At 38.9% G+C, this 109,408-nt stretch overlaps 7 protein-coding genes, 1 long non-coding RNA gene and 1 pseudogene across 9 annotated transcripts; 5 read left to right on the forward strand and 4 right to left on the reverse strand.

The window, feature by feature from the left end:
• Positions 1 to 11,728: 11,728 nt before the first annotated feature.
• LOC146471022 (uncharacterized) lies at positions 11,729 to 14,008 on the reverse strand. The gene is made up of 2 exons (XM_085121351.1): positions 13,222 to 14,008; positions 11,729 to 12,156 (listed from the first exon to the last, which is right to left on the reverse strand). The coding sequence occupies exons 1-2, from the start codon at positions 14,006 to 14,008 to the stop codon at positions 11,729 to 11,731; spliced, it is 1,215 nt and encodes a 404-aa protein (XP_084977477.1).
• A 2,347-nt stretch (positions 14,009 to 16,355) lies between these two features.
• Positions 16,356 to 21,223, forward strand: LOC146471023 (uncharacterized). The gene is made up of 2 exons (XM_085121293.1): positions 16,356 to 17,289; positions 18,550 to 21,223. Exons 1-2 carry the CDS (start codon positions 16,503 to 16,505, stop codon positions 18,570 to 18,572), a joined length of 810 nt encoding a protein of 269 aa, XP_084977419.1. The 5' UTR covers positions 16,356 to 16,502; the 3' UTR covers positions 18,573 to 21,223.
• LOC146471024 (uncharacterized) lies at positions 17,202 to 18,538 on the forward strand (the record flags this gene model as incomplete). The annotated part of the gene is made up of 1 exon (XM_085121344.1): positions 17,202 to 18,538. A coding segment is annotated over exon 1 (1,188 nt), but the record flags the coding sequence as incomplete, so codon positions are not given.
• A 574-nt stretch (positions 21,224 to 21,797) lies between the features above and the next one.
• Positions 21,798 to 24,765, reverse strand: LOC146471025 (uncharacterized). Its single transcript, XR_014866901.1, has 4 exons — positions 24,655 to 24,765; positions 23,450 to 23,511; positions 23,285 to 23,326; positions 21,798 to 22,179 (listed from the first exon to the last, which is right to left on the reverse strand). It is a non-coding gene; the product is annotated as an uncharacterized LOC146471025 (long non-coding RNA).
• A 15,833-nt stretch (positions 24,766 to 40,598) lies between these two features.
• Positions 40,599 to 42,879, forward strand: LOC146471026 (uncharacterized). Its single transcript, XM_085121341.1, has one exon. It carries the CDS (start codon positions 40,601 to 40,603, stop codon positions 41,735 to 41,737), a length of 1,137 nt encoding a protein of 378 aa, XP_084977467.1. The 5' UTR covers positions 40,599 to 40,600; the 3' UTR covers positions 41,738 to 42,879.
• Positions 42,880 to 58,503: 15,624 nt separating this feature from the next.
• LOC146471027 (galactosylceramide sulfotransferase-like) lies at positions 58,504 to 60,120 on the forward strand. Its single transcript, XM_085121352.1, has 2 exons — positions 58,504 to 58,508; positions 59,019 to 60,120. The coding sequence occupies exons 1-2, from the start codon at positions 58,504 to 58,506 to the stop codon at positions 60,118 to 60,120; spliced, it is 1,107 nt and encodes a 368-aa protein (XP_084977478.1).
• Positions 60,121 to 68,160: 8,040 nt separating this feature from the next.
• Positions 68,161 to 70,716, reverse strand: LOC146471028 (pyroglutamylated RF-amide peptide receptor-like). The gene has a single exon (XM_085121343.1). The coding sequence runs from the start codon at positions 70,220 to 70,222 to the stop codon at positions 69,191 to 69,193; it is 1,032 nt and encodes a 343-aa protein (XP_084977469.1). The 5' UTR covers positions 70,223 to 70,716; the 3' UTR covers positions 68,161 to 69,190.
• An 8,032-nt stretch (positions 70,717 to 78,748) lies between these two features.
• LOC146471029 (uncharacterized) lies at positions 78,749 to 103,342 on the forward strand. 2 transcript variants are annotated; one of them, XM_085121315.1, is made up of 3 exons: positions 78,749 to 78,943; positions 91,105 to 91,626; positions 102,682 to 103,342. In XM_085121315.1, the coding sequence occupies exons 1-3, from the start codon at positions 78,830 to 78,832 to the stop codon at positions 103,045 to 103,047; spliced, it is 1,002 nt and encodes a 333-aa protein (XP_084977441.1). In that variant the 5' UTR covers positions 78,749 to 78,829; the 3' UTR covers positions 103,048 to 103,342. The 2 variants fall into 2 exon arrangements, with proteins under 2 accessions (XP_084977441.1, XP_084977442.1); XM_085121316.1 differs by having other exon boundaries at positions 78,749 to 78,931; positions 102,682 to 103,336.
• On the reverse strand, positions 83,285 to 84,909 carry LOC146471030 (uncharacterized; annotated as a pseudogene).
• Positions 103,343 to 109,408: the final 6,066 nt, after the last annotated feature.

Genomic DNA, 109,408 nt, shown 5'->3' on the forward strand with positions numbered 1-109,408 from the left:
CGGTCAATCAGCCTACGAAACATGTGCAACAAATTCGATGTCGCAGGAAAAAGTAGTGCAAATCAAACTTTACAGCTCCTTTATCTTCTAAAATCAAGTAGTCGATCAGTAAAATGGAGAAAAACGCGTGACTTTGTTCCTGCCGTGTTGTTTTGAGTGTTCGGTTTTAGCAGCGACGGCCCAATTCAATAAGCCAGTGTGACAAAACAACTGTAACTCGATATTCACTTTGCTGATCTCGGTAACGCCCACGTGACCCTGGCCAGGCACTTAATACGCGTTCAGGGTGCTTTAAAAAAGTACTGCTTGTGGGCCAAGCTACGACGACCTTGGTGATGGTGACCTTGTCAAGCTTAAGGACTGTACAAGGGATATGAGAACCCACCTTTCCAGCTTTGGTTTTTTCCGCAAAAAAAAAGAAAGTAAATATAAAATCGACGTTCAAGTATTACATTGACTTACATTAATGAAGATCCTGGAACGTCGATTTTTTGCGAAACAAAATTTTTCCATAACCACCATCCCTACTATTAAACATATAAAATTTGTAACTTTGCAGGTATCAGAGTAGTGAATTCCCCACCGTCCAACCCGACCTCCCCTACCCCCATATCCCCTTTCGATAAGCATCAATCGTGGTTTTTGTTTACTTTCCTAAACCGGTTTTCTCGTTGTTCCTGCCAGTTACTTTCAATTTCCGAGAAGATAGGAACGTTACCAGCTTTGGTCTGTCTGGTGAAGGCCACGAAAAGTAAATTAATACTAGCGCAAGCGAGTGAGGGCCGACAACTACCTTATTACTAGCGCAAGCGGGTGAGGGCCGTAATTACCTATTACTAGCACGAGCGGGGGCAGGGTGAGGGCTGTAAATTCCTCTGATTACTAGCACGAGCGGGTGAGGGCCGTATTTCGCCTATTAATTTTCCAATTTCAGATATCACGTTATTAGTTTTTTTCGCGGAGCTGAAAGAAACTGGCAGGAGCAGTGAGAAAATGGTTTAGGAAAGTAAACAATAACCACAGTATTATTGACGCTTATAGGTTGGGGGGGAGGTCAGGTTGGTGGGGAATTCACTACTATGCTTTCAGATATACAGATTTCATATTTTCAATTGTGAGCATGGTGGTTATAGATATTGGTTTTTTTTTTGTTTGTTTGTTTGTTTTTGGTGAAAAAATTGACGTTCCAGGGTCTGTATAACTGCAAATTAAAAAACGAAATGACACTTATACTCGATCTTTTTATCGCGAAAAAACAACAACAACAACAACAACAACAACAACAACAACAACAGCCAAGCTGGCAAGACGGGCTCTCGCATCTCTTGTACAGTCTTTTAGCTTGTTTTCATTACCGGAGTAGTCGTAGCTTGGCCCACAAGCAGTACTTTTCACTGTTTACAGTTTCTAAAAGCGCCCCGACGCGCAGGATGCCATACCGAAATGCCTGGCCAGGATCACGTGCGCGTTACCCACATCAGCAAAGTGAATATCGAGTTACAGTTGTTCAGTGTCACATTGGCTCATTGATTTGATCCGTCGCTGCTAAAATCGAACACTCAAAACAACACGGCAGGAACAAAGTCACACGTTTTTCTCCATTTTACTGATCGACTGCTTGATTTTAGAAGATAAAGGAGCTGTAAAGTTTGATTTGCACTACTTTTTCCTGCGACATCGAAATGGTATGCAAATTTGTTGCACATGTTCCGTAGGCTAATTGACCGCAATAACTATATTATTTTAGAGCAGAAAAGGAAAGACATATGGAATCGGAAAACATTGAATGGCTGTTTTCAGTCAGTCTGATTAGTTTTAGGGAGCAATATGTGATGTTTGGAAACGTTCTCGGGCTCCAGATGTCAAGTGTTTGTGAATCGGTTCTGATCTCATAATTCGTGACGTGAATTGTGAGCGCAAGTATCGCACGCGTATTCGATCTTCGTTGAGTGGGAAAGAGTTTGAATCAGAGCTTGAAACTTTGAACAAATAAAGTTCTTTTCTTCTTCTTTTAAGGTATGAGATTTAATTTAGGGAAAATGACATACCAGAAACACTTTTATTTCAAGGAAAATAGACATTAGTTTCATGGCCATTTTGAGTAGCGTACCCAAATCTGCATGCTTTAGAAAGAAGCCAGCGAGTTTAGAATATTTATTGTATTAATTTTCTTGTGAGATGGTTGGTCTAGGTTTGTGTAAAGTTTCAAGTTCATCGGGTTATTTTACACCGTGAACGGGGCTTCGTCCTTTGACCTAAATTTTCGCGGTTTTCATCGGCCCGTGACCGCACCTAGGCCGTATTTCAAACTCTTGCAATTTTCTCAAAAAATAAAATACCTTGGAACTTTAAAATATGATTTTCGAAAATAGTTAATCCAAGGGTATCTTCAAGCGAAATATCAGAGATTCGACCAAGTGGTCGCTGAAATGCAGTTCTCGATTCTTACAGGCAGCCGCTCTTAAATATTTGTAAGTAAAAAAGAGCAAAATTTCAAGAACTTCACCAGCTTCCAACAACACCTAAAATAATCAGTGTTTCAACGTAATTGTTTCAATTGATTACAACAGTAACCTGCATCAACCCACCCATGTCATAGTTTGTAAAAAATAAAATAAATACAGGAATATTGGGTGAACAAAAAATGGGGCATCTAAACTTAAAATGAAACTTCTTCGCAATAACGTCCTTGTAGTCATGAAGAGACAAAGACGTGGTCTTAATTATCATAAAAAATAATCGTGTCGCCAGATGTCGCCCGTTTCATGGTCATTAAGGCTGGTTTCCATATGATCGCAGACGATCGTAAATCGCAAACAATCGCAGACGATCGCAAAAAAGGCTGTTTCCATATAATCGCAGACGATCGTAGATCGCAGATCGCAGTTCGCAAACAATCGCAGACGATCGCAAAAAAAAAGGCTGTTTCCATATAATCGCAACGATCGCAGAGCCGACCGTAGCCATACGTTTTGGTCAGTAGAAATGACAAATATACACGCTCGTGTAGCAAACAACATCGCGAACGCGGAAGAGCAGAGATTTTGCTGCAAGCAAATTTACTTTTTCTGTTTGTCATGAAGCGGCGTCGTCGTCAGCTCCAAAACCGTCGAAAACATCGGTTTTGGATTCGATAACGACCGTGCGCGGTTATTATGTTGCGAAATTTGGCCCCCGCTTCCCCGGTCGATAAATTAAACTTCTGCTGGCTTTTGTCCCAAAAAATGTTTTTTTGTGTTCTTGTCTTTAAAATCTTTGCCGTTGCGATGGTAAACACATTCATAACGTGCAACTTCTTCCATATAAATTCCTCGTTACCGAACATGTTCAATCTCAGCCATGATGACAACGAAGTGAGTGTTGCTACGTAGACCATTCCTACAATCGAACACACGAGCGTTGAATCGTGGGAGAGAACTCGAAATATTATGAGATGCGTTTCGATCGCGGATCGCAAACCTTTGGTTTCCATATGATCGCACAATCGCAATTGATCGCAGATGATCGTAGACGATCACAGGAGATAGAACCGACATGGTTATATCTTCTGCGATCGATGATCGCAGACGATCGCAGACCTTATTGCGATCTGCGATCTGCGATCCGCGATCATATGGAAACCAGCCTTTAGGGAACTTTAAACTAGTAATACCTGCCGGTAGAGTGCCAACGAGTAAAAACTGTCACAGTGGCGTGCCGAATGAAAATTAAGAAGTAACCAGACTACAAAACAGTTTCCAAACTGAATCATTGTTTAATAAAGCATTGCAAAACTCTCATGCTATTCTTTGTTGTTTAGAATGTCTATAAGAACTAAACTTATGAGGTAGATTAGAGGTGAAACATCTGCGGCCCTTGCATTACCTGTTTGAGTTTATGCAGAAACCAAAATAAACAACTTTAATGTGTACAAGAATGGCTATCAACCTAGGAATAACAGAATTTTACAATAAAAATGAGCTTTTCAATCCAATTTATTGAATTAATGAGCCACAAGTACGGTATTTAAAAGAAAATAGAAGAATGGCACAAAGCTAAGTTGCAATTGACTTGAAATAATTCTCCTGTATTCAAACATCTCCAATGTGCATCGCCCTCAAACAGAACCTAAGCATCAACAAAAAAAAAAAAAAAACCACTCAATTTGACTAGAAGACGATGAAATCTAAAATATTTTGTAAATACCTATAATTAACGATTCGTTTTGGTCCGCAGTGTATCAGTTTGGAATGATATCTTTATTGTGCATATTAAGGAATTACCGACCACATGAATTCACATAACGACACTGGCCTACTATTGTCCGTATTAGCTTGCAATTTGAATATTATCATGATTAAAGATTAAAGGTTAAATACTTTAAGAAAATTGCTCCCTCCTCAGAAAACAAAACACACTACAAACAGTTAAGATTTGAATTCTGTTACCTCCTCGATTTACAGAGCCGTCGGAGCTTTCGCCGTCCACCAACGGAGCAACAAATCTGCCATTAGAGCGGAACATTTCCACACAGTCGCGCAGGATCGAAAAATAAGATAGCGCGTAGGAAAAATGCGATTGCTCCTAACCGTGAAAACGTCTGCAAAGTTTCCTAGCGCTTAAAAAGATCTTTGCTATTTTTATACACCATCCTGATACAGTAAGACGTATAAACACTGCAATTAGTATCTAAATCTCTCGAACAGAGCGAAGACAACTAAATTCGCCACTTAGGCCGCCATATTGTTTATAAAATTTAAGTTCGCGCGCGTGTAAGAAGAATCAGGGTACTTCCGTGATGCCATTGGCTAGCTCGGAAACAATCACCGATGATGTCACTCTTACATTACCTTATGCTTACATCTTCATTCGAGATTTTTTCTGCCTGTAACAAAACTGACTCGCGCGTTGGCTTGATAATGCTGCCGCCTCGTCACCCTCGCGTCCTCACGAGGGTGAGGCAATAAGCAACGATGACAGCAACGGCAAAGAAAACGTCACTTTAAAATATAACTTCGCGTTACTTCTACTACTTCGCGATTGTTAAAATTCGTTCAACTTGTACAATATGGGCGAAGTACTCTGGAACTAAATTGATAGAAACGGCGTTCGAATAAGGAAGAAGAATGAAAAATTCACCGTCGTGTGCTCACGTTCTCCACAAAACCGAAAATTTGGTCCTTTTACGTTGTTGTTTTGCTAATGACGGCAAAGAAATGTTCCAAAACATATAACGACCGTGCAGGGCAATTGTTTTTGCTCATTTAAGCTATTGTTTTGTGGGGTTCTCGTTGCCGTCGCCGTCAGTCCTTGCTTAAGTTCCCTATTTTCGTTTTCTTTCGGAGGTAAGGGGGGGGGGGGGGGTAGGGGGAGGACTGGGGAATCTTTCAAAACAAACGATTGTTAAATGTTTCAACCAAGAAAAAGCCTGATTCAAGTATCTCAGCCCAAACAATAAGAGCTTGTTACTCAAACTTATTTCTATGCAGTAAACAGACAAAAATGTGTGCAAAGCATTGCCTCCATTATGCTCGAGGAGGCTTATAAATTTTAGGTCTTACGAAAGGAGAACAAGGTAAGGAAGAAATATTGTTGCAGAAAAAAAATGTTTTCTCAGGGTAAAAATCCAGCGAGAAGCAAACAACTATTTTGCTGCTTAGGTGGCTAAACTAGTAAACATGTGTCGCAAACACTGAAACTGCGAAGAGATCTGGGACTGACATAGGTTGCAAAATGGCGACGCCGTCACGGAAGAAATGTTTCCTAGCGAGCTAACATGCAAAACATATGTTTAAGACGCAAAATTTGCGTCGTTGAAGCAAGAATGCTTTTGACCTGATTCAAAGAGCATTTTTTTGCGTCAGGATATACGTCCGTAGCATATGTTTCTCAGTGTTTAAATTTATTGCGATGTTCATCACAAAGGCCATTAATTGTCAACTTCTAATTTCCCTTAAAACATTCCGTAACACCTCACCAGGATAAAAGGTGGCTGTGTCTTTGCATAATGGAAATGATTTGTTAAAATGTTACTAAGTGTCTAAAGAAAACTGGTATGACCTGTTCCTAAGGCTTACATATCTCAAACTGACCTTTGTTCTCAGTTCTAAATTTCCATACATGAACAAGTACTTAATGACACTTAACTACAGTTTTAAGTTAGAAAAAGATGACCTCAAGAAGAGTCGAACCCAGGTCTTTGATGGATTAACAAGCAGGAACCCTACCACCAAACTACCAACAACTGGCTACCAGGATTTGCAATGTTTTGGCTTGATACCCTACCCAAAATATACAGGCTAACCACAAGCTTTTTAAGCTAAATTAGGCTAACCGGAGGGCTATTTAGGCTTACCGCAGTACTATGTTGGCTAACCGGAGTGCTATTTGGGCTCCGGAAGCTTAGTTTAGGTTAACCTAAGCTTTTTAATACTTTTAGAAACCAGTGTTAACCAGAATTTACTTGAACCATTAGCAGGAGGAAATATGGAGGTGGGACTCTCAAGCAGAGTTCTCTTTAGCAAAAAGCTGAATTTTATCGAAACTGCCATCTTACCGTCAGTTCCGCTGTCCTGTATTTGATTCTCATTTCTTCTTCTGTTTATATACGTTTTCTCCCAATTATTGACTGTTTGAAACTTCGGCTGTCACCGCCGCCATTTTTGTTTTGTCCCAATTTTTCTCAGTCCCAGGTCTACGCTAGTTTTGAAACTAGTAGGAGTTGAACTGGGACGGAGTAGATTTTCAAAATGGCAGCACGGTGGTTAAACAGCTGTTGAATAGCCCTTATCACGGTTTCCGACGCCATTTTGACGAGTAGGCAAACACGTCTGAAATAACAGTGTTTGTATGGAAATCCGATGTCAAATAATTTTCATAAAACATCGCTTCTGAAAAACCCATGATTTGGAAGCTGTTAGCACTAGTAAAAGGATTTTAAGAAAAAAATTTGGAGGGATGTAGCTGTGCCTGAAAGCGTCCAGTCGTGTTTTGAACTTTCCATACATTTGTCTGTATTTTTTTCCCCGCGAACTATTTTTAGTAGCAGTTCACGACTGGTTCTCTATACACACAAATGTATGGAAAATTCAAAACACGACTGGACGCTTTCTAGCACAGCTACATCCCTCCAATTTTTTCTTCAAATTCTTTTACTAGTGCTAAAAGTTTCCAATTCATGAATTTTTCAGAAGTGATGTTTTATGAAAGTTATTTGACATCGGATTCCCATACAAACACTGTTATGTCAGACGTATTTACCTACTCGTCAAAATGGCGTCGAAAACCGCGATAAAGCCTATCGGAGAGAAACAGTGGTTACACGCAGAAAAGAGGTGCAAATCAAAAACAAAGGTTAATAAATTAGACGGTAAACTGATAATTTCATTCAAGTCTAGATGAAACTGAGCTTGGGGCTCGAGACAACCAAATAACTCAATTTTTGCTACACTTCCCAAGCGTAAGCTTCGCCCCGGCTAGATGCACAACAAATAGCATTTTGTATCTTTAAACTCGTCAACTGTTCGAATGCAGACACAATACCAAAAGAGGAAGCGAAAGTCAAGTAAAGTCCTGGAAAGGGTCGTTAAGCAAATGCACCTATCAATGTTTAGCCTTAGGGGGTGGGGGAGAGGAAAAAACCCTTGACAAAGAGGGATTTCACTTGGGTAAGGATTTTATGACATTAACTCTATGTCCCCTGGATGGGAAATGTAACATGATTAGGAGAGAAATAGTTTAACTAAGGAGAAATTGAACATTTATTGGTTGCCTAGCGTTTGATTTTGGCTGCAAAGGAAGTGTCAAATGATAAAAAATCGCTTTATTTAAGTTTCAATGTATTTAGCGCAGTGCACTAATTTGGGACACTTTCTAGATGGAATTGGAATTTAGAAATGTTGGTTTTTGGGGAGAGGGAAAACTGGAGTACCCTCTCGGAACAAGGGCGGGAACCAAAAATAAACTCAACCCACATATGATGCGCAGTTCGGGTATCGAACCCAGGCCACACTGACGGGAGGCAAGTGCTCTCACCACTGTGCCATCCCTGCTCCCTAATCCTGGATCTGTCAGTTTTTCCCGAGGTAACAACCACCGTCTAACCCTTTCATCGAATTCCACCTCAAATTTTTTCAGCCATGTGGGGAAAAATTTATAAGACTGCGTTGCACAGAGGGGAGGCTGAAATGTAGAAGGACAGTCTTTGTCGAGTTCAAAGTTTAACAGCTGCAATCCTCGTTGGCCGGAAATTCGATATTTGCAGAACATGCACTTGTAGGTAATGGACCCCGTTTTTTGAAGTTTTTCTATGCACAAACCTTGATATCTTGTTATAGGAGACACTTTGTAAGAAACTAAAAGAGAAAAAAATCATAGCCAACATCGCATGTGGCCAGGTTATTTTACAACGTGTTTCAAACGGCTATTACTGAAATAAAACATTTTATCGCTGTAAGAAGTATTTTCTGAAAATTGGGTTTAGTCGGCGATTTGTAAACCAGTCTTTGAGTCGTAAAGGCGAATTCACACGGAAAATTGGCTTACTGACAGGAAATTTTATAGGCCGAGTCTCTTGGATAGCCAAAGGGGGATCTTATTTTTTTGTGAGCACAATAACTTGCTTTGTTCAACTGCCTTCAAAAGTCTCCTGACTAAAGCTTTCGGAATATTTTATCAAACTATTTAGCAACTGATTTAGGTACATGTATCTCAGTAAGCACAGCCACTAGTAACTTTTTGAGGTTAATAACTTTGTATTTCACGTTTAATGTTTGTTATACACACCCTGCCTACCACCAGAACCAGAGAGAAGAATCAAGAGAAATTCACAGCATTAACTGCAAGGTTTTGGACTGTTGTAAAACACACTTAAGGACGGTGCCTACTAATACAGAGGTGTTTTTGCACAGTTTGTGACTATGCGGGAGAAGCAGATCTTAGCAAGGCTATCTGAATCCAAAAAGAAAATTGGGGGTAACCACTCATTTTTTAGAGATAATTAAAGAACAATAGTTAAAGTGCAAAAATATATTAATACAAAGCAATGTATGGAATTTTTTCCCCAAATTGAAGATTAATTATCTCTGAAAAATACATGGTTACCCCCAATTTTCTTTATGGATACCAGAAGCACTTCCTAAGTTTTGCTTTCTCCGCATACTTTTAAACCGCGCAAAAATATCCCTGTATTAGTAGGCACCACCCATAGGAAACCCGAGTATCTCGAGACGCGCAGAATGTATGCACAGTAACAAAAGTAGGCACCGTCCTTAACGTCTTAAGTAATAAGACAAAAGGTTTGAATAAACCCAGAAGTCTCACTAACTCTCTATAGTTTGTTTATGGACTACGGTTAACCTGACGATCACACTAGACATGCTGTGTGAAGTGTTTGCTGAAGATCCCGAATGATTTTATCAAAAAGGAGACTATTCCGTGTGATATTAGCCTTTATGAAAAACTGGATCAATGTATAATGCAATTCCGGGGATTTGAGCCATTATACCATGCCCGAGAAATAGTGAGCATTAAATTGCCCTCTGGTTGTTCTTGCAATGCGAAATCAGCAAGATCTAGGAACAGTTCTAATAAAACAATTATTCCACTCACGCTTCTTGGAGATGAGTTGTTTATAGCCAAGTCAGCGCTACGCGCCTCATTGGCTACCCATCCTCTCATATCCAACGCGCGCTCGTAAAATCATTTTTAATCATAACACGCCCGATATAGAACAGAAAGCTACCTTCTGGGGTGCTTTTCATTTAGCCCAAATTTTGGTTCATCGCGGTTTAAATGCAAATGGAAACCCGAGAATAAGGGCCTCTTCATATGAGCCCCGGTAACCGGGCTGGCCAGGTAGGCGGGACGAATTTTGTCTTGTGTTCAGATATGGGAAATTTAATCCCGGTTACCGAGATGAAAAATGCCCAACAGGCACGCAAAATACCCGTGGAACCGCGTTCCGACTTGTCAGCGACCATTCAAGCCATGCGCGGTTTGAAATGTTTCGTCACGGGCAGTCCCGGTATCCGGGCTAAAGTGATCATATAGGAAAAATTTCCAGCTCGGTTACCGACGTCTCGGTCACAAAAACCGAGATCTCGGTAACCCGGCCAGCCCGCCTTCTCATATGAACACATCGAAATTTTTGTAAAGAAAAGAATGGCGAGGTAAGATCTCGGAAACCGAGCCAGCCCGGTCGACCGGGTTCAAATGAAGAGACCTTAAAACGGCGGAAATTCCCGCTGAACAAACGGAAGCTTTTCAGAGGAAGAGTTGTCAATTGTAGGTGCGGGCAAATTATTCCAACATTCCTGCAAAGTAATTGAAATGTTACCAGTTCTATTTCCGAGACTGAAAAGACTTGAAGGAGTTACCAGCTTCGTTTATTTATTATCGACTTCCTTATTTTTTTAGTGGGCACAACTCAATACTAGGTAACAAAAAATATTCACAACTTAATATACATACGTTGTCACTACGAGAAGGCGTAAAGAAACCTTAAGGCTCCTCGATCAAGAGTGTGGTTATACAAAGAGTTCCTGTAATTTGTGTTCAAAACACCGCAGCCGAGAAAGCTGCTTTTTATACATACACGCACTATACTGTCAATAACTAAAATATGCTCAATTAAGATAATGATATGCGATTAATATTGTTTCTTTATCTGAAAACTATACAAACAGTATATCAGTTGTAACTGTTAAAGTTTATATACGTGTATACGCGTACGCATTTACAGTTACGCCATAAAGAAAGCTAAGCTTAAAATTATAAGAAAAGCACCCCTGGACTTTCACTGATCATCTTAGAGGGAATGAAGTAGCCTTTTCAGAAATTTCGTCGCAGAAGATAAGAAAAATCACTGGCAAGGGAGCGATCCACAGAAGAGTCTTTTATCCCTCTTTATCTCCTCCTTTTTTCACCAGAGGTTCGTTACTGCCCTCCCCCCCCCCCCCTCCCCCCTTCGGAATATATGGAATAAGAATCATCTATAGTACGCCTAAGATTGCTTCCTTTAGCGCCCGCAAATGAAAACATGACGTCATATGTCCTGAAAATTACGTCATGATTGCTTTCTTTACAACCACCAAATTAAAACAAATAAAGAAATGTAAAAATTAACGACGGTAAACAACTTTTCACAAAAAAAGTTTAAAAAAAACTCAAGACTCGGAAAAACATGTCGTTAAAGCAATGTTCCCAGGGAGACTCCCTGTTACGTGAACTAGTAGATGTCATACCGAATATATGTAGTTTTCAGATAAATTTTAGGAGAATGTTTGGAGGTGTTTGCTGCTCAAAATCAGCGTGGGCACCTTGTGCCTCCCATTGCAAGCCGAATAGGGTACGATAAAACGTAGTTATAAGAATTACCCATTTTTATCGTTTATCCTGGGGCAAACCAGTCAAATAAGACAAATTTACAACAAGCTAAAAGAAAACGATTCATAACCCACAAAAGATGGAAATTGGTTTTCCAGTTCCCACCGTAAAATTTAGGTGTTAGTCGAGTCACGTTGGCTGAAAATCGCTTTCTTCTCAAAGTTCGATTACAAAAATGATTCTCGTTGCAAACTAAAAGGCAAGATATTTACTCTGCATTTTTGAATTTTAGGCACATTTAATGCGGTGCTCACTCCTGATGACCCAACCAAGCTCAAGGAATTCTAACATGAGGGGAAAATCTAAATTGTATTTAGAGGCGATTTAACAGGAGGGACAGCAGGATAAACAGCTCGATGCGTCACTACAAAAATAACTGTGTGGCTGAGGTTTTATTATAGGTGATACTTGTAATGTCTTGCCTTGAAAAAAATGAACATTCATAGTTATTGCTAAAGTTAACAGCATCACAAAAGGGATTTTCTGAACACCACGAAATGCAAGAAAATGATTTTGATGAGAAAAAAAAATTTCCTGTGAGAGAAGCATTAATGTATGTGGTTAAGAAGGGGTTTTTTCCCCCGCTCTCGAGTATAATTAAATATGATTGTCCAGTAAAACTGTTCTTCTCGGGTACTTCGAGCGTCAGAGAGTCGGTGTTGCTGTAAAAGCTGCAAGATGATCCCTTGAATGGTGGCGCTAATTCACTGTATACAAAGGAGGTGCACTTCTCATCTTGGCGACAAAACACCAGACACGCGGAGATGTCTGCGTTTTGAATATAAATGTAACCTGCCAAAAGAGAATTCAGGTTTTAGTAAATTGAAGTGTGTAACTCATTTTTGTAAAACGGGAAAAGTAATATATAAAACACAAGAAGGTGTGTTTCCTTAGATATCCAAACACTGAGAAGTAGGTTGAAAAAATGAGGGGCAGCCAAGGTTTTTTTAAACGACTTCGAGGTGTTTGGATATCTCATGATTCACTATTTCGAGTGTTTGATATGGCCTCTCAAGTGATCAACAGTTCTTGGAGAAATTCAACTTTAAGAAATTCGAGTTTAAGAAAGTAAAAGTAAAGGTCGTGGTCTGAGAACAGTAACTGCAACCCGCTATATGATAAATAATTTTTGTACATTTTCAAATCACTCGAGAAGGAAGACAGGTTTCATTCTAAGTAAACGACCTTATGAAAATTCTTCTTCAAGACTTATGAAGTAGAAAACCAAGAACAAATGAAACTTCAACTCTTGATCATGAGTAAGCGGGGTTTAACAGGCGGGTTATCATCATCACCCAATCGCAATGAAGAAGTTCGCGGGTCTTACAGCATCAGATTTACCAACACTAGCTGTGCATGCATACATGACTCCTCTCGATAGCGAATTGTGGGCATTTAACACGAATCACAATTCCATCTTGCGCGCTTATTTTGGCAAATGGAGAGTTTGTTTGTTCACCAGATACTAAGATACTATACGCGAAGGGAATCCGATGATGTCTCATCTAAGCCAGATTCCCTACGGCAAGTCTTTTTTTTTTTTCTTTTTTTTTTTAAAGAGAAGATGAACACTTCATCGGGTAAATCACAAACGACATAGAAGTCTCTTACCAAATTTCACAAAAAAAATGTAATATCAATGTTACCGAATCTGTCAATTTATAGCTAAAAAGAGGATTATAGAAACTCAATTTTTGAGCTTTTCGAGCACCAAATAGTCCCTTTTAGCTAAGAACGGTTGTAAACTAAGCATTATGTAGAGAAATAACTCAGAGCCGTTCGAGTACCACGTCTTCGTGTGCTGACTGAGAGTTATTTTTTTTAATTAAACACTACTTTATACCAAAGCAGAAATACCTTCTTCTGCGAATTCCACACCTTTAGCCTGGATTTGAAAGTGAGGCTCACAAGAATGGACCCTTCCTTTGTTTCGCAGAGCTTGACAGTAGATTTGTGAAACATTGCTTAATTTTTCTCTTATTGCATTGTAGTTGCCAGGGGGTAATTCCTGAATAAACGGATCCGTAAACAAAAGGTCGATTGGAGAAAGAGAATACAACATAGGCACTGGGTTCTGCTTAGAAGATGCGGCCCAGGTCATGGCGTCTCCGTTGCTAGGTGGAGTTGATCCCATTGTGTATGTGATGGTCTCAACAGATTTTGCAAAATTTGATGCGGCCTCGCTTTGTTCTTTATCCAAAGAAAATCCTCCTCCAATACTGAATAGCCCCGAGTAGCTTGCCTGGGCCTCAACGCTAATTTTGCTTTTCTTTAAGGATTCATATGTCTTCTGGCTCATTTTGTGGTGTTGGATAAACTTTGCTCCGAAGGTCACCCCAGTGAAAAAATGAGTGCCGTAATAGTCAATAAATTTCATGACAGTTTCATTACTGACGCTTGGCTCAGCGAGTGTTTTTGCCCAGAAAACAAAACCAGGATCAAATGGTGGCGGATTCGTAAAATCAACCATGCTGTAATAATTTTGACACTCTGCACTTGACAAAACGAACAAGGATTCGCCAGATGACATGGCAGCCTGATCTTTTTGATAGCGAGCACTGGCAGAAAACTCAAATCCCCAACCACCGCCTGCAGGAAGAGAGTGCACGGCATTAGTGGCGGGGTGATGTAGAATTTGTGCCATTGGGTTGACACTTATAGTTGTGCAGAAGTTTGTGTTGTTAGGTTGACTTTTATTTCAGTTTGATATGTTTTTGCAGACCCGTCTTTTAGTTAATAAGTTGAGATTGTACACTTTTGGCCCGCTCGAATGACCACCATCTTTTTATCTTGGTGTCCGATGGCGAGCTTAACTTGCCAAAAGTAGAAAACTATCGGATAATTAATCTGAACTGAGGAAGTCATATTATTTTGTAGTGAGGCTCACTGATAAATTTGCAGTGAACTAATTCTTGTCCCAACAAGCGATGGAAAAATCAAGTTGAAACAAACGAGATATCCTAGTAGTATCAATTCAGCTATATGTTGTGCACCCTTTTGTGTTTGTTTTAATTTGCCTGCTTGTTTTATGCTACCTTTCTTTGATGCCAAAATTAACATCATATCCGGGGGGGGGGGGGGGTACTTGGGTTCAGTTTTGCTGGGTATGTGCCGCTGGCCTCTCTTTTTTTGTGGCCAGCTATAGACCCCATCTTAGTCAATTTTTGGGAAAATGTAATTTTCGCGATCCCAACTAAGTCACTTTCTATTTATTTATTTTTTTCTTACCCCAAAAATCCGAAAATGTGCCACCCCATTCTAGTAACTCTACGGAAAATGCAACCCCATTCTAGTCAATCCAGTCGTGAAAAAAGGGACCCCATCCAGCGGCTCATCCCCATTAACCTCTTATGAGGGAGTACCCCCCCCCCCCCCCCCCGGGATCATATCATTACATAATATTTTAGATTTCTTCCCCGAAGTAATAGCGAGTTTACGCAACAGGACGGCTGATGTGGTGGGATGGCAAATTGTCCTTGTGTGACCAACGTGACGGCCAAGTATTCATGACGGCTAGATTGTAACATTCCTACCGCTCGTGGTTTTCAGGTTGTCACAGATGAGAGAACACCAGTTTCAGTCGCAAATCGCCCAAAATGTGAAGGTACTAAAATGTCATGTTGGTCACACAACGATACTTCCCTCAGCCGTCCTGTTGCGTAAGCTCACTAATACCAGCATTTCTACTGCAGTGAAGAATATCATGACGCAATTTCTCAAGAGTTTCCTTGGAACTGTACGCCAAAACGAGGAGAGAACTGAACTTTAATTTCAAGCATTACGTGACTAGCGTCAACCAGGAGCCCATGAGCTCCTCTGTCAACAAGATAGCAAGGATTATATTTGTTCCGTCGCGAAGTACAGCGTGTTGCGTGACACTGGGATTGATAATAACGCAACCAATTTTCGGTCTCCTGTTAGGTGACATTGCTGAACTTCAAAATAGTCTAACATATTTTCGGGAGCCGCAAAACTTTAGGTAAGACAATTGTAATTGTTAAGGAAAACGGAACTTAGGAGCCAGAATACCATTTTTGATTTCTACCCAAAAAGTATTTTTCCGAACTGTTGTGAAACTTTCGCAAATATGAAGCAGTAAATATTTCGAATGAAGCGACCTAATTTGCCCTCTGCTTCATCGAACGCAAATCCCCGACGAACTAAAGAATTTAGCCGCTAGTTTAACAATATGTTAGGGTGTAGAGGGGGAAGGGAAGGGATTAGAGGCGGGGACCAAAGGTCATATGATTTTTCGTCCAATTTTTTCATATAAGATATTGGCAATGTATTTTTAAGTATACCATTAAAAGCGAGGTCTTGTAATAATTAGGCGTTGTTGTGGGCCTGCAACCGTAACTGTGACTTTATTCCTCGCGAAGCGAGGGCCGAAGGCCCGAGCGTAGCGAGGTTAATAAATTTGTCGGGCCGAGCCGGCCCGAGTGGAGCTAAGCCGCGCGAATTCGAGCGAAAAATATATTTATATATATGTATGTTTGTATATTTAGTTGAAGGTGTCCGCAATGACGTCAGACTGTCTGGCGTCGTCTGAAAAAAATTTGCATACATCGGAAAAAATATGCGTGCATGATCAAATTTCAACTGCAATGTTCATCAATATTCACTGATGCAGAACTATCTCTCCAGAATCTTTTCCCTTTCTTCCAGAAATCTTTTTTTGTGAAAGATTGCATTGAAGAAATTACACGTTTTGTGGCCGCGGTAAAATAATTTTCCGTGGGAAATAAATTCATCGAACACGACAGCGCTTCACGCCCGTTGTGCATTTCATCGCGTCAGAAATAGATTTTTAACCGCAAACTAGCCCGTGGAACTACGAAAAGACCATGCTCATCAAAATAGTTGCTATGTTCAGAAACCTTTTAATCTCCTCATTTGATGCTACAATACGAAAGAGGGCTTTCCACCCAGCCCCAGCTTCGCGAGGTTTTGCGAGTCACGTATTTCTAGTATATATGTATGTAGGTATGTATTTATCATGGGTTACGTAACCTCATTTTTGGGTGTTTGTGACACTTTGTCACAATGCTTCATTAGCGGGGCGTCGGGTATATATATGCTGAGGCCTCGATTTGTATTCATTCGAGTCATACGACCGCACTCAGTTCGCCCTCTAAATTATGTCTGACACCGAAAACGTCGATGAACCAAATGTCGAGGTTCCTCGTGGCGACGCTTCGCAGCAGATTTCTACTCCGCCTTCTACGTCTGAGCAGTCTACTGATTTAGCCTCGACGTTCGCTCTCTTTAAAGATTATTTTGACAAGAAGTTGACCGCGTTAAAGAGAGACATCCAGGAAGATTCCTTAAGCAACAGCGACTCTATTGCTAAGAAGCTGAAAGAAGAGTCCAAAATTTCCTTCAAGTTTGAAGGGAACAAAAAGCAGTTCTACTTCAATTCTGGCCTTGCGGAGAAGGTTCAATCGGCTTCCACCGCTCTAGGTAAAAGGAAACTTGAAGTCGTTCGCAGTTGCCTAGAAGAATTGGATTCTGACATCAAGAAACGCAACAAGCTTATCAGATTGGCAGATAAATCCGCCGCTGGTTGGGATTTGGTTAACGAGTATCTATCTGACGAATTGGCTAGTGGATCGGAGGACGAGAAGCGTATTCGGCGTGCAGAGCAGAGAGCCCTTCGCAAACGTAAAGATCGTCAACAGCAGAAAGGGAAGTCCGCAGTCAAGCAAAGCCAACCTTCTGCCACCACCACTTCATTTGCTGGCCAGCGTCTTTTCAACTTTGCTTCCACTTCTCGTGCCTATACGTCTGTTAGCAAAGCAAAGCCTGGTGATATTTGTTTCGCCTGCGGTCAGCAAGGTCATTGGAGGTCCGAGTGCCGTGGTAACTCTCAACCAAGATCTTCAAGTTCCAGCCAGACGAATTCTGGTTTCTCCTCAAACGCTGGAGGTAAATGAAAGTTTTCCCAAGAACTTGGCGTTTAAGTTAAGTATTCATATATCTTGTTATAATGGATCTTTCCAATTTAGAATTTTTAAGAGAGATTGATTCTAGTTCATTAGTCGATTTCGATTACGATCGCAATCTATTTGAATACGAACAGAATTCTGTATTGCCTGTACTCAAGGGCAGACTTAAGGCTAAGCTTGATTATTGGTATACCATTGGCGCTAATAACTTTGTTACTGATACTATTAAGTTCGGATATCGCATCCCTTTTATTAGTACCCCTTGCAGGGCGTTTTTGAATAACAATAAGTCAGCTTCGGATAATGCGTCTTTTGTCGAGTCGGCTATATCTGAATTAGTTGGTAATCACTCGGTTGTTGAGGTACCTTTTGTCCCACATGTTGTTAACCCGCTCTCTGTGTCAATCCAATCGTCAGGCAAGAAAAGGCTTATTCTTGATTTGAGACATGTCAACCAGTCTATTTGGAAGCAAAAGTTCAAGTGCGAAGATTGGAGGGTCTTGTTATCATATGTCAACAAGGGTGATTTCCTTTTCAGTTTTGATCTTAAGTCTGGCTATCACCATTTTGATATTTTCCCAGATCATCAGACATTTTTAGGATTTTCCTGGGTTTTTTCTGGTACTGTCAAATATTTTTGTTTTACAGTTCTACCTTTTGGGCTTAGTTCGGCCCCGTACATTTTTACCAAATGCCTCAGGCCGCTTGTTAAGTTTTGGAGGCTTAGTGGCATTAAGATAGTTGTGTTTCTCGATGACGGGTGTGGTAAGGGTGAATCTATGCAAATTACTAAAGAGCACTCGTTTTTTGTTCAGACATCGTTGAGTAATGCAGGGTTTGTTGCGAATTCCAGTAAATCACTTTGGGAGCCTACGCAGTCGCTTGTCTGGTTGGGTCTGAACTGGAATCTTTTTTCTGGTTCGTTTTCTATTATCGACAGGCGTATTTCCAATTTCATTGCCCTTATAGAGAAATTCCTTCTATCTGCCCCGTATGTTACTGCTCGGGATTGTGCCTCGATCGCAGGCCACGTTATGTCAATGTCACCGGTATTGGGTAATTTGACTCGTCTTAAGACCCGGTTTTTGTACAAGGTTATAGAATCCAGATCTTCATGGGATTCCCGGTTCAATGACGGGCATCATAACGATTGTCTTTCAGAAATATTTTTCTGGAAAAACAATATTGTTAGTCTTAATCCTAGAGCTATAGTGCCTTACCAGGCGCCTTTTTTGCTTAGTTTTTCAGACGCTAGTAACGTAGCCTGTGGCGCGTTCCTTGTTGGTACTGAGGAAGTATGTCATCGTATGTGGAGTCCATGTGAGGCTAAAAAGAGCTCTACATGGAGAGAGCTTAAAGCTGTACATTTTGCTTTAACGTCGTTCAAGGATTCGGTTCAGGGCAAGTCAGTTAAATGGCACTCTGACAATCAAGGGGCTGTTCGTATAGTTGAGATAGGGAGTCCTTACGCAGAATTGCATTCTATCGCGCTTGAGATTTTTGATTTCTGTCGGATTTTTCATGTTCAGTTTGTCCCTCAATGGGTTCCCAGAGAGCTTAATGTTTGTGCTGATGAGATTAGCAACATTATCGATTTCGACGATTGGTATACTACCCAGTGGTTTTTTGCCCATTTAGATCTAGTATGGGGCCCCCATACTGTTGATAGATTTGCTAATGCATCCAATGCCCATCTCCCTAGATTTAATTCTAGGTTTCGTGTACCGGGCACAGAGGCTGTTGATGCTTTTTCAGTTTCGTGGACAGCAGAGAATAATTGGCTCGTTCCGCCGGTTCATTGTATCACAAGGGTTATCCAACATCTCCTTGCATGCCGCGCCTATGGGACTTTAGTGGTCCCTTACTGGCCGTCTAATGCTTTTTGGCCATTTCTTTTTGCAAGCCCACTCCAGCATCAACCATACGTTGTTGAGTCCATTTACTTTCCAGATCCCTCGGGGATATTTGCCCTTGGCTGTTATAAGGATTCGCTTATTGGCTCTCATAAGTTTAACAGTGCAGTTCTAGCTGTCAGATTTGACGCTAGCTGTTACGTTTCTTATTCTTAGGCATGGTGCCTTTATGCCGAGTGGCTTCTGATTGCAGTGATTTTGTTCTCACTGGTCAACGACTATCCTTAGGAGCTCAGAGAGTTTTTGTTAGCTTGTTTCATGACTGTGTTTCGAATGAAACTAGTTTGCCGAGTGGCTTGTTTTCTACTTCATTGATTCAATTGTCGCCGAGTGGCGTTTGTGCAGAGTTGTACAGAACTTTTATATTGCAAGTTATATTTATTTATTTTTGCAATGTTATCGTTGTTCTCACAGATTTTGTCAGAGGGGCTTTGCAGCCTAGTTTTCAACATGTGGAAGACAGTCGCCTTAAGACATTAAGTCAGGATCTCCCTGAAGTGCTGCTAAAGAGCAAAAGTGCTAACACCGCCAAGAAATATGAAAGAGGTTTCAATTCATGGAGGAAGTGGGCTTCTCAGTTCAAAGAGATTAAAATTTTTCCCGCTTCTAGTATTTATGTTTCTTTGTTTTTTCTTAGTCTGATTTATGAATCGGTTTCTTGTAGTATTATTGATGAAGTTCACTACGGGCTTAAGTGGTTTCATGATTTAGCGGGCCAACCCGACCCATGTAATTCACCTTTTGTTTCTCAATTAATAGAATCTGCCAAAAGGCTTCTCAGTGTTCCAGTCAAAAAGAAAGAACCAGTAACGCCTGAGGTTATTCAGCGCTTGGTTGCACATTATGGCTCTGCTTCCGCTAGTTTGTCTGATTTACGTTTGCTCATTTTGTGTGTTTTGGGTTACGCGGGGTTTTTCCGCTTTAACGAGTTAGTTCAATTGCGCAGGTGTGATTTTCTATTTGAAGATTCCTTCATGAGAATTTTTGTTCAACGTAGCAAGACGGACATTTATAGAGATGGGGCTTGGGTGGTCATTGCTAAAACTCTTAAGCCTACTTGTCCTGTAACGTTAACTCTTCGTTATTTTGCAGTAGCTGCATTTTTGGAAGACAGTGAAGATTATATTTTCCGTCCTCTTACTTTTCGCAGCAGTTATGGATCTTACAGTTTTCGCGGCTCTGCTCCATTGTCGTATTCCAGGGCGCGCGAGATAGTGCTTTCTGCTTTTGAGGCCGTTGGCCTTTCCAAACTAGATTATGGTCTTCATAGCCTTAGAGCGGGAGGCGCCTCTGCTGCAGCAAATGCCCAGATTTCTGATCGTTTGTTTAAGAGACACGGTCGTTGGAAGTCAGATAAAGCTAAGGATGGCTACATAAAGGATAATATTCTTGCTTTATTGTCAGTTTCTTTGTCATTGGGTATTTAATTTATTTCCCGTTCTTTTAGTTCGCCTCGTACACGGCTCGTGTTGACACACCCTATAAGTGGTTGCTTATTACATGATAAATGTTTTATATTCGGTTGAGCGGGTGAGCGAATTAGAATATAAATGTATTTATCATGGGTTACGTAACCTCATTTTTGGGTGTTTGTGACACTTTGTCACAATGCTTCATTAGCGGGGCGTCGGGTATATATATGCTGAGGCCTCGATTTGTATTCATTCGAGTCATACGACCGCACTCAGTTCGCCCTCTAAATTAAATACCCAATGACTATATTTTATCAAGTGGTTTATTTTTCAAGTCTTGGCTTGTCATGTTTTGCTTTTGCATTATTCTAGCTTATGCTTTGATTGTTATATTAGTGCTATACAGTTGCAATTTTGTTTTTCTTATATTTTGCGCCATATTGTTTATGAATATACTGTTTGTAATTCAGTTGATATTGAAGACATAATAAAGAGGGTCGTACACGGCTCGTGTTGACACACCCTATAAGTGGTTGCTTATTACATGATAAATGTTTTATATTCGGTTGAGCGGGTGAGCGAATTAGAATATAATTGTATATATATTTAGTTGAAGGTGTCCGCAATGTTGCCTAGCAACGGTGAAAAACAAAGTATGAAAGACGTCAGACTGTCTGGCGTCGTCTGAAAAAAATTTGCATACATTGCAAAAAAAGTGCGTGCATGATCAAATTTCAACTGCAATGTTCATCAATATTCACTGGATACAGAACTATCTCTCCAGAATCTTTTCCCTTTCTTTTAGAAATCTTTTTTTGTGAAAGATTGCATTGAAGAAATTACACGTTTTGTGGCCGCGGTAAAATAATTTTCCGTGGGAAATAAATTCATCAAACACGACAGCGCTGCACCTCGTTGTACATTTCATCGCGTCAGAAATAGATTTTTAACCGCAAACTAGCCTGTGGAACTACGAAAAGACCATGTTCATCAAAATAGTTGCTATGTTCAGAAACCTTTTAATCTCCTCATTTGATGCTACAACACGAAAGAGGGCTTTCCACCCAGCCCCAGCTTCGCGAGGTTTTGCGAGTCACGTATTTCTAGTCTATTTTCTGAAAAAAGTGTCTGTCAATCGACACTAACAGACCACATCAAATTTCTCTCAGATAAATTTCTGAAAAGTCCTGAAGTTTCGGAGCGTTTGCTCAAATGTTAAAACAGTCGTTCAGGTTTACATATCAATGTCGGACATTTTTGCAACATTGAAGCTTCCTTGTCTCTGAAAAGAGCGTGGCTACCCTAATTTTTTTTCTGAATTTCAATAGCCCTTGCTAAGATCCTCTTTTCCCGCATAGCGATGGCCACACTAAAATACCTTTGAATTAGTAGGAACCGTCCCAAGAAACCCTAGCTGGTCGTATTACCCAAGATGTGCCGTCCTTAAACTCACCTGGACTGCGAATAATAGGTAATAAGTGCAGTCGCGGTTGCTACTATTACAGCTATAACAACGCACAGCTTCCAATTCCCTTTAACGTACACCTACATGACAAAGAAAAAAGTAAAGGTTCGATATTACAAAGTAAGGCTCTTGCTAAATGCTAGTTGTAGGTCTATGATCTACTTGTCAAGGTACTAGCTAACAGTAATGGATAAAACAAAACGCTGTGGTGGATGGATGGAATGATCCATTTAATTCTCTGCCTTGGACTCGGGTATCAGATTTTTGTCATTACTAAACACATTTTTCATATAATTAAGGTGGCTCAAGCTGATACAGCAATAATTGCAACAAACAAGTACCTATCTTTTCATTTTGAAGACTTTTTCGAGCTCACTAAGTGTAGTCGAACTAGAGGCAATCCTGACTACAAACTTTATGTAAAAACAGCCATTCGTAACTATTATAAGTACTCCTTCTTTGTATGCATTGTTTAAAATAAGTGGAACAAGTTACCCAAGGATGTTGTACACGCTAGTTCAATAATTCTATTCCGAAACAGACTTAAGATGTACATGTACACTACTGAATGATTGTAAAGAGTTTTAGTTTTAAATGTTTGTGATTTTTTTTCGATATTAGAATGTTTATTTGGGGGAAATAAAGGGGAAGGGTTAACCTCACGATCTTCCCTTTCAGGAAATGTTTTATTTATTAGTTGATTTTCAAAAGAAAATATTATGTTATGTTATGTTGTGTTATGTTTACAAGTCATGGTCGACCATAGCAACAATATAACCTGTTTAAAAACACCGATAACTTTTAGTGGTTATAACTAAAAAATGAGCTCGGTGACACCATTTTTTATGTGTAAAAAACATTGCAGGGAGGGGTTCTGAGCCGCCTTAAATGTTCGAAAGATTAAGCTAAAGTTAAGTCAAGGCAAATAATCTTACTGCTTTCCTTCCTAGAAATAAATAAGTTCTTACGCCTCTCTCGTGCAAATTTCTCGCGTGCATCTATAACTCGATATACGCACGATAAGCGTAAACTAGTCCTTAATTACCGCTAAACAATCCCCTCTGCAAGGATACCTCGCTAATTCCTTTCTTAATTTAAATCGAATAGCATTTACTGAAAACATTTTGTCTCAAACATGCGCGTGAATTGTGGAGAGCAGTAGACAACTGATCATAATATATTTACCTTAACCCGATCTTTCCGACTTTGTCCACCAGCATGGCTGACCTGTAAACCGAAAGAAGACGACTCAGAAATATTCAGAAAAATGAACCAGTTGGAGAAAATTATTCCCAAAGAACATCGCACAAAAAAAATACAGTTTAAAAAATCAAGAAGAATTATACATACCTCTCCACTGGTTTCAGGAGTACTAATGTTTGAATTTCTCATCTTGTAATGGAAGATATTTTCTAAAGGAAAACGAAGTAAGACTGAAACTTGTTGCCTTACGGAATTGTATGCAATTTGAATTCATTCATTTGTTTTCACAAGAGTTAAACCATTAACTGATATCCCGAACCTTTTTCTATGTAATGGTACTCAAAAGTGATTAAAAAAAAAAAGCTATCCTATAACGTTTTGAAATTAGTTCGCGGCGAGAAATAATCTATATCAAATCGTATGTAATGAGTGATTTTGTGGACGTGTCTTGGCGATTGAAAGAGTAATAATGCAATGTTAAGTCCATGAATTCCCTTACGTTGGTAGTGTTGATTGATTTATATGCTTGAGACTGATCAGATTATATTGGTTTGTTTGTGTTAAAAAGAATATCTTCAGCTCGTAGCAATGGAACTAAAGTTCAATTTCGAACATAAGGAACAACAGGAGAACATGTGAGCTGGCGATCTATTATGTTAGGAAACTCGACGAAACACAGCTTTCATCTTGAACACAACGTTTAATGGCCATTTGCTTGCTTTGAGTTTAAGCTAACAATGAGCTTCTAACTAAAGAACTTCTTATACACAACATTATTATCTTGTGTCCTCGGTTTCATTAAACCGTGGAGGATACCTTCTTTTGAACAAAGAAATTAAAAATAAAACCTTACTGGATGCTCAAGAAGTTGTTTGCAAGTCCCTTATGATCTTCATGCATTGTTGTACACGACTTTTCTAATGATCCCAAAATAATTCATCACTATATCAAAAGCGAAAAACCTCACAACAACAGCTTACTTTTCAATTAACATGCCAATTCAAACATTTGTAAAGTAATGAGAACGATGTTAAGACTAACATTCTTTGTTTGGAATCTGTTCGTATTTATGACATTGTTTGTCTGGAACTAAAATGAAACAACTGAAAAAGAACGCTTTAACATTAAAGGCACCTAATTAATCTAGTATTCTCATTCCACATTTTCTTATTAGTGCATGTATTTTTTATATGGCCAAGAAGCCGGAGAGTTTTTAATTTAGAAAAAGTAGTTGGAAATGTATAAACTGTTAATCTAATCTTATAGCCCCTATTGTATATCTTTGATTAATGAATGCTTAAAAACTAGACCAGCACGAAAGATTTCAAAAGTAAAAGGTGTTAGTTGTTTACCTTTTGGGAAAGTTTCTGAACGCCTCTATCGTCCGAGCCAATGCAACTCTTTCCAGATGGTCTTCAAATAATCAGTGCTAAATCCTGATTAACGTGTTTTACTCATCTGCTGTGTTAAAAAAAAAAAAAAAAAAAAAAGATGACCAGTTGTTTCCGGAAACACTTCTTTCGGCGAACAAAAGGCAAACAGTCACGGCCAATAGGATCTTACATGATGCGGAAGTCTACTGCGTTCAAACACGCAAACTATAGTAGCATAGTAGTAAAATATAACAATTATCTTTAATATAACAAACTGAAAATCATTGCATAACAGTGGTGGAGACCATGTTTTTTCTGTCATTTCACAAGCAAATGTTTAAAAAATAGAACCTTTATAATTTTTTTTTTTTTTAATAAATTCGCCTTAGTTAAAGTTATCACGAAAATTATGCTCGTAAGAAATACATTGGATATATCTAGTTAGGAAATAAAAACTCTCAGTATGTGTAATGAGATGCAAGGTGATTGATCAGTATAATTTGAATACGCAGCTACTGAAACATGTTGAGGCATGAATTGTTATTAATTAGCTTGTTTTTGAGTTCAAAGAATTTGAGACATTATCGAATTTGCTAAATTAATCCAAACTTTCCCAAAATAGTATCGTTTGCTGATTCTGGAAAAAAGTGAAATACAAACATCATGATATATTTTGGGTCCGCTAAGCAACTCAAAATGGCGTAATTATTGCTTTAATGAGTCCACCGAACTGCATGCTTGTTGTAAGAAAACAACGCGGCATTCCAAAAATCTCTTTTATATGAGGCAATTTGAGCTGTTGCCGATGAACGCGGGATACACTCGAAAGCAAGTATTAAATTCATCTTCCTTAACTACTGTATGATATGTTGACTTTGAAGAACAAAGCGGCCAAAAAAAGGACTCAAAATCAAATGAAGGGCTCTTGTTTCAAATTCGACTTCATGTTGAAAACCATAGGTTTTAAACATCCGGAGACGAATGGTATTTGAAATTCAAAACGTAATAAGGGCGATATCAAACCGTCTTTCTTTCGTTCAGCTCAAATATAACACTTACTGCAGAATAAAGAATACCGTGCTTTCCTTTCCATAACAGTTAACATGAAATAGAATGTTTAGCTAGAGCTTGTGAGTACATAGTCAACTGGTGGTAGTTTATAGGACACAACACTGGAAAATTTCCCCTCTGATACAGAGAACCACATCTAGAGGATGTTAAAGGTGTTTAACAATCCTTGTGATACATCGCTTAACATAAACGCGTTTTTATTGTGTGTGGAAATTTGTAAGGTTTTTGCATCTGCCATTCGTGTAAGTGTGACATTTTTTCGGGCTTTTAGTTGAACATGGTTAAAGAGAAGTGTTTTTTAGTTTTCAGAATATTTAGAAACGTGCTAGGAAAGACAAACTGGGGAAGCAATGGTTATTAAACATATTCTATTCAGTGTTGAATGCGGAAAATTGAACTGTAGATATGTCTGTTGTTTACTTCTTGGACAACGTACACGTCAAAACACATACACTCGATTGCAAAAACGTTGCCGCCTAAAAGCATAAACCGTGAACGATGAGACCCAATGGCTTTATGGGTATAAGTGTACTAAATTTATTTGTATAATATTCTATTCTCATGCGACGGTTGATGGCCAAAATTAGTTGCACGTGGTGAATGATGGCAACTTTCAAAGCAAGTTGGCCAACAAGGGCCAATTTGAGTGATATACAATTCGCTATTCGCCTAACAGGCAATGAACTTAAGCAGTTATTCGGAAGAATTAACTCAGCACTGTATTTTTTATTGCAAAGAATGAGAATGGTGATTATTGATTACGGAAATGAGGTTATTGTTTAAACACTACCCACAGATCCGTTGGGTCTCATCGTTCACGGTTTATGCTTTTTTGGTGTCAACGTTTTTGCAATCGAGTGTATATTCTCCAACGAACGTTCTTCGACAAAGTGCAATTTTTTTCAAAGATCTTCTATGGTCACGTATAGAGTCGTACCACTGGTTAATGTTTCTTACGCTATCACGCTGATAAAATGATAAGTTGCTTCCGGGAACAACTCAGCGAACAAAAGACAACTGAACAGGCCAATGCTGTCTTTAAACGAGACCTCATATTTGCACGCTAAATAATTTTATCAATTCGTTTTAGAAAATTAAAATTACGAAAGTTATGAGCGTAAGAAATACATTGGATTTATTTAGTCAGGGAAATTCTTTAGTATGTTAAAGGTGACGCTTGCGTGGTGGATTGCAAGATAATTGTTCAGCATAATTGCATCTCAGTACTGAAACATGTCGAGGCATGTTTCGTTATTAATTAGTTTGTTTTTGAGTTCAAAGGATATTAGACGTCATGGAAATTGCTAAATTAATCCAAAGTATCTTAAAATAGAACTTTTTGTATGCTTATCCCGGAAAAAAGTGAAAGACAAACAAAATATACCATCGTCTACTATTAGGGTTATTTCTTTTATATTTAAAAAGTTCCGGCCAAAGTACATGCATATATGTGTAAAGAGAATTCACGTTGTTTGTGTAATGCCATGTGCTCTGTAATGGCTGCTAGTAATGAACTGTTCTGTTCGCTCTTCTCTTTATTTCTCGCTCTCACCCTAAACCAGTCAAATTGCCTTCAATCGACTGAAGTCCTTATGTTTCGAATTTGGCCCACGTCAGAGACAAGAATTAATGACCTAAAAGTTTATTGTTACAAAATTAATATGTTTAACGTGACAACCTGATCCGGAGAATTGTAAAGGTATTTACTTTATATTCATTCTGATATATTCCTAAACAAAAAATGCATTATTTGGAGTGAAGTGTGTTAAGACATGTCTGGTCACGGTTAGTGATCAGCTAAGTGTTTTGTTTTATAGTTTAAACGATTTTACACCTCACAGCAAATACTAAATTAAAGCGACTATAAATATCATGCTTGTTTGGTGCATTTGCTAGTCCCGGAAATAGTAAAAATATATATACATCATATACCATCGTCCGTTATAAGAGTTATTTGTTACATATTTTGCGTCAGTTTTATAATAAATAAAAGTGACGTTTTGGCGTTAAAGAGCTCGCTTAATTACATGTATGGTGTAAAGGAAAAATGCTTAAGTCCAAACATCTGTTTCGATTGCTTTGAGTTTGAGCTAACAATTAGCTTCTAACTAAAGAACTTCTTAAACACAACATTATTATTTTGTGTCTTCGGTTTCATTAAACCGCGGAAGATACCTTCTTTTAAACAAAGAAATTAAAAATAAAACCTTACTGGATGCTCAAGAAGTTGTTTGCAAGTCCCTTATGATCTTCATGCATTGTTGTACACGACTTTTCTAATGATCCCAAAATAATTAATCACTATCACAAACGAGACCCTCACAACAACAGCTTACTTTTTGATTAACATGCTAATTCAAACATTTGTGAAGTAATGAAAACAATGTTAAGATTAATATTCTTTGTTTGGAATCTGTCCGTATTTATAGCATTTTTTGCCTGGAACTGAAATGAAACAACTGATAAAGAACACTATAAAATTCGAGGTACCTAGTTGAATTGGTATTCACATTCAACATTTTCTTATTAGTGCATGTATTTTTTATATGGCCAAGAAGCCGGAGTTTCTTATTTAGCAAAAGTAGTTGACAACGTATAAACTGTTAATCTAATCTTATAACCCCTATTTAATATCTTTGATTAATGAATGCTTCAAAACTAGACCAGCACGAAAGATTTCAAAAGTAAAAGGTGTTAGGTTTTTACCTTTTGGGAAGGTTTCTGAACGCCTCTATCGTCCGAGCCAATGCAACTGTAGTTCCAGATGGACTTCAAATAATCAGTGCTAAATCCTGATTAACGTGTTTTACTCATCTGCTATGATAAAAAAAAAAGATAACTAATTGTTTCTGGAAACAATTGTTTCACTAGTGAACAAAAGGCAGACAGTCACAGCCAATACGAGCTTCAAACAAGATTACGTATTTAAATTCAAGCTAAAAGTAAAGTTAGGGAATATTTGAAACTTAATTTATTCCGTACAGAATTCAGGGATTCACTGTCTTGTAATTGGTAAGTTGCTTCCATTTAAAAAAAAAAAAAAACCGTTTGATGCTGTTTTGGTAGGGGAACTGAAAACGGGTGAGTTTGTCTCTTAATCATTAGAGTTGATAAAGTAGCTTAGATTCGAGAGCTGACTTTTCGAGTTTATTAAGTAGGAGAGGAGGGGGGAGGGATATGGCGGTATACATATATGCAGTATAGATCGGGTGTCCATGATGCCTCACAAGCGATTCAGTCGTTTGGGTAGCCGTTTTAGTCGGAGAATGGGTGTATACCGGTATTTTAATAGCGTCAGTATGACGTATGGATTTCATGTTCAGGTCTTAGGATAAACATTGATTCCATTTTAGTTTTAAAAACGGGCAAGATTTGTGAGCTGATGGCACACCATGCCTCCCCCCCCCCCCCCCCCCCCCGGTGGCTGTACATGATGCGGAAAGCTTAACTCCGTACGTTCAAACAAACAAAACTATTTTTGATATAAACTACTGAGAAACATTTTATAACAGTGGTAGAGCCCATGTTCATCTTTCATTTCTTTGAGAAAATTAAAGTTACAACGAAAATTATGATCGTAAGAAATACATTGGATATTTTTAGAAAGGAAAATTCTCAGTATATTTAAGCTGACGCTTGTGTGAGGGAATTTAGTGCAGAATAAAGAAAATTGAGTATGGGCTTTCGTTTTCATAACAATTATGAGTACATAATCATATGGTGGTAGTATATAAGACACAACACAGGCAAACTTCACCTTTGATACAGAGAATCACTTCTAGAGAATTTTAAAGGTGTTCAACAATCCGTGTGATACATCGCTTAACACCAACGCGTTTTTTTGTGTGGGAATCTGTAAGGTTTCGCAACTGCCACTCGTGTAAGTGTAAGAAGTTTTTGGATAACAGTTAAACATCGTTAGAGAGAAGAGTATTTTTAGTTTTCAGAATATTTAGAACTGTGGTGGAGCAGCGGTTACTTAATATATTCTATTCAGTGTTGAATGCCGAAATTTGAAATGTAGATATGTCTGCTGTTTTTTTCTTGGGCAACTTACGTGTCAAAACACATATATTGTCCAACGAACGTTCTTCAACAAAGTGCAATTTTTTTCAAAGGTCTTCTCTAAATTAATGGTCACGTATAGAGTCGTACTACTAATAAATGTTTTTTATTTTACCTTATCAGGCTGATAAAATGGTAGGTTGTTTCCGACAAGACAACTGAAAAAAAGGCCAATACTATCTTTAAAGGAGACCTCATATTTGCACGCTAAATAATTTTATAAATTCGCCTTAGAAAATCAAAATTACGAAAATTATGATCGTAAGAAATACATTAGATATACTTTGTGAGGAAAATTCTTCAGTATGTTTAAAGTGACGCTTGCGTGATGGAATGCAAGATAATTGCTCAGTATAATTGGATCTACTGAAACATGTTGAGGCATGTTTCGTTATTAATTAGTTTGTTTTTGAGTTCAAAGAATTTGAGAGATTATTGAATTTGCTAAATTAATCCAAACTTTCCAAAAATAGTTTCGTTTGCTGATCCCGTAAAAAAGTGAAAGAAAAACATCATGATATACTTTGGGTACGTTTTGCAGCTGAAAACGGCGTAATTCTCTCTTTAAGGAGTTCACCGAACTGCATGCTTGTTGTAAGAAGACATCACGGCATTCCAAACACCTCTTTTAAATAAGGCAATTTGAGCTGCCGATGAGCAGGTAAACTCACAAGCAAATATTAGATTCATCTTCTTTAATCGCTAACAATGATATTGACTTTAAGAGACCAAAGCGTCGAAAAGAAGACTCGAGATCACATTGAAGGGTCTTGTTTGAAATTCGACTTCCTGTTGAAGACCATATATTTTAAGCATTCGGTGACGACATTTGAAATTCAAAGCGTTATAACATATTCATATTAAATGGGGCGGATTGACACAGCTCAGAGATAAGACGTCCTGCAGAGTAAAGACAAATGAAAATAGGCTTTTGTTTCCATAACAATTAGCATGGAAGGAAAGGTTTAATCAGGTCTTGCGGGTATAGATACCCCTAGTGGGCGTTTACAGAACACAACACAGGCAAATTTTACTCCCGATACAGAGAACCACGTCTAGAGAATTTTGAATGTGTTCAACAATCCGTGTGATACATCGCTTAAAACTTACGCGATTTGTATGTGGGAATAATTTAAGTTTAAAATTTAGATTTTGCATCTGCCATTCGTTTTAGAGCAAGTATTTTTTTTTTTTTTGGCTAGTTATTGAAAAGAAGTGCTTTTCAGCTTTCAGAATTTTAGAACTGTGCTAGTCGAAAAGAAACAGACTGATCTAACAATGGTTACTAAATATATTTTGTTGTTGAACGCGGAAAATTTGAAATGTAGATATGTCTGTTGCTTACTTTTTGGTCAACTTACATGCCAAAACGCATATATTGTCAAATGAACGTTCTTCAACAAAGTGAACCTTTTTTAAAAGGTCTTCTCTTAATGGTCACGTACAGACTTGTACTACTGATTAAAGACCAACATTAGGCTAATACTTTCTTCACAAGAGATTTCATATTTGCCTTCTAAATAAGTGTCATTTTTTCATTCCTTGCAGAATTCAATCCTCGCGGTGATCTAAATAGACTCATTTCTTCCAAAAGTTAACGTAATGCTTAGTTACCTGCTACACTCTGTTTTTTTTTTATAAGAACGTCTAATTTTCGAGCTGAGGCTGAACGTTCTTATATTTTCTTGCGATTTGAGGGTGAAAACGTTTATAAGATCTTCTTAAATTACATGGTATACGCAACATGTATTTCAGTGAATCAATGCGGACGTGACCAGAAACCTATCAAAGTGCATATTGCCTTCTGAGATATGGCATCAAGAACTGCTGATTATGAAAAGCCGAGATGTGTGTCACCATTGTTAATGTTATAGAAAACATGCCCTTAAGTATTTTGGTCAATTTACATTTGTTACTTTGATTTTTTATACGAGTAGCAAAATAAAACGTTCTTAATCGACTCTCAGCCTGAGAAATGTTTTTAATACTTTCTTAAAATTTTGGTTAATCTCAGCCTCGACGTTCTTATAAAAAAAGGTTGTTATAAAAAAAAAAAAAAACAGAATGTACTCAGGATTTGATCATGAAACTAAACAAGCGAACTGGTCAGCGGCTAATCAAATTAAGCACGCTGTGCCTGTGGACATTGAATTCGTTTCAATTTGATGGACTTATATCTCGTTGTATGGCAGTTTTAATGAAACCCCTCTAGCGTTTCTTTTACGATCAAATTAGTAATGAGAGTTTAATCTTGCTTCGTTTAGAAATTGCAAATCGATAGTTATCTCATTTCTTGGTTTGTTGTTAACATTTGTTGATGATATTTTCAATGGAAATGTGACCATTTAAGGTGACTCGACCCAGTTATTTTTTGGTGGTATCACCCTACTTTGAAGCACTCTGGTATCCCCACCTTTACTTTTATCGTAAGTCTAACCCATAGAATGTATAACTTATAGATCAATCTACAATATAGCAGAAAAATCTCGGTGATCGGAGTAAATGTCACGTGGTTATAGTGCCACGCCCCTTTTAGGTCTGAGTCGAAATTCTGCTGTTGCAGGCTTTTTTTCGTGAGAATCTCTCGGCTGCACATAGTGCGCATTAGTACCTTGCGCTGAACAAAGTTTCGACAAAATCGCAAATACCCAATTCGAGAAAGTTAGCGCTTCCCAAATTTAGGTCATAATTTATGTAAAAATGGTAAGCAAACTTTAAACGATTATATCTAATAAACTATGAGATTTATTCCTTTATTTTGGGAAACTTTATAACAGGTGGACCCTTGCACGTCAGCAGAAAGCTTTAGGGTCTTGTAAATGGGCGCGATTTCGAGCAATGCAAACATAGAAATTATAGTTTTAGCTATTTGTTGACGCTTGTCAACGTTTCAGAGTCCTCCTCACAAAAAAAAAGCATTTTCTTAAAAATTCGTAAAATTTTTTCAGGGCTACAATTGATTAACTAACTACCCGGAGTCCGAATTTCATGGTCATTGAAAAACTGTGACATTATCTTTTATAAGCCCAAACTTGAGTAGACATTGAAGATTTTTAGCGTTCTGGCTGAGATTGTGCTTTGGGAGTTTTCTATTGTTTCGAGTCTGTCATGATACAGCATTCTTGTTCAGCACGCGTGCAATGACCACGCTTACCTGACTTCCGAATGCACTCATTGGACATTGAACGCGTGCTTAACAAGAATGCACTAGCCATGGTTATTTTAATAACCATGGCTATTCAGTGTTCCATTCAGTGTTGAACGCGGAAATTTGAACTGTAGATATGTCTGTTGATTACTTCTTGGATAACTTACACGTAAAAACGCATATGTTCTCCAACGAACGTTCTTCAACAAAGTGCAATTTTTTTCAAAGATCTTCTCTTAATGGTCACGTATAGAGTCGTACCACTGGTTGTTTCTCACGCTATCAGGGCCCAGTTGCTCGAAGCATGGTTAGCGCTAACCCGGGTTAAATGCCATGACAATCTATTGGTTTTAATACCTTTTAACCAATGGTTAGCGCTATAAACCATGCTTCGAGCAACTCAGCCCAGGCTGATAAAATAATGCGTTGTTTCCGGAGACAACTCAGCGAACAAAAGACAACTGAAAAGAAGGCCAATGCTGTCTTTAAACGAGACCTCATATTTGCACGCTAAATAATTTTATCAATTCGTCGTAGAAAATTAAAATTACGAAAGTTGTGATCATAAGAAATACATTGGATATATTTTGTCAGGAAAATTCTTCAGTATGTTTAAGGTGACGCTTGCGTGGTGGATTGCAAGATAATTGTTCAGCATAATTGGATCTACTGAAACATGTTGAGGCATGTTTCATTATTAATTAGTTTGTTTTTGAGTTCAAAGGATATAAGACGTTATGGAGATTGCTAAATTAATCCAAGGTATGTTAAAATAGAACTTTTAATTTCGTTTGCTTATCCCGGAAAAAAGTGAAAGACAAAAAAAAAATATACCATCGTCTGCTATTAGGGTTATTTCTTTTATATTTAAAGACTTCACCGAAGTACACGTATATATGTGTCAACATAATTCACGTCGTTTATAATGCCATGTACTCTGTTATGGTTGCTAGTGATGAAAAGTTGCTGTGTTCGCTTTATTTCTCGCTCTCACCCTAAACCATGCAGTCAACATTGTCTTCAATCGACTGAAGTCCTTATGTTTCGAATTTGGTTCACGTCAGAGACAAGAATTAATGACCTAAACGTTTTTTGTAACAAAATTAATATGTTTAACGTGACAACCTGATCCGGAGAATTGTAAAGGTATTTACTCTATATTCATTCTGATATATTCCTAAACAAAAAATGCATTATTTGGAGTGAAGTGTGTTAAGACATGTCTGGTCACGGTTAGTGATCAGCTAAGTGTTTTGTTTTATAGTTTAAACGATTTTACACCTCACAGCAAATACTAAATTAAAGCGACTATAAATATCATGCTTGTTTGGTGCATTTGCTAGTCCCGGAAATAGTAAAAATATATATACATCATATGCCATCGTGCGTTATAAGAGTTATCTGTCACATATTTTGCGTCGGTTTTATAATAAATAAAAGTGACATTTTGGCGTGAAAGAGCTCACTTAATTACATGTATGGTGTAAAGGAAAAATGCTTAAGTCCAAACATCTCTTTTGATTGCTTTGAGTTTGAGCTAACAATTAGCTTCTAACTAAAGAACTTCTTAAACACAACATTACAATTTTTTGGTCTTCGGTGTTATAAAACGGAAGATACCTGCTTTTGAACAAAGAAATTAAAAAAAAAAAAAAAAAAGCTTACTGGAAGCTCAAGAAGTTGTTTACATGTCCCTTATGGTCCTTATGCATTGTTTAACACGACTTTCCTAATGATCCCAAAATAATTAATCACTATCACAAACGAAACCCTCACAGCAACAGCTTACTTTTTTCTTGATTTGCTAATTCAAACATTTGTAAAGTAAAGAAAACAATGTTAAGACTAATATTCTTTGTTTGGAATCTGTCCGTATTTATAGCATTTTTTGCCTGGAACTGAAATGAAACAACTGATAAAGAACACTATAAAATTCAAGGTACCTAGTTGAATTGGTATTCACATTCAACATTTTGTTATTAGTGCATGTATTTTTTATATGGCCAAGAAGCCGGAGTTTCTTATTAAGCAAAAGTAGTTGACAACGTATAAACTGTTAATCTAATCTTATAACCCCTATTTAATATCTTTGATTAATGAATGCTTCAAAACTAGACCAGCACGAAAGATTTCAAAAGTAAAAGGTGTTAGTTTTTTACCTTTTGGGAAGGTTTCTGAACGCCTCTATCGTCCGAGCCAATGCAACTGTAGTTCCAGATGGACTTCAAATAATCAGTGCTAAATCCTGATTAACGTGTTTTACTCATCTGCTATGATAAAAAAAAAAAAAAGATAACTAATTGTTTCTGGAAACAATTGTTTCACTAGTGAACAAAAGGCAGACAGTCACAGCCAATACGAGCTTCAAACAAGATTACGTATTTAAATTCAAGCTAAAAGTAAAGTTAGGGAATATTTGAAACTTAATTTATTCCGTACAGAATTCAGGGATTCACTGTCTTGTAATTGGTAAGTTGCTTCCATTTAAAAAAAAAAAAAAACCGTTTGATGCTGTTTTGGTAGGGGAACTGAAAACGGGTGAGTTTGTCTCTTAATAATTAGAGTTGATAAAGTAGCTTAGATTCGAGAGCTGACTTTTCGAGTTTTTTAAGTAGGAGAGGAGGGGGGAGGGATATGGCGGTATACATATATGCAGTATAGATCGGGTGTCCATGATGCCTCACAAGCGATTCAGTCGTTTGGGTAGCCGTTTTAGTCGGAGAATGGGTGTATACCGGTATTTTAATAGCGTCAGTATGACGTATGGATTTCATGTTCAGGTCTTAGGATAAACATTGATTCCATTTTAGTTTTAAAAACGGGCAAGATTTGTGAGCTGATGGCACACCATGCCCCCCCCCCCCCCCCCCCCGGTGGCTGTACATGATGCGGAAAGCTTAACTCTGTACGTTCAAACAAACAAAACTATTTTTGTTATAAACTACTGAGAAACATTTTATAACAGTGGTAGAGCCCATGTTCATCTTTCATTTCTTTGAGAAAATTAAAGTTACAACGAAAATTATGATCGTAAGAAATACATTGGATATTTTTAGAAAGGAAAATTCTCAGTATATTTAAGCTGACGCTTGTGTGAGGGAATTTAGTGCAGAATAAAGAAAATTGAGTATGGGCTTTCGTTTTCATAACAATTATGAGTACATAATCATATGGTGGTAGTATATAAGACACAACACAGGCAAACTTCACCTTTGATACAGAGAATCACTTCTAGAGAATTTTAAAGGTGTTCAACAATCCGTGTGATACATCGCTTAACACCAACGCGTTTTTTTGTGTGGGAATCTGTAAGGTTTCGCAACTGCCACTCGTGTAAGTGTAAGAAGTTTTTGGATAACAGTTAAACATCGTTAGAGAGAAGAGTATTTTTAGTTTTCAGAATATTTAGAACTGTGGTGGAGCAGCGGTTACTTAATATATTCTATTCAGTGTTGAATGCCGAAATTTGAAATGTAGATATGTCTGCTGTTTTTTTCTTGGGCAACTTACGTGTCAAAACACATATATTGTCCAACGAACGTTCTTCAACAAAGTGCAATTTTTTTCAAAGGTCTTCTCTAAATTAATGGTCACGTATAGAGTCGTACTACTAATAAATGTTTTTTATTTTACCCTATCAGGCTGATAAAATGGTAGGTTGTTTCCGACAAGACATCTGGAAAGAAGGCCAATGCTATCTTTAAAGGAGACCTCATATTTGCACGCTAAATAATTTTATAAATTCGCCTTAGAAAATCAAAATTACGAAAATTATGATCGTAAGAAATACATTAGATATACTTTGTGAGAAAAATTCTTCAGTATGTTTAAAGTGACGCTTGCGTGATGGAATGCAAGATAATTGCTCAGTATAATTGGATCTACTGAAACATGTTGAGGCATGTTTCGTTATTAATTAGTTTGTTTTTGAGTTCAAAGAATTTGAGAGATTATTGAATTTGCTAAATTAATCCAAACTTTCCAAAAATAGTTTCGTTTGCTGATCCCGTAAAAAAGTGAAAGAAAAACATCATGATATACTTTGGGTACGTTTTGCAGCTGAAAACGGCGTAATTCTCTCTTTAAGGAGTTCACCGAACTGCATGCTTGTTGTAAGAAGACATCACGGCATTCCAAACACCTCTTTTAAATAAGGCAATTTGAGCTGCCGATGAGCAGGTAAACTCACGAGCAAATATTAGATTCATCTTCTTTAATCACTAACAATGATATTGACTTTGAAGACCAAAGCGTCGAAAAGAAGACTTGAGATCACATAGAAGGCTCTTGTTTGAAATTTGACATCCTGTTTATGACCATATATTTTAAGCATTCGGTGACGACATTTAAAATTCAAAACGTTATAACATATTTATATTAAATGGGGCGGAATGACACAGCTCAGAGATAAGACGTCCTGCATAGTAAAGACAAATGAAAATAGGCTTTTGTTGCCATAACAATTAGCATGGAAGGAAAGGTTTAGTCAGGTCTTGCGGGTATAGATACCCCTAGTGGGAGTTTACAGAACACTACAAAGGCAAATTTTACTCCCAATACAGATAACAACGTCTAGAGAATTTTAAATATGTTCAGCAATCCGTGTGATACATCGCTTAACACTTACGCGATTTTTATGTGGGAATAATTTAGATTTCGCATCTGCCATTCGTTTTAGAGCAAGTATTTTTTTTTTGGCTAGTTATTGAAAAGAAGTGCTTTTCAGTTTTCAGAATTTTAGAACTGTGCTAGTCGAAAAGAAACAGACTGATCTAACAATGGTTACTAAATATATTTTATTGTTGAACGCAGAAAATTTGAAATGTAGATATGTCTGTTGCTTACTTCTTGGCCAACTTACATACCAAAACGCATATATTGTCCAATAAACGTTCTTCAACAAAGTGGACCTTTTTTCAAAGGTCTTCTCTTAATGGTCACGTACAGACTTGTACTACAGATTAAAGACCAACACTAGGCTAATACTGTCTTCCCAAGAGATTTCATATTTGCCTTCTAAATAAGAGTTATTTTCTCATTCCTTGCAGAATTCAATCCCCGCGGTGATCTAAAAAGACTAATTTCTTCCAAAAGTTAACGTAATGCTTAGTTACCTGCTACACTCTGGGTTTTTTTTTTTTTATAAGAACGTCTAATTTTCGAGCTGAGGCTGAACGTTCTTATATTTTCTTGCGATTTGAGGCTGAAAATGTTCTTAAGATCTTCTTAAATTACATGGTATACGCAACATGTATTTCAGTGAATCAATGCGGACGTGACCAGAAACCTAGCAAAGTGCATATTGCCTTCTGAGATATGGCATCATGCTGATTATGACAAACCGATATGTGTGTCACCATTGTTAATGTTATACAAAACATGCCCTTAAGTATTTTGGTCAATTTACATTTGATACCTTGATTTTATATACAGATTAGCAAAATAAAACGTTCTTAATCGACTCTCAGCCTGAGAAATGTTTTTAATACTTTCTTAAATTTTTGGTTAATCTCAGCCTTGACGTTCTTATAAAAAAGGTTGTTATAAAAAAAAAACAAAACAAAAAAAAACAGAATGTACTCAGGATTTGATCATGAAACTAAACAAGCGAACTGGTCAGCGGCTAATCAAATTAAGCACGCTGAGCCTGTGGACATTGAATTCGTTTCAATTTGATGGACTTATATCTCGTTGCATTGCAGTTTTAATGAAACTCCTCCAGCGTTTCTTTCACGAAGAAATTAGTAATAAGAGTTTAATCTTGCTTCGTTTAGAAATTTCAAATCGATAGTTATCTCATTTCTTGGTTTGTTGTTAACATTTGTTAATGATATTTTCAATGGAAATGTGACCATTTAAGTCGAAAGTCAACTTTCACCTCTTACGTGTGGAATAGAATCTGGATTGCGGCCAAATGATTTAAACAGATTTCCACAGACAATTGATGGAACTTTCCGCCGATATGTAGAAGAGCGTGTGAGTGTTAGCCACTCATTCAATTTATTCCGCTGAACCGGGGCTAAATCGCATGTGGCGATTAATGCTCAGTTATCGTAAATAAAAATTGTATCCTCACATCTATTACAGTTATTGAAGCTTAAGATTACAATTCATCATTTCATAAACGAGAAGGGTCATCGTTTATAACTAGCAAATTAGGAGGTTTTGAATGATCTGTATTCTCCACAACTAGCAGCTGCAAGTCTTGCAAAATTCAAGATCTCGCTAGTGGGTTTCGAGCACAGCCCTGGGTGCGAAAAGTTCGAATCGGAAAATTTTTTAAGAAAGTTAAATTTATGCGCTCGTATTTCATCTTTGTTACCTTCTTTCCGAGAGAAGTTGATGGCAGCAAACTCAATTTTTTTATATAAAGATTGAATGAGGATCTTAATGCTTCTTAAGTGTACAAAACATCGGATATAATTTCTTGTTAATTTCCAGTGCGACACCATTTTGAATTTTATGACGTCATATGGTCGCTCGTTATATTTCATTCGTGTCAAACAGTTAAGCAATTCTATGACGTCATGAATCCAAAATGGCTGCGCGCAGACAATTGAGAATAGAAAACAGAAGAAAATCAGTTCCTGTTCTGTCCAATCCTGAAATGTCATTATCATGTTTCTTATGATCAGCGAAAGTTGTACCCAACAACGCCCACTTAGAAAAAAAAGGGTATTTAGTTGATGCGGAAGGCCACGTATCCTGATACATTTCATTACAACTGAAGCGCTAAGCAGCATAGAGAGCAGTTAATATTAATACAGCTCACACCCTCCTTGAAGAATTCCGCAATAAACAGTAATAAAACAACCTGCTCGATGCGTCAAACGAAAATAGCGCTTGAAAATCAAATCAATTTTCGTCTCACCCATTTATTAGTTGAAGATTAATAGAGACGTGTCTTATTCGCAATGAAACTTTTGCAGACGCTGATAAACTTCCGATAACAAAACTCATCTTCACCAAGTCTCGGATCAACTCCCTTACCGCCAAAAAAATAAATAAATAAATAACGGGCTCTTGTTTGGGATGTGAGAAAAAAAGTTGGGCCAGTACAAGGCACCATTTCTTGATACGCAAAATTCTGTTAAATCAAAAAAGTAAAGAAAGAGAGAGAGAGAGAAACAATGCATGGAACAGAGAAAGAAAATAAATAATGGTAAAATTATGGTATAAATATACCATAATTATGGTATAAATTAAGGTATAAATATGCGCCTTCTTGACTTATTGTAATAGACCTTATTTGCTTCCTTGTCAGTGTTGCCCAATTACAAATCATGTGACGGTACCCTAGGGAGTAGTTCCTTTTAGAATTGGTCATATTCTCGCTATGCTAGAATGCTATGCATTCTTTATTTCTAAAACGACAATGGATCGATATTCTTGAGAAAATAGAGAGGTTTGTAATGAGAAATAAGCATGATATTGTAGAGGGAATAAGGTCTATAACGCGGCCTTCAATAGCTCAATAATATGGTTCGAGAAAGTTGAGATGTGTATATAGGGTAAAATTGCTTTTTTGTTTGGCTGTTGTTGTTGTTTTTGGAATTCGTTTTAACACAGAAGGGCAGGATGGTATGACATCCTCAACGGCAAGTAATTCAATTGTTTCTTTTGCTTATAGAGTGCGAAGCCATGGCAAGCTCGTTTGGAAATGTTCTGTTCCTAGTAATGATGAGATGTTTACTGGTAGAAGCAGTAGAGCAATGTCAGAAATCAAATGGCTCTTTTGGCTGTGAGTGCAACATTATGGGAGCCTGTGACGCGAACGGAAACCCGAAGCCTGGATTGGACCACTACAACTTGACTGGCTACGCACCATCTGGTCTGCAGCAGTTTGGTAGGTTCGTAAGACGCGATAAACAAAACTTGGCGTACTTGTGCGAAGATGGTGTGGTAGCCATTTTGTATGACTGTGAGAACAGAGTGCCACTCTATGCAGCTACTGTGATGAATGGAAACCAATTAAATGCTGGATACAAGCGTCCCCGGTCGGATCAGTTCAGACTAAGTGAGAATCTCGAGGAGAATTATCAACCGAACGGTAATGACTACAAAGACTCTTCCAAACATAAGATATGTTATACGCAAAACCTAGAAGGTGCTGCTAGTCTGATTGATTGTGAGTGGTACAAAGCGTTGAATTCGGGAGAGGCTATTCCACCACTCACACAATGCAGCCATAATGACAAACTGATAAGCCGTATACATACAGGTCATTTGATAGCATCAGCGTATGGTAGAGGGGATATTGATAGGATGATAGCGACCTTTACCTACACAAACTCTATCCCCCAGTTTGGAGCCGTTAACAGCGGCTCATGGAGAGTTTTGGAACAAGCCTTGGTTATGCAGTGGGGTAAAGAAATATGTTCAAAACGTAACGGCAAAGATAACAAAAATGATCGAATACATATCATTGTTGGCGCGATCCCTTCGACATATAAGCCTGGAGAACAAAGATATTTTGGACACAAAGGTTTCGCAAACTACCAATCAGAGGTCTTCAGAATAAAATTTAATGTTCCCAGGGTAACATGGACTGCAGCATGTTGCACATTTCAGTTTAAAGATAGCAGCGGTAACGATCAACAGGGAACACGTCATACGTTCTTCGCTCTTAAAAATGCCCCTAGGGCTTTGCGTGATGAATTACCACAACATTCAGACGGGTTTTTCAAAATGTATTTAAGTTCCTCGGCTGTGCAGAAAATAGTTTTGTTTCCGAATAATGGTGGTTGCAAAGAGGATAAAAATTACGTTCCACTGTAAGGGGTTCAATATAAGTAGCTCCGAAATATCCCACGATTATAAATCTAACTCTCCTATCAGCAGACTGAAGTGGGATCATGGAGATTCAACAATCGATAACCCTAGGGAGATTTTGTATAGACAGTTACATAGGCCAGAAAAAAAGAAACAGTGAAAGCGCCCAAACAATTTCTTTACTATCTTCAATTTAGCAAGGAAAGTAGCTGTGCATTCCTTTACTGTACAATAGCCAAGTAAGAGAGTTCAAATAATTTTTAAGTGACTTCCTCTTTCTATTTTGGTGCTGACGTATTTCTTAAATTAGGAAAACTTACAAATCTAGCACTGCCGCTAGAAGTCTCAAGTGGGATCATTGAGATTTAACTTGTTTAGCTTTTGATATTCCCACAAAACTTATGAGATAAAAACTCCCGAACATTTTTTTTTTACGATCTCCTTTTTTAGCAAAGAAAGTGTAACTTTGCATTCCTTTATCGTACAATATAAGTCTTGTCAAGTTTTCAAACATGAAGTAGTCCTTCCTGAACTAATGAATAATGGTAAGCTTGGAATTGGAGTACTGTATGCTAACTAAGTAATGGTTGTTTTGAGCAATTACGGAAGACATTTAAGGTTAAACAGAAACTAACAAAAGCAAACAAAACACTAACAAGAAACATAACTATCAAAATTACGGGTCTCGACAGAACATAGGTTTCGTTCACTAACGCTTTAAGCCTGGTTTACACGTACGACGCAAGCATAAGAATAAGCACAAGCATAAGCACAAGGATGTTTACACGTGCGATAAGCATAATCATAACGTGACATACGCAAGCGCAGAAGCAAACAAATTTGGCGCAATCGCGCAGCCGGGCTGCCTTTTGGCGGGAGATTTGATTCCAACATGGCGGAAAATGGCAACGAATGAGTAACTAGATTGTACGCTGACAACTTGTCACTGTTTTTCAGTTTCATTTTCTTGCGCTTATGCTTATGCTTGCGTCGTTGCGTCGTACGTGTAAACCGGGACGACGCAAGCATAAGCACAAGCGCAAGCACAAGGCGCTTATGCTTGCGTCGCACCGGTTTACACGTAGGTTTCTTGTGCTTATGCTTGTGCTTATGCTTATGCTTGCGTCGTGCGTGTAAACCAGGCTTAAACGTGCGGTGTCGAAACGTCTCGTTTTTACTTTACAAAAACACACCAAAGGTTTAATCGCTTTAGAGTTTCGCATTTACTTGTTAAGGAAATGTCAAATTTTCTTTGGCAAAATGAAAGCTCAAAATTTCGAAACGCTGTAAAATTAATTCCTTTTGCTTACGGAGAAGGAAATATGTCGTTAAGAATGCGAAAAGAAAAAAAAAAAAAGATCAGGTAGCATTTTTGTATAGCCAATAGCAGGTTGTAAATTCGGGAAATAAGATTCCATTTCTTAAAACTTTATGTAATTTTATTTTTTTTCAGCTACAGGATCCAAACAGGTCAAACTGAACTACCTCAAAACAAATATGCCTTTAAAAGGCCACCAAACGATCTGAGATCACAGGAGACAGCTTTTTAAGTATTTTGCTGAAATGTTGTCAAATGAATATGAATATATGAAACATATATTATGAACTGTGGATGAAAGATCAAGCATGTATTTTTTAAAGATTTCTTTTCGCAACTGCTTAAGTTCCGTACTAACTGCGAGGATCTTTTTTCTATATAATGAAATGTTCTCGTTAAATAGGATCAGTTTTTTTTTTCGATTTCGTATGAGAACAACACGAAGAATTAATCTGTCATATACACTTTTAGGCCAACAATTTTTCTTTTCTACATTGAAATAATTGTCTTAGCTACCCAATTTTTGTAAAATGGTAGTTTCAATAATCCCCACTGATCGGAGAAGCCGATGGCGGCTTTGATTGTATCAGGGGAGGGAGGGGCAGAAACAATAGCAGCTAGTACAATGGAATATATTTCCCTCAGCTAAGCCTCACAGAGGCTCTTTTAATAATAAAATAACACTAAATAGACAGCAGATGTACATACAGTGATAGTTTCATTGCATGAAGATAGTGTACGACAAAAAAAAAATATATATATTAATAACATCTATAGAGCTAGCATGGTCTTAAGCAACAAGGAAAAACAACTCGACAGAAAACTACGTACCGTTATGTAACTTCAAAGTGTCCAATGAGGTTCCCGTCTCGCATTCCTTGAAACAGTACTTTATTCTCAACGTTCTCTCTCTCACGCTATGTTGAGATTGGGCACCGACAGTCTCGTCCTGTTGATGAATGTTCTGAAGAGGAAAGGGGAGGGTTTGGGTAGGGAAAATCAAACGCAGGACGAAACTTGATGGCTGGTGAAAGAGAGAACGTCAGGGCAAGGGATACCGTGTGCTGCATTTTATACTACAACACTTCGCTTGATCGACAGAATGGCATTGTTCACTTTGTCTCATCTCCTTTTATACGTGAGAGGTGAGACCGCTGAGAATAGTACTTTATTCTCAACGTTCTCTCTCTCACGCTATGTTGAGATTGGGCACCGACAGTCTCTATGTTACAGAGTGTCCTAAAGTCCCAAACCACTGGACCATAAGGAAATCCCGTTCTCAGAATCCCAAACTCAAGGTGCCCCATCCTAAAAATTCGTAAAGTGTTTTAAACGAGATGTAACAAGGTTAAGAATTAAACGTGCGGAAAAGCGGATATAAAGTTTTTTAGACGGTTAAGCTCCATGTAGTTCTCTGTTAGGGCGGCTGTCGCGGAAGAGTCCGCGGATAGCAAATGAGAGGGACTATCCAAACGAAGCACCTCCGCTAGTTTCATGTAGTAGAGAGCAGTTTCTTTGTTATTCCATCCTACATGAGACATTATGTCCGCCAACTGGGAGCCAGATAACGCTAACGTTATGGCTGAGCCCGAACGGAAGCTGTGTAGCGTTTCTCCCTCATCGATCTTAGCTTCTTTCAAATACAGCTTTAAACGAGCTTCTGCTGAAGAACTTGAAAATGGTTTGTTCACAATATGACCTTGGGGATTAGTTGGTCGAAACAAGTAACCATTTGTCACAGAAACGCGTAACTCGGAAGCCACGGCTACATATGTCTCAATAGCTTTAACTGGACACAACTCAGGGTTAGGGTGTCTCCGAATCCCGAAGACGTTAGAGACGCCATCCCTCAGGGTTTTACCCCATACGTGGTTGAACAACAGCCCATTGTCCTGGGGGAAACGCAGGATCTCTTCTGTTTTCACCATGCCAAGATCTGAACCACGATCACCGCTAAAGAATAACGTTTTGAAAAACGCTTGGTCCCGCGTCAATACAAACAGACCAGAAGGACTAACCGAGCGCTCCGCAATTTTCCGATCTAAAAAACGGGCCAGAAGCAACAATTTGGACAAAAATAGGGGAACTGCTTGCTTTGGCGTGATGCGGGCTCGTAATTGTTCCTCAGTTGACGCCTTAAGATATTTTTGCACTTCGAGTGAAACGGCGGGGTTACCCAGACCTAGCAGGGAGTTCCACTCTCCACAGCGCCCGGTTTCCTTAAAATGGCTCGCAGTTTTCCAATGTAGGAGTCGATTGTCTTGAATGCCAGGCGTTTAGGACATTTACACTTAGCTGCGTTTTGAAGGTGGGAATCGGGACACCCATTACTATGTACTATGGTTTTGCCATGTCGGTCTTTCCAGACCAAGAACCGAGAGATGTCAGTGGGGCTTGCCGAAAGGATGGTTTTACTATTCGGAAGGGACGCCAAGAAAGTTTCAAACTCCGTACGAAGTGAACACTTCTGTTTTGAGTATGACGATTGAAGGGAGGCATTATTTAGGAGTTCCAAACGGTTATCTATCGCTTGAAGGTCGACTGAGAGTTTAGGGCTTGGGACACTTAGGGAGACTGTTTTCCTCCTGTAGCCGCACATTTGGCAGAAAAAGAACAGCTAGTCGTTGGGGTGGCTGCACGAAGGACATGACACGGCTGGTACAAACGCTCGAACGGCTGGAGGTAAGTCCTAAAGGATATGAAAGTAAAACAAACAGTTCCTTCTTTATCCTTTAGACTTGTTTTGACATAAATGTATAAATGAAGCTATAAAACAACTGTAAACAGATGTATACTGGAAAACAATGATTTATTGACAACATTGATTTCACTGAAGTAATGGATGGAGCTAAATTAATGGGAGAATTGGCAAATTTAAAGATAGCTAAGTGTTCTTTGTTTGGCTCGTGCGCTAACCAAGAGCTACTACTTGCTTATCCGATGCGGAACACCCAGAGATCCCATGGGATAGGCCAATTGTTTGAAAACCCGTGTTTAGAGGGAGTGAGGAGCGCTCCAACGGTTCCGGCAACGGCCAGCAGGTATCGGGAAGAACATGTAGACGTTAACAAGGGCCACCAAAAATGCCTTGGGCATACGTCTGGTACTACGATAGTGTAGGATAATTGCAGGCTTCTCATATACTTGATAACATGAGGTATTAGGCAGATCGGGGGAAAGGCGTATGGGTTCTTGAATACAAACGGATCGTACAGATCGGGCGATTGCGCGAACACGTTCACTCCCAGGGATCCCGGCAGAGGGTTTTCAGAGAAGAAAGGTAACTTGGCACCTGACAAGTCGGATTGGGCGTTTGAAGGGCGTGCCATTAGATCGACAGAGTGCCCATTTTCGCCGCCATACCACTCTTGTACTACTATCCATAGGGATGGGCACAATTTGGCATCCTGTAGGCTAAGGCGTCGCGAGGGGAAGTCGGCTTGGTTCTGAGAACTAGGCACAAAAGTAAGGTGCAAATCGATGTTGAGTTTCGTCATTGTGTTGAATAATTTCTTCAAGGCGCTAGAAAGCGATTGAGAACGAGAGCCCTGTCGATTCCATGAACGGACTAGAGCCATGCTGTCGACGAAGGCGTCGACCCACGAGTTTTTGATGGTATCAGCGAATGATTCAAGGACATTATTGAGCGCTAAGGTCTCCTTAGTGGCGATATCGGCTTGTATTGTTGAGGCGTCCCAGTAATCATAAACGTTCGCCTCAATGGCACCCGGACTCAGTGCACCTCCCCAAGCGAAGCGAGATGAGTCGGAGAACAGCCTGACATGTGTGTGTTTCTCAGACCGCCAGGGAAGAAAACCGTCCCAGGTCTCAAGGAATAGCCAGTGCTCAATTTCATTCTTTAGAGCGGCAGACATCTTTACAGGTCGAGCAGAACGCGTGGCGCGAGACACAGCTAGGTTTATTTCATTAACATAAAGCCTTGCGCCCGGAACTGCCAAGCTCATGGACACGCATTTACCGCTGAGCCTTTGCAAGGTTAGTAGGTCCAGGTTATCGCGAGCCAACGTTTCTTTGATGAGACGAAGAAGCTTTTCTTTTTAATGGGGTAACAAGGTAAACGCCTGTAGTTCAGAATCGATACCGAAACCAAGGTATGGCACCTGTTTTTTCGGGGTAAGGTGAGACTTCGCCAGACCGATAAAGTAGCCGAGGGAAATTAAGATGTAGCACGTGAGAAAAATACCCGCGACGGCCAGAGCAAAATTCACTTCATCCCTTGAGGCGAGGGCTTGATAGGCGGCTGGTAAAATGCCACCTGGAAATGACAGTTGGCCATTATGGCGGTCGTCAATGTACAACGAAGAGGGAATGTTCCATGAACGAAGTCTGTGTGACGCAACTAGACCAGTCGTATGATATATATAGGCCGAGGATTTCCAGCCAAAAGGAATACATTCACTCACAAAATACCAACCTCCCCACTGGAAGCCAAAGTAAGTTCGACTGCTGGGGTGAAGTTTGATGTGGTCATATCCTGACTTGTCGTCGCACACTGTTTGGTAAAATCCTTTATTGACATACTTAGGCAAGTGTTGGACGCTATCCAAGGCAAACGGACGGTCTTCGATCCACAGATTAAGAAATCTATCGTCGTTGCAGAGACGCGGCTTGCTAGGCTCGACAGTGAGGGGCATAATAAGGTGGGGTGGGGTGCATTCTCCGACTTTGCCCCACAAAGAAATAGCACCGGAACGCAAACGGTCCAGGAGCGTATCAGAAATAAACGAGGCAAAAGGTTTGCACGACAGGTGGTTGGGGAAAACGCAAGGCGGTGGACTACCACACTCGTAATTCCTTCCCTTGTAACTACCCTTAAACGGTCTAAAGAACTTCGTTACGTCTACACCGTTAGTAATCCAATCACGGACTTCAGAGAAGCGCTCATCGTTCATATCATTTAATAAAGCATTCCATTGTGGTGCATGGCGATGGAGTTCCCCTGCTAGGAAGTGATCTGGATCGCGGAAAACAAGGCGAGACATATCCGCTAATGAATTTCCCTGTAACACGAGGGCGATATCCTCATCAGAGATGTGGGAATTGTTTGCCATCCCTTGGGCCTCATCAACAACAGAACCATCGATGCTTATCCACTGTAACTTATTCATACCAACTGTGTTAGGCTTGAAACCGGGATGCTTTCCCCAATCGTGAAAGCAAGGGTCTGACAGCTAAAAGGAAAATAAAAAAGAACTTGGAAATAAATTAGGGCCCAAGGAATGGCAAACTCAGCCCCGGTAATCCGAGAGGGAAAGTGAGCTTCCCTTTGAGAATGCCACCCGAGGGGGGAAGGGTGCGATCGAAAAGATAATTGGTTCCCACATCTATGAACAGCGTAGCGAGTCGTAAAATATGTAAGTAATAATATGTTAATAAAACCCTGGGGGGGTGGGTATAATGTATATGAATAAACAAACATTGTGATGCAATAGTGTTCATTTGACTTTAATAGTACTAAAACGCATACAAAATGAGGATCGGGCAGATTCTGCTACTGAGATGTCGGTCGAGGCTGGTTGTGACCTGGACCGCCTGAAGAAGAATAGCGGGTCGTCGGAGACCGCTTGAAACATTGCGTAGACTTGTGTCCGGGCGTACCACATCTGTAGCAGGTCACTCGAGGGTGTGACGAGAACCTCTGACTGCCTCTGGCCTGAGGACGCGAGTAAGGCGAAGGACGTCTAAACGACTTGTCGACCTTGGAGATTGTGTCAAAGATTCTTGTAAATTCCTTGTCCGCGAGAAGAGCCAAAAAGTAAGCTTTAAACTGCTCTTTCGGCACGTGTATTTTCTCTCTTAGGGTGGCTGCTATGATGTCAAAGCTGGCGGCCTTATCATCACCAGTTGTCTTCGCTACGGAGACGAGCTCCTCCGCGAGGCGCAAGGCCTCGTATTTGTCGAAGTCCTCCAGGCGGCGACTACCATAATGGGTAATGCGATTCTTTAAAGCCTGAATGGAGGTCCCTTGGGCATTTTCCAAAAATTTAATTCTTTCTTGCAAAGCCCGAATGAGAAAATGAAATAGACAGATGTATTGCGAAGTGTAATTTCATACCGCTTAGCGGCGATACAAAAACATTCGTAAATGAGTACAAGCATTGTGATAAGACCCGGTAAAGCGGCAGGGAATCTTTTGTTCCGACAAAGTCGGAGTGCAAATATAACAATTAACAGAACAATACGAAAATAAACAATTCAAGTAGAACAATGTGGCAAACAAGCACTCAGAAATGGCAAATTAAGACAATTAAAAAATGAAGAGTGAGAATAATCGACAAAGATCGCACAAAGATAATAACTAGTTCTCTGCTGAAGTATGTTTTGAGGTCAACAAAATTGAAAAGCTTTTGAAGCTAACCGAGAATGAGAATGTACACATATAATCGGCAAAAATAGCGCATATAAATAAAATTCAGAAAGTGGTAAGTCGACTTCAAGTAGCCCGCAAAACTACAAAACTATACGTGTTGAAGCAGGGCAAAAAATTAATTAGAAAGTCAATCTAAAGCCGCCCGCAAAGCTAAAAGCTACTCGTTTTGAAGCAGGGCGCAACATGAATTGTAAACACATTATCAGCAGGGCGTAACAATAATTACGAAGTCAATTTCAAATTGCCCGCAAAGCTAAAAAGCTACACGTTTGAAGCAGGGCGTAACAATAATTACGAAGTCAATTTCAAATTGCCCGCAAAGCTAAAAAGCTACACGTTTGAAGCAAGGCGTAACAATAATTACGAAGTCAATTTAAAATTGCCCGCAAAGCTAAAAAGCTACACGTTTGAAGCAGGGCGCAACAATAATTACGAAGTCAGTTTCAAACGGCCCGCAAAGCTAAAAAGTTACACGTTTGAAGCAGGGCGGAACATGAATTGTAAACAGAGTTAAAACTGCCCGCAAAGCAACCAAGTACACGTTATCAGCAGGGCACAACATAATTGCGAAGTGAATTTTAAATTGCCCGCCAAGCCAGGGCGCAACATGAATTGTAAACATGCCCGCAAAGCAACGAAGGTCGCACGTTCAGAAGCAGGGCGTAAAATAAACTGGGGGGTAAAGAGAAAATTGCCCGCAGAGCTACAAAGCTACACGTTTAAAGCAGGGCACGACTTGAGCTGAAAACAGACTTAAAGCTGCCACGGGAATACGAAGTGCAAGAACACGTGTACGATACTGGAGTAAAACAAAAATTGAACAAACCTCCAAAGTGACTTGTTCTCCAGCGGCGTTTTGAGGAGGTTCTTCTGCGTTTGGTGGAGGCGGAGGCGGTGGTGGTGGTTGAACAACCGCGGCCGCTTGAGCTGCTGGAAGGTTTTCCTGTGCCGGGACTTGTACAGCAGGGTCCGCCATTTTGAACTATGCTCTTTCGCTTGATCGACAGAATGGCATTGTTCACTTTGTCTCATCTCCTTTTATACGTGAGAGGTGAGACCGCTGAGAATAGTCCCTTTTTTGCGTCCCATGGCAAGCTTAGTGCTAGCCAATCGATACATCGAGTTCTCTTTACAAGATGGAGCCATGAGGAGACCATCAATCCTATTTTTTGTACGTTTTCCTCTTTCTGTATTCCCGTTCACAACCAAGCGATGTGCATAATGCAAATTTGCAACAGATAGAAAAACATGATTACTTCTCAATGTCATCACGAGTAAATCCCAATAAGGCCATGCGGAATGATATACTAGCAGTTCATCATGTGCATGTAATGTTAGTAGCGAGACAGCAAGTATTTTGTTTGCATTAGAAAACCTCACCAACAGAAAAAAAATATTATTGACCTTTCCTCGGGAATATGCGATCTATCACCCTTGTGCCGAGACACGTGGCATGCGGGGAAAATATCACATATCCCTTCCATCCTCGTCAATATTAGATGCTTGCCTCGGTTGTATATTAAAGATGGTGATGTAGTATTTGAATTTTGTACATTTAAACAGCAGATGAAGAATTAAATCAATGAGCGACCATCGCAGTTATGTGCACAACTTAAAAAGCCGAGAAAAGACTCGATAAAAAAAAAATCAGGCTTAAACCTGTGCTTTTAACGTGCCTTTTTTAAATTATTTAGCAGCAATGTTCTTATCTATTAAGGTTTGTGAAATAATGTATTTTAAACCATAATGAATTAAATAATGTCTACATTTAGTGGTATTGTTAGTGCTTTAACTTTCGATTCTTAAAGAGGAAGTATCACGAAAATATGATGTCATTTCAAAACCCAAAAATGATCGTCTGACAACAGAAACAAAAAAAATAATTGTCTAGTTTTGTTATATATTATTACCCCAGTGCAATAAAACTGTCGATTAGTGCCTCTGGCCAGAGACAGAGTAGGTCGGAAAGGATTAAAACTTGAAAAATAGTAGGCTAATGTTTTTCAAGTTTTCGTATTTTTGTTTTCAAAATGCGCTAGAGCAGAGTACAAGTTGTTCTTTTCAAGAATTGACTTGATTTCTCTCCTCTCGTTGTTCTAGAATTATTTAGTAGCTATGTGAAAGTATTATTTCACCTATTTTAACAAAAGAGGTCAAAAACCCCATGATAATCCCCCTTTAAATAAACCTTTGTATCACGAATGAGCTTTAATCATCAACGAAATAAACGCGTTTGCATCGATGCACCAAGTCATGACCAAGCCAATCTACTTGTGGTCTTAGTGAATCCGGGAGAGGGTGGCTGCTGGTAAACTCACTGAGAACCTCACCCACAATTACCATCCTTACACTTCCTCTCGCCTTACTAGCCCCTTTCCCTTTTGTCACCCCAATTCCCTACCTATCTATCTCCTTCCCTCCCTCCCTCCCTCCCTCCCTCCCTCCCTCCCTCCCTCCCTCCCTTCCTTCCTTCTTTTCCTGAGTCCTTCCTTCCTCGACATCCAGGGTTCGTCGCGGGGTAGTGTTCTTAGGGTTTCTGATGGTTCCCAAATTGGAGAAGGGACCATCATTTCTACGTAGTCACCCCAGCCACGTGAAGGTCTAATCATTTGTAGATTTAAAGCAAAGGCAGCACCTTCTCCTCAGTTATATAAAGACCCTGAGGCTGGTCCAACCCGCGACCTTCCACTCAATAGCTCGGTACTGTACCAACTGGGGTAACACTGGGCTTCGGTTGATGCTCATTCATAGAATTCCAGGAAAGAATTCATGAGATTTGGAGTAAAATGATTGTTAAAAAACTCTGGTGGTGTAGTCGGGCCATAAGACATTTTGAATTTTTGTTGTTGTTGTTGTTGTTGTTGTTGTTGTTGTCATTTTCTTATGCTTATTGGAGATATTGTTCTTTGAAACAAAATATTTTGTAAAGCGTATCTGGGTTTAATATGTTCTTTATTCTATGATTCACAAGATTCTTTTGTCATTATTTACTCTTATTGTATAGACACAAATGTTTTAATGGAAAACACTCCACTCGTGAAATTCATACGAAACTACATCCGGGACCCGAGTGGCGTATCTTCCATACCTTTATTAGTGAGGATATTGAGGACGTCATTTCCCACTCTTTCACGGTTTATGCAAACAGTAGTTTGGATGATCTATCCCTAACCTATGGGAGATTCGAGGAAACTACAAGGCCATCCTGCACACTACAATTTGAATGTCGATTTGTGCCATATGCGCGATGGAAAATCTGGTGCTCTTCCGAAAGCAAGAGCAATCCATGGATAGAGCATGTTTAAAGAAGGAAGTTTTCTATGCAATCCATCCGGTACAAAGCTAGTTCAGAGTGCCTGACTGTAACTTTCGAGGATCGCTGGCCAAGCTTGAAAAATCGAAACTCCTGATAATTTGCCTGAAGTTTACTTTTGGGGAACTACCTTCGAAAATATTATTTGAATTTTCTAGAAATTTATAGTTTTCGAGAATTTTGGAGAAAACGAAATTACGGGTTTTGCCTCATTAATTATGCAAAAATCTTACTCAAAATTAGCCAAGTTCAATACGCTTGTGTTGAAACAGTACGCAACGCTACAAATCGAGGTCGGTTTTGAATAAGAGCATAACTCACCTACTTTCTATCAATGGGATCTATGTTAACTTTTGTAGAACTTTGGAGGGTTTATGGCTCTTTCAAAAATTGACATTTTGAGGACTTCGCGATGAGGTGAAAATTGAGTACGATTGAAGGTTTAAAATGTATCTTGGTATGTCAAGGATCGACTCGAGAGGAATATTGTGATAAAGTTTGGGTCTTCGTCTTCGATAATATGAAATAAAAAATCTGGGCAATCAATGCACGCGCTGACAAATACCAAAGTTAGCGAGGCTTCGTTAACAAATTTGCATAATTCGCAACTGTTGAGAAAAAGCTGTTGTGGCGACTCGGTGAAAACATTGACCCAGGCTATCTTCAAATGGTCATTTATTCTCAAATTGCATTTGTCTGTTTCTCTTTCTTGTTTAATAACGTGGTAGAAAAGGTCTGGACAAAAAAAATGCACGCCATCGGGAAAGAAAACATTCGCCAAATTCTGGTGGGAAATTTGCATAATTTCCAGAACATTCAAATAATATTTTCGAAGATCGTTCCCCAAAAGTAAACTTCAGGCAAATTATCAGGAGTTTCGATTTTTCAAGCTTGGCCAGCGATTCTTGAAAGTTATAATCAGGCACTCTTAAAGGTTACGCAGTCAACCAAATATCTCCAAAAAAAAAAAAAAACTGAGGGAAACCTGCAGCAAACTAATCATGAACGAGATTCCGTAACTCGATTATCTTTTCCAAAAAATGAACAAACAACAACGCTGTTGACATTGCTGTGTACTAGCTGGATCCCTTACAATGAAGTTGATTAATCGTTTAATTCAAATGCAGGCTTTCAATTAACTTGCTCTGAACCTATATTCAGTTCTATGGATAAAGGTGGTTGTAGCCTTCGGAGATATCCTGTTTGGGGTACTTTGGCATTACAATGCTTCGTCCTAGTTAACTCGCTGCCACTTTTTACTTTGTGACAAGGTTTTTTCAGTGCACTGAAATTTCTGATGGCTTCAGGTCCAACTAGTCAGTCAAAACATAGCAAATGGAAGGAGGGATTGTCAAAGGTTTGAAAGTGAGTATAGAATCACAGGGGACCCTCACATCATTTATGTAAAAAAAAAGTATTGTTGTAGTTCGTGTCTATTCTGGGAGCAGTGGCCACTTTGAATAATTTAGGCTGCTCGTCTATCACGTGGAATGGGACTAAGTTGTAAGTTTCGGAAATGCTTGGAAATTTCCGATAATATAAATGAATTGCACTCTCAATCTCTTCTGAGTCACCAGAAAGTCAACTTATTAATAACGGATACAGAATTCACAGGAAGCTCTGAAAGCCGCTGCGAATGTCCCAGGAGCAATTAACTTTCCCGTAAGGCAGCTGCACCTTGAACTTCAAACTTTTTCAAAAGCGATTGCCATGTTTCTTTTAGCCAAATTGTCTAATTGAATATAATTTATATGTAGAGAATATTAAATCAACGCGAAAGAAAACCAAAAGCTCTTCTTCTCTTGATTAAAAAACACGTAATCCTTCGCCTCTGGCCAGCGCGGTTTGATGTTGGTTGTCATTAATTTTCCAATTTTTTCGTGTCTCGTTTCACCGACGCTCAGCAAATAATTTATATACTTCTCGAATTTGGCGTATTTTGGATGCGTCCATGTATCCTCGGTGACAATGACTGAATGCTCTCATCATATTACAACTGTCTGTGTATGATTTGTGAAAGATGAAAATAAGACACGGATGACGTGACAATAAGCGAAGAAACCAAACTAGTGAATCAAATTGTCAACCTTTCCCGTATCACCATGAACTCAACCCATCAGAACAGATGAAAGGCGGCACGTATGTTCTTACAACTATTAACGTATCTACTTGACCGACCTTGTACTTGTTGAGCGGTTACCAGGTTTCTTTTAATTAGTTATTGGTAATAACGCCTTGTCTCTTATGATATATGGTAATAAGCTGTATGTTTTATAAAACGGCCCTAAAAAAAAGCACAAAGTCCATTTGTTTGGAGAATTGCCTGTTTAGTTTACAATGGCTTGCGAACTCGCATCGGTCCGTGGGCAAACGGTGGTGGCGTTTTATATTTTTATTTTGCTAACCATCCCTATCGGCATTATGGTTTCTTTTCTGTGGATGGAAAAAACATCTTGTTGGGGAATCCAGTAAGTACGAGATTGTTAATAATACGATTGTGAAGCTAATGTAAGGGTGTGCTTACGACATTAATTTTAAAATACAGTTGTTATTTCCTTTCGATAGTTTTGATGGATATTTTCTAGATTATTTGACATTTTCCTGTTGTTCAAAGATTAGAGTTAACAGCTGAGGTGCGTACAGGTTTGCCTATTTTCTTTAACCTTGGCTTGGGCCTCCTCGAAGGTTTGAATCAAAGCTAAACACTTAAGGATTTTATTTTTATCAGCCTGATTAATTTCCCTTTCTATCTATTTTCTTAGAACAGTTGTGTTGTTTCTCCTGTTAGTGTATTTAGGGAAAACAAATTCCTATCTCTGGTTGGGACCATCTGGCCTTGGTTGAATTACAGTCGTAAACATGTTTACACTACGTTATAAAGCAAGGCGAGATTTGAGTGATACTCGTAGTAAAGATGTAAGAAAGATGTAGAATTGAGTAGAATAGTGTTAGATTACTTGTAGAGTAGACTTAGAATGGAACTGAATAGTTGTAGAATTGATGAAGTGAAGAACCAGTTCCTTTAAGAATGAAGAAGAGCTACCCCATGGCCAAAGATTCCTGGTGTCTCTCTGCTTAGGCAAGCTAGTGTCTTACATATTTGTTGGAGAATCCAGGTATTGATCCCGGTACCTCTACGTTAACTTACGTGGCCTATTCGCTAAGCAATGTTTCGCCTTTGCTTATTCTGGTATAGCTTGATATAATTCCGTTACCTGTCGATCGATATACTGATCAGTGAATTAAAATAAAGGCCAATCCTGCCACGAGCTCCTTTCGAAAAGAATTTAAGTTGAGCAAAAAGTTGAAAACGAATATCACTTTTCACAGATAGTTTTTTTAGTAGTTAATATTGATTCTTTAACTGAATATTGAAGGCACAAAAAAAATATATGAGATAAATGAATTCCGGTTATCCTCTGAATTTCCGTGTTGCTGTCAAACATTCTGAATCTTCTAGCCTGCCTTATTTTGCAATGTATACGTTATTCTTGACCCTCCTACAACAACAAGAATTATTTTTCTAAATTCAGTTATCATGGAAGAGCAGTTTGGTCCGATTAAAAATGTCGTGCCATCAGTCGTGCTGAGCTCTATTCATTCTAATTGGAATCAATCGAGGTCGACGTACGGGCGACGTTTGATTCGCCTGTCGTGCCAGTAGTCTGATTACGGACCACAAGCTCTGCCACGCCAACGTCTTGTTAAATGACTTTAAGTTCGACGTTGATTGAAAACTCGTGCTTAAAATGTGCCGAACTAAAATGGACACTCAGTGAATGCATTGTTACATAACTAGAAATACGTGACTCGCAAAGCCTCGCGAAGCTGGAGCTGGGTGGAAAGCCCTCTTTTCTCGTATTGTAGCATCAAATGAGGAGATTAAAAGGTTTCTGAACATGGCAACTATTTTGATGAGCATGGTATTTTCGAGGTTCCACGGGCTAGTTTGCGGTTGAAAATCTATTTCTGACCCGACGAAATGAACAACGTGCGTGAAGCGCTGTCGTGTTCGATGAATTTATTTCCCACGGAAAATTATTTTACCGCGGCCACGAAACGTGTAATTTCTTCAATGCAATCTTTCACAAAAAAGATTTCTGGAAGAAAGGGAAAAGATTCTGGAGAGATAGTTCTGTATCCAGTAAATATTGATAAACATTGCAGTTGAAATGATCCGGCATGCAAACTTTCCCGATGTATGCAAATTTTGCTCCAGACGACGCCAGACAGTCTGACGTTATTCATGCTTTGTTTTTCACTGTTGCTAGGCAAAAGTGCGGACACCTTCAACGAAATATATAAACATACGTACATACATATATACTAGAAATACGTGACTCGCAAAACCTCGCGAAGCTGGGGCTGGGTGGAAAGCCCTCTTTACACGTATTGTAGCATCAAACGAGGAGATTAAAAGGCGCATAAGAATTTTTTTTTTATGAGCATAGTGTTTTCGTAGTTCCACGGGCTAGTTTGCGGTTGAAAATCTATTTCTGTCGCGACGTAATGTACAACGGGCGTGCAGCGCTGTCGTGTTCGATGAATTTATTTCCCACGGAAAATTATTTACCGCGGCCACAAAGCGTGTAATTTCTTTAATGCACTATTTCACAAAAAAAGATTTCTAAAAGAAAGGGAAAAGATTCTGGAGAGATCGTTCTGTATCCAGTGAATATTGATGAACATTGCAGTTGAAATTTGATCATGCACGCATATGTTTTTCGGTGTATGCAAATTTTGCTCCAGACAACGCCAGACAGTCTGACGTCATTGTGCGGACACCTTCAAAGATATAAACATATATCAGCATATATATATATATAAATATATTTTTCGCTCGAATTCGCGCGGCTTAGCTCCGCTCGGGCCGGCTCGGCCCGACAAATTTATTAACCTCGCTACGCTCGGGCCTTCGGCCCTCGCTTCGCGAGGAAATAAATATATTTTTGGCTCGAATTCGCGCGGCTTAGCTCCGCTCGGGCTGGCTCGGCCCGACAAATTTTATTAACCTCGCTTGGCGAGGAATAATTTTGGTCAAGCACGAATGTATCAATTCGACGTTTAAGTCAACTGTCGAGCTCTAGACAAGCTAATAATTCAATAGATCTGGACACGATAATTACACAGTGTTGAACCGGGCCTAATTACGTCGCAACAAGAAGCTGTTTTCAGCTTATACTCGGGCCATATTTGACTGCGTGGTGCGTAAGCCTACAATCATAACCTCCAGCATCGCTAATTCATACAGAGATATAGTGAGGTAATAAGTAACCACTATATAGAATTGCATTTCTTGCAGTCAGAATAAAATACTGGGAAAGCGACATTTGTCATACGAATGCTTTTTATAATTCCCGGGCTTTAATCCTTACGTTTTCACCTTTCATTAGGAGAAAGAAACCATTTGCACGGTCCTGATATGTATGTGACACCGGGTGAATGACGGATCGTAATTTTCCGGTATGATCTAGAGTAACGTTACGCATCACGCGGACGTTATCCTTGTACGTTTTTCAACGTTTTGCTGTTTATTTTTAAACGAAATTCAGGGGAAAGCATCTGTTATTCACCTTTCGTTTGAAGACAGACACCGTTTCTACATTGATTGTTTTTCTATAGTAATAATAGAAAATGCCTCTCTAGGTAAGCGAATGCCGTTTCTGTTAAAGTTGATAAATTCTAGAGGAATTAAAATCTTATTTTTAGTCATTTGTGTCTTGCATCTGCCATTCTGTATGTGACACCTCATGTGGTGAACTTCAGATTCGGCGCCTCACGGCCCGAGTACAAAGAACGCGACCGAGAATTTAAAGAATTTGATAACGCGACCGAAAACTTAACTCATGTTGCCCCAGTACAAAAAACGGGACCGAGAACTCAACTCGTGGCCCGAAGTTTTATCTCTCGGCCCATCACGACCAAAAAAAATAAAAAGAATTTGATAACGCCATCGAAAACTTAACTCGTGCCGCCTAACGGCCCGAGTAATAAGATCTTTATTTCTGCATTTGCAGCCGGCCAGTTCTTAGAGTCCAGAAAATATATTGTCGTTAATACAAGATTCTAAAGAAAACTGATTAAGAGACTTTCAAACTGTGCCTCTAGTGGGCTATCTCGACCACCTCCGTGTCATGCTTGCCGAATATGGCCCGGCTGACTGAAAATTGGAAATAAGGCGATATATGGAATCTTTGCGGAAGTATGGTTGATTCGATGACTGAGTTTTATAAGATTCCTAATGTGCTAATGCATCTACTTTCAGGCCAGGAAAGCTCCGTGACGTCGAAGCAAGTCTTCAGTGGAATCCCGATAGCATCCCGCAGGTATCACCCGATACCGGTGCCTCGCCAACATGCAAGCCAGTGAATAACATTTTGTTTCTCAAGACGCATAAGACAGGATCAAGTACATTGACTAATATATTAAACCGCTATGGTGATAGTAGAGATCTGTTCTTTGCGTTGCCTGTCAGTGGAAAGACTAGTTTTCACTGGCCTGATCCATTTTTACTTAAATCTACAATATCAACAACGAGAGCTCCGAATATTCTTTCAAACCACGCCAGATTCAACAAGGGCCCGATGCATTGGCTTTTTCCAAAGGAAACAACACACTACATCACAATGCTCCGGGAACCAGCTGAACAATTTGAATCTGCTTTCAACTATTTTGATGTTGCTAAGAAATTAGGAGTGCCAGGAAATGTTACGTCAACACTGGAGAATTTTCTTCAAAATGCCGAATTTTATTTAAACAAAGGAAAACGAGAGTTTCATTTGCTCAAAAACCCATCGTTATTCGATCTTGGATTTCACACATTATATCACAGGAGCCTCACTGCTGTGGAAAACTACATCCACTTCCTTCGACATGAATTCGACCTTGTAATGCTCATTGAATACTTCGATGAATCACTTGTGCTCCTAAAAAGACGTTTTTGTTGGAAAGTCGAAGACATTTTGTATTTCAAACTTAATGAAAGGACAGACAAGGAAAAACAGAATATTACAAGTAACACAAAGGAGCTGATTCGGAAATGGAATTCGGCAGATGTCTTATTGTACAATGTTTTCAATCAAACGCTATGGAACATGATACAACAGGAAGGCCCAGACTTTTTGGAAGATCTGTCACTTTTCCGAAAGGAAAAGCAATCCATGGAGAAAAAATGTTTACAAGAAGGAAATTTTTTGACCAATCCATCTGGCAGAAAGCTAGTTAAAGGTTATGCAGTCAAACAAAATATCTCCAAACAACTGAAGGAAAACTGTAGCAAAATGATCATGAATGAGATTCCGTATCTAAATTATCTTCGCCAAAAAATGATCGATCAGCAAGAGGCTGTTGACATGGCTGTGCACTAATTGGATTTTTTACAATAAAGATAATTCATGTTTTAATTAATAACCTATGAAGTTATGTATATAATGGTGGTTGTAGCCTTAGGAGGTGTAAATAGCATTTGAGATACTTTAACGTTAGGCAACAATGCTGCGTGCTAGTGACACCACAACCACTTGCTACTTTGTGACAACTTTAACGTTTTCAAAGTTGGTCAGGAGTTTTAGATAAAGTACAAGATTTTATACAACTACTTGATTAGCCAGCTAATCCTGGATTAACTTTGGACAAAAGTTATCATGGTCGTTAACCTAGATTAGCGCTAATCGTGTTTCACGAATGTCAAGATTGTTTCTCGCTCTCGATTGGCCACCGGCCCACAATTCGACTCTTTGTTGACGGCCACTACACGAAAGGATGTTGGAGAAACTCCTGGTAGCAATTGTAATAAACGCATTCATTGCATGCAAAAGATAAAAGGCTATAAACAGAACTATAATACAACACCGATCGTGTCGAGTACCTTTTCATCTTTAGCTGGTTGAATGATAATAAACAAAGCATGCCGCTTGGACATGATAACATCTAGCCGGTTTAGGGCTTTATAATACCTGATTTGGTTAAATATTTCAGGACAGAGGCCTCACCAGGGTCTGTCTCGGCATATTCTTACTTGTCTTCCCCTCCCCCTAACATTTTTAATGAACAAACACGGGTCATTACATGTGATGCACTCGTAAGTGGCTTAAAAAAAAAAAGAATTTTCAGAATTTCTCCGCGAACAACTCGCTGTGGTAGGTCAGAGTGCAGGGAATTTGATATTACAACGGGAGCAGAATTTTGATTTATAGGTTTTGAGAAATCGTAAGATTCCTGCTTCAAAAACTAACTTCCTCACGGGAATCTTCATGCTTTTATATCATTGTCATATTTTCCTTGTCATTTTGAGTTCTTTGTTTGCGCATATGCCACTAATTCATTTCTTTCCTTCTTTAGCAATTTGGTTCAACGTATCGAGACTTAATTGTTCATTTCAGTCTCATTCAATTACAACCCAGGAGTGTTCCAATTTGAATATTTTGTCGAAACCCTCCTAGCACATACCGAAAGGTCCGCATTGTTAAAAAAATGTCTGCTATTCCATCCAGTTGTTTCCTGCATGACAAATTAGACTCATTGTGGACCTAACAGAGACAAGGAGAGCTTTGTTTTGCTTTCTGAAAGCAACTCAAATATATCGGCACATTTGGAGAGCTGCCACTTATCAAAATGCGGCGATATTACCGAAGCAGAGCTGATATTGAGAAGGGAGCGGGTACCGTACCCGTTAGTGGCTCGTCAGCGACCCGGTTTGCGAGCTTGACTATCTGCCTGAGACATGGACATTTATTTGGAAAATTTTGGCGAGCGGCAAAGTCGTGCCATACACTTGCTGGGAAGATTGTGCCGGAGCGTCGCGGGGAGACGAGTCATTATAATTAAAGTGGTCGATGAAATAATTCTTCTGTTTGGCAAAATCGCCGCTGTTGGCTCGCGTAAGTAGAGGATACCTATCTTTCGAGTTAGGAACCGAGTTAGGAACCGAGTTAGGAACTGAGTTGGGAACCGAGTTGGGAACCGAGTTAGGAACCCATATATCGATTAGATATATATGTACCGATTGCTTTTTCCTTCATCTGGGGAGACATAAACTTCCTGTGTACCTGTAACAGTTGCCAGGTCGGAATCCATCAGTAGAAAGTGTCCATATTTCCACTGTATGAATATTATATCTACACCAGAACATAAAAACCGTACATTTCTAGAATGTACGTGATTTTAGCTCTCCTGTAGCTCACTAAACTTTCTATTTTATGTGGTAGATTCCTTAAGTCGCCGTCTTTTACCTCAGCTAGCCGCACTTCCATGTGATTGTTTGATTTTGCCAGGTTCATTCCTGAAAGTCACCGTTGTGGTTCAGAAACAGCAATTTTCAGGTAGATCGAAACCGATTAACGGTGTACATTTTGGAGATAAAAACGGATTCGAGTAATTCAGTCATCGCTGACAGGACAGTATGGCTGAAGGCTGAAAACAGCATAACCAACTTTCGAGGAACGCCTCGGGCTCGTATCTCGCCTTCATATATGTTCACTGCGATTTTCAATATATCGAAGTCAAGCTTTTAAAGGCACACCACAGGATCTCTCTCAATAGCTTGTAGCTGTTGCGTTTTCTTGGGGTCCAAAACACGATAAAATACAATAAATTATTCACGGCTAAAATCAAAGACCTTCGCACTACAATATCTCGGCCAAAAATCATCCAAATCGCGTTCGAATTGCTCGTTTTGGCAATCCTTTTTTTGATAGCGGCTCTTTTAAAAGTGGCGATAAACAACAATGTATTTGACCACTCGATCTTTCATGAGCCTGTGAAAACCTGCGGTAATTGAGACCATTGCATGACTTAAATTTCGATGTCCGAGATTTGCCACGATCCAGGTTTCAAGTACATAATAGCCGTAAATCACTTAATGACTTGCTTGTTTCCTTTGAATTCAGCAAACCTTTCTTTCCGCGTCAGCATGGGGCGCGCGTAACCTAATGGGGTGCGAAAAGGAACAAATGAGAGGTGAGGGGAGCGGGAGAGGATCAAAACGCCAACAGAGCTTACACTGGCTAGGTAGCGGTCCTTTTCTTTTCGGGGCTCGCAATATCTTTTCCGCTCTTTCTCGTGCCCCTCTCGTTCACATTTGAACTTTAGTCTTAGAAAAACATGGTTTAAGTTGCGTTGTAAACTGCTTCATTGATTTATTGTTAGATCGATTAAAACAAAGTTATTACAAGAAAGTAGTTGAGCAATGAGTGGTCATCCCGACTATAACCTGACTGACTTCAAAATCCTTGGTTCAACTTCAAATAGGGCATTCTATTTCTAACCAGGCGAAACCCCTAGTTTAATTTAGAGGTAAAGTGCTGATCGGAACTGATGCTAGGCTAATACAAAGACGATTTACTTTGAAAAACAACAACAGCAACAAAAAACAGCCAAAAATTTGTCTCAAATCAATAACCAAATCCCTCAAAGTTGCAGATTAACTCGCTTGCCAACTCCTTACTGGGTTCCTAACTCGGTTCCCAACTCGGTTCCTAACTCGGTTCCTAACTCGGTTCCCAACTCGGTTCCTAACTAGGTTCCCAACTCGGTTGTTAGTTTATCTCGCGTAAGTACGATTATCCTCTAGGCTGTGGTGTATTTTTCTCCGTCCTCCGTTTCCATTAAGGTTGATATAAGGTTTCTACTTTCACAATTTTTATCTTGCCCGTCAACGTATAATTTCTAAGGAAAACCGTATCTTTGAAAAACACGTGATTTCAAGATATGGATGCACCGAGCGTCAGAGTGCGTTTTCTTTTTTACCTGGTTTCAAACGCAAGTAGATTAGCCTTTTTAGTCAGGATTGCCGTTTGAGCTCTTTTGAAGTGATTGGAGAATATATGGAAGCAAACAAAAGCTGTATCGATGAGCCGTCATTCTTCGAAAAACTATACTTCTAGTCAATTTGCCGGCGAGGTTAATTGATATACACAACACTTAGGCAACAGCAGCCCAATATGTTTCAAATACTTGACCTTAAAAAAACGTGTTCACTTGTTCACCATCCATCTAAAGTATTACCTGTAACATTTAACGCAATCTGTGTTTATCCTATTCTATGGATGAGAGAACTTATCTCAGTGATTTTGTTGTTGCATCTATAGACCTAGCTATCTGCTCTTCTTGCTGCAAGAACAAAATTGCTCGCCAAAATGTTCCTTATAAATCGGCAATAGAACTCGGGCAGATAGGCAAGGTCGCTGACGAGCCACGAATACCCGCTCTTAAGATCAACTCTGCTTCGGTAATATCGCCGCATTTTGATAAGCGACTGCTCGCCAAACGTGCCGATATATTTGAGTTGCTTTCAGAAAGCAAAACGAAGCTCTCCTTGTCTCTGCTGGATCCCGCACAATGAATCTAATTTTTCATGCAGGAAACAACTGGATGGAATAGCAGACATTTTTTTTAACAATGCGGACCTTTCGGTATGTGCTAGGAGGGTTTTGACAAAATATTCAAATTGAAACCCTCCTGCATGACAACTTCACGTCGATTTAAGTGTGTACCCACGTTTTGTGGGTCGTTAAGTATTCATATATTCATCGCTATTGTTTAGACTCATTGCCGATTCATCGGTGTTCACGTCGGATGTCACTCGGGAATGTAAGACAACTATAGAAATCGGAAGGCCCTTTGAGGAAATGTGTGACAATTTCCTTTTGTTTATCATCTGAGAACGAACAATAGCTCAGTTCGATTCACAAAAAAAAAACTTTTTAAAGCTGTCGGACTGCAACTTTTCTTTGATGATCTCTAAACTTTTAAAGTTTATTTTATGCTTATGATCAAGCACGCGCTTATCGGAACGATCTCGAATATCAAACGTAAACACGGCTGTTACTTCAGTTAATATCAAGAACTCAGGATGCTCAGCGTTTGCAGTAATGTAAAAAATCCAGGCCTCATTTATTTAAAGAAGAAAGTGAAATTCACCTAATAACTTTTTTACTTTGTAGGGAATAACTTCAATAATTCAAAATCAAAACGAGAAGGAGCAGTCGGCTGCGGAACTGTCAGACGGCGCGTCGTTGAGAAATCTCGACCACAGAAATTCATTCAGACCACATTTTACAGCCGTCAAATCGACCTTTTCGTTAAAAAAAAATACAAATAAAAAAGAAACGTTTTCGGGATGAATTTTCGTTCAGGACTCTCTGCAATAATACATGGACCTCCGGGAATTCACACACGCTTCGGACGAAGACGGCTTCGCATAAATTAACTTTGCAGTTCGAACTGCCGATCAACAAACAAACATCGAACTTCGGCCTACGTTGACCAAAAACCCTCGTTCAAGATCTCTTTTTGAAGCTCTCAAAATGCTCTATTTTCATAAATACAAATCGAACTTGGAAATGTTTTGCGAAAAAAACTAAATGCATGTAAAGTCCCAAGTCATTCTATGCAGTTTATTCACACATCAAGAACAAAAGGATACGATAATAAACTCTGCCGCTCGTGGTCGCATAATTGCGCTATTGTTCCATTCCTTCGAAGTCGCTTTAGGTCCTCATCCAAAAGATCTCACCTTTTTCCAAACGAATGAAACCGAACTTATTCAACACGTTTTCGGTGGCTCCGAAGTGAATGCCCAAAGGACTAAAAACGAGCCTTCAAGCTACAAAATCCAGCTGTTTTTCCCATTTCTGAATGACCCACTTAAATCGGCGTGATAAGACTGAAATGAACAACAGAGTCTTGATACGTTGATAAATAAATACTGTGCCACAAAACGTCAAAACATCAGATCACAAAATTACTATAAGAGGGAGAAAGGAAATTTTTCTCCAGCTTATTCTTTGTCTTGGAGAGAATTTTTAACAACTGATTTTATTCATACATACAAGAGAGGTAACGCTTTAAATTGAGCGTAGAATGAGTATTGAATATATACCTTGAAATGAACAACAGTCAGTCTCACAAAACAAACACTGCTATAGCACATCATGGAAACGAAAAAAAGCTCAAGAGGTTCCATTTAAAATACCAATAAAAGGATAGATCTTCTCTAAAATATGGCTAAATGGCCAGAAATATTTACCTAGTGATTATTATTGTATTTCTAAAAGAGTTCGGTTCAGAAATGTGTCTATCGGTCTGACGGCTTTTTGTTTAGTTTCGATTGAAATCCGTGAATATTAGGGAAGTCGCGGAGCTCTGTACGGTACGCAGCGTAAAGTGCCCACAAATTTTATACCATACATTAGTTGATTGGTGTTAGTGCTTTTGAGTTAAAATAGACTTGATCCTAAGTCAGGTCCCACTTTTGTGAAAATAGGCTTTAACTACATGTATGTCAGGTTAAATGCATTCTGAAGTTTAGGAGTAGGTATTTTGAAAAAATCGTAGCTCATTCAAAATTTCACAGAAAACAAAAGTTAAACATTTAAACTGATGATTATTGATAAATGCAACTTCAATGTGTAAAATATTCAAGCTGTTTGAGCAAGGAATGACGTTTTGGCAGCACCGGCAATGTATAGATAAATCGTAGAGTCCCAAAAGGTAAATTGGGTCGTTTTGAGGTCACCTTGTAAACCGTCACGCGAACAACGAAAAAAATCGCATTGAGCTCAGTAAATGTGATATTTGTTTATAGAATACAATGATTGATGTTCATTGAAAAAATCAGCGACATCGGTAAAAAGCCAAAATTTGCCTTATCCGTTCTTACGCGGACAGCCTCTTAAGTGCCACTGCTGGTTTTTCAAGTTTAATGGCCAAAAATGCAGTGAACCAATGACGACTGAGGCTGTTGTGTACAACAGTTGGCCATCATCCGCGGGAAACTCCAATCTGCTTTATCACAGATCATTTGAGGGGTTCTCTGTGAACATCCCACAGGGGACTATTAGAGTTGAATTATGGGTAGGTCAGTGTGGGAGCTATACCTTGGATGATGCTCACACTGGATATATCTCTGTCCCGAATAATAATCGAAGAAGTAGTTAAGCCTCAGTCTTAAAAAGTGACTCTTTAAACCAAACTGGTCTTGTTACAGGAATGAATTGTCATGCTTGTTGAGCTTCCAGGTAAACAACCAGTTGGAACTAAAACTCTGTACTAATATCATCGCTGTGAATGATAACCAATGATTTCGTTTTAATAATAATAATAATAATAATAATAATAATAATAATAATAATAATAATAATAATAACAGCGGTTTATTAACAGCATATCCGCATAAAAAAATGTGGCTCCTCATCTGTGAAGGCCTACAATACTAATTATTTAATATTTAATACTAATTGCCAACGAGTCACCCTCGAGAGACGAGGCGGCATCATTATAAAGCCGACGCGCGAGTTAGTTTTGGTACAGGCAGAAAAAATCTCGAATGAAAATGTAACCATAAGGTTAGCATAAGGTAATGTAAGAGTGACATCGCGGTATTTTTTTATCTAAACCAATCACATCAGGAGTATCATGGTCGGCGAGCGCTAGTACCCAGATTCTTCTTACATACGCGTGAACTTAAATCTTATAAACAATATGGCGGCTGAAGTGGCGAATTTAGTTGTCTTCGCTCTGTTCAAGAGATTTGGATAAGAATAGCAGTGTTTATACGTCTTACTGTATCAGGATGGTGTATAAAAATAGCAAAGATCTTTTTAAGCGCTAGGAAACTTTGCTGAAGTTTTCACGTTTAGGAACAATCGAATTTTTTCCTACGTGCCATCTAATTTTTCGATCCTGCACGACTGTGTGGAAATGTTCCGCTCTAATGGCAGATTTGTCGCTCCGTTGGTGGACGGCGAAAATTCTGACGGCTCTGTCAATCGAGGAGGTAAGAGAATTCAAATCTTAACTGCTTGTAGTGTGTTTTGTTTTCTGAGGAGGGAGCAATTTACTTAAAGTAACCTTTAATCTTTAATCATGATATATTCAAATTGCAAGCTAATACGGACAATAGTAGGCCAGTGTCGTTATATGAATTCATGTGGTCGGTAACATAATATGAACAATAAAGATATCATTCCAAACTGATACACTGCCGACCAAAACGAATCCTTAATTATAGAGATTTGCAAAATATTTTAGATTTCATCGTTTTCTAGTCAAATTGAGTGTTTTTATTTTTTTGTTTAGGTTCTGTTTGAGGGAGATGCACGTTGGAGATGTTTGAATACAGGAGAAATATTTCAAGTCAATTGCAGCTTAGCTTTGTGCCATTCTTCTATTTTCTTTTAAATACCGTACTTGTGGCTCATTAATTCAATAAAAAGGATTGAAAAGCTCATTTTTATTGTAAAAGTCTGTTATTCCTAGGTTGATAGCTATTCTTATACACATTAAAGTTGTTTTAATTGGTTTTTGTATAAACTTAAACAGGTAATGCAGGGGCTGCAGATGTTTCACCTCTAATCTACCTCACAAGTTTAGTTCTTATAGACATTCTAGACAACAAAGAATAGCATGAGAGTTTTGCAATGCTTTAGTAAACAATGATTCAGTTTGAAAACTGTTTTGTAGTCTGGTTACTTCTTAATTTTCATTCGGCACGCAACTGTGACAGTTTTTACTCGTTGGCACTCTACCGGCAGGTATTAGTAGTTAATACTAATTAATACTGCCTTCAATAGGCGTTCTTGTAAAGCGAAGTTAGCAAGATCTACTAACATTTCTCTAATTTCAATAAAGCAACTATTCCTTTCGCGCTTGTTAGGTATATGACTACAGCCAGCTGGGCGCTGTACGCTCGATGGCTTGATCTATAATCTCATATCCAACGCGCGCTCGTGGAATAATTGTGCAGTCATTAGCTAACAAGAAAAATACCAGACATCATAGCAATTATTTTAGAAAACCGACTGAATTGTCCAATATGTGACTGACTGTAAATGAAATAATCAAAGAGCCAGTGATAGCGTTCTGGTATTTCTCACAGTTATATAACTTCGACTATTACGGGCTCCATCTTATTCCCGACATCCCGTTATTACGGGCAGGAGTTGAAATTACATGAGAAATTATTTTAGGGAACCGAGTTCTCTAAGTGACTGACCGTGAATAAAAAAAAATAAAAGAACCAGTGATAGCGTTTCTAGTATTTCTCTACAGTTATATAACTTCGAAAACTACGGGCTCTCTCTTATTAAGGCTCTCCCGTTATTACGAATAGGAGTCGAAATTCCAGCGAAAATTTAACGCACAAGGCGATTGATCCACAAAATGTATTGTCACTATGGCAACTGTAGTTAACTTTGTGTTTAATGGAAACAGTCTTCTGCTTGAGTGAAAGTTTTTAAAAACGGGAAACTGCTGTGTAAATATGGTTACATAAATGTCCTGTTTGTAAAGGTGGTTTGTTTGTAAATGTTTAGAAATGTCCACCGACTAATTTCCATTTTGAACTCTTTTGGCTGGCTCATGTTTCAAACTTTTTTTAAGGATGTCATTAGTTTCAAGGGTACATCAGCTAAGCAGTGAACGTAGTTTAAGACTACTTTAAAGAAAAGGTTGCACTCGATTTCTACGAAACTGACAACGACCAAGGATAAAAGAGCAACATGGAAAACAGCAGCAACAATATTTGACACAGTTTTTCCGAAATTCAGGGCTTAGAAAGGCATATACGGTGGGATTTAAACACGAGCTTGATGCCTGCGCTATGAAACACAACATTTGTAACATAAGATTGTTTTCAAGGACGCCGTAGACTCGGAGCAATTCCACAACAAAATTAAATCCCCAGCATACGGCAAAGACAAGAAGCGCCATGACCATCAAACGAATTGTTCTTACTTTACATTTAGCAACAGCGCCGTGAATTTCCCCACTCTTGCTTCTTTTCCATAAATAAACTGCACTCTTTGTGTAGGTTACCAACATGTACGTGAAAGGAATAAAAAAAGCCGTGATGAAAAACAACGTTTTTGACATCTGTGTTTTCCAAGTCGAAGACCAGTTACAGGAAGTGTATTTACGACACTTCTCGGTTGCCGCGTTTTTCTCTTTCCAGCATACTTCTTCAGAATTTGATTCAGCGCTAAAAATAAACGGCATAGCGGTCACGAAGGCGTACAACCAAACACTCCCAATTAAAAGTAGGTAGGTTTTCAAATACTGAGGCGCAAGACTCTTAAAAGGTTGTGAAATGTTTCTGTGTCGATCCCAAGCAATGGCGGCCAAACTGCTGAAAATTGCAGCGGCACATGAATGTTCTATGAACACGAAGGCTTTGCATGATAACTGGGGCGAATTCTCCAATCCGATAATTGTCAACAATGGTACTGCTACATGATAAAGAACATGAGTCAGCGATAAATGAAAGATCAGAAAACTTGAAATACTTGTACGTATCTTTCGGCTTCGTAACATAACGCAGATGACGAGAAGATTGAGAAGGACTCCGCAGCCAATCAGAACATAGTAAGTTATAGCCCACAAAAACACGAAGTTTCCTAGGGACAAGTCCAGCTCCTGAGACGAGGCGTTCGTGGCACTATCGTTTGTCCAATTTGCTAATACTTCGCTCATTTTGACGCAGCGGACACCTTCTCTGCATGAGGGTAGTAAGAAGTTTGACTAAGTTGAGTTTAAGCTGTTTTCACTCGGAGCAAGCAATTAAGGATCCTTGAGCCAAGTGCTGTACTGATGTGACTCTACCATCGAGTCTGTGGGTCAAATCCTGAAGAGTCCCGTTCAACTAGAAACTACTGAGCGGTACTTTCCTGTGGTGCCACTCTTTATAGTGTACAAGGTGTTGGAACTTTTGAGCCAGTGAGTGAGCACCAACTTTAAGTCCTGTTGTTTGCTTCGCAATATTCTGCCGAATTTTAGAGTTTGGAGTTGAACGAACCGAAATACCGAGCCGTTTTGGTCTCGTAAATTTCCATTTAATTCGCAGAGCCGAAGAGCAAGGGTTTTATGTAAATTGAGAAGTAATTAATTTCTAGCATCCCAAAGGATTGGCAAAACAGCTAAGTCAATAGAGACAACTTTAAACAATGAAAGACAGGAACCAAAGTGGAGGGTTTTATCTTAAACACAAGGACAAGCGTTTTATCAAGCTGAAGGAAAAATTAATTTAAATGTCGCAGAAGCTTTTTCTTGATCGACCTATAGCAAAGGAAAAACAAGCAGATCTGATAAAAACAGAAAGTAAACTTAATGTATAAAACAAGACCAGCTCTTTTTATTATTATTATTATTATTATTATTATTATTATTATTATTATTATTATTATTATTAAATTGTAGGAATATTTCAATTATTTCTCAAATACCTGCCTGTCAACAATTGTTGCCACGGTAGCATTAAATTCAAGAAATAATGAGTCATGATCACAATGATGACTAACCAGCGCAAATTAATTTCTGAAAGTTTTATGGCACTTCCTCAAATATTGAGAAAAAAAGTTCTAAACGTCCAACGTGGGTGCGAGCAGAACCCACTTCCCCTCGCTCTTTATCAGGTGAAAGTATATTCTACATCCTGTACCTGTAGCTATAGCCCGAAATGTAGTGGAAAATAGTCTATAATTTCCGAAAGCTTGATGCCATTGTCTTGTTTCACTTTTTAATTCAGGGTCAGTGTAGATGGTCTGAGGTGTTCCGGTTAAACCTAAAATTGTTAAGAGAACGCAAAATTAACACCATGTTATAAAAATAGCATATCAAGGCAACAGCGAAAAGATAAAAGTATGTAGATAGCCTAGTAGGTGACAAGCAGCCCCGTTTTCCGTTCAAAGATACGTGCAGTGGAATCCTGATATAACGAAGTACAAAGGGACTGAGAATTACGTTCGTGATAACAGACTTGTGGGAACGACAAAAATCGTCATTATATCGGGTTTCAGCTAAAAATTGCGTATCGTTTCGACTAAGAAGGAAAACGAAAACTTTAGGAGTGAACAACAAGCTTCGTCGCGTTCCCTCTCTTAAGCCAGCGACACAATTGGCGATTTTATATGCCGATCGCTGCGATCGGCGAAAATCGCCAGGTGTGCCCGGTGCAGCGATTGGGATTTTCAAGGTCGATCGCCACGATCGGCGTATAAAATCGCTGATATCTGGCATGTCAGATATCGGCGATTTAATTCGCCGGCTTTCGCCAAGTGTGCCTTTCCCGCGATTTTCTACGTTTTTTGCTGCGAATCGCCAGTAAAGTCAACCCATCAGATTGGGCCATTTTATAACATGAGTTTTCAAAACTGCCACATCGCCGCGATCGGCGAAAAAAATCGCCAGATGTGTCTGCATCAATCGGTGGCGAAAATCGCGATCAAATTCGCCGCGATCGGCGTATAAAATGGCAAGGTGTTTCGCTGGCTTCAGGAAGATGGAATTGGCAGCAGCGCGTTTGTCATCATGATGTCCTCTTGCAGTATATGGTGAGCTGGATTTTCCTCTGTTGATTTGTTTCCCGTTCACCATCAGTCATTGATGACATTTTTACGTTATGTAGCGGGGTAAATTTTGCGTGGTAGAAGTTAGTGGTTCTGGGTAGTGTTCTCTATAGCGGGGATTTCGTTGTATCGAATTTCCTTAAATGTAGGCATTTTACAGTCCTTTATAACCCGGTGTCATTGTAAAAATCGTATTTGCTCGAATTAATATTACATGTACCGCCATGGAAGGGCAACAAGCCTATCGAGGGAGTCCTGAGTGAGTAGAGAAATCTTATTTTATCCGCCTCGCCTCTCCCACGCTATACAACCCGACGACGTATTTAATCGAATTAATGTTACTTGTACCACCATGGAAGGGCAACAAACTGTTACATGTACCACCATGGAAGGGCAACAAACCTATCGAGGGGATCCTGAGTGAGTGGAAAAAGCTTATTTTATCCGCCTCGCCTCCCCCCTCAGTTACTGTTTTGGCGCTCTTTGCGATCTCAACTATGACACCGGAAAATAGGAGACTGTAAACAGTTCACTTTAAATCGGAATTTTGATCCATACGACACTGTAAATTTTTCTGGGCTGAAGAATATTGTAAATGGTTTGAACCCAGGAGTCATGTCAGAAGTACGTAAATTATGATCATCCGGGTGAGTGTAGTCCTGAGAAGGACTGTTTGTGGTCAATTTGACTAAATCATCTTCAGAGTCAAGTGAATTGTGGAACGTCAGTAGGTGGTATATACGTCTCTGGTTGTTAACCTGATTGGTCAACGAAGTCCAGGTGTTATTGGTCGTTTGTCAGTAAGCCGTGATGTTATTGGCTGTGAAGACTGCAAAAAGTGAATGGTGCGTTTCGATCCGTCTTTTGTTAGTCAAAAAGTCCTTGGGTCTATTGTTAGTAAAATGTCTATTGTTTGTCTGTTTCGTTGTTGTTGTCAATAAGTCGTTTGTATGGTGCAGATAGGTGTAGGCAACGGTTGAGTGGCGTTTGTTCTAAGTTAGTAAACCAGCTTTCCAGAGTGAGTCGTTGATAGTTATTTGTACTGTAGGTAATGCACTTGGCAGAGCCCCAGTCGATTCTGTGGTTCATTTGTAAATGGTGCTCAGCAATGTGATTGTTGATATCACCATTTCTAGTTGCTCGTTTGTGTTCAGTCAGTCGTACGTTTAAATTTCTGCCGGTGTCACTAACATAAGTGGCCTGGCAGTCGCAGTATTTGATCTTTTATACTGCTCCCTGTCTGCGGTTAGGTTCGTCTTTGTCTTTTACTTTCGTCAGTAGTTGTCGTAAAGTGGTAATAGGTTTGTGAGCTACACGGATATTGTAGGGTTGTAGAATCCGTGCGATAGTCTCAGAAGTGCCCCTTACGTAAGGTATAGTTACAGTAGTTACGGGAGTCGCGTCGTTGTTTGTGACGTTAGGTTCAGTGTTCTTGTAAGTGTTACATCTGACAAAGTCTTTGTTGTAGTTGTTCTTGTTGAAAACGTTGTCTAAGTAGTAGTTTTCGTCTGCGAGTCTGTCAGATGAGTCACAAACCAGTTGTGCTCGCCTTGTTAAGGTCTCATAGTCGTTGCTCTGTGAGAAGTAGGGTTGTAGGATATCTAGTCCAGTGGTCTGTCAGTATGTGTTGGTTTCCTGTAAACCGTAGTACTTAGTTTGTTGTCGTTGTTGTTACGGGTAACTAAGCAGTCTAGAAAAGGTATTTTACCATTTTCTTCGATCTCCTTAGTAAACTGTATGTCAGCGTTCTGTCTGTTAAGGTGTTCGTGAAAATCGTCGATTTCGTCTTTCTGTATTGCTATAAAGGTGTCGTCTACGTACCGTAACCAGAGCGGTAGTGTCCGTTTGTAGGTTGCTAGGGCTTGCTCCTCGACTGTGTTCTGCATGACAATTTCTGCTACAACAACAGAAACTGGTGAGCCCATAGCTGTTCCGTGTAACTGTTTGTAGTGCTTTCCGTTGTACTAGAAGTACGTGGACGTTAAGCAGAGGTTCAGTAAGTCCATTAACTCATCTCTCGTGGAGTTCTCGATGGCGGTAGCAGTACAGTCTAGAGCCAGTTGTAGTGGAATACTGGTGAACAGTGATTTCACATCAAAAGACGCAAGTTTGTAGTCGTCAGGTATTTGTACTGTCTTGATAGCGTCAATAAAGGTCTCGGTAGACTGTAGTTTGTGTCAGGATTCGTTTGTCAACGGTTTCAGTATAGCAGTCAAGTATTTGGATAGTTCGTAAGTCGGGGACCCACAGAACGAGACTATGGGTCGCATGGGTATGTTAGGTTTGTGTAGTTTTGGTAGTCCGTAGAGTTTAGGTGGTTGCGGTACACGGCACCTCAGTCTGTTGTAACGTTGTATGTCAATAACGTCAGTTTTCTTAAGGTCAAGTAGTTTACTGTTAAGTTTACATAAGTACGTAAATTATGATCATCCGGGTGAGTGTAGTCCTGAGAAGGACTGTTTGTGGTGACTTTGACTGACGTTTGGACAACCTGAGCGGAAGTCATCTTCAGAGTCAAGTGAATTGTGGAACGTCAGTAGGTGGTATATACGTCTCTGGTTGTTAACCTGATTGGTCAACGAATTCGAAGTCCAGATGTTATTGGTCGTTTGTCAGTACGCCGTGATGTTATTGGCTGTGAAGACTGTAAAAAGTGATTGGTGCGTTTCGATCCGTCTTTTGTTAGTCAAAAAGTCCGTGGGTCTATTGTTAGTAAAATGTCTATTGTTTGTTTGTTTCGTTGTTGTTGTCAATAAGTCGTGTGTATGGTGCAGGTAGTTGTAGGCAACGGTTGAGTGGCGTTTATTCTAAGTTAGTAAACCAGCTTTCCAGAGTGAGTCATTGATAGTAATTTGTACAGTAGGTAATGCACTTGGCAGAGTCCCAGTCGATTCTGTGGTTCATTTGTAAATGGTGCTCAGCAATGTGATTGTTGATATCACCATTTCTAGTTGCTCGTTTGTGTTCAGTCAGTCGTACGCTTAGATTTCTGCCGGTCTCACCAATATAATTGGCCTGTCAGTCGCAGCATTTGATCTTTTATACTGCTCCCTGTCTGCGGTTAGGTTCGTCTTTGTCTTTTACTTTCGTCAGTAGTTGTCGTAAAGTGGTAATAGGTTTGTGAGCTACACGGATATTGTAGGGTTGTAGAATCCGTGCGATAGTCTCAGAAGTGCCCCTTACGTAAGGTATAGTTACAGTAGTTACGGGAGTCGCGTCGTTGTTTGTGACGTTAGGTTCAGTGTTCTTGTAAGTGTTACGTCTGACAAGTCTTTGTTGTAGTTGTTCTTGTTGAAAACGTTGTCTAAGTAGTTGTTTTCGTCTGCGAGTCTGTCAGATGAGTCACAAACCAGTTGTGCTCGCCTTGTTAAAGTTTGTATAGTCGTTGCTTTGTGAGAAGTAGGGTTGTAGGATGACTGGTCCAGTAGTCTGTCAGTATGTGTTGGTTTCCTGTAAACCGTAGTACTTAGTTTGTTGTCGTTGTTGTTACGGGTAACTATACACTGTCTAGAAAAGGTATTTTACCATTTTCTTCGATCTCCTTAGTAAACTGTATGTCAGCGTTCTGTCTGTTAAGGTGTTCGTCTCAACACTAGATACAATAGCCTCAGTCGGTATGTGTTTAGGCGTCACTGAGTGTTTCAGGCCGTTGGAGAGTACCTGGGTTTCAGTCTTGTCTAAAGAACGGGAAAAATATTCCTGACCCAGTTGTCGTCTGTCTTGTGTCGTTTTTTGTCTTTAGTACGTTGTAGTCGTGTAAGTTTCTGTTGAGTTTGGTTGCGGTGTTGTTCTTCGGTTTTGTTTGTCGGCAATAGTCAGTACAGTGTCAAGTAAGTTTGTCGGTATGAGTTGTTTAAGTTTGTCAAGTCGTTGTTGTAATTTGTTGTTGTAGAAGTTCAGTCTTCTGTGACATTCGTTAATCTGCGCTCGGATCAATCGTCTACAGGTGGCTTTGACGATCTGAGTGGCCTCTTTGGTGTTCAACGGAGACTTAAGTCTAAGTCCGGCCGGAACAAGGCCAAGATCTTAGCAGCGGTGGTTAAACCAGAGTTGTTGTCGTATACGTCTGACGTTGCTTGCATAACTGATATAGTTGTTAAAAAGTCGTTCGCTCTGTCGTCCAAAGGAAAGTAAAATTGTAAATGGTTTGAACCCAAGCATATTGTTCGTTATACCAGGGACTTCGTTAGGAGTTTATTTTATGGGGGAGTGGGAAAAACAGACAAGATCGCGTTCCACGAGGAGAGTGATTTTTACGCAAGCCTGCGCGTTCAGTCTTATAACGAGTAGCCCTGAGACAAAAAAAGGGACTCAGCAGACTGCTGGGCTGAGATGGACACCCGCAGGGAGGGGTGGGTGACTCAGATAAACAATCTCCTCGTTGAGTGCTTTATATAGATGCCTGTTCATACGTAATGTTATACCTTACACAAAAAAAGTTTCCTCTTTCTTTGTTTTGGTTCTTGTTATTAGAGCATTACAGGCCACTCCACTTTCCCTGGCACAGAACCCCGGGGGCCTGTTGTGCGCTGATATGAAACATGTGCGTCAATGGATGGTAATAAAATCAATATTTTGTCTGGCAGCAGTGCAATAAAAAAAAACGTCCTGATAAAACACTTAACTTTTAAAAGGTAAGAACACACCCAGCTTCGTTCATATCATCACAGCAGAGGCAAAGTTCTTGCACTTTTTCAACTTGTTGTATGCGGGTACCGAGAAGATGCTACAATGCTAGATTTCCGCAATCCTAAAATATGCTTTCTACAGACTGTGTCTTCCAGGCACCTAATTAAAAAAATGTAATGTACCTTCAAGCCACTCAAACTGAAATGTGACAACACAACATCAGCTTCGTTTATTGTTTTCGTTGCTTGAATGCTCGGTAAGCGTCGCGAAATGCTTAAATTTTGGCTGCTTCTTAAAATTTATTTTAATGCTATTTCTTAGCTACGCAGACTTTATCACTTAATATTCAACACATTGTGACAATGCCCAAATATGGTCATGGTGAACTCAATATACGTCGTCCGCACTCAACAGATATCCTGCGATATACCTAGTATTCGTGCGTCGGGGATCGAGAAAAATGGCAGACAAAAAGACGGAGTGCAAAGCAATTATTCTCCAAAGGATCAGAGCTGCTTGAAAAAACGTTTAGTTTCACTAAACATCTAGAATTCTTGCAAGCAACAAGGTACTAGATGCGTTTGTCAAACCACTGAGGAAAGATCGTGAAATTTCTGCGTAGTAAACAAAGAAACACTCACCCGAGAAATCGTTGAAAAGATTTTCCAGTCTGTTCAGCTCGGCCCAACTGACACAACAAATCCTTCGCAGCTTCAAAGTAATGTTTGGTTTTAGCTTTCGAGGCTACAAATTTGTGGAAAATTTTGCCGGAGCGATTGGCGCACTAGACGAGTACTCAATGTAAACGCTCTTGATTTCATTCAAACTTGAACAAAGCTGCCACTTTCATTCATGCCGCTCAACGCGCGGGAAAAACGTTACAAGTTTCTTTTTTTTTGACAAATAAAGATCACCTCCAGCTTTTCTGCAATAAACCTGTGCTTTGTTATCAATGTGTTGAATAATAAACAATTATCCTGCTTAATCTTGCGGAATATCGCCTGATTTTAGCCAACTCGGCCTACGGCCTCGTCGGCTAAGTACCAGGCGATATTCCGCGCAATTTTGCAGGATAATTGTTAGATATTTTACATTTTTAACTGAAGCAGTTTCCTGATATTTCAAAGTTAAGTTCAACGGAGAAGCCATCTTTCAGAAGAGATCAAGACATAATTAGAAGCTCACTGTGTATACTTAGGTTTCCTGAACTCAAGCCATTGTCCTCCTAAACATTGCCTTGAAATTTAATTGAGGTGCTAGATGTGTTGAATGTTTGTCTGCTTAACAAAATTACTTATAATGCTTGTTTAATTTTTTTTTAGTTAGTCAGTTTACCGCAACAGAGCCAGGCCCATATGGTTATCTTCGTTCAGAGAGCCACCTGAAAGGCAATTGAGTACGTTTTAAAAAATAATGAATCTACGGAGCCTTGCCTTTCAACCTGAATTACTGTTTGGACGCTCCTTAGCAGCTTTGACATAATTTATATTATGAAGTCATCATGGTTCTTCCTATACAGCCAAGATCATGAGGTTATCTTTGTTCCATCTTAATCGCGCTGACCATTGGCTAAAATTAGTTTTTTGAAGAGATAACTACAATATTGAAAACAGCTTCTGTTTCCTAAAATAACTGAGTCAATAGTGTTGGTGTCGAGAAATGATGAAATGTTGGCTGCTTCTCAAACTCTACTTTACTTTTTTCGCATTACTTTTTGCTACAAGGTCACTTGGACAGATAAAAATAAGGAATTAACTGCCTCCCCCAAATGAATTCGAGCGCCAAGCGAAGCGCGCCATTTTTCCATCATTAAAATGAAAAGAGTGGTGGTCTTAATTTTTCATTTGCATTTTTCCAATATATTTGGTTCTTGTTATTAGAGCATTACAGGCCACTCCACTTTCCCTGGCACAGAGCCCTGGGGGCCTGTTGGGCGCTGATATGAAGCATGTGCGTCAATGGATGGTAATAAAATCAATATTTTGTCTGGCAGTAGTGCAATAAAAAAAAAAACGTCAATAAAACACTCAACTGTTAAAAGGTGAGAACACACCCAGCTTTGTTCATATCATCACAGCAGAGGCAAAGTTCTTGCACTTTTCACATCATGGCAAGGTACTCCGTCGCTTTGTTGATTCTCTGTTTATTAGTGGGCTCACACGTTACCACTACGAAACCTCAACAACAGAAAACGGAAGACTTGCATGAGGTTAGTATCCAGGTGTTACGGTTTTCCTATTTGATTGGAACTGGGCGGTCGACCCGCTCTAAGACTAGTGTGAAATTTTGGTTGGATCTGAAGATATAATAGACATCAGGGCGCTCAGTAAATCGAAAACAACAAGGCTAGTTTGCAGTTAATCATAGGACATCAACCACGGAAATTTGTCTTCTTAGAAAAGTGTTGTTATTAAAATTCCAGTGGATAAGCTATAATATCGGTTGGCCCTCATTTCTACAAGGTATACCTCAACTTGTGTTCAGCTGCTAGGATTGTCGCAGTTTTTGTACGTTAATTTGTGATCACGGAGTATTGGCTTAAAATGTAAGTTATGTTGAGGGGTCTATAGTTACGTGCCTTGCAAAAATATACTTTTTTGCCACTGCAGAAACTAAAAAGGAAGACAAATCCATTTTAACGACGCCGAGCCGGAATAAGTTTATTCTAATTAGTACGGTAAACACTGTTTCAGAAGCGAAATGATTCTTTCTACGAGAGGCGTATTTTGAGATTCAGACGGTAAAATATGCTGAAGTAATTAAAACTCGTTTTACAGTAGGAAAAAAACTTGTTGTATGCGGGTACCGAGAAGATGCTATAATGCTAGATTTCCGCAATGCTAAAAGATGCTTTCTACAGACTGTGCCTTTCAGGCACCAAATTAAAAAAATGTAATGTACCTTCAAGCCACTCAAACTGAAATGTGACAACACAACATCAGCCTCGTTTCTTGTTTTCGTTGCTTGAATGCTCGGTAAGCGTCGCGAAATGCTTAAATTTTGGCTGCTTCTTAAAATTCATTTTAATGTTATTTGTTAGCTACGCAGACTTTAGCACTTATTATTCAACACATTGTGGCAATGCCCAAATATGGTCATGGTGAACTCAATATACGTCGTCCGCACTTAACAGATATCCTGCGATATACCTAGTATTCGTGCGTCGGGGATCGAGAAAAACGGCAAAGCGCTTTCAAAAAGTAGCGACCTCGCAAGAACACCAAACTATTAATAACTCTGTTTTATTCTGAACACAAAGAAGACAACCAAGTTTGCTGTTAAGAATTGTAATGGTTTGTGCAAATAAACGTTTACTGATTACCTTTCTGTTTATGAACTGGCAAATTACAGTTCAGCAAAAACGTTTGATATATTTTTCGCTAGACTATTTGATTGTTCCGTATTCTAGGGCTCAGAAATTACAAACAGTTCTATATTTCCTTAGATTGGTTCTTGCAAACGTTAAAATAAATTTCGACTCGTCTTGAAGAGATGGAGAAAACCACCTGAGAATATCTTAGCTCGCACTGAAGTGTCTCGAGAAGTTTTAGCTTTCTGGCAGACAAAAAGACGGAGTGCAAAGCAATTATTCTCAAAAGCATCAGAGCCGCTCAAAAAAAACGTTTAGTTTCATAAAACATCTAGAGATCTTGCGAGCAACAAGGTACTAGATGCGTTTGTTAAACCACTGAGGAAAGATCGTGAAATTTCTTGTGTAGTAAACAAAGAAACACTCACCCGAGAAATCGTTGAAAAAATTTTCCAGTCCGACTGACACAACAAATCCTTCGAAGCTTCAAAGTACTGTTTAGTTTTAGCTTTTGAGGCTAGAAATTTGTGGAAAATTTTGCCGGAGCGATTGGCACACTAGCCGAGTACTCAATGTAAACGCTCTCCATTTCATTCAAACTTCAACAAAGCTGCCATTCATTCATGCCGGTCAACGCGCGGGAAAAACGTTACAAGTTTCTTTTTTTTGACAAATAAAGATCGCCTCAAGCTTTTCTGCAATAAACCTGTGCTTTGTTATCAATGTGTTGAATAATAAACAATTATCCTGCGCAATCTTGCAGAATATCGCCTGATTTTAGCCAACTTGGCCTACGGCCTCGTCGGCTAAGTATCAGGCGATATTTCGCGCGATTTCGCAAGAGAATTGTTAAATATTTTACATTTTCAACTGAAGCAGTTTCCTGATATTTCAAAGTTAAGTTCAACGGAGGAGCCATCTTTCAGAAGAGATCAAGACATAATTAGAAGCTCACTGTGTTTACTTAGGTTTCCTGAACTCAAGCCATTGTCCTCCAAAACATTGCCTTGAAATTTAAGTAAGGTGCTAAATGTGTTAAATGTTTGTCTGCTTAACAAACTTACTTATAATGCTTGTTTAATTTTTATTTAGTTAGTCCGTTTACCGCAACAGAGCCAGGCTCATAAGTTTATCTTCGTTCAGAGAGCCACCTGAAAGGCAATTAAGTACGTTTTAAAAAATACTGAATCTACGGAGCCTTGCTTTTCAAACTGAATTACTGTTTGCAAGCTCCTTAGCAGCTTTGACATATTTTACATTATGAAGTCACCATGTTTCCTCCGATACAGCCAAGCTCATGAAGTTATCTTTGTTTCATCTTAATGGCGCTGACCATTGGCTAAAATTAGTTTTTTGAAGAGATAACTACAATATTGAAAACAGCTTCTGTTTCCTAAAATAACTGAGGCAATGGTATAGGTGTCGAGAAATGATGAATTGTTGGCTGCTTCTCAAACTCTACTTTACTTTTTTCGTATTACTTGTTGCTAAAAGGTCGCTTTGACAGATAAAAATAAGAAATAAACCCTCAAGCAAAGCCCACAATATACAAGCCTTTAATAGTCCAAGCCCGAGTAACTGAAAATTACCCGTTAAGCTTAAAAGAGGACTACTGGTAACAAGCATGTTAGACGAGGCAGGAACTGCACTCGTTAGACTTCTTCCCTCACTAGACTTAATGATGTCCTCAGGAAAACTTTGCTTCAGGAAGCCAAACGAAACGCTGGTCTAATGACTTAGTTCTGATCTAAGAGAGCGCGCCGAATTCAAAGCCAAATCGTTGCGCGGTTAGAAGACGTTTGAGAGAGAGTGGGGCTAGGTTAGCAAAACAGGGAGGGAGGGAGGGAGGAGAGGGGGGGGGGGGGAGAAAAATATTTTGATTTTATAAATATCTGCTAATGACCCTTTATACATTCTTCTTATTGACTTAAAATCAAAAGAACAATGCAAAAAAATAAATAAATAAATAAATAAATAAAATCTCACAAGAGAAAGTAACACAAGGCAATATTTCTGGAGCCATGTTTTCAAAAATCCAGGAACAAATTACAAGGGTATAACCCAAATGAGCACAAAGAAGTTGAAAACATGAGAAAACTTTTCTAGCCCTGCTTGTCTTAATCACAGTTGTTTTTCAAGCAATGAATCTGACGTTACTAGACGGACTGAAATCCTGAACTAAGCCAGTTATTTTTTAGGATATGATGAATGAAAGTCAATTGCTAGGGTTTTGTTTGAAGGCACTCATTAAGAACACAATTTATAGCTTAAAAATTCACATTATGAAGGCAATGTCTCCTGTGCATTCGATTGCTACAGTTTATTGCGACATGATTAATCACGCAGACGAGAATATCAACCCGTTCTTTGCAATTCGGCTGATACACTCTCAATATATACCTGGATTTTTGAAAACGTAGCCCCCAGAAATTGGGCACATTTTGAGACCTTCTAGGCTGAAGGAATATGCTACTCATTAACAAGACTTCAATTAGGGTTTATCACAAGATTTTAAGCAAGGTCAAAGAATAGTATGGGAGAGAAAAACGAAAGAGGCTTTTCTTTGGAATTAGACATGACACTAATTAAAAACATCTGCATGAAATGAAACATGACCTGTGAACTTCCTACAAAATGTGTCAGAATTTAGCAATGATTAACCGCGCCAACGCATCTAAAATCTCGCCCAAAACCCGGCATTTTAGCGCTCAAGTCTAGCTTTCTTCAACAGGATCGGCTTCTTGAAAGAAAGACAGCGTTTCAAATTGATTTTTTATGTTCATACTAGATTCATGCTGCACGCGTGGCCAACCTCTATTAAGCAGCCAGTTTTCAAAGTCTCCAGGGTGGCCGCTTAATAGAGGTCCGACTGTATTTCTTTTGAAATATCAATATGTACATATTTTTAATTTGCTTATTTGTCCCCTATATTACAGTTCTGAGAATCACGGCGACAGAACATCTGCAGGAAACTATTTATGAAACTCGAGAGCGGAAATACCACCCAAAATCGCATATCTAGACTAATCGATCACTAGCCTAACGACGCTACAGTTATAAGGGTGAAAAATAATCGAATAGCTTTTCAAACTCACGCTTTCTGAAGAGAAAATCCTTGCCCATCCTTGCTAGTGTTTTCCATACTAACTTAAGTCCCGGATATTGAAATTAACATTTGAAAAGGGAAGGGTTCTGTATTACAGTTAATTATATATTACGTGTTAAAGGTAATTGCATCCGTAAATTTGTTAATTATATAGCATTAGTTGTATGCGCATCAATTACGAATTTGCGGTAATTGGTGATCCTTACAACGTATGTTAAAAACAATTTTTGTACCCAGAACTTTGCAATTCGTTTGTTAAGTCCGTTTGGCTTCATTGAGTTCAGTTTTTTTTTTTTTTGCCAGAATATCTCCCGGTGTTTAAGGAGATCTTTTTTCTGTTCGTTGCTTATATCATCTTTCCTGATCTGTTCTATTATTTTAATAATTGCGTTATTGTCGAAGTTATGTGTTCGTTTATTATGTAGAAAGTGTTCCGTAGGTTCACAACTGCTGATTCCCTTTTTGATATGGTTTCTGTGGTTGTTTAGGCGAAGATTGAACGCTGTTTCGCTCTTGCCTATGTACTGGAGACTGCAGATGTTACACTTAATGATGTATATAACCCATGAAGACTGGCAGTTTACAGAGTGGAATATTTTAAAGGTCTTGTTTTCGTTGCTGCCCGTAAATGTGGTGGTTTTGTTAATTCCTTTGCACCAGCTACACTTTGGTTTTCCACATGCTTCGCAGCCTCTTGGTGCAAGAGTGTTATTAACTGTCTTGAATGAATTTAGTACTGACCAGTCTATCACGAAGACTCATTGGGCGTCTGTAAGCCACTAAGGGTGGTTTGTTGAATATGTGGGCCAGTTGTTCTTTAGATTGGAGAAAGTTCCAGTTTCTTCTTGCAATCTCCGCAATAAAAGTGGTATGTGTGTTAAATGTAGTGACTAGGCGGATACGATTATTAGATTCCCTTTCTCTGGTCTGTAGGCATTGTTCTTGTGTCATCGTGAGGACCTTTTGCATTTCTCGTAAAACCTTGGTCCGTTGGTAACCACATGCTACAAAGAAATCAGCATATTCGACTATCCGTTTCTTTAATGTGTCAGTAGAAGAGCATATTCTTCTCAATCGCAACGCTTGGCTGTACGGGATGCTTTGTTTAAGATGTGGTGGATGAGCTGAAGTCCAGTGTAGGTATGGGTATGTGTCTGTGGGTTTCTGATAGCCGTCTGTGCTGATGTTGCCCTGTCTATCCTTTAGAACTGTCGTATCCAGAAAGTTAACTGAATTAGTGGATATTTCGTGTGTGAATTTGATGGACGGTGCTGCATTGTTCAAGTGGTCAATGAATTCCGTTAAGGAGTCCATGTCCCCTTTCCATATTAAGAAAATGTCATCTATAAACCGTAACCAGATTATGACGTGGTTGGACCACTCTATTTTGTATACAAAGTTTTCTTCGAATCTTCCCATGTAGTTTGGTGCAACTCTGGTTCCCATTGCTGTCCCCTTGATCTGGAGAAAATGCTCGTCATTGAAAGTGAAGTTGTTCAATCTTAAAACCTTTTCAAGAAGGCAAGTCAAAGTTTGTGGCGATGGCTTGACCCGGTTCGTTTTCATAAGCTCCTCCTGAACGACAGGGAGTCCTTCGTCAATGTCGATATTTGTATATAAGCTTGAAACGTCTAATGTTACTAAATAACATTCTACGGGTAGTTTTCCCAAGACTTTGATCCTTTGAATGAAGTCTGTCGTGTCACGAATATAGGAAGGTAATCGTTCTGCTATAGGTTTTAAATATTCATCCACATAAGCTGATATCTTCTCTGTGTGGCTGTTAACAGAAAAAAAATCTTTTCCCTTTCTTCCAGAAATCTTTTTTGTTTTGAAAGATTGCATTGAAGAAATAACTCGTTTTGTGGCCGCGGTAAAATAGTTTTCCGTGGGAAATAAATTCTTCGAACACGACAGCGCTGCACGCCCCGCGCGCGTTGTACATTTCCTCGCGGTGAGGGAAAAAGGAGGAATGAGTTTGCGGAATGGAATGTGGAAAGACGTGCGGAATGGCATAATTATGCAAAATAAGAATTGCGGAATGACATAATTATGCGAGATACGATTTATGCATAATGACTCACAGAAATACATTTAACTGAAAAAGCGCGCCTTTTTTTGGGCGCCAATTTGCAAATACAGCCTTTTTGTAACCATTTCAACCGAAGAATGCATCACAAAAAAACCCAAACAATGGTATCTTCGATTTCAAACTTTTTTCCTTCGATTCTCATCGCATAGCCGTTGATGCAATATAGCAGCTCGTGGACTTTTATCGTTCGCGAGTGAACACAAGATTTGTAATACATTTGCATTAAAGAGGTTTGTTTATTTACGTAACCTGGTTTCCATTCCACATGAGTCGTCCGCCATTACGGGAGATGTATACAACTCAATCGAAGGCTGGTTAAACTTGACATGTTTCAAGCTTTCACAGCGCCTCGCAGGAAAAAGACGTGAGCAAAGAACCGCCTCTGTTTATTTTTGAAACTATTTATGTCACTTGTCGAGGATTTATCTGGTTATGACGAATGTGTTGTGAAAACTGATACAAAACTGAATGCAAGGCTGGCACTACGGCAAAGGGCAGATTTATTAGTGGCTAATATTTCGACTAATAATGTGTTGTGGTTCGGTCATGCTCATTTCCGTTGTTTTACGTTTTATATTAATCAATTTATCATACACAGCCAAACACACACACACGCAAATAAATAAATAAATAAAAACGAAAATAAAAATTTAACCGCAATCTATACCGCAGAACTCTTTCCCCGTATTTTGACGTGTAGATTTCGGTTTTTTATTTTCGAAGGAAGGATCTTGATGAAACAAATAAAATTTTCAACTCCAATATTTTATCAGAAACAATATCTAAGCAATACGGGAAATATTTCCGCACAGCCCCATACATTATTTATCCACGCACAACTGTCACACTAACACGACCAGCGTGAGAACAGAGTGTGTGCCAAATGTATAGATAATTATGCATGGGGCTGTGCAGATATCTTGACGCAACTCGTACTAAAAATACTGTAAGAGACTAATGTCACTTGAAGCCTACTTTCTTGTATTGTACTGGTTATCCAAAACCATAAAATCTCGGAGAGGAAACATGAAATTCAGTCCACTTTGGAGAAGAGAGGGGTAGGGGGAGGGGAACTGCAATAACTGTTGCAACGTGTTGAAATAACACCCATGCCCATTTTCAACCATGAATAGTGCATGTCCCTCTGACTTATAAGTGATGGAATCACCTTCAGCGTGTATACTTTACAGTTAGAAGAACTTGCAAATGAATCATACTGATAACATCCCAAAATATTCCTAAGATAGAGAAAGCTTCTTCACCACTGTAACAACTATCATCCATCACAATGGCTGAACAATCCAGTCACATTGTATTTTATTTTCAAAGTATAAAACGTGTTACCCCAAACATTGTTTATTCTGATCTTTGAAGTGGGTATCTAAGTAGGTGTTTCAATATTATGCTAGCTTATAGTGGGGCAAAGCCTTAAAGAATATGTTAGTATTATATACTGGTTTTTTGGCTTTTTTTTCTTCTTATTTTACTGACCATTTTGTCTGATACTTGAACTGTCTCAGACAAATAAAAACTAAAATCAATCAGTTTTTAGAATTTGCTTTTAAATTTTGGCCTAATTAAATGATAATGCATCTTTGTTGTATACTGGCAAGGTTCCACATTAAATCATTTTTTTTTTGACATTTTACAAACTGTAAGCAAGAACATTACAACATCGCTTTGAAAACGATAAGTTTGTTGAGTTGTTTTCAAATTACATTACATAACTAAGGGACCGATCGTTTATTACGTCCTAGGGTTGGGGTGGGGGGTGGGGGGGGGGGGGGCGGTGGTTTTCTAAAAAATCGAGTGTATGAAAACTTTACCCCCCAAAAAATCTCTCAAACAAAAGTTTTACGGCCCCACTGCAATGACAGTTTGAAAATTTTACCCCCCCCCCCCCCCCCCCGCTAAGGTTGGCCTGGCGGTTGAATTATTGAGAAATTCCTGGGGCCTGTTTCTCGAAAGCCCGGTAACTTACTGGGCCCGTTTTTCGCCGATTACAGAACAATTACAGACATGGTACTTGGCCAATGTTTTCATAGAATAACATGATTTTAAAATTTAGTTTTCAAAGCTGACAAAAATTTACTTCTGTTAAGAAACATTTGTCACCAAAATTACTTATCTGGCCCGGCAAGTTACCGGGTCTTTCGAGAAACGGGCCCCTGGTGACAACGCTTGGTTACATGCGGAAGTCGCTAGCTCTCTGAATCTGAACTGGCAAGAGAAACAATCAGAAGTTAGGCGAAATTCAAGTAAGGGAACGTACCTTAGAATGATGTTTTGTTATTGCTGGAGTCTATTCTTCACGGTCGTCAAAAGAAGGTACACAGAAGGTCAAAGCAGCTCGGGGTTTGAGAGCAGTACAGGAGCATTTGATGTATGGATGTGGATCAAGGATGTGGATAATTATATAGATTTTGAAGAAGCCTACCATCTCTATTCGTCTTTTGTTCAATTTTTTTGCCCAGAGAAACAAGCCTTCAGAGATAAACTGCTTGATGAAATACACGGTTTGCCTGTCTATGTCATTACTCAACCTATTACGTGCAAGAGCTTTGTCGCTCTGAAGAATAGTAGCGATATGGAGAAGTATCTAGTCGATTTTACCAACTCTAGGATTGATGAGAAAAATGATTGCGAAATACATTTAGTTGGTATCCTTAAAAATTTACCCCCCTCACTTTTCGTACAAGGTACAAAATTACCCCCCCCCCATCCCCCAAAAAGAGCTCGTTCAACCCCCTAGGACGTAATAAACGATCGGTCCCTAATTATGTAATGAACAACTCATTTTTTTGCGTGAAAACAGCCTTGTTTATATTATGCTTAAGTATCTTCAAACTTTATGTTAAATGAAGATACTATTTGTAGAGTTTTCATATTACAAGCGTTATATATGTGGACATGGAAACTGCTATGACAGCTAGAATTACCAGCTAAAGTTATGGTGGATATAGTTTTGGTTGTCATAAGAGAGGATCAAGTATATGTGTGGGGTTAATCCTCTAATGGTCTTACATGACTTATTGGAATGATGACGATTCCCCTTGGTTTATTTTTAGGTCAGTCATCAAGAATCATAAAAATTAATTTTTAAAAAAATTATGTGTACGTAAACAAAAAACAAAAAAACTCTGGTTGTATGGTTGACCTAAAAAAAAGTCATAAATAGTGAACAGCTGGGTATGTATCGGAACATGTATGGAGAATTCATACTTTTGATCCTCTCTTGCTTGTTGTTGTTGTTGCCAAACGTTAACTCCATGTGAACAGTTAGTTATTATTGCTCTAAACCCCAAGGGGAAATGGGAGGTCAATTTTAGGGCGATGTAAAAATGCTTGTCCCTGACAGGGGTTGAAAATGTGCAGTTTTGTACCATTGCGGTGGAAATCTGAATCTCTGCTTTCAAAACCTCAAAGGAAAGCTTTTCTGTTCTGTGCAATGAGGAAACTGCTTGATTATTTCAATATTTTGTTTTGGTAACCCTTAAGGAAACTACATTGGGGCCACACCTATGCCAAGAGAGTCTGGTACAATTTAGAACATTCTGTTCAACATTTTTGACGGCTTGACCCTTCAGTTTTATGTAAGAGTCCCCCCCCCCCCCCCCCTCCCCTGGGGTGTAAGTGTGGTTAGATTACATGTTTGTAGAGCTACTTGAGTTACTGTTGTTGAGCTACTGAGCAATCCAACCATTTATGGGTTTACCTGTCCTCTGCGAGACCTGTGATACTCACCAATCAGATAAAACAAGGAAAACCAAAAAAGTCAACAATAGGTTGAGTCTAGGAAAACTTCACAGGCTCTTGTAATCAGGTACAGACCATAATACCGTAAAATTCCGGTTGCGGGTGGGGATACGTAAAAAGGAAATGTCAACGGCTTTTTTAGGGGCAAGAGGGGAAGGGGTGTTACGTGTTTATATGAAGATCAAAGATGGGACTATAAGTGGAAAAGTGGTAGGGGTTTATCACGGAATAAAATTTTCGTTTACAAATAGATGGCCCAAAAATCGAGGCGATTTATTAGCAGGGGAGGGGGACTTAAAACCGGGATTTCATGGTATGGGATAACCAGTACAATGCAAGCTTATATCGATTTTTTAAAATAAAAAAAAAAAAAGGAAAAAGAAAAGAAAGTAGATAAGAATTACGGTATGGTATTAATTACCGAGGCTTCAAGTGACATTAGTCTCTTACAGTATTTTTCGTACGAGTTGCGTCAAGATATCTGCACAGCCCCATGCATAATTATCTTTACATTTGGCACACACTCTGTTTTCACGCTCGGAAGTGGGTTAGTGTGACAGTTGTGCATAGATAAATAATGTATGGGGCTGTGCGGAAATATTTCCCGAATTGCTTAGATATAGTTTCTTATAAAATGTTGGAGTTGAAAATTTGTTACATCAAGATCCTTCCTTCGAAAATAAAAATGCGAAATCTACACGTCAAAATACGGGGAAAGAGTTCTGCGGTATAGATTGCGGTTAAATTTTTATTTTCGTTTTCATTTATTTATTTACTTTTTGCGTGTGTGTGTGTGTGTGTGTGTGTTTGGCTGTGTATGATAAATTGATTAATATAAAACGTAAAACAACGGAAATGAGCATGACCGAACCACAACACATTCGTCATAACCAGATAAATCCTCGACAAGTGACATAAATAGTTTCAAAAATAAACAGAGGCGGTTCTTTACTCACGTCTTTTTCCTGCGAGGCGCTGTGAAAGCTTGAAACATGTCAAGTTTCACCAGCCTTCGATTGAGTTGTATACATCTCCCGTAATGGCGGACGACTCATGTGGAATGGAAACCAGGTTACGTAAATAAACAAACCTCTTTAATGCAAATGTATTACAAATCTTGTGTTCACTCGCGAACGATAAAAGTCCACGAGCTGCTATATTGCATCAACGGCTATGCGATGAGAATCGAAGGAAAAAAGTTTGAAATCGAAGATACCATTGTTTGGGTTTTTTGGTGATGCATTCTTCGGTTGAAATGGTTACAAAAAGGCTGTATTTGTAAATTGGCGCCCAAAAAAAGGTGCGTTTTTTCAGTTAAATGTATTTCTGTGAGTCACTATGCATAAATCGTATCTCGCATAATTATGTCATTCCGCAATTCTTATTTTGCATAATTATGCCATTCCGCACGTCTTTCCACATTCCATTCCGCAAACTCATTCCTCTTTTTACCCTCACCGATTTCCTCGAGTAAGAAATAGACTTCATCCGCGAACTAACCTGTGAAACTACAAAAACACCATGATCATCAAAATAGTTGTCTGCATGTTCAGAAACCTTTTAATCTCTTCATTTGACGCTACATATCAGTAAAGAGGGCTTTCCACCCAGCCCTAGCTTCGCGAGGTTTTTTGCAAGTCACGTATTTCTAGTTAAAATTAGTTTCTTGATGACATTACTACATAATTAGAATATTTTTTACTTACTTATGTGTCTGCAGTTGGCAACTGTTCTTTAAAGCATTGTCATAGAGATCTGATAAAGATATTTCCTGATTTCCTGAAAGCTTATTGGGTAGGCGTTGTAAAATGTTGTCGATCGTTGCAAAACTTTTTAATACATGTTCTAAATTATTAAATCAATTAGTTTTACTGCAATAGCGCCGAGTTCGGAAGGTTATCATTGTTAATAGAATCATCTTAATCCCGCCAAACTACTAATTTAGTTCTTTTTTGAAGATATTTGAAAAAAAAAAAAAAAAAAAGAAAAGGAAACTGCTTTAGCCTGTGAACAGGCTCCCAAGTGGGGTATAGAGTGAAGACAAAAATCGTTTTCTTCCGGCCCGCGCCCTATGCCCCACTTGGGGTTCACAGGCTAAAACCGCTTGTGCTCCTATAGAAAGAGATTGACAACAACAAACCAGGATCAAATTGCATGCCGGGAGTGCCTGGTCTTCCAGGACCGCGAGGGCCACAGGGAAGGAAAGGAGCAAAAGGAGAGATTGGCAACAAGGGCGCTCAAGGAAAGATGGGTCCAAAAGGAGACACAGGTACCGAAGGGCCTCTTGGGAAGATGGGGCTACCAGGACCGACGGGACTAAGAGGACAGCCGGGAGAGATGGGTACTCCAGGACCGCGAGGGCCAGAGGGAAGGAAAGGAGCAAAAGGAGAGATTGGCAACAAGGGCGCTCAAGGAAAGATGGGTCCAAAAGGAGACACAGGTACCGAAGGGCCTCTTGGGAAGATGGGGCTACCAGGACCGACGGGAATGAGAGGAGAGTCGGGAGTGATGGGAACAAAAGGAGATAAGGGGGAGAAAGGAGAAAGTGTGAATGGAAGTCTAGTAAGTGGAGTGCCACAAACAAACTGGAAACAGTGCGTGTGGAAAGAAAGCGACAGCACAGATATCGGAAAGATTAAGGTAATTAAGAGTGCCTGACTGTAACTTTCGAGAATCGCTGGCCAAGCTTGAAAAATCGAAACTCCTGATAATTTGCCTGAAGTTTACATTTGGGGAACTATCTTCGAAAATATTATTTGAATGTTCTGGAAATTTTTAGTTTTCGAGAATTTTGGAGAAAACGAAATAACGGGTTTTGCCTCATTAATTATGCAAAAATTTCACTCAAAATTAGCCAAGTTCAATACGCTTGTGTTGAAACAGCACGCAACACTAGAAAGCGAGGTCGGTTTTGAATAAGAGCATAACTCACCTTCTTTCTATCAATGGGACCTATGTAAACTTTTGTAGAACTTTGGAGGGTTTTATGGCTCTTTGAAAAATTGACATTTTGAGGACTTCGCGATGAGGCGAAAATTGAGTAAGTTTGAAGGTTTAAAATGCATCTTGGTATGTCAGGTATCGACTCGAGAGGAACATTGTGATAAAGCTTGGGTCTTCGTCTTTAATAATACGAAATAAAAAATCTGGGCAATCAATGCACGCGCTGACGAAAACCAAAGTTAGCGAGGCTTCGTTAACAAATTTGCATAATTCGCAACTGTTGAGAAAATGCTATGTTGTGGCGACTCGGTGAAAACATTGACCCAGGCTATCTTCAAATGGTTATTTCCCCACATTGCATTTGTCTGTTTCTCTTTCTTGTTTAATAACGTGGTAGAAAAGGTCTGGAAAAAAAATGCGTGATCGGAAAAGAAAATATTCGTCAAATTCTGGTGGGAAATTTGCATAATGCAAATCTTCCAATAAATCTTTCTGCAAAGGAATCTGATTGGGAAGGTTTCGTTAAGAGACCATTTGACCGAAACACCCCACATAAAAGGAGTCAAAACAACGTTTAATAATTCGATTTTAACCAATTATTGTCGAATCTTAACCTTTAAATTAATAGTGCCAAAGTGATACTCGCTATTGCGTTATCTGCGTCACGTCAGCAGCTGTCGATAAGTCTTAAGAATATAATGCCCACAAACCAACTTGTGCTGCGAAATTGCCAATTACAACAACTAGAAAAAAGACCTTTATTTACTGGCATATGAGTGGTTTTGATAAAAATAAAACGTTCACATGACACTTGAATCACGTTTAAAAGATACATGCTTGTCAAATGAGATGCGAAAGTTGGACACAGGTCGGTCAAAGTGAATATTTTTAATTAAATCAAGTTTGTTTACTGGAATGCATGCTTTTTCAAATAGCTAGTCCAACCTTCTTCAGTGGCCTTCCAAATAATGATCACCCAGAATTGGGTCAGTCAAAAAAGCTCTCAATTCGTGTTGTTTGATACTGTACCTTCGCAAGTGACTGAAAAACAATGTCAGCTGGCACGCCATATTTTAACGTAATTACCGGTATGAAATATCACACATGCACGGATACACGCTTCAAAAAACCTGTGTGCCAATTTCCGTTTGACAAAATAATAACCTACCTACAGTCCACATTGGCTGTAGGAGATGCATTTATCTTTGTCGAATGTCAACAACAGAAACACGAGTATCTCAGTGACACTGTATACACGCAATGTCTACTGCATACATCACAGGTAGCCGAAGCTCTATGACCTTTGTTTGACCTTTATATTTTGATGTCACGATGAGTGTTACGCAATGGCGTAAATCGTTACGGTTTGTATGGGAATTTACGAACGTGTTTTGGAGTCGAAAATAAAGGACATAAATTGAACAAGAATTGCTTACCTTGTCTCCCTGATCTCTTGCCAGTGTTTGTGCGCCATATTTTGGCCATTTTAGTACGATTCCAGTGGGTATTTAAAGGTTTGTTGAACATTTTCCTCGCTCTATATCCTGCTATATATGTCCCCAAAAGGTTGGTCACTTCAGTAGCAATAGTTTTCGTTGCAACGTCAACAATGACGTCAGTACAAAGTCTGAGTCGCGGACAAAGGACTGCGGACCACGGACTGGGTATAAAAGAGAAACTAAAGTAAGCTTCGGACTTCGGACTACGGACTACGGACTACGGACTGGGTTGAGAGGAGAACTGAAGTCTGAAAATCATATTTTTCTTGTATTCATTCTCAGTAAGTTTAATATGTATCAAATCAAGTTTCGGTAGTTGTTTTTGTCCCTTTATTGTTTTTTTTTTTTTTTTTTTAGAAACAAAACAAGGACTTGGAATAAAATAGTGAGGATCGACAGTGCAAACATAAAATCTTGCTTTATCCCAGCGAAACAGCTGGATTTTAAATACGCGCTGAAGAGAGCCGTCATTTTAGTTTTAAGCATTCATCTCAGGGTTCGATATGGTGAAAACTGGCGTGATTAAATTCGCAAAAGGATGTTTGATGATCATGATCGTGATCAGCCAATGAGCCCACGTGCGCAATCATCTAGATGTCGTACAAAGACATGTATGCAGTAGACATTTCGTGTATACATTGTCACTGAGATACCCGTGTTTCTGTTGTTGACATTCGACAAAGATAAATGCATGCCCTACAGCCAATGTAAACTGTAGGGCGTGCATTCAGTCCATAGTTCGTAGTCCAAAGTCCTCCTATCCTAATACGAACTTTATGCGCACCCCGTGGTCCGCAGTTCTTCGTCTGCGACTCGTGTTTTATAATGACCGCGTTGTTAACGTTGCAATTTATTTCAAAGAATACCATTGCTACCAAAGTGACCACGATTTTGGGGATATATATCTATAGTGGGATATCGTATAGAGAGAGGAAAATTTTCAGCAAACCTTTTAAAACCCACTGGAATCGTACTAAAATGGCCAAAATATGGCGCACAAACACTGGCAAGAGATCAAGGAGACAAGGTAAGCAATTTTTGTTCAATTCATGCCCTTTACTTTCGACTCCAAAACACATTCGTAAATTCCCATACAAACCCTTATAATTTACGCCATTGCGTAACACTCATCGTGACATCAAAATATAAAGGTCAAACAAAGGTCATAGAGCTTTGATGTATGTAGTAGACATTGCGTGTATACAGTGTCACTGAGATACTCGTGTTTCTGTTGTTGACATTCGACAAAGATAAATGCATGCCCTACAGCCAATGTGGACTGTAGGTAAGTTATTATTTTGTCAAACGGAAATTGGCACACAGGTTTTTTGAAGCGTGTATCCGTGCATGTGTGACATTTCATACCAGTAATTACGTTAAAATATGGCGTGCCAGCTGACATTGTTTTTCAGTCACTTGCGAAGGTACAGTATCAAACAGCACGAATTGAGAGCTTTTTTGACTGACCCAATTCTGGGTGACCATTATTTGGAAGGCCACTGAAGAAGGTTGGACTAGCTATTTGAAAAAGCATGCATTCCAGTAAACAAACTTGATTTAATTAAAAATATTCACTTTGACCGACCCTGTGTCCAACTTTCGCATCTCATTTGACAAGCATGTATCTTTTAAACGTGATTCAAGTGTCATGTGAACATTTTATTTTTATCAAAACCACTCATATGCCAGTAAATAAAGGTCTTTTTTCTAGTTGCTGTAATTGGCAATTTCGCAGCACAAGTTGGTTTGTGGGCATTATATTCTAGGACTTTTCGACAACTGCTGACGTGACGCAGATAACGCAATAGCGAGTATCACTTTGGCACTATTAATTTAAAGGTTAAGATTCGACAATAATTGGTTAAAATCGAATTATTAAACGTTGTTTTGACTCCTTTTATGTGGGGTGTTTCGGTCAAATGGTCTCTTAACGAAACCTTCCCAATCAGATTCCTTTGCAGAAAGATTTATTGGAAGATTTGCATTATGCAAATTTCCCACCAGAATTTGACGAATATTTTCTTTTCCGATCACGCATTTTTTTCCAGACCTTTTCTAACACCTTATTAAAACAAGAAAGAGAAACAGACAAATGCAATGTGGGGTAAAATAACCATTTGAAGATAGCCTGGGTCAATGTTTTCACCGAGTCGCCACAACATAGCATTTTCTCAACAGTTGCGAATTATGCAAATTTGTTAACGAAGCCTCGCTAACTTTGGTTTTCGTCAGCGCGTGCATTGATTGCCCAGATTTTTTATTTCGTATTATTAAAGAAGAAGACCCAAGCTTTATCACAATGTTCCTCTCGAGTCGATACCTGACATACCAAGGTGCATTTTAAACCTTCAAACTTACTCAATTTTCGCCTCATCGCGAAGTCCTCAAAATGTCAATTTTTCAAAGAGCCATAAAACCCTCCAAAGTTCTACAAAAGTTTACATAGGTCCCATTGATAGAAAGAAGGTGAGTTATGCTCTTATTCAAAACCGACCTCGCTTTCTAGCGTTGCGTACTGTTTCAACACAAGCGTATTGAACTTGGCTAATTTTGAGTGAAATTTTTGCATAACTAATGAGGCAAAACCCGTTATTTCGTTTTCTCCAAAATTCTCGAAAACTAAAAATTTCCAGAACATTCAAATAATATTTTCGAAGATAGTTCCCCAAAAGTAAACTTCAGGCAAATTATCAGGAGTTTCGATTTTTCAAGCTTGGCCAGCGATTCTCGAAAGTTACAGTCAGGCACTCTTAAACACCCTGAATTAGAGAGTGGAATAATATGACATGTTCACATTATAACAAATAGATATAATTGAACTTATTGTTGACGGCACGTTTGCAAGGATTTACGTAAATTTTATTTCCAAGTTGTGTGTAAACTTCGTTTACCTTTTAGTAGGAAATCATTGCTTTGTTTTTTATATGGTTGTTCAACAGGGTTCCTTTTTTTAATTATTATAATATATTAACGTGTTTTAAGGCTTGTGCTTTGCACAATTTATGGAACCATTTTTGTTTAAGATCGTTTTTTATTGTTGTTTTTCTGACCCTGTTTATTTTCGAGTGCGGACTATTTCCCGCTGCAGTTTACTTCTAACGGTAACATTTTTTATTTTATTTTTTTTTTGTTTGTGTCTACATCTGTGTCCGAGGGTAATGCGTAACTTAGTTTGAGCACAGGCATGCCAAGCTCGCGTTACTAGAGGGCCTGTAATAATTGCATTCGACATTAGGAGGACACATAGTATTCGTGTCACGGGATTTAGGCGCCATCTTGGACTGGCTGACCAGTCGCCTCGATTTCATGCGAGAGCTTTGAATCCCGCTGACTAAGTGAAGTCCCGCGGGTTGACTTGCTTCGGTCTGGATGCCCTGCGATATTTAATAAAAAATATATATACTTCTTCCCTAGAGATCGAACGTACTTGACTAATCTATGATTATACTAGTTAATAACTGTTGGGTCGATGACCTTTGAGTGCAAGCGGTATTGGGTTACAGGAGGCTGTTGGGAATTTAAGCGCGTTATCAATAAGACTTTCTATGGGGAATAAAATATTGTCGCTTTCGAACTTTAAAAAATAATAAATTTTAACTTTCATTCAATAAAAAATAATAAAACTGTCTCACCTCCGGTTTTCTTATGTGTTTTGGGGATTATTTTACCGTTTTTGGCATACTTTAAAATCACTGTAATTCCTTGACGAAGTCAAGGTAGCACTCTTGGATTTGGACCGTAATCCGCTCAGAGGCGGCTTCCACCTCGAAAGTCGATGCGAGTGGCAATTGTTTCATAAACGATTAAAGCTCGTTAATTTGCAAAACTCCGTGAATGCTTCGTAGTCACCCATTCACACGCACTTGGCTGGAAATGGCCAGTTTTTGTTTCAATTATTATAGTATTAACAAAAAATTGAAGTACAGTACAGTTCCCATCCGAAAGTAGGAAAGCTCGACTGTCCCGTGCGACTAATGGCACTGCCAGGAGACAGACAGAAGAGCAACAGACGGCAAAATTTGAATATTCAGCTCGGTTTTCAGCGAGCTTCAAAATTATGTTATCAGAAGTGAAGAGACCAGTCAAAAATGAGCATGATTCTGCTCCGAAACGAGCAAAACACCGCAAAGGTCCGAGATATCCGCCGTATTGGAAAAAGTACCTTAGTTGACTTGAGAAAAATGTATTCTTTTGATGTTATGGCGCAAATGGTCACCCCAAATGAGCTATAATATGCATCAAAGGATTGATGCACAGGTACTCCAAGCACTATGAGAGATATTGGTCGTGACCTTTGCGTGAGTGTTGTAATTTGAGCGTCACGGCGACTATTGCGAAACGGCGAAATTATAGGGATTTGTATGAGAAAAAAACGATTACTACTTCAATTTAAAAATACCAACAAATTTCCAATAAAAATATCCCTACCTGAACTCCCTTGTCTGTTGTCCTTTCTTCTATGTGGTTTTTGGAGCGATTGAGCGCGAGACTCTGTCGTTTACATGGCATGACCAAGCATTCAAGTGTCAGTGCCGACTAGATTTTTTCCTAATCACAGCTGATTTAGTTTATCTAACAAAAGAGAGTAATGTTATGCATACTCCTTTCTCAGATCACTCTGCTATTATGTTGAATATACAATCTGTCGACCAACGTAAAAAATCAGGCCCTGGTTTCTGGAAATTTAACGCAAGCTTCTTAGAAGATAACGAATATGTAGCAAAAATGTGTGTAAACATTTATTCCGACTCTCAAAGAAAAGTACAAGGATGTCACAGATATAAAACGAAAGTTAAACCGAATAAGTGCATTTCGACTAATATTTAGTCAAAAAATGCAAGGAAACGGTGGTTTGTTTCTGTAATATTTCGATATAATTCTATATCATCGTTTCCTTGCATTTATTGCCTAAATATTAGTCTAAATGCACTTATTCGGTTTAACTTTCGTTCTATTTCTCCTGAAATTATCAGCCGGTAATGGTTTCTTGATGTCACAGATCTTGGCCTGAAATGGGATGTAATAAGGATGGAAATCAGAGGCTTCACGGTGCAGTACTCCAAGAGAAGAGCTAGATCAGAAAAAGATAAAGAAAAACAACAACTACAAAAAAAAAACTAAATGATCTGCAAGAAAAAACTATGCTCCTCGAGAAATGACCTTAATGTGCTGAACGAGTATTATACACTAAAAGCAAAATTAGAAAAAACTTTCGAGCAGAAAAATTAAAGGTACAATATTGCACAGTAAAGCGCGATGGCATGGGAATGGAGAAAAAAAATCCTAAGTACTTTCTCAATCTAGAAAAGAGAAACGTTTTAAGGAAAAAGATTTTAAAGCTGAAATTATCTAATGGTAAAGAAACTGACGACCTAAAAACAATACTTGAAGAAGAGAAATTAATATATTCAAGACGGCAATCAAGAGTTATCTTTTTAAAAAAGCCTTTTTATAGTATTTATATATTTAACTTTGCATTTACATTTACATTTTTATATATTTGTATTATGATCATATTGTAATGCGCAATTGAAAATTTATATTGAAAATTGCGCGATAGAAATTAATAAAATTATTATAATTATATTATTATTATTATTATTAGAAAAAATTTTATAAAAAAATCTATATTCTACTAGAAATGTTAATCCCAATAACTCCGAGTTTGATGCATTCTTTAACAACAACCTGTTAGCTAGGATCAATTAAAGAAATGTGAGGGCTTGCTAACCGAACAAGAATGCTACCAAGCTTTAAAACACATGGACAATGGAAAAACCCCAGGGTCAGACGGCTTCACATGCGAATTTTACACATTCTTCTGGGATTACGTCAAACAAAACGTTATTGTAAGTATAAATTATAGCTTCGAAAAACGCCAATTATCAATATGTCAAAGAAGAGGTATCACAACACTAGTACCGAAAAAAAAAAAACCGACCAATCTCCTTGGCAATCTAGGACCTATCTCACTTTTAAACACAGACTACAAAATTGCCTCGAAAGCAATCGCAAAAAGACTGGAAGCCGTCCTGCCGCTTGTGATAAACGCTGATCAAACTGGCTATATCAAAGGACATCAGACTCATTAATGATATTATTAGCTACACCGCAGCAAAACACCTCCCCGGTCTTGCTTCCTCGACTTTGAAAAAGCATTTGATTCTATAGAATGGAATTTCCTTTTTAAGCTTATTGACAGACTTAATTTTGGTCCTGACTTCAAAAACTGGATACAAACTTTCTATTGCAACACAACTAGCTGTGTCACAAACAATGGTTATGCCTCTGATTTCTTCAAGCTGGAGCGAGGCGTCAGGCAGGGTTGCCCACTATCAGGCATACTATTCGTCCTTGGTATTGAAATTCTTGCACTTGCGATTAAGAAAAACCCGAATATTGAAGACATTAGAGTAGGAGCACGCGAGATAAAAATCACGCAGTATGCGGAAGTCACAACAGTTTTTCTAAAAAACCCTGAATCAATGAGTCACTTACTTGACCTCCTGGAAAAGTTTGAAAGATGCTCAGGATTAAAAATTAACCACACGAAGTCAGAAGCAATGTGGCTGGGAAAATGGAAAAACAGAGAAGATACCCCGTTCAATGTCAACTGGCTGAAAGAGTCTGTTTATGCTTTAGGAATGTACTTCTCAAACTCGGAAAAGGTTAGTAATAAATTTAATTTCTTTGAAAAATTGGCTGTTTTAGAAAAGACCTTAAACAGTTGGAAGAGACGGAAACTAACTCTGTTAGAAAAGATCAACATTGTTAAATATGTGTGCCTCTCAAAGCTTATTTACAATTCATCCGTATTGCCAGTCCCTATAAACTTGTGCGAGCAGGTAAACAAAATAACTTTTAGTTTCATCTGAGACAACAAAATAGCCAAAATAAAAAACAAAAAAATAAATAAATAAATAAAAACAATTATTGGCGAAGGCAAAAAAGGGGTTTCTGAATGTAATTGATTTTACCTTAATGAACAAAGCCCTAAAGTCCATTTGGATAAAGCAACTTCACCTGAGCGAAAATTCGGCATGGACGGTTATTCCAAATGAAGCCACATTACACCTGGGAGGCTTAACCTTCCTCTCAACCTGTAACTGTAACAGTAAGGATCTTAACATCAAAGAGCTACCACTCTTTTATGAGAGAATGTTACAATACTGGTCTGAGTTTAAGGATTTGCAGAATAATAAAATACCATGCACAAAGAAAACGATTATATGGAATAACCAAGATATTAAAATTGATAACTAGATGATTTTTTCCGTACTTGGTTTGATAAAGGAGTTTACACCTTACAACACTTTCTCGACCCCAATCTAGATTTCCTTACTTATGAAGAGTTTAAACTCCGTTATTAGCTACATACATATTTTTTGACCTATTTTGGACTTATTAACGCTATTCCACAGGAATGTAAAATGGCAATAAAGCGAACGGGGGTACAGCAAGAGCATCCTACACAACCGTGGCATAACTTGAAAGCAATAACAACAAAAGCCATATACATAAAAGTTTCGTGAAGCATATATTTGAAGAACCCACCGCAAAACAACACCTTATTGCCAATGGGTTAAAACTGGACCAAATAAGCATATACCTAAATTTAGCTTTCTCCATCACTATAGAAATCAAGTTAACTGTGTTCCAGTACAAAACCTTACATGACATGATAGTTTTTACTAAAAGCAAATTATGTAAAGCTAAACTGGTGAGCAGTGATCTTTGCTATTTATGCTCAAAAACAAAAAACAAGGTCTAAAACATATGCTCGTTTCATGTCCGGTGGTATCAGAGTTCTGGAAAATCTTTCTGGAATGGTATGAGACTCATACAACCACAAAACTAGAATTTTCAACCGCAAAAATCTTATATGGTATCATAGATAACGATCACCCTTGTAATTTAACTAATTACCTCCCGCTAACTGCGAAATACTATATATATATTGTTGCATTATTAATGAAGAACCTTTGTTTTTAGTACTTATCTAACAATAGTGCAAGGCCAAAATCGAAATAAAATATCAACAAGGATTAATTCAAATGAACGTTATTACAATAAATGGAAAACTTTAATTGACAAGAAGTTTGTAACCTAGAGCTGTATATTACTTTTCTTTGTAAGATATAACGGATGTAAGCAAGCCATAGTAGTGAATGTAACTGTATTCTTCTTATCTTTTGTTGTATTCTAGTGTATTGTGAGTATTATTTGTACGTATTGTAAGGGTACTATAGATATTGTCCAAAAAAATAAAAAAATTAAAAATTAAAAGAAACAAAAGGTCATTGACCCACTAGTAATTAATTCTTACACACTCTCAAGTAACACGAGCTTGGGCTGCCTGTGGTTTGAACGTTCAATCCATATTTCCTTTTTGCATTTATCTAATGGGTGGCATGCCCTGAAAGGTTTGAGACGGATTGTGATGTGTGCGGATGTGAATTCATCAGTTGAAACGTTACACATCACAAATTATTGGCTCAAGAGACGTCACTTTAGTCCTTAGACGTAAACTGTTATCTTGTACCATTAGTAGCTTAAAGTGCACCTAACCCCCAAATGCTTTTTTTTCCCCGTAAATAAATCTTTGCACCTATTCGAAACATATTGCGCTATTTAGCGCCTTTTTCAACCAAATCTTGACTTTTTAAAGGCTGTAAAAGTTACGAAATCAAGCCATCATCTGTCCCATGACCGAGCTAGTAAGGGGCATGGGTATATTCCTTACTTGACGTCACAAACTGATTTGCATTGTATTAAGTCTTTGTGAAAATGCATGCAAAGCAGTTTGTGACGTCATGTAAGAAATAGACCCATGCCCCTTACTGTTCGGTCATGTAACAGATGATGGCTAGATTTTGTAACTTTTACAGCCTAAAACAAGTCAAGATTTGGTTGAAAAAAGACGCAAAAAGGCTCAATGCGTTTCGAACAGGTGCTAAGATTTATTTAAGCGAAAAAAATATTGGGTTGCAAAAATTAGGTGCACTTTAATAATTTCCTTTTTTTTTTTTCGGAAACTGAGTGTTAGTGAAACGAACCGATTTTGGCGATTTAATGACGGGCAAAAATTGCTGGAATAACCTTTCGAATGAAAGTTTATGATCGAATGATCGTTTATCCAACCTCCTCGTATTTTAGGCCCCTTCGATGATAAACAATAATGGTCCAACCAACCAGCTACAACCAGTGACATGAGTGATAACTTGACCATGTATTCTTGGATCTTTTTTTCCAGGACTGCTCATTTAACAAGCTACAAAATGACACAGCACTGAAAGTCTCATTCCAGGGAAACATGGGAGTTCATAACTCCGGTATTAGATGTAACCGCTGGTTTTTCAAGTTTAATGGTCGTGAATGCAGTGGACCAATGACGATTGAAGCTGTCGTGTACAACAATTGGCCATCATCTGCTGGGAAACCCAATCTGCTTCATCACCGATCGTTTGAGGGGTACTGTGTGAACATCCCACAGGGCGCGGTAACAGTGCAGTTATGGGTAGGAACGTGTAGTGGATATGCCGTGGTGGGTGATGCTCGAACTGGATGGAATTCAGTGTCCCGGATAATCATCGAAGAAGTATCTAGGCCCCAGTCCTAAAGGACAACGGTTGAAACTATTTTTGTTAAACTAATGTTCTCAGTGGTAAAAAGTTTTCTTCAGTTGGTCAGTAAAACTATTAGTTCTAACATGCTGCATATTTGTCTCTCTTGTACAATTGAAGAGCAGATCCAGTTAGGTGGGTAATTTGCATTGTAAGGATTAAAGAAAGCTAGCAATGTCATACTAGAATCTCTAATTATTAGACAGTAACAAGTGTAATTGCAGCTATTATTAAAAACCTGATCGTTGTGTCAATTCGATTCAATTCAATTTGATTCGCTAATCGGCGACGATATATGAGCTATTATACCATGCCCAAAAAATGCGACCATTGAATTGTCTTTCTTGCAAACCGAAAACAGCAAGATCAAGCAATATTTCTTGATTGCTTTTAACAAAACAATCATGCCACGGGGACCTGTTGGATATGAGATGATTAGATTAACTCGGAGCTAAGTGCCTCTTTGGCTATAATGTCATATCAAACGCGCATTCTTGAAATAATTGTTAATTATACTATGCCCCAGAAAAAAAAAAAAAAAAAAAAAAAACTGGTCGTTGGTTGGTTACTGAGGGGGGTGAATAGGGGTATGTAAATCCGCCGATCCGCTAAAATTAATGGCTGAATCCGTCGATCCGCTCAAAAAATCAACTAAATCCGAAATCGCAAATTGTTTGCCGCGTTAGCTTTAATTAGATGATACGCGAGATACAAGGCGACTTCAGTTGTAGGCGTTGCCTTGCGTGATATTGTGTTTTAGCGTTGAGGATGACTATCAGCGAAATATTTATGTAACGAACGTCTGTATCGAAACGAAATCTTGCAGATACGAGAAAAAAGAGCAGACTTGAACTTCCTAACAACCAAAATCCAAAATCCGGGCTCCAAAACCGGATAAAACCGCAATCCGCTATGATCATAGGATCCGCAGATCCGTTAAAATTTCGCTCCGAATCCAGAATCCGGGCTAAAATATTTAACAAATCCGCCGATCCGTAGACCTATTCACCCCCCTCGTTACTTTAAATCTGAAACAATTGCTGCAGTCGTGGTTGTACCTGCCTCGTTGGCTGTCTCATGGTAATCTAATGTCGAACGCTTACTCGTGCATGGAATAACTTTTAACAAGATAACGGCAACAATACAAGAGATATCATAGCTGTCCAAGTAAGTCGCACTGAAAGTGTACCCTTTAGTATTTCTCTACAGATGGCTCTCGGGCTCACTTTGGCTGCGGATATCCCGTTGTTGCAGAGAGAAGTTGCACTGCAGAAAACGATCAATCAAACTGTCACTACAACAGTTATTTATTTATTTATTTATTTATTTATTTATTTATTTATTTATTTATTTATTTATTTATTCAAAGAAAACGGTTTTCTACTCGAGTGGGATGTTTCAGGCACCAAGAAACCAAAAAAGAAGGTCCTGTTTATAGAGGTTAGATATATTACCGATATATTTTCATTTTAAAACCACAAGAAAGACTTGTTTTCGCTGGCTGACGTTTCAAAATTCTCTAGACGATGTTTAAAGGTAACTTAGCTGAGCTGCAAACGGAATTTAAGACCAGTTTAAAGAACAGATTGCACCCGATTTCGATGATAATGATAGCGACCACGGATAAAAGAGCAACGTGGGAGACAGCAGCAACAATGTTTGAAACAGCTTTTCCGAAATTCAGGACTTAGAAAAGTATATACGGTGGGATTTAAACACATGCTTGAAGCCTGCGCTATCAAACTTAACAGTTGTAACATGAGATTGTTCTCAACAACGTCGTAGACTCGGAGCAATTCCACAACAAAATTCAATCCCCAGCATACGGCAAAGACAAGAAGCGCCACGACCATCAAACGAATTGTTCTTACTTTACATTTAGCAATTGCGCCGTGAATTTCTCCAGTCTTGCTTCTTTTCCATAAACTAACTGCACTCTTTGTGTAAGTTACCAACATGTACGTAAAAGGAATAAGAAAAGCCGTGATGAAAAATAACGTTTTTGACAGCTGTGTTTTCCAGGTCGAAGACCAGGTACAGGAAGTGTATTTACGACACTTTTCGGTTGCTGCGTCATTCTCTTTCCAGCATATTTCCTGAGAATTTGATTCAACGCTGAAAATAAACGGCATAGCGGTCACGAAGGCGTACAACCAAACACTCGCAATTAAAAGAAGGTAGGTTTTCAAATACTGAGACTCTTAAAGGGTTGTAAAATGTTTCTGTGTCGATCCCAAGCTATGGCGGCCAAACTGCTGAAAATTGCAGCGGCACACGAAAGTTCTATAAACACAAAGGCTTTGCATGATGATTCCGGCGAATCCTCCAATCCGCTTATTCTCAACAATGGTACAACCACATGATAAAGAACATGAGTCAGCGATATATGAAAGATCAGAAAACTTGAAATACTTGTCCGTATCTTTCGGCTTCGTAACATAACGTAGATGACGAGAAGATTGAGAAAGACTCCGCAGCCAATCAGAACATAGTAGGTTAAAGTCCACAAAAACATGAAGTTTCCTAAGGACAAGTGCAGCTCCAAAGAGGAAGCGTTCGTGGCACTATCGTTTGTCCAATTTGCTAATATTTCGCTCATTTTGACGCACACAACGCTTCTGCGGTCACCTTCTCTGCATGAGAGTACTAAGCAGGCTGACTAAGTTGACTTTAAGCTGTTTCCACGCGAACCAAGCAATTAAGGACCCTTGGGCCAAGTGCTGTACTGATGTGACTCTACCATTGAGTCTGTCAGTCAAATCCTCAAGAGTCCTGTTCAACTAAAAGCTATATTCTGCAGTCCTTTCCTGTGGTGCCGTTTATTACACTGTACAAGGTGTTGGAACTTTTTAGCCAGTGAGGGAGCACAAAACTTTATCAGTGTCCTGTTGTTTGCCTCGCAATACCCTGCTAAATTTTAGACTTTGGAGTTGAACGAATCGAAATACCGAGCCGTTTTGGTCTCGTAAAATTTAATTTAATTCGCGGAGCCGAAGAGCAAGGGTTTTATGTAAATTGAGAAGTAATTAATTTCTGGCATCCCAAAGCATTGACAAAACAGCTAAGTAAATAGAGACAACTTCAAACAATGAAAGACAGGAACCAAAGTGGATGGTTTAGCTGAGACACAAGGACAAGCGTTTGATGTAGCAGAAGGAAAAGTTAATTTAAATGTCGCGGCGGCTTTTTTGTGACCTACAGCAAAAGAAAAACAAACAGATCTGATAAAAGTTGTGTGAATAAGTCAACCGCTGATAAGTTGTCATTATTTTTGTGCTAAAAACAGACTTCAAAGTTAATTTATAAAACAAGGCCAGCTTTTATTGTTGGGTAATTCCACAGTATTTGTGATATGTTCAAAAAACTAAAATTGACTAAAAAGACAATTTAGTGGTATTTATAGACTTGTTTTAAGACAAATGTGTATGAAATTTTACTTTTCCGATGCCAGTGGAATGATTTCAAGGCATAAATGATCATAAATAAAACATCACACCATATTTTGTTGTCACGGAGGGGACATTTACAAATAGCTGTACTACATCTAACATAAACTGTCAGGACATTCAGTTATTTTTCATAGCCTGTATCAATTTATTATTTTCCCCTGGTTCTCTTTGAAGGAAGGGATTTATTGCTTCATCGATCCAACATTGAATTGTCCCCTCTGTGACAGAAACAGGCATAAAAATTAATAAACTTTCAAAATTAATGGTGATAATTGTTTGAAATTCTGTTAACTATTGAAGTACGGGGTGACAAACGCAGAAGTGGTAAAGGAGTTCTTCGATTTTCTTTTTTTTTTTTTTGTAGAATTGCTGTAAAAAGATAAAATGTTGCGGAGGGGACATTATTGTCACAGAGGGGACTTTTCTGTCACGGAGGGGACAGTTATTGTCTTAGATGGACCATTATTGTTTTGTAGGAAACATTGCTGTAACTGAGGAAAAATTGTTTAAAAGTCAAAACTTCAAAACTGTCAAAACGTGCAGTTTATTTGTGTAAAACTTGGACCTAAATAGAATATTTTACCATTGAAGAGTAGGATGCACATTCTCATGAATTATTCATATTAAAAAACTAATGGATTATGGAGATTGTAGATAGTGAGCATGCTACACAAAGCATGTGCACACATGTTCCAGTTGGCTAATGAGTTCTACAGTTAAAATAAGTTCAAGCAAAAAAGGACAAAGAAGAACAGAGTAAGACTAAAAGAAAATGACGAAAAGTAAGAAGTGGTTAAAAAGAAAGACAGAGAAAGAAAGAAAAAGGATTATTTGAAGAAGAAAGCAACTCAGCCTGAAATACCGAGCCGTTTTGGTCTCGGAAATTTTCATTTAATTCGCAGAGCCGAAGATCAAGGGTTTTTATGTAAATTGAGAAGTAATTAATTTGTAGCATCCCAATGGATTGGCAAAACAGCTAAGTAAATAGAGACAACCTAAAACAATGAAAGACAGGAACCAAAGTGGAGAGTTTGGCTGAAACACAAGGACTAGCGTTTTATGAAGCACTGAGAAGGAAAAGTTAATTTAAATGTCGCGGAGGCTTTTTCTTGATCTACAGCAAAAGAAAAACGAACAGATCTGATAAAAGTTGTGTAAATAAGTCAACCGCGGATAAGTTGTCATTATTTTTTTGCTAAAAACATACATTAAAGTTAATGTATAAAACAAGAATAGCCTCAAATATTGAGAAAAAAAAGTTCCAACCGTTCAACGTGGGTGCGAGCAGAACCCACTTCCCCTCGCTCTTTATGAGGTTAAATTACTTTCTACATCCTTACTTGTAGCTATAGATAGCCCGAAATATAGGGAAAATTATTAATAATTTTCGAAAGTTTGATACCATTGTCTTATGGTATTTTATTTTTGTTTTTCAACTCAGGCTCAGTGTAGATGGCCTGAGGTGTTCCGGTCAAAAAATTGTCAAGCGAACGAAAAAAAAAAACCTTGGTTATAAAAATAGTATATCAAGGACACATTGAAAAATTTAGAGTATGTAAATAACATAGTAGATGGCTTTTCCGCTCAAAGATACGTGAATTGGAACCCCGATATAACGAAGTATTAAGGGGCTGGGGAAAATATGTTCGTGATAATTGGTTTCAAATCCCGTTATTACAGACTTGTGGCGAGACGCCCAAAATCGTCATTAGTCGTCGTTACACATGCCTTGGGTTTGGGGCCTTCCGGAGGGTAAATGGCTTGGGTTCGGTCTAGCTCAGGTTTCATGTTACCCTTGGGGATGCGATTACACAGTAAAAGAACTCCCCTCAGGGTAAAATATAATTAAATATGATTTCACACTGACCATGCATACAGTTTGGTGGGAAACGTACAGATCAACAGGCATGACACAAATCGAGATCTTGTAAGCTTAATTTCAGTTTTTTGCGAGAAGACAGCGAAGAAGGCGCAAAGAAATACCCGTTGAAGTAGATCTTCGGTTTGACTAGCGTTCCTATGAACAGATAAACAAAAAGATTACAACTTGATCAACTTCGAAACTGATAGTCTGAAGAGGGAACTCATGGAAATAAAGAAAGAAATACTCACAGTTATGCACGAAACCCTGCCATGTCACCTTGTGCTACCAGTACAGTAAGCCCAAAATTAGCAAAGCGTATCAGAGGTCAGCTCAGAGCATAGCAGGCGATTTCCTGTGTTAGCTACGTTCTGTATGATGATTGGCCAAGCCACCTCAGGGAGCAGATAAACCGTACTTTTCAGTTCAGGAACTGTCATAGGAAGTTCTTTTGTTCTCTTTGATGTATCCATCCACAACTATTATATCTGGTTCTGCCTAAAAAATGCGTATCGTGTCGACTAAGAAGGAAAGCGAAAACGATAGGTCTGAATAACAAGCTACGTCATCTATCATCTCTGGAATTGGCAGCAGCACATATGTCATTTCCACGTCCTCTTGCAGCATATCCCAGCGGATGAACTGGATTTCAATCTCTGTTGATTTGTTTCCCGTTGAAGTACATCAGTCATTAATAAAATTTATTCGTTATAGCGGGATAAATTTTGAGTAGTACTAGTAAGTGGTTCTGGATCGTGTTCGTTATGACGGGGATTTCTCTCTATCGAATTTCCTTAAGGTCATTCCCCTAAGATAGAAACTACACTCTGATTTTTTCCAAACTTTGCCCAAGTGTGGTTCACTATATGCAAACTTCAAAAATGAAATAAAAAGAGGGGGTCACAATGCTTGTTCTTCAGCAACGAAGCATTGAAATATGGTTACCTCTGCATGTTTGGACAAAAAGGACTATAATAGAAAATTTGCAAAAAACAGGAATTATTTTCTGAAGAGAACAGTTAACGGCTCATTTCATAGAATTTTTTC

The sequence above is a fragment of the Pavona decussata genome, unplaced genomic scaffold (genome assembly GCF_977016875.1).
Source record: "Pavona decussata unplaced genomic scaffold, jaPavDecu1.1 SCAFFOLD_107, whole genome shotgun sequence".
NCBI classification, from domain to species: Eukaryota; Metazoa; Cnidaria; class Anthozoa; order Scleractinia; family Agariciidae; genus Pavona; species Pavona decussata.

What these genes read in the sequence shown, in the direction of transcription:
- LOC146471022 (XM_085121351.1), bottom strand. Translation starts at nt 14,008, where the DNA reads ATGGCACAAATTCTACATCACCCCGCCACTAATGCCGTGCACTCTCTT. An exon ending in TGTGGAATTCGCAGAAGAAG is followed by an intron (nt 12,157 to 13,221) that starts GTATTTCTGCTT and finishes CTCTTTTGGCAG; the next exon opens with GTTACATTTATATTCAAAAC.
- LOC146471026 (XM_085121341.1), top strand. Translation starts at nt 40,601, where the DNA reads ATGGCAAGCTCGTTTGGAAATGTTCTGTTCCTAGTAATGATGAGATGT.
- LOC146471028 (XM_085121343.1), bottom strand. Translation starts at nt 70,222, where the DNA reads ATGAGCGAAGTATTAGCAAATTGGACAAACGATAGTGCCACGAACGCC.
- LOC146471029 (XM_085121315.1), top strand. Translation starts at nt 78,830, where the DNA reads ATGGCAAGGTACTCCGTCGCTTTGTTGATTCTCTGTTTATTAGTGGGC. An exon ending in TGCATGAGGTTAGTATCCAG is followed by an intron (nt 78,944 to 91,104) that starts GTGTTACGGTTT and finishes GTGCTCCTATAG; the next exon opens with AAAGAGATTGACAACAACAA. An exon ending in CAGATATCGGAAAGATTAAG is followed by an intron (nt 91,627 to 102,681) that starts GTAATTAAGAGT and finishes CTTTTTTTCCAG; the next exon opens with GACTGCTCATTTAACAAGCT.
- LOC146471023 (XM_085121293.1), top strand. Translation starts at nt 16,503, where the DNA reads ATGTCTGACACCGAAAACGTCGATGAACCAAATGTCGAGGTTCCTCGT. An exon ending in TTTCTCCTCAAACGCTGGAG is followed by an intron (nt 17,290 to 18,549) that starts GTAAATGAAAGT and finishes TTTTTTGCTTAG; the next exon opens with TTTTTCAGACGCTAGTAACG.